This window comes from Lampetra fluviatilis, chromosome 19 (genome assembly GCF_964198595.1).
Source record: "Lampetra fluviatilis chromosome 19, kcLamFluv1.1, whole genome shotgun sequence".
NCBI classification, from domain to species: Eukaryota; Metazoa; Chordata; class Hyperoartia; order Petromyzontiformes; family Petromyzontidae; genus Lampetra; species Lampetra fluviatilis.
The window spans coordinates 2642163-2786341 of NC_136293.1; the positions used below are offsets into that span (position 1 = coordinate 2642163).

General features: G+C 47.1%; 2 protein-coding genes across 2 annotated transcripts in view; both read right to left on the reverse strand.

Annotated features, from left to right (window-relative positions):
- Window positions 1-31945: 31945 nt before the first annotated feature.
- Window positions 31946-110497, reverse strand: LOC144937466 (polycystin family receptor for egg jelly-like). Its single transcript, XM_078864711.1, has 27 exons — window positions 110325-110497; window positions 109864-110008; window positions 108950-109131; window positions 100693-101012; window positions 99046-100157; window positions 98353-98504; window positions 97073-97243; window positions 73533-73786; window positions 72777-72944; window positions 71810-71932; window positions 70978-71068; window positions 70701-70804; window positions 69749-69991; window positions 69071-69575; window positions 60164-60273; window positions 59468-59728; window positions 59144-59314; window positions 55557-55711; window positions 55232-55384; window positions 49694-50168; window positions 46990-47110; window positions 46252-46442; window positions 44843-45011; window positions 44268-44441; window positions 43429-43623; window positions 34348-34626; window positions 31946-32358 (listed from the first exon to the last, which is right to left on the reverse strand). The coding sequence occupies exons 1-27, from the start codon at window positions 110389-110391 to the stop codon at window positions 31946-31948; spliced, it is 6504 nt and encodes a 2167-aa protein (XP_078720837.1). The 5' UTR covers window positions 110392-110497.
- A 16802-nt stretch (window positions 110498-127299) lies between these two features.
- The window catches only part of LOC144937491 (polycystin family receptor for egg jelly-like), a 51663-nt gene continuing 34783 nt past the window's right edge, over window positions 127300-144179 (reverse strand). The window contains exons 9-11 of the mRNA XM_078864738.1: window positions 128791-128970; window positions 128322-128640; window positions 127300-127358 (exon numbers count right to left, since the gene is read on the reverse strand). Of these exons, the coding sequence (XP_078720864.1) occupies window positions 127300-127358; window positions 128322-128640; window positions 128791-128970 (558 nt within the window). The remainder of the gene's footprint in view (window positions 127359-128321; window positions 128641-128790; window positions 128971-144179) is intronic.

Sequence of the window (144179 nt, forward strand, 5' to 3'; positions counted from 1 at the left end):
TGTACGGTACTTGGAAAATTTGGTGCACCATGAGTAACACATTCCTGCGGAGGGAGCTGGTAGGAACGTTGGGTGGCTCGGTCAATGGCCAGGGTCAACGGCGGCGTGGTGTATTCCGCAAATATGCCCGACTGTGAGGGCGGGCACAAGCCGGCGTGAGTAGGTTAAACGTTGAGTTTTATAAGGGCACCACGGGGTGACCAGCCCCTCCCCACCCAGCCCCACCCAGCCCCTCCCCACCCTCCCCACCCTCCCCACCCAGCCCCTCCCCACCCTCCCCACCCAGCCCCTCCCCACCCTCCCCTCTCCACCCAGCCCCACCCTCCCCACCTAGCCCCTTCTCACCCTACCCAGCCCCTCCCTCCCCAGCCAGCCCCTCCCTGCACGACGGACATAATAATCCACTGTGGGCTGGTGTAACCAGGAGGTTCCTACCAGTATAAATCTCAGATAACCGACATATTTGATTAACCAGAACTCTCCATTCCCCGTGGATGCCAGATAACAGACCTTTCCCTGTACTGTACTCATGTTACTGTTATTTGGAGATAAAATAAAACTACGCATGCCAGTCCATAAATGTAGCCTATTTGTTGTCTGAGATATTTAATAATGTATTTTTACGCTGATTTTTTTTTAGTATCACTCGTTGAACCTTAAGCAACAGAAATTTAACCTAACACCACTAAGTGTGACATAATTTGTTTCTGAAACTCAGACCCATAGGAATCCTAAGGGTGCCTGCATCTTGGTTTATGGAATTAACTCACGTTCTAAATATTATTCGTAAATGTTAATGATCAGAATTGTTATTTCTATTACATTGAACCGCTATTAATAACATTACAAAAGTTGTAATATTAAGTGTGTTTCATATTTTATGTATATTTATGAATAAGGCCATGATTTTGGTACAGATGTCACTGTGATCATGGAAATCATGAATTTGAATAAAGTTTACAATCTTGGGAATAGCTCTAGAAACATATTCGATCAACACTCGTTTATTTTATTTCAGGAATGGGTACGGCATTAATCGCTGGTTCGCCAATGAGATTTATACCAATTTACATTATAATATGACCAATTCATCTTCTTGGTTCTTTCGGTAAAGTCACGTAGAATGGAAGTAATAAAATAATAAAAATAAAACATAACAAAATAATTCTCAGGACGTTTCGGCCGCAACGCAAGCAGCCGTCCTCAGGTGAAGAATGAAACACCACCAAGCTTGGAGCGTATATTTAAGCTGGGTTGGAGGGGGGAGGTGGGCAGAAGAGCGCCTTGACAAAATAATTTGCATATCAAGAGGAATTTAGCATATTTATGGGAAATGCGTAGGAGGTGGGCGGGGGGTTTCAAAGTCATATTATGCCCGTGCATTATGCAGGATCAGCAGCATCAAAGGGAGGGGATGGGGGTAGCATTAACAAAGGGAAGGAATGTTAATAGTATGTAGCTGCAGTTACTAAACAACCACGTAAAAAAAAAACTAAAATATAAACTACATAGTATCATCAGTATACTAAATATACTCTCCAATAAGCTGAGTTACTAACAGTAAGTAATACATTACAATTCTACGTCGTAAAAAATATATATAATATGCTTCCATCTAAACTTTATTCTCTTACATCACACGAGTCTACACCGTACTATATACTACCATAGACAAACCCAAAATTAAATTATATACTGTATTACTATACACCACTTTATACCTTCGACTATAATATTACCCTAAGTATTATTCTACCCACCCTACTGTATACCACACTGCTGTATATTCACTATACAATTACAATACCGTATATTACCTTATACATTGTATTAAACATTACATTGTATACTATTTATACAATCTGCTATACACCATACCATTGACCGTCGCGTGAAAGATACTAAGAGGAAGCAACAAAATATGTCAATGGAAGAGTGGTGAAAGGAGACTTGCAGCAGAGCAAATAATCCATTCCCTGTGGAGAATACAAGATATATAGTCAATGCCAGTGAGTGGACTGCGGTCTGAAAGTCACCGTAAACGTGAACACAATCAGGTAAGATCTCAAATGGTTTATTACGTCCTTCCAATGATTGCTGAGCCAGAATCCATCTTCTCGGTTGAAATTGTCTCTGTGTTTGTTTATGTGGTTCGCCTCATGAACGAATCTCTCATAGTAGCCAGATGGCTTGCAGAGAACCTCTGTCTTGGAGAAGTCAATGTCATTTGAGCCCACTAAATTGTAACAGTAATCTGCCACGGCTGAGGTGTTTGTCCTACCGTGTTTCAGGTCTGCTTTATGTTTACGGATGCGGTCCGACACATGTCGTTTGGTTTCTCCAATGTAACTGCTACCACAGAGGCAACTTAGTTTGTAGACGCCAGGGTACTGTATGTCTGGAACCACATCTTTACAGACGGGACCAGATCACAGATTTTATGTACTGTGTTGAATCGGACCAGGATCTTGTGTTTAATCAGGATTTTGGAGATCTTTTTGTGACCCCAGCAATGTAGGGTAAGGTGATGGTTTTGAAAGGCTCCTCAACAGGATCCTTCTTGATGGTTGGAGTGATGGCTTTGCGGATTGTGTAGTCGGAGTAACCATTAGCATAGAGTCTTGATGAGGAAGTTCTTCTGGGATGGGTGGTGGTGGGAATCCGGTTTTAGGTAAGCATCCGTATGGGTGGCTTTCCTGTAGACAGAATGGCTCATTGAACCATCAGGTCTCCTTTTAATTAGGACATCCAAAAGGGTAGCTTGCCATCTTTTTCGACTTCCATGGTGAATCTGATTGCTGGATGTATGGAATTGATGTGGTCGAGGAATTGGTCTAGAGCAGGCCGGCCATATGGCCAGATGACAAAAGTGTCATCTACGTACCTCTTCCATAAGGTCGGGCGTAGAGTGGCAGTCTGGATGACGTCAGTCTCAAATTTCTCCATGAAAACGTTGGCTACAACCGGAGATAGGGGGCAGCCCATTGGGGTGCCCTCAGTTTGTTTGTAGAAAGTTCCATTCCAGGTGAAGTATGTATTGGTTAAGCAGTGTCTCACCAGGGGGGGTACCCCAGTATTCAGTCCTTGATGAACCAAGTCTTCAATGATTGCGATGGTGTCAGGTACATGAACTTTGGTGAATAAGGAACCCACATTAAAACTGACAAGCAGATCGTCACCTGGAATGGAACTGTCTACAAACAAACTGAGGGCACCCCAATGGGCTCCCCCCTATCTCCGGTTGTAGCCAACGTTTTCATGGAGAAATTTGAGACTGACGCCATCCAGACTGCCACTCTACGCCCGACCTTATGGAAGAGGTACGTAGATGACACTTTTGTCATCTGGCCATATGGCCGGCCTGCTCTAGACCAATTCCTCGACCACATCAATTCCATACACCCAGCAATCAGATTCACCATGGAAGTCGAAAAAGATGGCAAGCTACCCTTTTTGGATGCCCTAATTAAAAGGAGACCTGATGGTTCAATGAGCCATTCTGTCTACAGGAAAGCCACCCATACGGATGCTTACCTAAAACCGGATTCCCACCACCACCCATCCCAGAAGAACTCCCTCATCAAGACTCTATACCATAGAGCCCAATGCATCTCCGACCAGGAACACATTACCAGTGAACTCAAACACGTACGCCAATCTCTTAAGGCTAATGGTTACTCCGACTACACAATCCGCAAAGCCATCACTCCAACCATCAAGAAGGATCCTGTTGAGGATCCTTTCAAAACCATCACCTTACCCTACATTGCTGGGGTCACAAAAAAGATCTCCAAAATCCTGATTAAACACAAGATCCAGGTCCGATTCAACACAGTACATAAAATCCGTGATCTGGTCCCGTCTGTAAAAGATGTGATTCCAGACATACAGTACCCTGGCGTCTACAAACTAGGTTGCCTCTGTGGTAGCAGTTACATTGGAGAAACCAAACGACATGTCTCGGACAGCATCCGTGAACATAAAGCAGACTTGAAACACGGTAGGACAAACACCTCAGCCGTGGCAAATTACTGTTACAATTCAGTGGCCTCACATGACATTGACTTCTCCAAGACAGAGGTTCTCTGCAAGCCATCTGGCTACCATGAGAGATTTGTTCATGAGGCGATCTATATATACAAACACGGAGACAATTTCAACCGAGAAGATGGATTCTGGCTCAGCAATCATTGGAAGGACGTAATAAACCATTTCGGATCTTAACTCATTGTGTTCACGTTTACGGTGACTTTCAGACCGCAGTCCACTCACTGGCATTGACTATATATCTTGTATTCTCCACAGGGAATGGATTCTTTGCTCCGCTGCAAGTCTCCTTTCACTCTCCCATTGACATATGTTGTTGCTTCCTCTTATTATCTTTCACGCGATGGTCAATGGTATAGTGTATGGCAGATTGTATAAATAGTATAACATTGTAATGTTTAATACAATGTGTAATGCAGGCGTAAACGGCCTCACGGATATGACGTCATGGGGGGGAGGAGTTAGGTCACGTTTGAGAGAGAGGGGTGAGGTCTTAAGGGAGAGATACCGGAAGAGACGGGAGAGTGTGGGAGATAGAGTTAGAGTGAGGCCACGCAGGGCGGAGGTTGGAGAGTGGCGAGATCGCCACACACACAGAGTAAGACTCGGCACCGTCGGCCAGCGGTGACCGAGCACGGAGGAACGAGGAGCAGCGGTGGAGCTGCAGTGAGGGCAGCCGGAGGACTGCACAGGGGACCTGCAGCGGAGCTGCAGAGGCGAGGAGGCTACGGGAGCGAAGGCAGCTGTGGAGCTGCCAAGCGGAGAGGCTCTGAGCGAGGGCCGTGTGGGACAAGTGTAAAGAACCCAAATAAAGGACAACGGAGACAGACCTAGTGATCGAGTCCTTTATTACAAATGTATAAGGTAATATACAGTATCGTATTTGTATAGTGAATATACAGGAGTGTGGTATACAGTAGGGTGGGTAGAATAATACTTAGGGTAATATTATAGTCGAAGGTATAGAGTGGTGTATAGTAATACAGTATATAATTTAATGTTGGGTTTGTCTATGGTAGTATATAGTACGGGGTAGACCCGTGTGATGTAAGAGAAAAAAGTTTAGCTGGAAGCATATTATATTTTTTGCGACATAGAATTGTAATGTATTACTTACTGTTAGTAGCTCAGCTTATTGGAGAGTATATTTAGTATACTGATGATACTATGTAGTTTATACTTTCGTTTTTTTTACGTGGTTGTTTAGTAACTGCAGCTACATACTATTAACATTCCTTCCCTTTGTTAATGCTACCCCCATCCCCTCCCTTTGATGCTGCTAATCTTGCATAATGCACGGGCATAATATGACTTTGAAACCCCCCACCCACCTCCTACGCATTTCCCATAAATATGCTAAATTCCTCTTGATATGCAAATTCTTTTGTCAAGGCACTCTTCTGCCCACCTCCCCCCCCTCCAACCCAGCTTAAATATACGCTCCAAGCTTGGTGGTGTTTCATTCTTCACCTGAGGACGGCTGCTTGCGTTGTGGCCGAAACGTCGTGAGAATTATTTTATTATGTTTTCTTTTTATTCTATTATTACTTTCCTTCTACGTGACTTTACCGAAAGAACCAAGAAGATGAATCCCTGCAGTCACGAAAGCTTTTAATCGAAATTTGACCAATTCAGTATTATTGTGACATAATATGTATTATTAAATTTTATATTTGCTTTACATGTGTACAACTTGTTTATGCTGTCTATATACTTGTGATTTAAACAGCATACTCACCATCAGGATACATTGTAATGGAGTATTGTGCCATGAAGATTGCATTACTCATTGGACCAGTCAGTAGTTGTATATTCAATACATTGCTCATAGAAATGAATGTCAAAGAACTCGTAGTAATAATGCTTGTACTGTAGAAAATATCTTCATAAATAAAAATTGCATCACCCGTTGCCAAGCTGTATGTAAAAAAACATGATTCACGAATATATAAAAACATCAATCCTATATAACAGTGGATTAGTGGATCATGAATCAAATGCAAATAGCATATTGTGATCAAACATACCGTTTTTCTATGTTGAGGTTTTACACAATCTTATCATTTTAGTTAATGATTTCCATTTAACCTACGAAGTTCTTGGAAGTGTATTCAGTAACTTTTAACTTAAAGTTTAAAGCAACAAATCAATACCCAGCACACTATATGCACACATACTTAGACTGCGCATCTGAAGTCAGTAACCAGGACCTGTAAGCGTAATCATGAAGGAATTTCGCTTTAGATAATTAAAAACACAAGATGGGATAACAACCATATGGGAATTGGAAAATCAACACTTTCTATTACATGTTTACAAATGCGGTCTGTCAACTATTAAATAACTCCTATACATTTTGATATGGGGACCGTATCGTGAATCATATTATCCATGGGGTGATTTAAAATGTACTCCACTTATCCACAGGGAATACAATTATGGATAATTGGATGAATTTGATGTGCACCCCTTATACGTGAAAACATCGTGGGTAATTGTATGCTGTTTCGCGGTAAAATGGTGGATAACGGCAGAAATAGGGAAGAAATAGGGCCGCAGATAATGAGTTTGCATGTACCCTACAGTTCTTGCGGATAATATAGTTGAGGGTTATAGGATAACGGATCAGAAGAGTTTATCCTGTTTTGCACCCTACAGAGGCAAAGGCGTCCTTTAATATGAGGCACTTTCTGTATTCGTGACAAAATTCTGACTTTGTCTTGTCCAATTTCAAGGGAAAGGATCAAGAGCACTCTATCAACTTAGCAACGTAGCATGTGTTATAAAATTGTATTGCAGTCATCCACTGTGTTGCATTCTGTTAATCTATATATAAGCTTACAAATAGGACTTGAATTCTACTTACCTAACCACTTCTGCAAAACATTACTCACTCTATCCTCTGAGTAGGCATATTGCACAAACTGCCCACAAACAATCACAGCATTATCGATACAAGCGCCTAATAACTGATCCATCCAAGTATAATGGACACCGAAGGCGATACGTTACTGAATATTAAATTCTGTCATGAGCACTACCGGCAAAACATTGCGGAAATAGACGTTCGAATTGGGGGTTTAAGTTACCCATTGGCCAGACAGAACAGCCACTGATGATATATGGTCTGTTCGAAACAGCGAGCTTTGGATTGGCTTGGAAATTAAAATGGAAATAGGCGGGAGTTTAGCTGAGGGAAGATTCTAGAAGGAGGGATCGAAAGAACTTTGGGCCATTCTGCACAAGTTACATGACAAATTTTAAAAGTAACCTTGCAATAATAAAACTGCACTTAAAACAAAGTCGGTGATCAATTGTAGTTAAGACAGTCACCAATATTTTGTTTCACTAAATATATTTCCAATCTTTGTGGGAGTGCATAACTTCACAATTGTCAGGGTAATCCCATATACGCGTAGCCAGCCGTATATAAGGATTTTGCCCTTATATACAGTATGATCAATGAACAGCGTTTTGGGATGCTGTTAGCATGAATGACGCCACTTTATAAAATTATTAATCTGAGAGCAGCAACAAGGGTTTGTTCTGGTCATGCGGTACAAGCACTTCAGGTAAACAGCCATGACATGACTTCTGCACTTTCTCGGCAAATGTTCCACGTGGCATTGGGTGAGGTCATGATTGTTAGCAAAGATACATTCCTCATGAGTACATATAGTTATTTAATGAATTCAAAAAAGACAGGACATTGTCCTTGAAAGTCATAAATATAAAGTTATTAAATCTGAAACTCATACCTAGTAATTACTCTACATGTATAAGCAAATAAGAGTAACATTTCCAGCATGCCTTTTACCTCGTAACATCCACGGTCAGTGTTATTATATTTCCAAGTGGTGCCTGAATGATCCATATGTTAATATCTAAACTTGGGGCGGCATTAGGATAGTTTGGGTTTAAAATTGTTCCTTGCATCGCTGTCAGCGTAACAGTAGCGCCGTCTGCAATGAAAACAGAATTTGCATAATCACAAATAACTGAGCCAGGGTCAATAGGTACATGTGGAAATTAACTAGACTTTTGTCATTTGACCTGACCGCTCTACAGTATTGCTTTCAGAACCAATCTCATGGATGTTGCGATTCGATTAAAGTTTACTGCGTAATCGTTATTCGTAATAAGCAATGGTGAGGGTGATTCAAATACTTGTGAAAGATATATGCATTTTTGATACTAAATAAAGTCATCAGTTTGTACACAATATACCCCAAATAGCCTTAATGTTCAAAAACAGCTTTGAGTTGTAATACTTTGTAACACATTTTTTGCACTGGGGTGTTTGAGCAATTTTATCATTCTATTTTGCGAAATCCGTACAAATACGACAGGAACAGCTTTTTTAACTGCTGCAATGTCGCCACTGCAGAGGTCACGAATGTCATGCACCCCTTACATCTACGCGTATAACGAACCCTGCTTCCAATGCAGTGGATCATAATCAAGTACACATTAACTTGTAGTTCCGTTTTTAATTTTCACCAATCGTTGTGTATACAAGTACAAAAGCACACTTACCGGCCGGCTGAAAATTGTGAATTAAACTGGCAAGTGCCAAAATAACAAATACGCCTATGGTCCTCATTTTTGAGGTTTGAACAAAAACGTGTTTCAGCTCTGTACGCAAACAAAAAGTCTGTAGAAACAAACAAAAAAGGTTACAGGCATAGATTTTACTTTAACTGGCTCATCAATATTTCGAGAAAAAAATGCACCATTTTCTGAATATAAATACAATGTATTTAGTGAAAGAACTCCAGCCACCATATTATGATTAAAGGACATACACTTTAGGTATTCCTTTCAGTCCGTCTTGTGAGAAATGTATACTATATGTAAATTCTACTCCTTATACAGTATATCCAAGCAAGAGCTCATCGACATTCATGATCTCTTTTGTAAAGGTAGGGATTATTTAGGAGAGATCTGTGAAACAAAGTTAGGATGTATAGTAATATAACATTTTGTCAATTACAATGATTAAATGTAGTTATGACTGGCAGAATACCCTATTATTGTGAATAGTATCACACTGTTGTTAACAATACCTTAGAGCAAATGCACCTTACAGAGATTCATTGAAACTATTGAAATAAATATTTCCTGGTGGCTGCGGAAATCAAACCTTCAAACTCGTGGAAACGAGCTCAAGTGTGAGCATGCTGGCCGCAAGGCTACCTAATCTCCTGAACATATATGCTGTATGGGCGTTGTGTGAACAAATAATGTTTGGGAACTATGTTTTCTCAAACAAATGTGTTCACATCCTCGTTATGCCATCAAACAGTATTTTCATGCAAAATATAGCCTGAAAACAAAACACCGACAAAACAAACAGTTCAAGTATTGGGTTTCATGACTCAGAAATATGCCCTGGTCATTTTTTTCTTGATACATTTGTATTCTGTAACTGTACCTGCACTCTTAACCATATTTTCACGTTTATAGTTAATTATAAATATAGTTCAGGTGATCTCGACATAACGCCTGAAACTCTGTATGCCGTATGTAACGCTGGGTAGCATACGTGGATCCGAGTGACGTTACAAATTATCAAGTAAAACTTACGCACACACTAACACCATCTGGAATGCCACCTCATAAATTGTTTTTGAAATCAAGAAACCATTGTAATGCTGATTCGAAATCTCAACCCCAAAAAAGGATTATGCAATGACACTCGTCTGGTGATTCGTAAAATGCACCGTCATTTTGTTGTGGCTGAACTAATTTCAGAATCCAATCATGTCTTGATTCCTAGAATTTATCTGGCACCGCCTGATGTGAATTTACCCTTTATTTTGAAGCGAAGACAGTTTCCAATGATTCCTGCATTTGCTATCACTGTCAATAAGTCACAAGGACAAACTTTTGAGTATGGACTTCATCTCAACGAACCTGTTTTTCCCATGGACAACTTTTATATTGCTTTGTCAAGATGCAAAAATCCAACCAACATAAAAGTGCTGATTCAACAAAATTCATCTCAAGGAAATAATCGTCAATTTACACCGAATGTGATAAATAGAGATTTTTTTAAATGAAATACATTCAATACAATCTTTACATTTTAGTTTTTTCAAAAAAATGTATGTTTTATGAACCCGTCATATGGTGGCCAATTACACTAGTAACATTTTAGTTAATAACATTCATCATCCGATAACAACAAACGATATTTTGGCCTCACCCAAAGGGTCATACGAGTTGTACACAGATGATTTGCTGTGTTATGGCAATACAATTCCCAGGAATGAAAATGTGCCCAAGTTAAATTAAAATAATCACCATCAAAAAAAAATCACCGTTCTCTCATTACAAATCACCACGGGAAAAACATCAGCTAAGAGGAGCATTTTCCACCACTCTTAGCTGTGAAATATCCATTAACAATAGCGTAATTGAATAGAGCCGACTTGGGCATATACTCCAACCGAAATAAATACTTAAAATAAATCAATATACACCCAAATATTTGTTTCGACCATATGATGGTGCCTCACCATTGCTTACTCTATCCTGCATTGACTGTTTGCAGCTATATTAAAAGCCATGAGCGTCTACCTCAAATTCCTGTATTTTAATACTGTAGGGGTGTTAGAGAGAGAGCCCGTTATGCATGGCAGCCTATGGTAAACAAACACAGTAGGCGGGGCTACATGTGTGCACAAGCAGGTGCCCTCTGCGACGTCCGCGCCAGACACCCTGGGGGGTCGATTCGGTCGTTATGATCCCCCGGGGCCCCACCCCTCAGGGAGGGGTTGGGTATAAAAGGGGAATGTATCGAAGGGCTCGGGAGTGATGTTTAGCTAAAGAAGAGGAGGCGGAAGACGTCTGAGATAGAGCCCTGGACTCCCCCTGGTACGCCGTCCTTATCAGGACCGCGCAGGCTCGAGCCAGTGGCGTGGTACCAGAGCCAGAGCCAGTGCTGGTCTGGACTCTGGGTACCGGGCCCGACTGACCAGTGTCGGGCCAAGATAGCCTCCCCTAGCCCATTAGTGGAGGACTCAGAGGCAGGCTAGGGTTAGCTAGAGAGGTGTGTCCTCAGATAGACGGGTGAGGGGGCCGATACCCCCTCAAATGTGTATGTCACAACGTTGGTGTTAAATAAACAAGTGTGCCTCCAACTCCGGTGTGAACGAGTCGTGAGCGTTACTACATCTGGCGTCAGAAGTGAAACAAAGTACGAACATGGATACACGCCGGACGACTCGAGTCGGGGTACCAGAGGCAGAAGACACCACTGCAGTCGGAGGGCCCGAGACGGCTGAAGATGCCATCGACCAGCCGGGGCTGGGCGCATCCACGCCACAGCAGCTGGAGGAAGGGGAGCCGTCGATGGAGGGGCTGAGGGAGGCGCACGCGAAGCTGACCGAGCTGCTGTACGCCGCAGCCGCCATGCTCGACACCATCACGCAGCTGGGGGCTGCGGGACCGCCACGGGGCAACGGCAGCCGACGATCACAGCGCCTTCCCGCCATTTCCACGGAGCAACATTTTGAAACTCCCGCCATCGCTGCAGCTGCTGTTGAGGGCGTGGCCGCTCTAAGCATCGCGTCCAACGGCGGGAGTACAGTACCTGCCGCGTCACCACCAACGGGCGGAACGTCACCACGGGTGCGACCGGCGATGCCATCGCTGGTTCGTGCCGACGCTGAGTTGAGTGAGGCAGACGAGGGAGTGCGTTCTTCCTCTGCAGCCGCTGCCTTACATCAGCGGCTACCTCCACTCAAGGAATTTGTGGGCGAGGATGGCGACTGGGGCGGCTTCCAGCGGCGCTTCCTCGCTCACCAGGAGATGGCACAGTGGACAGACGCCGAGGCTCTCCGCGCGCTGCCAGCACTTCTCGACAGCGACGCCCTCGCCACTCTAACATCGGCTTCGAAGGAGAGGCGCTCCACGCTGCGGAAGGCGATGCAGGTGCTGTCGGCGGTATATGGTCCACCATCGGACTGTCGCCAACTCTTTTACGATCGCCAGCGAGGGACGAAGGAGTCGCCCCTGGCGTACCGCACAAGCCTCCTGGCACTGGCGAAGGAGGCCTTTCCACGAATGGATGACGAGGGTGTCGACGCCATGGTGACAGAGAAGATACTTTTGCTGGCGGACGACTTAGACATCGTCATTGTCGCACAGGACGATGCAGAGATGTGCTCCCTCCAAGCGGCCCGTCTTCTCCACGCAAACCTGTCCTCTCAACGACGGAAGGCCAGCAAGGCGGCGAGCGGGCGTGCCGTCGCTGCAGCCACCCTCCCGGCGGAAGAGGTTTGCGCCATCGACCATCAACGGCAGCATGGAGCGGGAGTACGGGAGGACCGGGCCGGTTCAAGCCGTCTACAACATCCATCGTCGTCACCAGCGCTTCCACGCTGTTACAACTGCGGCATCCGGGGCCACGTCGCCTCGGGGTGCCGCTCTCCTGGGCAGCGCAGGATGACACCTCAACGGGACGCCGGCCCTCGTCACAAGCTCCACCATCATAATCCGGCGAGTCGCGGCACCCCTCACGTTTGGCCCATGCACACGCCCGTCGCACACTTAAACACCGCAGCGAAGGGGGGGCCAATATCGCGTACCATGGCACCAACACGCACCGCTCTGGGTACTCAGATTGAACCCAGCCAGTGGTCCGTGTTGGCCCATCGGGTTGTAGCCGCGTCGTCAGGGTCGTCGGCCGTTGTGGGTCACATCGATGGGGTCGAGGTGCGCATCCTGGTCGATACAGGAGCATCGGCGACCATTATTTCGGAGTTGATTTATAACATTCTCCCTGCCCAAAGCCGTCCTTTGATGCCTGTTAACGTGCCATTCTTTGCTGCTAACGGGGGTTCACTTGGCATCATCGGACAAATTCGAGCCCAAATTTGTGTCGGGGATATTAAATTATCTGGGCCGATTTTTGTTTCCTCCTCGCTGGCGGTTCCGTGCCTGCTGGGGACGGATTTCCTGGCCAAAATGCCGATTAGGATATTAATCGACCAGGGATGCATTGAGCTCCCATCGGGCCGACGCATGGCGTTTTTGCCATCCCCCGCTACGAGCCGGACGGCGTTCGCGACGGTGCCGGCGTTCGTAGATAGAACGGTGCGCGTTCCTCCGGGGGCGCAAATGTTAATTCCTTTGAGACTTCGGCGGCCCTTCGCTAAGGGCATTGGGGCTCAAGGGGTTTTGCTGGGACCGTCTAGGGCCGGGGTCAGTGGACCTAATTTACTCCCGGCCCAGACCATAGTGAGAGGGGATGGAGAACCCTTCATCGCGGTCCTCAATGTGGGCTCGCAGACGGTGGTGGTCCCACAGGGGACCGTGCTTGCTCACGCAACGCCGGTGCCCTGTGAGGAACCCGTCGCGAGTCATGTCGGCGCTGCCCCTGCACCGCGACCACATTCAGACAGCGATGAAGGGTGGCTCGAGGCGCTTTGCGCGGGATCGACGGACCTGTCAAATTTAGAGCGCCAACGTCTTAAGACACTACTGAGGGAATTTTCCGACGTTTTCAGTCGGGATAAATACGATTTGGGCTGCACTCATCTGCTGCGTCACCATATTGATACGGGTGACAGCGCGCCAATACGCCTAAATCCTTTTCGGTTGAGTCCCGCCGAAAAGGACCATGTCAAATCGGCTGTTGATGACATGCTAGCCGCCGACATAATTTCTCCCTCCAACAGCCCTTGGGGAGCGCCGATCGTCCTGGTTAAGAAGCAGGACGGTTCGTTGCGGTTTTGCGTTGACTTTCGGCGCCTTAATAAAATTACGGTTGCCGACGCATACCCGCTCCCACGGATGGACGAATCGCTTGACGCCTTGGCGGGAGCGCGATTCTTCTCCACATTGGACTTACTTTCGGGATTCTGGCAGCTTCCTCTGGACGATGATTCAAAGCCTAAAACTGCTTTCCGTACTCCGCACGGCCTGTTTCAATTCAACCGGTTGCCGATGGGCTTACACTCAGCGCCGGCAACTTTCCAGCGGTTGATGGAATTGGTTTTGGCTGGATTGCAATGGGAGTCGTGCCTGATTTATTTGGATGACGTCATTGTCTTTGGCAAAACTTTTGAGGAACATCTCCAGAGGTTGCGGGCGGTTTTCCTAAAGATGCGGGCTGCTAATTTGAAATTTAAGCCCCAAAAATGCCATTTGTTACGCGAGTCGGTGCGTTATTTGGGGCACATCGTGGGGCGCTCAGGTATTTCTACCGATCCCGCCAAAACGCAGTGTGTAAGCTCCTGGCCGACTCCCACCTCAGTGGGAGAGGTTAGGAGTTTTATTGGGTTTGCGTCGTATTATAGACGCTTCGTCGCTAATTTTGCGACTATCGCCAAACCCCTACATGCTTTAACATCTAAAGGGGTTCGGTTTTGCTGGGGTCAGGAGGAGGAGGCTGCTTTTTGCTCCCTTCGGGATGCTTTGGTAAACGCTCCTCCCCTGATTTACCCTGATTTTTCAAAACCGTTCTTGCTCGACACCGATGCGAGCAACACGGGTATTGGGGGCGTGCTCTCCCAGGTCGTTGACGGCGTGGAACATGTGGTTGCGTACGGCAGTCGGGTGTTGTCTCCAGCGGAGCAACGATATTGTGTCACCCGTAGGGAACTGTTGGCAATTGTCCATTTCATCCAACAGTATCGCCCATATCTGTACGGTCGGCGTTTCACCGTCCGCACAGATCATGCGGCACTGCAGTACGCCCTGAGGGTTCAACAGCCATCGGGACAATTGTCCCGATGGTTGGAGGTCCTCCAGGATTACGATTTCCAAACCACATACCGTAAGGGCGTTCGCCACACCAACGCGGACGCTCTGTCACGCTTGCCAACCGCCTCCGAGTGTGCATGCCTCCTGGGGTCTGGACGTTGCAGGCCTCCAGGGGACACATCGCTACCTGTCTTGGCGGCCGCCAACGACGACGATGCAGTGGTTCCTAATTCGATCGAACAACAGGGCAAAGATTCCCTGTTGGGGTTGCCCGTCATTGAATGGGGGCGCCTCCAGATGGAGGATGTCTCCCTCCTCGGGTGGCGACGTCGCGTTGGCGGTGCGGCGGGGGGAAAAAGAGGTGGTTCCGACGCATGGGAAATGTGCCAAGGTCTGCTGATGCATTGGGACGGGAAGTCACGCCGACATCGGCTGGTGGTCCCTACTGGGTTGCGGGGTAGGGTGGTATGGGCCGCTCATGAGCGCCTCCTACACCTGGGGACCCAAAAGACTCTCGCCTTGTTGCAACTTGATTTTTATTGGCCTGGCATGACGAGGGATGTTGGGGATTTGTTGGGATCATGCCCTCAATGTGCACAACGCAAACCGCCGGCACGGGAGTCTAACCCGCCTTTGCAATCGATCAAAGTGTCCAGGATAAACGAGCTGGTCGCTCTGGACATTTTGGGACCATTCCCCGCCACCCCCAGGGGGAATAGATATTTGTTGACTGGTGTCGAGTATTTTACACGCTGGCCTATGGCCTGGCCTCTGGCCAACCAGTCGGCAGCAGCCATCGTGGAGGCCTTTGTTCAGGGTTATGTCCTGGACAAAGGTGCTCCGGAGAGGTTGCTGACCGACCAGGGCAGAAATTTTTCCGGTAAACTACTCAGACAAGTCTGCGATCTCCTGGGCACAAAGAAAATTCGGACCTCCCCATATCACCCACAAACTGACGGGATGGTCGAACGTTTGCATCGCACCATCTCGTCCATGTTATCACAACAAGTTTCGGACTCGCAAACGGATTGGGACCTACAAATTCAGGGGGTCTTGGCGGCGTACCGGATGGCACCCCATGCAGCTACGGGGTTTTCTCCCTTTTACCTCATGTACGGCCGAGAACCAGACCCGCCTGTTCGTGCCCAGTTGCGGATCCCCGTGCCGCAGGGAAAAACTAATCTGGCTGACCATGTTAAATTTAATCTGGACAAATTGACCGAGGCACGGGATGCTGCAATGCAAAACTCTGACCTCCGTCAGAAGGCGAATGAGCGCCTCAGATTGAGTCGAGCGCACATACTGCAGTGGAAGCCGGGGGACAAGGCATGGTTGCACTGCCCCCAGGTGCCACTGGCAACCTCCTCTAAACTGGTGCGGCCGTGGCGGGGCCCTGTGGAAGTGGTGGAGGTGTTACGTCCGCAGTGCGTGCGCATAAAGTGGGGGAAGCGGAGATGGTTCGTGCACCCCTCTAGGTTGAAACCCTTCGCAGCGGTACACAATCCCACTTCACACGCGCGTGGCCAAACGTGTGGGGGGTCGGCCGACTCGCTGGGTCCGTCTCCGTCGCTCTCACCTAATGCCTTGCCGGCTGTGCCACCTTCAGGAGCATCGGGAGTGACGGGCTCACGCCCGATCACCCCTCCTGCGGATACCGAGGGTCACGCGGAGTCGGATGAATGCTCACCCCAAGACGGACAGTCGCCACCTGATGGTCCGCCACGCGGGGTTACCCCGTGCGAAGGGCCCGCTGCAAGGACGCGCGCTAAAATGCGCAAACTGTTGTGAGGCCGGAAAATGTGTACATAGCTGTTGTGTTTATTGGGTGTTGTGTGGGTGGTGTGTTCCCCGCTCCTCGGATGTACATATGTTGGGTTCACCGTGTGTTGTGTGTGCGTGGTGGGTTCCCTGCTGATTGTATATAGGCTGTTTTTTTTACGGAATTCGTATTTATTCGGGGGGGGGGGGTGCGTCGGGTTGTTTCTCATCTTGTTGTTGCGTTCTTGTTCTGGTTCCTGTTATTGTTCAAAAATAGTGAGGCACACGCGCGGTCAGGGGGTGAAGGCACCTTTATTGTCAAATTTTTGTATGTTGGCAGCCGGGACGGCTGCATGCTATGCGGGGGGGAGTGATGTAGGGGTGTTAGAGAGAGAGCCCGTTATGCATGGCAGCCTATGGTAAACAAACACAGTAGGCGGGGCTACATGTGTGCACAAGCAGGTGCCCTCTGCGACGTCCGCGCCAGACACCCTGGGGGGTCGATTCGGTCGTTATGATCCCCCGGGGCCCCACCCCTCAGGGAGGGGTTGGGTATAAAAGGGGAATGTATCGAAGGGCTCGGGAGTGATGTTTAGCTAAAGAAGAGGAGGCGGAAGACGTCTGAGATAGAGCCCTGGACTCCCCCTGGTACGCCGTCCTTATCAGGACCGCGCAGGCTCGAGCCAGTGGCGTGGTACCAGAGCCAGAGCCAGTGCTGGTCTGGACTCTGGGTACCGGGCCCGACTGACCAGTGTCGGGCCAAGATAGCCTCCCCTAGCCCATTAGTGGAGGACTCAGAGGCAGGCTAGGGTTAGCTAGAGAGGTGTGTCCTCAGATAGACGGGTGAGGGGGCCGATACCCCCTCAAATGTGTATGTCACAACGTTGGTGTTAAATAAACAAGTGTGCCTCCAACTCCGGTGTGAACGAGTCGTGAGCGTTACTACAATACCTCTAGATTATTTAGAAAAAATAATAATATCCACCCTCCTATTTAAATATGGACTCTTGTTCTTATTTACAACCTCCATTACCTCCACATATATATTGACACCTGTAATCTACGAACCAAGAAGCCAATCATTCACTGCCCTAAACTCATTATTTGTAATAGGCTATTAATAAATTTTAAGCCACGATTAAAGAAAACACTGTCAATATTTTATTTTGTTTACAATAATATTTCACACTACAGTGTGTATTGTGGACACCCTAAACCTTTTGCCTCGGGAGATAGTATTGATCGGTATATTTGACCGCCTGATTACTGCGACACGTAAAAATGATACATTACACTTCCATATACATGTCGACCAAACCACCAATGTAGAACCAGTGCAATATTACCAGTGAGACAATACCTAATAGTGTACAAACGTTTACTTCAATTTCTGTATTCACAGTAGAAAGACAATGACCTGGAACAACACTGTGGGCTATAGGAGGTAATGTTTCTACTGAAACAATCTTAGTTTGTGAAGAACTGCACGGGGACAGGTGGGCAGCTGAGAATTATATAATCTCAAACAAAATATATCAACCAAAATGTGTCAAACAATTCAGACAATCCACATGATTGTGTATTTGCTTTTTAACAATTATTTATTTTATCACATACTTGCATATATATTGTCTGACATATGTTGTGTGACATATATGTTTTCTGAAATATGTTGTCTGAGAGCCAAATCAATATGACAAATCGAAACTGGTAGGCAATACAATTCGCGTATAGCAGCTGTTGGAGAGTAATCAGCACCACATGCGTGGACTGTATATATACGTTTTTGTCACGTAATCAGAAACCTTTCACGGATCAAGTTAACATTTACGAATAGTTTACAAGAAATATGAATAACTTTGTATTTCAGACGTTTTATTCCTAATATCTCACTTATTAAATTATGTTTGAGAGATAATATAGCAGAAGCAAAGGGGAAATGTGTGTAGAGCTTGTATCACGACCAACGATATTCACCTAATATAGTGGACGCCACGAGACACGGATAATCAGGAAGTAAAAACAAGCCAACATACTAGTGTGCTGTACTAGTGACGAATTAGCATGTTCTGTTTATGTGACAACCCTTACTAATTGGCTGTGTGGGGTGGTGGCGGGTTTAACAATACATTTGTAGTGACATCGCTGGATTTCAACAGGCTGTGGGTGCAGTACCGGCCCTAGAGGGGCACGGCGTGCGGCGTAGCGACATCGCTGGATACCACAATGATGTGGGTGTAGTACCGGCCCTAGAGAGGCCTGGTGTGTGCTGAATAATAGCGCTAGATGGCACCACGCTTTATGTGCAGTGCCGACCCTACAGGACAGGGTGTGTGGGTGCTGGCCGAAGGATGAGGTTGTGTGAGGCCATGGCACTCTGGTTGACCCGGGAGGACACGTGACCGGTTAAGTTGACAAAGGGGCCCCAAGAGGGGACTAGGGGGGTCACGTAATTGGGACCCAGATCCTTCCTGAGGATTCTGGAAGGTGGACGTGGCCAAGGGCGGAGCCGGTCACGCCACAGAGAATATAAGCCGGGTCCCGAGAGGGACCAGGGTTGTTGTTCATCCTGGAAGAAACCATTTGTCTACATTCTCCGTTCAATGAGTCTCCAACACATGGACCTGGGCCAAAGTCGTCAGTCCCGGTCTGTAGTAGTAGTTACTTTGTAACTAGTGTAGTTAGCCTGGTGGTCACCACCTTAGGTTGTTATTCTGTTGAGGGGAAGTTACCCTGTGTGTTGGAACTGAATAAATGTGTTGCCTCCAAGTCTATGTATGCGACTCAGTTGAACCCATCACATTTATATTGACACGATTTAACCAAAAAACCCTATGTTATGGAAAAACAAGCCCTCTGGTTGGTACTTAATGGGCCTGAAAGGAGATTGGTTAGAGGCAGGCAAATTGAAGGGATTGGAGCAGAATTACAACATGTGTAGAGGAGTATTGTGAGTGACCAATGAGGGGGCGAACAGAAGGAGGTGCGAGCGGGCTGACAGTCAAGAATGACGTAACGTCACTGGTTACGTAATGTGCTTTGGGGAGCACTTTCGGGAACATGGGCGAAGCCACTGGAGGTCGTCACACCGCAGGAGGATGAGCAGGCCTGCGCCTTCATCTCATTCGACCAGCGCAGGAGGGGTGCTGGAGGACGTCGGCCGGGAGGGCAGTGGCGAGCGAGGGCTCCTCCCTTGCGAGGGTCTTCGCCCACCACCTGCTTCAGGTGTGGCCAGCCAGGCCATATCGCCAGGGGTTGCCGCAACAACTTCGGAGCCTTCTCCAGGACTCCGTCTTTCCCCGCCTTCACGTCGACCTCTATATAGTTTCATAATTGTATAGTGAATATACAGCAGTGTGGTATACACTTGGGTGGGTAGAATAAGACATAGTGTAATATTACAATGTATAGTCTAAAATCATATTAGTTGCTGCGGCGCCATATTATTAACATTCCTTAACTTTATTAATTCTAACCTTACTCCCTCCCTTTGATACTGCTAATCCTGCATAATGCATGGGCATAATGACTTTAAACCCCTCGCCAATCCTCCTACGCATTTCACAAGTAGTACTAATCGCATATCTGCATTTCCCATAAATATGCTAAATTCCTCTTGATATACAAATTATTTTGTCAAGGCGCTCTTCGCCCCTCCATCCCAGCATAAATAGTCGCTCCAAGCCTGGGGCGTGCCATTCAGACTCTGTCTACTTGACATACCTGTTCTCCACCTGAAGACGGCTGCTTGCGTTGTGGCCGAAACGTCGTGAGAATAATTTTATTGTTTTATTTTTATTATTTTATTATTTTCCTTCTACGTGACTTTACCGAAAGAACCAAGACTATTAACCCAAATATTTGGTTTAACCATATGTTTGGTGCCTCCCCATTGCTTACTGTATCCTGCCATGACTGTTTGCAGCTATATTAAAAGCCATGAGCTTCTACCTCAAATTCCTGTCTTTAAATACCTCTAGATTATTAAAAAAATACTATCCACCCTCCTATGATCAATTTAATCTTTCTATTGTTTTACAACCCACTGCGAACAACGAAGCCAATCATTCACTGCCCTTTTGTCTGGGGAGATTTATTGACCTATATGTTTGACCACCTGGTTACTGGGACACGTAAAAAACGATATATTACACTTATATGTCAACAAAACCACCAATGTGGAACCAGTGCAACATTACCAGTGAATCTATACCTAATGGTGTACACACAAAGCTTTATTTGAAATTCTATTGTCACAGTTGAAAAACAATGACCTGGAACATTACTGTGGACTTTCGGAGGTAATGTTTCAACTTACATAATGTTAGCGTGTGAAGAACTGCACGGGGACAGGTGGGCAGCTGATTATTGTGTAATCTAAAACCAAGTATAACCACCAAAATGTGTTGAACAATTCAAACAATCCACGTTATTGTTTATTGGCTTATTAACAATGATTTAGTTTGTCTTTCAGATACTATTTACCATTACATTTAGTTGTAAACAATATTTTCATTGCATAAATAGCTGCAAATACTTGCACATATGTTGACTGACAAATATTTTGTCTGACACACAAGTCAATATGACAAATCTAAACTTGTAGGCAATGCAATCAGAGTTGAGCAGCTGTTGGAAAGTAATCACCACCACGTGTGTATCTATTCGTTTCTTGTCACATCAATCAGAAAAACATTCACGGATTAATTAAAAATTTGGTAATAGTTTTGCACGCAACACAAATAATTTCGTATTTATGACATTTTATTGACGATTTTATAAATTATTACATATATTTCAGAGACAGCATAGCAGAAGCAAAGGGACATTGTATAAAGCGAATTAGATTTGATGGAAAAAAAACTGAGAGGAATGGCAGGTGAACAACAGCTACGAAGAGGCATACTGTTTAATATCTGTAATATGGTAATATTTATAGATGGAGTTTTGATATTGCACAGTTGTATCATTTTGCTGACTCATCAGATATAATATATTCTGTATGTATGTTGAATCTAGATTTGAAGTTTTCGTGACTGCAGGAATCCATACTCTTTGGTTCTTTCAGTAAAGTCACGTAGGTATAAAATAAATTAAATCACGATGTTTCGGGCGCAACACAAGTGCCCGTCATCAGGTGGAAACAACCCCAGCAATAAACAATTTGCTGAAATGGGCAAGAGGAGGCTGCTTGTGACACGAGGCTATATATGTGAGTATTTAATAGTTTGTGCTCTTTTAGTCGTATGCTGTTACATAGCATTTACCACACGAGCAATTAATCCGATACACACCTTTTGTTGATAACTTCCATTCACATTTAGTACAATATTCAATTTCTATTTTATTTTGTGTACTGTACCAAATCTTACTCTTGATTTTTTTCTAGTATTTTCCAAAACTCTCGCGAGTTTGTCAGTCACTCCCAATTCTGTTAACTTCCCACACAATGGCACACATTGTATTGGCCCTGAAGGAATGATGGACATAGCGAGCCCCTGATTGCACATTATTCAATTACACATTGGACACTTAGGTCAGACCATGCAGTTCCAGTGGCAGGGACGTGTGATAGTGGTGCAGTCTAGAAAACAGCACATGGGCAATACAGGAGTCTCTCTCTCTGTTGTTCGTATAATGAGGGAAAAGCAACAGTTGTGAAACACGTTATAGTATATTTAACCAATAGAAGGAAGCAGTAGATGCTGTGTGGATTGCAGCAACACCGCCAGGATGTTGCGTGGATGGCACTTTCGTTGGTGATGTTTTATGGTTTGGACTTCACCACAATTGCAGTTTGGCGATTCTTTGATCTCCCATTCGTGGAAGGTGTAAGCGCATCTACGGGACAGTAAGAATAGCTGAATCCCACTGCACCTCTGCACAAATAGGGATGGAGATTTAGTGAGGGACGAATTGTCTCCGTATTCAGACTTGCAACTAGGTGGGGGCTGGATCAGCCACTGAACGGCACGGAGGAGAATTCGTCTGGCCCGGCTTGCCAACAGTGAGTGTCTTTCCTTCCCTCTTTTGTCGAAGATACCGCGGCACACCTAAGGCTTTGCAGCAGCAGTTGCACACTGGTTGCAAATAGTTGGTGTACAGTGGCTTAATGTACCAATTCAATGCAAGCTTGTTAATGATAGCGAATACAGTTCGTCTGAATTGTAACCATTAATTGGACCAGTAATTACTGGAACAGACACTCGGAGCAACGACTTTTGCATGTTGTATACTGCTTATATCAATTGTATGTCTGCAAAGTCATTGTTTTGAGTTAGAGTCACTGCCATTATAAAATGTGTTGAAGGGCCGCTCCATGGTGAAATTACATTGTGCTTCCAATATATCTTATTGAAACTTAATAATATTTATATAGCCCCTATACCAAGGCACTTTACAGCAATTATAAAAATGTACATAGCATGACAATGATTTGAAATAAAGAATGTGGTTATTGTACATGGTGTAGTTTTGATGCAGCAAAGCAAGATGGATTGATAAAGAGGGGTTGATAGACCTGGTCGTGGTTGGGGGGGCGACAGTAAGCTAGAGGGCTGAAAAGTAATCAGCCAACATTGCATTGAGAAGACAAAGGGGGTGGCGAGGGGCTGGAGCCAGGACAGAGAAGGGGGCCACGGCGATGGAGTCCCCCGCTCCACCTACGATGTCCACAACGTCCATGCAGGGCAGCAGCGGAGTCCGACCGGGCCTGCGACGAGGAAGAACCAGCAGCCTCGGCCCGGCTTGCTTTCCATTGACGCGACGCTTCCCTCTGTGCCCACCAAGCTGATATGGTGAAGACTCCCCCGGCAAGAGCTGGACCTCCCATCCTTGAGACCACACAAAGCCCCCATGTCCAGGGGCTGCCGATACCTCGGCGGCCACGTGGCCCGGAAAAGGAGCCGCTCGACGCAGGTGACGGAGTGGCCCACCAGTCTCGCTGGATGGCGCAGAAATCGCACGGATGCTGGGCGCGGGCCGCATCACGTGGCAGGCAACGCGGTGCGGTCCAGCGAGGAACCACTGGCAGCCAGGCTGAGCAGACGCCCAATGGGCGTGGGAGCAGGCAGGAGACGTGGCGCCTCCAAAAACACAAAGGTATCCGCCAAAATTATAAATAAAACAAATAATAGCGGTAGAGGGGAAGAGAGAAGGATAGAGAGGTAGAGGAGGTAAGTGATGGCAGAGGGAAAGTAGGGATTGAGCAGATGGTTGCTGCTGCCAGCTTGCTCTGGAAATTTTTGAAGGACAAATACTATATAATTAACTTTTATTTCATTCAATATTTAAATGTCCAAAAATGTAAAAATTTGGAGTCTTAGATTATCATTAAGTTGTAATGGGTATGAAGTTAGGGTAATTTTTATTAAGAGATGCTGGCCATTTAATTTTTTCATTTTTTGGGATTTTCTCCACAATGTGATTCACTCAGACGTTTGACAAGATAGAGAGGACATTCCTGAGTATAAAACAGTGGACATAATTTATGTTTGCAACTAATAAAAGATTAAGACCTGGAATTATTGGACTATGAGTGTGCTTGCATTAGCAACCATCAAGCACAAAATGTGCTTTAGGTCGGTTACGGGGTTATGTTGTGGGAAGCAGAGGTCAATGCAAATCCGTTGCTGTACTCTACTTCTATGCTGCCATATCTATGTCATATCATTTAGTTGTTTTAAATACTGAGGCATCAAGTTGAACGTTTCTATGGCTGAGGTGATTGTATGGTTAGGGATCAGGTTTCTTGCATGTTCATCTCAGGTGTCAGCAAATAACACACATTTACATGTGGTGTCCAGCGGCAGACACTGGGTAAATATATTGATAGTGCACGGAAGCCTGTGGGGAAGGGAGGACAAGAGACAAGGGAGTCAGAGAGCAAGGGGGAAGAAGGATAAGTGGAAGTCTTCAAATGGTCTTTGAAGACATGTATCTGTCTTCGTATCCCCACGTGTCTCTCTATATCTCCTTGTGTCAGTTAGACGCGAATATACAAAGAGATAGAGACACGCAGACACATAGACACGAAGATGTACACACTGACATGGAGACACAGACATGGTGACACACAAACAAACCGAGACAAAAGGTCTTCGGCAGGACATGGCGCCAAAATGTTAATGGCCAATAGTCATAAATAATAGCAGAGTGGTAGCCAAATAATGGATCGCGTCCCAGAGGACATCTACTATAATGAGATCTGTCCATATGCAGGTGCTGGGTGGATTGTCACATCACAAGATCGTGAGAAGTGGCAGCAGCTTGGGGATGCCTTCATCCAGCAGTGGATTGGCCATGTTGATTCGCGACTTTGCACACTACCTTATAAACCCAGCAGTCCAAGTTATGTTCCCAGTCACAGGTAACATCATTGGTTATATTCTGACCCGGTTAAGCACTTCCCTGAATCGACTCCCGTTTGTTTTAATGAACCAAGTGGTAACTCTGTTTCCCTCATTATTAATCTGGTTTATCTTGTCTTCAGCCATCCTTGATCCAAGGGTTGGCCGCACCATGGGCAATCCTTGGCCACTGACTTCTGTCTTCTGCTATCCTCATTGTCTGTTCCAGCCTGAGCCTCGTCCATGCTTTGATGTTATTTATCCATGTCAGCCTTGGTCTTCCTCACACACGTGAACCAGGTATTGTGCCTTGCATAATCTGATTTTTCAAACAAGTTCCATTTATTCCCATGACATGATTTTATCACCTATAACAGTTTTCTTTCAACACCAGCTTTCTCCAGAACTCATTGATTTATTTTCTTTTCAGTCCAAAGGCGTTTCTTCGAGCTTCATCGTTCTTCTTGATTGTCCAACTTTTACAACCATACGTAGCAACAGGCCACACAAGGGCATGCAGAAGACTGATCTTCATTCCAATGGGGATGCTGTGACTCTTCCAAATTGTCTTAATGGATGACCCAATCGCCTGACCCTTACTCAGTTTAGTTTCAATTTATTTTGAACACTTCGCATCTTCAGTGATAACTGATCCAAGATATGGAAAGGTGTCTACTTGCTCCAGCTGGATGCCTTGTATCCAGATTTTGCAGGCTGCTTCATCACTGCCCATAACTTTGGTCTTGTCCACATTGATGATGAGGTTAAACTGACAACTAACCCGATCTAAGCTATCTGTCAACTCCTGCTGCTCCACCTCGGAACCAGCAAGCAAAATTATGTCATCGGCATACCGAATGTTTGTGACTCGTCGCCTTCCAATGTGGATTCCTCCGAAAAAAATATCAAGTGTCTCTTTTATTACCGTTTCAACCAGGATGCTAAATAAGTATAGAGAAAGGACACAACCCTGTCTGACTCCATTTCTGACACGGAACCATTCTGATAGTGCCCCAGCCACTTTGACTCTAGCAAGTTGTTTCTGATAAAGTTTTTCCAGTAAGTCAACCAGATGTAGTGGGAAATCCATGTCCATCGTGGTCCGCCGGAGCTTATCATGCTAGACTGAATCAAATGCTTTATTGAAGTCCACAAAGCACAGATATAATGGCTGATTATGTTCTTGCCTTGCGCATTAGCTCACTTGGTTTCTCTAATCAAGGACATATCACTGTCTCCAGATGATTTGCTTGTCAGTTTCGATGTAGTCTCGCTGTTCACCAAGGTACCTGTACCTGACACCATTGCAATCATTAAAGACTTGGTCCAACAGGGACTGAATCCTGATGTACCAACTTTGGTGAGACATTGCCTTACCAACACTTACTTCACCTGGAATGGTACATTCTATAAACAAAATTAGGGTACCCCAATAGGTTCTCCCTTATCGCCAGTGGTAGAAAATGTTTTCATGGAGAAATTTGAGACAGATGCCATCCAGACATCCAACCTACACCCTTCCTTGTGGAATAGATATATAGATGTCACGTTCGTCATCTGGCCACATGGCCTGCCAGCACTGAAGCAATTTTCAACCACATCAATTCCATACACATATCTATCAAATTCACCATGGAAGTGTAAAATAATGGCAAGCGACCTTTCCTGGATGTTTTGATCGAGAAGAAACCTGATGGCTCGTTGGGACACTCTGTCTACAGGAAAGCCACCCACACGGATTCATATCTAAAGTCTGATTCCCACCACCATCCAGCCCAAAAGAATTCCCTCATCAAAACACTACACCATAGGGCCTGTTGCATCTCTGACCAGCACCACCTATCCAGTGAACTGGAGCACGTACGCCAAGCCCTCAAAATGAAATTATATTCGGACCACACAATCCGCAAAGCTGTATCCTCAACCATGGGGAGAGAACCATCCGAGGACCCAATCAAAACCATCACCTTTCCATACATAGCAGGGGTTACCAAAAAGATTTCCAAAATCTTGAACAAATACAAGATCCAGGTTCGATTCAACACAGTACACAAAATCTGTGATTTGATCTCATCTGTAAAAGATGTGATTCCTGACATACAATACCCTGGTGTCTACAAACTAAGTTGTTTCTGCGGTAGCAATTACATTGGGGAAACGAAACGACATGTCTCAGACCGTGTTCGCGAACACCAGGCAGATTTGGAACACGGCAGAACCAATACCTCTGCCGTGGCTGATCACTGTTTGAACGTGGTGGGCTCACACGATATTGTCTTTTCCGAGACCAAGGTTACTCTGCAAACCTTCGGGCTACCATCAAATATTTGTTATGAAGCCATCCAGATTTATAAACACAGACATAACTTCAAGATGGGTACAAACTGAGCAATCAGTGGAAGGACGTCATTCAGGTAGGAACAACAGTTCCACACTGCCCACCATGGATTATTTGTCTGTCTGTCGTGCATGGCCCCACCCCACCAGAGCCCTCCCATTGGCTCGGGGGCGCCGACCAATGGGAGCGGAGGATTGGGGTTGGTAGAGGGGGGGGGTTGGTGGTGGGGGGGGGGGCACCGCTGCGACTCGGGCCAATGAGGAGACGGGCGATGTTTCATTCACAAAATGGAACTGGGGGAGGGTGGCTCCATTCATAAAATGGAAGCCTTGAAAAGAAAAAATCTGATCTTTTGCCTCATGTTTCTTTCAACATTCCCAGCCTTAAAGTGATTCAGTTGGGGGTGGGAGGGGTGAGGCTGGGTGGAGAGGGGATGGTGGGGAGGGGCTGGGTGGGGAGGGGAGGGTGGGGAGGGGCTGGGTGGGAAGGGTGGGGCTGGGTGGGGAGTGGGAGGGGTGGGGCTGGGTGGGGTGGGGCTGGTCACCCCGTGGTGCCCTTATAAAACTCAACGTTTAACCTACACACTACACTATACACGATACACTACACTTATACAGGTAGGAACAACAGCTTCCACACTGCCCACCAGGGATTATTTGTCTGTCTGTCGTGCATGGCCCCGCCCCACCAGAGCCTTCCCATTGACTTGGGGGCGCCGACCAATGGGAGCGGTGGGTTGGGGATGGTAGAGGGGAGGGTTCGTGGTGGGGGGGGGCACCGCCGCGACTTGGGCCAATGAGGAGACGGGCGATGTTTCATTCACAAAATGGAACTGGGGGAGGGTGGCTCCATTCATAAAATGGAAGCCTTGAAAAGATAAAAGCGGATCTTTTTGCCTCGTGTTTTTTTCAACATTCCCAGCCTTAAGGTGATTAAATTGGGGGTGGGTGGGGCTGGGTAGAGAGCGAGGGGCTGGGTGGGGAGGGGAGGGTGGGGAGGGGCTGGGAGGGGAGGGGAGGGTGGGGAGGGGCTGAGTGGGGAGGGAGGGGCTGGGTGTGGTGGGTGGGGCTGGGTGGGGAGGGTGGGGCTGGGTGTGGAGGGTGGGGCTGGGTGGGGAGGGTGGGGTGGGGCTGGGTGGAGTAGGGCTGGTCACCCCGTGGTGCCCTTATAAAACGCAATGTTTAACCTACACACTACACTATACACGACACGATACACTACACTTATACAGGTAGGAACAACAGCTTCCACACTGCCCACCAGGGATTATTTGGCTGTCGTGCACGAATGCGCTGTCCAACCAAGTTCCTACCTGCCCACTCCGAAGGAACGTGTTTAACCAGGTAAAGTCATAACTGGCTGTGATGTTTCCATCCTAACTTAACTACCGCTCCTCCCTTTTCCTCTGTAGCGGCGGCTCTCGTTTGTTTAATAGGCTGAATGTCTCACTGGCACGGCCACCGTTGCCATGCTGGTCTCTCACAGTGCAGCCATTTTGTAGATACGCAAATGCCCTTATGAAGAACACTTTGAAATAAAGTTTTGCGGTTCCACATACCTCTGGTGCTCAGCTGTTGTGGAGTTGCACACATCTCCGGAGGACAGAACACAACGCGGAGTACCTACTCATTGTCTCCGAACGTTATTATTTTTTTATGTTTAGCTGACCTGTCCCCCTCGTTAGGATTCGCGGAAGGAGAGGGACAGGGCAGGCCGGCTACAAATGTCTAGCGTCATAAAAGATGTCGCTATAGAGTCAGTACCAGGTAAGGGTGGTACTGCATGTGCGGAGCCCCCTCCTCGCACTCGGCGGGGGGGGGGGGGGTGTGGCCAAGGGGGGAGCCGGGCCACGCGGGAGCGGATATAAGGCGGGGTCCGGAGAGGGATCATGGTTGTTCGTGGCTGGGAATCGTTAGTGATCTCCAAGCCTGGGTCTTCGTCTCCAGTCTTCAAGTACATCGGCCAGGCAGCACGTGGCTGTCTGGTCCGATCGTAGTCTTCGACAAAAGCGTGTAGTTAGCCGGGGCGGCCACCACCCCAGGTCATTCTGTTACGGTGCGCTGTTAGTGTTAAATAAACGTGTTACCTCGAGAGAAGGTGTGCGTCTCAATCGAACCCGCTACAAATGTAACCCATCTAACCCTGACTTTCAAGGGAGACTGTGATGGGGCATGTCCAGAAACGACAAACAGCAGGACGGCAAGGAAATAATATACTTGTGTAAGGGCACGTAATCGTATATTTTATTAAAGATGCACGGTTGACTACATAGAGTGCAAAACAAGTTTGAAATACATGCATAAAAGAAACATGCAATGAAACTGTAATTCTATAATTTCCAGCGAGCAGAATAAGTATTATAAAATTAGTTTGTCTTATGTTCAGGTGTAGATATAACTAGTGCACTGAATCGCAATGACAACACTTTTCCTATCAATCAAACATGCCTTCAAATATAAAGATAGACAAGTCTCTAAATAGTGTTGTGTGCTCTAAGGCAGGATCTAAATAACCTGGCAATTTGATGCCATATCGCTTTTTTAAGTGCACCACATGTATAATATTACAAACACTATGACAATTACCCAAATGACCATGCCAAATGTAACATGCACAGAGAGCCTTGTAGCATCGGTTTTCAACTCATTGATTATCAACTTAAATGTAGAACACCAACAGCAAGAACTAACGTGTGTCGGTTAAGACGGTGGGGGATAATTATTCTTTGGTTCTTTCGGTAAAGTCACGTATAAAGATAAAATAATAAATTAAATAATAGCATACTACGACGTTTCGATTGCAACACAAGCAATTATCTTCAAGTATAAAAGAAATAGCAACAAAAATCTAACCAGAAAACTATAGACAGACATATTAGCAGACAGATATCACAAATATACACACAGAGAGAACACGTATCGGCACAAAGAGAGAGATCGTCTCTGTGACGAGGCCTTAAATAGAGAGAGGGGGCGGGGGTGGAGAGAGGGAGGGGGCAGAGAAAAAATTAGCATGTCAATGAGTGGACGACGACGTGGTAGAGTACGCAAGCTTGAAAATTAGGAGAAAGACACACTAAAATTAAATAACCTAGCAAAATATCGAAATGTAATGTAATGCAACACAGAGAGTCGGTCAACACACAATTAACGCATAGCCTGGTTGATTACGTATTTCAAAGATTGCTAAGTTAGAATTTAAGTGTGAAAATTCCAAAGAGAGAACACAGGCAGAGAGAGAAAACAAAAAACCCAGAGAGAGAGAAAAAAGATAAGCTTAAAACTTCTCCGTAGAAGTGGTTCAATCTTAATTTATTATTTTATCTTTATACGTGACTTTACCGAAAGAACCAAATAATAATTCCTGCAGTCACGAAAGCTCCAAATTAAGATTGAACCACTTCTATGGGGAAGTTTTAAGCTTATCTTTTTTAAAATCCTTTATATTAAGTTCACTTGCTTGCTTGCTCGCTTATGACCGTGCAAATCTTTCGGTCGTTTTTTAACCCACTTCCCGTGATCCAATCGAGCTGACATTTTGCACACAGACTCGTTGTGCGTGACAATTTATTTTCGTGAAAACATTTTTCCTAAATTTTCCACTTTCTAGGAATTTTTTTTTTTCATATTTAATTTAAAATACCAATGTGATAAAAATGAAACTCTTACTCAAGAAAAACAGAAATGAATAATAAAATAAAACCGATGCCACGCATATAAAGGATTTATAGTGAAAAACTTTGTTTTTACGGGTTAATTATCTCTCTCTCTCTCTGGGTTTTTGGTTTTCTCTCTCTGCCTGTGTTCTCTCTTTGGAATTTTACACTTAAATTCTAACTTAGCAATCTTTGAAATACGTAATGAACCAGGCTATGCGTTAATTGTGTGTTGACCGGCTCTCTGTGTTGCATTACATTACATTTCTATATTTTGCTAGGTTATTTAATTTTAGTGTGTCTTTCTCCTAATTTTCAAGCTTGCGTACTGTACCACGTCGTCGTCCACTCATTGACATGCTAATTTTTTTCTCTGCCCCCTCCCTCTCTCCGCCCCCGCCCCCTCTCTCTATTTAAGGCCTCGTCACAGAGACGATCTCTCTCTTTGTGCCGATACGTGTTCTCTCTCTGTGTATATTTGTGACATCTGTCTGCTTATATGTCTGTCTATAGTTTTCTGGTTAGATTTTTGTTGCTATTTATTTTATACCTGATGATGATTGCTTGTGTTGCAATCGAAACGTCGTAGTATGCTCTTATTAAATTTATTATTTTATCTTTATACGTGACTTTACCGAAAGAACCAAAGAATAATTCCTACAGTCACGAAAGCTACAAATTAAGATTGAACGGTGGGGGATAATTGAGAAATTACATTAGTCAACATTACATGACTACATCAACACGTCAAGATTGATAAGCAAAAAGAAATGACAATGTTTAACATGATATACAGATGACAATTCATGGGAATGTGGTTCAATGCCTTGAAACAAGGCATTCCCAAGACTTAATTGCAAGGGTTTACTGATGAGAATGTTTAATTGAATAACAAAAACCACCCTCAAAGGGGTATAACTTGGATTAAAATATTTTAAACAAAAGGTCACTGCTGGAGTTAGGATAAAAACAAATCTTATCAATGAGGAATATAGCATTTTCTCTCTAAGGGAAAGTGTCTCATTTCCACAATGTTTGTAAAGTACTGTACTGGAAATACAGCACAGGTTTGCTAGGTGGACACCATTACTCTGAGAGTGTGGACACATTTCTATTTTTTGGTGAGAATAGCAAGAGAAAGGACAGCAGCCTGAAGGAGAGGTATGCGAGCGTGGCGCATACCCCTCCGCCACCCAGCGCCTCTCCCAGACGGGACATGCGCACGAGCGCAGAGGTCACGGACTGGAAGGCGTGGGCCCAGGAGCGGGCGCCATACAGGCCATGCAGAGAGAGGCTGAAGGCACACAACAGCACAACCAACAGCAGCAGTCGGCTCTTGACTCGCGTCTCACAGCATAGCAGAGGCAGCGCCAGGCACCGCCTCGCTCCACGGTGGAGGAGCTGAAGAACCTTCAGGGACTCCACGAATACCAGCAGTGCCAGCACCGCCCTGAGACACTCGTCCAGCGAGGCCAGCTTGCCGAAGGTCACATTGGCATCTGGGAGATCACACATATGAACGTTCAAATTTAGACAACAAATGTAATTGTACGGTAAAGCCCCTGCTTGCCAGATGTTTTATTCAGCCGCAGCAGGGCTGTGCAGCCCTGCAGGAACACCGCTCACCGTGGCCGCGAGCCCCCTGCACCTCCATGGAATGGAGCCGCCTCTTGCTGGCTCTTCCCTTCGTGGTTGTATCTCTCGCTGCCTCTGCCTTCGTTTAGTGTTTATTTTAGTACTAATAATCGGAGCTTAACATCTTAACAGCGATAGCACAGCATGTTGTTACGGTGCCGAGTCATTTGCCCAGTGCCCTGCCCCCCCCCTCCCCCCGGCTGGGCCCGATGCTCTCGGCTAGGCCTCGTGCCGGCCCAGGCGAGTCTGGACCTGTTTTGATGGAATCATGAACGTGCCTGGTGTCCAGGTTATATGGCTTATACGCAGGGACCAACAGTCTTCACGTGAATCGTGGAGTTGTCCCAAACATGTTTTGTGGATCTCCATATGTATGCTGCTAGCTGTTGCTGTGATTCTAGATCACAAAAAAAAATCGTTATCCTGGAGAAATCCAATGAACTATAAAGCTCTTTTTCATAGATGTCCAGTAGGGGTGGGTCAGAAATTTACAACAATCAGACATTTGCAACAACTCAAGGCCAGAAGGATGATAATTAACTGCCTAATCCGGGGTTACCTCAGTCCATACTTCATGGTCGATAAAATAAGAATAACTTTGTGGAAGTCAACAAGCAGCACTTGGTCTCTAGGTTGATTTGCCCCCTAAGTACAGTGCGTGGAATTTAACTCATTGGCTTCGGGCTGAAAATCACTTTTTAGATAATAAATGTGATTGTATATGCGACAATGAGGGATTATCTAATAGTAATAGTCTCGTGAAGTCTAAATATATTTAGATTTCCCCAAAATTTGCAATTAGTTTAAATATATCAATTGGGCTGGATTTCGATTTGTTTTTGTTAATTGAATATATAACAGTCAATGTATCTATATATATATAAAATCGCAAATCTGTCTGTCTGTCTGTCCGTCTGTCTGTCTGTCTGTGTGTGTGTCTGTTTGTCTGTGTGTCGCCAGACCATACGCAGTTTCATTGGACAGCAGTTGCCCCTGGCAACGGGTAGCGACGCATTCGCTGCGGGGTGGACACCATTTTTAATTCCCGTTAAAAATATGCGCACGCATTAACACGCGACTCTGAGGTAAATTCATCAAAGTTTCACGTCCTCTTCACTCCCCCCCCCACCACAATGTGTGCAATTACTATTATAGGGTCGCCTCAGCCGGGTGGGCAATTTAGGCAAGGCCGGAGGCTCTGCACGGTACTAGGCCTCGACACCCCACCACACTATAGGCCGTACATATTACTGCACAGCGGCCCAGGAGATCATGGCTGGGGGGGGGGGGCAGGGGTAGCAGCCCATCTGTGTATATATGTAAGGTTATTAAGAAATATATTTTTCACCCGGGCAACGCCGGGTACTTATGCTACTATTTAAATAACATGGATATTTTTTATATGAGAATCCTTTTTATTGCTTCTATTCAAGTATGAGAATAGGTTTTCCCCTTTTTTCTGGCAACGGTGTTAGACCGTTGAGACTAGGCTCAAAAGAAAGCTGTCTCTGGTGTGGACCAATCAGTTTTGAAGACAATGCATATATTATCAGACTATGTTTTTTGTTTGCATTCTGACCATAAGTATTGTGGTTAATGCGGACATGATTCCTTGTGAAAGGATTCAGTTGAATGTTTTAACATCTTAATACCTGTTTTGTTGCCAGAAAAAAGGGAAAAATCTATTCTCATATTTTGGTACTGGCAAAGGTGGTCCCATGATCTATTCAAGTACTTTTGAATAATAAGTAATTTTACCTTGTAAATGAACTAGACAATTCTACCCTGAGGCCCGAGACAACCGTTCAATGTTAAGTTATATAGTATTTAGATAACATCTTCACTGTACATACCTTGAGTGTGTTTGAGAAGAGTCTCTTTGAGAGCCACATATGATTTGTAATAAATTGTGACCAAGGTTATCCTTAGGACAAAGCTGGTAATTTCCACAAAATGGATGGCATTGCTAAAGTAGGCCATTTTTTCTTTCTTAAATTTCAGAATTTCGTCACCCAAGAGAAAAAAGCTCAAGACCGAAATTGAGGTATAAGCAGCCATGGTAACCACAAACCAAATATTTTCACTCATATGTATAGAAAACACTGCGAGATGGCCTTGTGGTGTTGCAACACCTAGAAACGAGACAGACAAAAATTAAATAATGCAATTAAAACGGTAAAAAAAACGTTATTCTAAATATTCAGTTGGAATTTAATTGAGGTCATGAATAGATAAATGTATTAAACCAGGGGTCCTCAAACTACGGCCCGCGGGCCACATGCGGCCCGCCGAGGACATTTATCCGGCCCATGGTCACTAATTGGGCTGCGCTTGTGAGCACTACGTCGACACTATGAAACTCAACATAAAGATAAATATGATTGTTTGGTCGGAGAAGTGAGAAAAGATCAAATATTAAAACTGAAAAATACATTAACAACTCAGCAAAATACTTTTGTGAAGCAGAAGCAGCTAAATATTTCATCACTGCGAGCAAGTTTTCAAGTTGCCAAGCTAATAGCGTGCACTGGCAGATCATTCGTGGAGGGAGAATTTGTTAAAGAATGCCTTCTTTCTGTTGCCAAAGAGATGTGTCCAGAGAAGGCCGATTTATTTAGTACAGTGAGTCTTTCAGGACCTACAATTACACGGAGGATTGAAGAAATGGGAGACAATTTGCATCAACATTTGCAAAACTCCGCAAAAAAACTTTCCTATTTTTCCTTGGCACTCGACGAAAGCAATGATGTTCGTGATTCTGCACAACTTCTAATTTTTATTCGTGGGACGAATGACTATTTCGTAGTCACAGAAGAGCTTGCTGCACTGCAAAGCATCAAAGGAACAACTACAGGAGAGGATATCTATGAAAAGGTTTGCCAAACTGTGAATGGTTTGGAGCTGAACTGGGCTAAACTAGCCAGTGTGACAACTGATGGTGCTCCTAGCATGGTGGGGTCTAATAAAGGAGTAATTGCTCGCATTAACCAAGAGATGGACAAACATAACCATTCTCATCCAATAGCCATACACTGCCTCATCCACCAACAAGTGCTGTGTAGTAAATCACTGAAGTGGGACTGTTATGAAAATTGTGGTATCTTGTGTTAACTTCATTAGAGCTCATGCACTAAACCACAGACAATTTCAGGAATTTCTGTCTGAGCTAAATGTTGACTATGAAGATGTTCTGTACCACACAGAAGTCCGTTGGCTGAGTCGAGGGAGAGTTTTGAAACGTTTCTATGACTTACTTCCACAGATTACAGCTTTTCTGATTTCAAAAAACAAAGAAGTACCAGAGTTCAATGATGCAGAATGGAAATGGCACCTTGCCTTTCTGACAGATGTAACAGAGCTACTCAACAGTTTCAATGTGCAACTTCAAGGAAAGGGGAAGCTCATCTGTGATATGCAATCGCATGTCAAAGCATTTGAAGTAAAATTAGGCCTCCTCATCAAACAAGTGAAGGAGGAAAACTTCTGCCATCTCCCCACAACTCAAAATCTGTTAGCGGAAAAAAACATTGGTTGCATTCCCAAACAAAACATGTGTGGATTCACTGGATAAATTGCAAAAGGAGTTCCAATTTAGATTTAAAGAGCTTCATCTCCATGAACAGGACATACAGCTTTTCCGTAACCCATTTTCTATTGACATTGAAAATGTGGATACAATTTACCAAATGGAACTGGCTGAACTGCAGAATTGTGACTCTCTGAAAGACGCATTCAAGTCAAGCAGCCTTCATAATTTTTATGCATATCTCCCCTCTGAGACATATCCTTATCTCAGGAACCATGCACTCAAAATGGCAACCATCTTTGGCAGCACTTATGTCTGTGAACAGACTTTTTCCAGAATGAAACATTTCAAATCTCCAACCAGAGCTAGACTAACGGATGCACACTTGCATCACTTGTTATGACTAGCAGTGACAAATATGGAACCGGACATTGACCATCTCATTAGCCAAAAGCAGGCCCATAGTTCCCATTGAAATACTGGCAAGTTTGTGGATTTAACTTTACTTGTTCTTAATTTTAAATATTGTATTTGTTCCCGTTTTGTTTCTTCACTTCAAAATAAGATATATGCAGTGTGCATAGGAATTTGTTCATAGTTTTTTTTAACTATAGTCCGGCCCTCCAACGGTCTGAGGGACAGTGAACTGGCCCCCTGTTTAAAAAGTTTGAGGACCCCTGTATTAAACTGTTGATAGAAAGCACAATAGGTTTATTTGAAGCACAGCTAGTGTGTGCATGCATACCCGGACAAATGCATTCACCAGCTGCGCTTCAAAAACACCTGCCACACTTTAAAAATATGTAATTTTGCATTGCAGTGCCTCGCAAATTTGAGGAAGAATTAGCAACACGATTCCAAAAATCCCCCGAAAATGTGCAGGTTGTAGGAGTTTTTAGCCACCTAATTTTTTTTTAATCTGTGAAAATTCTCAGATTCCTAAATTTTTCTCCCCTGCAGATTACGGGAGTTGCCACGAACCGTGGGTATACCGTACATTTTAGGACTTGCGGAGTTTTGGCCTTTGTAATCATTGTTAAGTTCTTTGGCACAGACATGAAAACCAGCTTTCTGTCAAACCTGGACCAGAGCATTTCTAACTGCCATTTTCACACCACTCCTACTCAGGATGTTGCAAATCTCGCAGAGTGATGATTTAGGCGTGTGCACTCCACCAGGTTTTAGCTTATGTGAATCTAAGGGATGCCCATGCCACATATCTAGAAACGAAGATGCAAACATGACTACATTGCATTGCAATGAGCAGTGCTATAGCAACGACGGTACAGTGTTGGGTGGCTGCCTCGAGTGGGACACCGTTCCGCAGGGGGCACTGCTCAAAAGTGTAGGAGAGTTGTAAATGAATAAAGCAGCGGCTGCTGGCAGCTACTTCAGGTGTTGTGGTAGTACTGGTGCCGCATTAGCGTGGGGCGGTGATGGCACCGAACGGCAGTTCTGTAAAACAACGGGTCCTCAGATTCGGCTGACCGTGACATCATGAATATAAGTATGGCCATAACAATAGGCACGAATAAATGAATGTGAGCATGACAGTGGTCATGAGTAAATGGACATGGGCATGAAAATGGGTATAATCCAATCAGGGCCGGTAAATTATGTCCAATCAGAAGGAGGGAGAGGGTATTGAAGCAGGCAGACTTTGAGGTATTTTCTGCTGGTGATGAGGGAGGCTACACAGCTTGACCAAATAAGGAGTTAGTGCTGATACGACCCACGTGCGTGATGCCTGATCGGTGCTCCACAACTGGGTATATTACCACTGCTTGGGGGTGAATGGTGCACACAACGTGAATTCGGATGCCGCATTTTATTTTAGGGTAAATAAAAATCCACTAAAACATACTGAAGTTGTTTGTGTATATCAATTGCTAAGGCATAGCTATCGCAAGAATAAGCACTATTCAACTGCCAGCATTAGTGGTTTAATACAGGAACGTAATTTGAAGTCTCCCTGTTCTGGGCCGGCGAATACGGGATGATTCATTGCTTGTGTAGCAAAGTGCCTGCTCGCAATTGTGTGTTCCTGAGCGCGTTTGACTGTACAACGGCCTTATTTGATTACTACATATGCAGGGAGTTCTACATTATTGCATAAACATGCCAAGCTGTGAATGGACTTGCAGATGTTACAATTCCATGATTAATTGTGGGAGGCTGTTGAGTAGTAGTGCATGCCATTGTATAGTATTTGTGCTGCGTGCAAGCGTGCATGTGCGTGCTATTGCACTTAGTGGGGTAATTACGCTTTCGATTGAAAACTCCCCCACTGTAGGATCGCAACCTTATCGTGGTGGTCAGGTTTGCATGTTCCAATGACCCTCAGAACTATGTCACATGGAGTCTTGTACTCCTGGTAGGGTCTCCCTTGACAAAGAGGTCTGGGGGAGGTTTCAAACCAATAACAGTCAAAAAAAATTGCCCCTTATGAATGGTTAAAAAATAAAATAAAAACAGAGAACCTCGCCCAGACACCACCACCAGGCCTGGAGCCAGGCCTGGGGGTGGTATTCGCCGGCAAGCACCTGATGACCCACGTAATCCGGTTGGGCCCAGCCTAAAATGGCTTTGTAGCGCCGTTCTGTAGGCCCACCAGCCGCAGGACCAAGGGTGAGAGGTGGGTGCGATGCCAGTATGGCAGGGAGAGGAATGGTCTCAGATGGATTGGACTTTGGCAATGGACACTCCCTATTGGGACGTGGAATGTCACGTCACTGGGGGGTGTGGGGGGGGGAGGTGCTGGAGCTGGTGGACGAAGTGGAAAGGTACCGACTATATATAATCGATCTCACCACCACACACAGCATTGGCAGTGGAACCAAACTTCTCAATTGGGGGTAGTCTATTCCGGAGTAACCCCTGGTGAGAGTCCCCGGGCAGGTGTGGGGATACTCACAAGCTCCTGGCTGGGTACTGTTCTGTTGAAGTTTGTCCCAGTGGATGAGAGGGTCGCCTAAATGAGACTTCTGGTCTCAGAAAGGAAAACTCTGACTGTTGTCTGTGCTTATGCACCAAACAGCTGTTCAGAGTATTTGGCCTTCTTGGAGATCCTGGGTGCAATGCTCAATAGAGTGCCGCCTACCGACTCCATAGTCTTACTAAGTGACTTCAATGCTCACGTGGGAAGTGTTGTATATAGGCCTTTTTCCAAAAAATAAGATTAAGAATAATTCTGCCAATTTTTTTTTTAATAATCAACCGCGGGGTCGCTTGGAGCACAGACAAAATGTAACCCCCACCCACACCCCACAACAGCTGCCTTTCAGAAACACGGAGCCGGAGATAGAGGTAATAAAAAAACCCTTGGTACAAAGGAAGGAGAGGGGGAAGCTCTCTAATGAGATTCTGGGGAGATCTCATCAAACTTCAAAGGCCAGCTTGTCCAGGGCGGCGAAAACCAAACAGGCAAGTTTTTAGGTTATGTTAGTTAACGGAAAAATCCAAAAACTTAGTGACAAGAATAAGTGAACATCATAGACCCACACACTTACTCCAATGAAGAACCAGGCTACAATCTACATCAGTGGATTATTATTTCTCAATTATTAATTCAATACTAATGTTATTTTTTAAATCTTTATCTACGCGACCTGACCAAAGCATCAAAGAATGAATTCTGGCAGTCAGGGATGTTCTTAAGCCAAAATGTAATTCTCCAACCTCGGGATATCAAATAATAATAATAACTCGAGAACAAACAGCACAAACCCTGGATACAGACGGGGGAACGAAGGTTAATAAAACCCTAGGAATATACGTGGTAATAACCATGATAAATGACAAACCAAATAATAATTATGAAGAATTAGACCAAGGGTCATCCAGAAGAATAAAAAGGCGAAGTAGGTCAACCACGTGCAACCAAGATAAAATGTCTTCCATAGAGAAATCCTCCCAGCCGCCTTTGTCTCCCAGCAGCACGTGATAGCAAGATTTGCACACAGGTAAAAGAGCATCCCCTTCTATTGATGACAGGAAGGCTTTGATTAAACTTATATTACCCCAAAATTTTTTTACAAATGCACACACGTACCCAAAACAACAGGAAAATGCCACCGGACAGGAATCAGGCCAGGGTGAGACTTAACAGATGGCTTAATAAACAAACACACACACACGGACAACTCCCCCCCCCACAGCAAAGCGACATCAAACGAATTCCGGTCCATTGTGAGAAGGCGAGCTGAGGTGGGCGAATTTTCATTTAAGCACGAACACAGTTCAAGCTTTTCAGTCTTGCAAAGGAACTAGAGGGGCATGGCCTCGAGATCAACCATAAGTGTCGCCTCGCAGAGAGAAGGGACGATGTGTTGTTAAGAGCTGAGTTTGGCATGGGCTGACAGAGTATCGCTGAAAGTCTTATTCTACATTTGTCCTGATGTTTTGAGTCGCTTGCAAAGTCAAAGATTGCGATAAGTTGTATGGTACTAAGCTTTCACAGTCGTTTAAGGGGTGTGCGAATACAATTACAAGTTTTGAGAGTGGATGCCAGCGGACGAGCAGCTGCAGCTGGAGTTGAACTGACGAGCAACGACGAGCAATCAACCGGGAGAAAGGGCAGAAAGCGCCAAGCATCGACCAAGCAAGCATCGCACAAGACCAGCAGCAGCGCCAGCCGCGCCATCGAGCAAGGGTGCCTGCCACCAGCGAACGAGCGCATCGTTCATCGCCAGAGAGCTCGGAGCCGGAGAGAGTGCGCAGCAGCGCCAGCCGCGCCATCGAGCAAGGGTGTCAGCTGCCAGCGGACGAGCGACAAGAGCATCTTCAAGGACAAGCATCGTGCCGACGCAGCTCATCCAGCAGCGGAGAGAGCCGGCAACTAACAGCAGACACGCCCCGAGCGAGAGGGGGAGCAACGAAGCCGTTTGTATAATACGCCCACCCTCACACACTCAACGCTCCGCAGAGAACAAACTAAAATTTGGTACAAGGAATGCCCAACCTCGGCGTCTGCTTTACGCAAAGAATTGATCAAAGAAGACACACGCACACAACACACATATCGGGACGAATAAAATTGTTCCAAAAAGTTATCTTTGTGTTTCAAGAAGGGTTGCTATTCCAAGGTGGTGCGTTAAATATCAACTGATCGTGAAAAGCATTTGCTGCCCGTCGAGTTACATGAATACGATTGTTAGAAGCATTTTAGTCATTCGTTTTCGTTAATTGCATAATCTTGACAATGATTTAATTGACGTATACTTTTGCCTTCGGGATATAATAATCTTTTTATTGCCTTTCGTATGAATATCGTCGCATGCCTGTTTAAGGACTTTTCCCTATCGCCGTATATGCTCGCGTTACTCGGTGGAATTAATCAATTGTTCGGTTGCCCAGTTTAACAATGTAATCATTGATGGTTAAATGTACGGATCAATGAGGGGAACTTCCCCAGTGGTGCTGTGCTGATAATTCCAAGCATAAGAGTTCGCATATTAGAGTGTTATGTTTTGTTTAGAAATTAAAATTGCTTAACACAGTGTCCTGAGTGGTTCCTTCGTGAGTTCATGCATAATAATGTTATTTATAAGAACTGTATCCTGCGTTGAGATTTGCATTTTGAGACCGAACATAAACACACTAAGACATAATCAGTAAATGGTAAAGCGAGAATAATTGTATTATTCCAATTGATAATACAACCCTAGACAACGAAGCCGAGCTTAATTTAGCATAATTACATTACACTTGGATAACTTCATACAACTCGTATTATCCCGATTGATAATACGACCCTAGACAACGAAGCTAAGCCTAATTATAATAACCGAATACATTAGTATAATCGCATACATTCGCATAACTTAATACGATAACATCCATAATTAGCATAATAAATGCGCATAATTATATAAAATAGCAAAATTTACGCTAATTACGCATTTCCCCAATCTTCTTTTCAGTTTTTTTTAAATTAATTTTTCAAGACCCGACATATATACAACAGAAGCGATGGAGATACCTGGAAAGGCGTGATTGGGAGGAATGGCCCCCCTGATCTGAAGCCAAATGGTGAGATGTTATTGGAATTCTGCACTAGTCACAGAATGTCAATAACAAACACCGTGTTCAAGCACAAGGATGTTCACAAGTGTACTTGGTACCAGAGCACCTTGGGCCGGAGGTCAATGATTGACATTATAGTTGTATCATCGCACATAAGGTTGTATGTTCTGGACACTCGGGTGAAGAGAGGGGCCAAGCTGTCAACTGATCACCACCTGGTGGTAAGTTGGATCCGACGCTTGGGGCACTGACCATATAGATCTGGAAGGCCCAAACGAATAGTGCAGGTTTTCTGAAAACATCTGGCGGAAGACCCAGTGCAGAAATATTTCAACTTCCACCTCCTGGAAAACTTCTCCTACACTTCAGGGGAGGTCATGGACATTGAGACCGAGTGGACGATGTTTAGGACCTCGATTGTTAATGCAGCTGCGAAAAGCTGTGGTCTGAAGGCAGTTGGTTCCTGTCATGGCAGCAACCCAAGACCCACTCGTGGACACTAGTAGTGAGGGAAGCTGTCAAGTTAAAGGAGGATTTCCGAGCAATGCTTGGAAAAAGTTATCCCGATTCTATGGAGAGGTACCGGCTTGCCAAGAGGGCGGCAGTGGTAGCAGTCGCTGAAGTGAAAGCCTGGGCATGGGGGGAGTTTTGAGAGGCAATGGACAGGGACTACTGTGCAGAATCAAAAATGTTCTGGCAAACTATTCGATGCCTTAGGAGGGGTCGACGGGATGTGGCCCAGGCTGTTCTCTGTAAGGATGGCTTAACATTGAACTCAACGAAGGAGATAGTAGAGAGGTGGAAGCAACACATTGATGAGCTCCTCAACCCGGTGGACATGCCCCCTCTCAGGATCGAGAGGAGCCAGTTGAGGTGGTTCAGGCACCTGGTATGGATGCTCCGTGGTTGACTTCCCCTGGAACTCTACGAGGCATGTCCAACTGGACGAAGACGCCGGGGCCGGCTCAGGACACGCTGGTGGGACTATGTCGCTCGGCTGACCTGGGAACGCCTGATAATTCCCCAGGAAGAGCTAGAGTCTGTCATCAGGGAAAGGGAGGTTTGGACCGCCCTACTTAACATGATGCCGCCGCAACCTTCACTAGGACAGGCGAATGAGAAAAGAACGAATGGAACGTTTGAAAACTAATTTCTTTCAAGCAGCTTTTTGGGTTCAGTTTGTTGCCCTTTTAGTAGTGGCATACACCATTGCCCACTGTGTCAGGTGGATGCAACAAAAAGGGGGAGTTTCATTCCTGTAAAGCGGAACTAAACGTTCCCCTTCCCTTGCTTGCATTAACTGAGTTGTGACAGGTCCCAAAGTGTCTAGCTACAGCTCTGCATATATATTATACAGTACTCTCAATTAATGCCACACACTCACCAGATGGAGAGAAACCCAGAAGCAGATTAATATGGCAAAGCAGATTTGTGTTTGCGTTGAACACCGTTAGCTCTGTGGTGAGTGCCGCCGTGCGGGAGTCTAGCCAGGAGTTTTCCTTCAGGTACGCAAGAGTGTCGGTGGCGTTTGCTGCATCATTTATCAAGTCCACCAAGTAACCGTCACTCCCGAGTGAATCTGCAAAGAAACACCAAGCATCATCGCCACAGATTAAAGCAATTTGAAAGCCCATTCTCCAGGTCGAGAATCTCATTGTATATCAATGCTTTGGAGCGTTTTACTGTGGGCATAAACGCAATCTCAAGTCCCCTTATATTTCACAAACATTCAAAAACTATTGTGCTCTATACACTTTGTTTTCACTCAGTAGACCATTTATAACGCACAATATTAGAAATCCATGTTTTTTTACGATTAGCATAACTTGCTTTCAAATAAAATCATATGAATTAGTTTAACACATAGACTTTCGTGACCAATATCTATAATAAAGGTTATTTGGGTTAGATCGCTAAAATATAAATACGTCGTTAATTAAGACCGAAACAACAGGACTTCACAATTATGGTTATCGTCTGATGCAGCTGGTTGTCATTACCAGCGAAACAAACTGGAATTGTAAATGTGGTATTACTCTCCAACACACTGGTGTGCTGAAGTAGTAACTAATTGGCATGTGTTGTTTACGTGACAAACCTTACTAATTGGCTTTGTCAGGTGGTGGCGAGTCTAATGACACATTATACTTACGTGATCTAATCCCAAAAAACCTTTATTATAATAAATACCTTTGAAAATAAACTGTAGCAACAAAATCTTACCGAAGTTAATTAGGGTGCTTTCTCCTTCTAGATTCTGGTAAATCCAGTATTTGTCTTTCTCATCATCTATTATGTTTGATTTTACCCAGGCCTTCGTATAGTTACTAGTATCCCTTTCTGGTGGAAAGTATTCGACATCTTCCAACATTTTCACATAATTCATCTCACTTGGTGCTGTCATTAATATAGACACAACATGAATTTATACTTCATCAAACCAAAAATATGCAGCAGTTAAGGTAAATTAAGTCGAGAATAACATTGAACATGCATTTGAAAGAGCATGTCCTTGAGTGTTACTGTAAGCTTTTCTCCTTAGAAACTTGGTAGACATATTGTAAAATGCAATACAACTCAAATTAAAATGTATTCTTAACACTTGATTTTTTTTCTATTCAGCAAATAAACTCTATTAACTGGATATGTATAGTTTGTGAAACAATATTGTTTAACCATTTGATTTCTACCACTATGTAAAGTAATATTGCGTATCATAGTACGTGTTTTTTTTTTAATGAAAACGAATGTAAAACAACAACATTTATCCTGGAATAGTAAAATGTGAAAGTGTTTACCTTTTGTGTATCTCTTCTGTCTCAACTGAACCAGCCCAATTAAAACAATTTCAAAGGACTTTGTCTTGTTGAGATAATTGTTTTCGGCAACTGTGCTGGAATGGGTTTGAATCATGTATGGTAAGATTGAGTTAGACACCCAGTCCCAATAGTCTAGGATATCAGCAACCTGGAGGGAGAAAATTAAATCTGAGAATATTTAGTCCCACTAAAATAGAACATGATTTAAATCATTAACTTTGGCAAAAGGGGTTTTTCTCTAAGTGGATAGTTATTTTTGCACTTTTAACTAAAATATTGCATTGAACAATCTGTGGGTATTCGAACAAAGTAGATGAAAAGTAACAGTAAAAACACCAGCGAAACTGCAAAACCTTGAGTTCATATAGTATAGTACTATATAGTATAGTTCATATAGTACTTCTAGAAATATAACAAGAATGCTTAATATAGTACTTGCTTTTTTTTTAATATGGCTTTGGTTTGACGTCTGTGACAGAATGTGAGCATGCATGTGTGAGTGTTTTGTGATCTCCAAGTGAATGGTGTTTTAGAAGTGTCAATGATTATTATCGATGTAAATTAAACCCAACTATTTTATTTATCAGGTAAAGCCCACTGAGCTATTAGCTCTTTTTCAGAAGCTACCTGGCCCCAAATGATAGCTCAACGAAGTGGATTATCGTGTGGAAATTTATATCAGCCAAATAATCTAAACGCTTGTTTCTAATCATCACATCACATCTCCGAAGCGAATCAGGCTCAGGCCTAGGTCGTGCATGATGTGCGACCACTACAAAGCAACAGGGTTATCATAGCTCTATGGGTTTTTGGTGGGCAGCAGAGGGAAGTGTGAGAACATAGTTTTACTGTACTTCCATGCCACCGTGTCTATGCTCCCTGATTTCACCAACCTGCACTAAACACAGTGGTGAATTAAGATCACTAACAACCATGACCTGAATGTATGTAGAACTTCTTTCGCACCATACGTAGCCAGCCGTGCCAATCGGAGATGTGGGAGGACAACAAACTAAACAGAAAACGCAATTCTAAAGAAATGAGTTTTCAATCTTTTATCAATCCAAAGCCTTCATCCATCATAAAATTTATAAAGGAGCTGCACATTTTGGAGCTCGCATTTATAATCTTCATTATGTAGATTTAACTTCTTTCGCACCGTACGTAGCCAATCGTTAAGCAATATAATGTATGGACGTTGTATTTAATGCGCTGTATACTGTACGTATATTTTGACCTCTGAAATAATGTTAACTTCTGTATAAAGTGAAGTAAAATGTGTTATAAATTGTCAACCGATGTAAATATTGTTGTTTCATTGACAACTGAAAACAAGTATCGACTGTATATGCTGCACGCTTAAATAGCGTAAAATGGATTTCACTTACGGTTTCAAATTTTCTCGTAATGAATGTTTTCTCTGTATTCGTTTTAAAATGAATGGCCGAACCATTCACATGTGTGTATGCTACAAAAAACAGCGGCACCAGGTAAAGGACACTAAAAAGTATCTTTAGGCGTAGTAACTTTTGTAAAGTCCGTCCGAAAATGAGGCGATTTGCCTTTGCAAAAGATGGCTCTATTGGAAGAAATACAATGATAAGCATTAACAATTAAACCGACTATTTTTACCATTTTGTTATGAACAAAAATATTACATTTTTCCTCCCCAGATAATTGTTTTAATTTACCTAACCTAAAAATAAAATTACAGGAAGAGCATTAAGCAGTCCCTCTCATTAAACCTCTTTCCGTTCCTCTCTTAAAACCTCTTCTCTATTGTCCATTCTCTTCCCTCGTCCCCTCGCCCCTCTACTCCAGCCCGTCCCTCTCCTACCCCCCGCCCCCTCCCACATGATCCCTAAGTACCCCTCTATGGCAGCCACTTATTCATCACGCCTTGTACGCCCCTGCCATCTAAATCATTCTGTTCAGTCACCGTTGTTTTTACTATGTTAAGTGCCTTGAGTGAAGGCACTCTTATAAATATAAAATAAACATGTGTTCGAAGGTAATTCTGCATTTATTACAACATTCATAATTTCATGTTACTTTTTTGTACGATATTAATATTGGAAGTTCCACAAGAAGGCGAAATTCTGCATAACATCGAAACATTAACCTACCTTGCAGTTGGCTTGAGTGCAGAGCACTGTGAACCTCTACGTATGATTGTATTATCTCTCGGTTGTGAAAATGCTTTGCCTTTTTCCACAGTAAATACTTCCCAAATGCAGAGACAATGTTCTGAAAAAATAATTGTTCCAGTATTTAAAAATACAACTATAAATCAGGTAATATTCTGATAACATCAACGTAAAACATCTATTTCAGACCTTTATCAATCCATCGCTAAAGGCCCCCTGCCATGTCAGTAATTGAGGATGACAATATTTAAATTGTTGTCATTAAGAAATGTATACACACTTGATGATTTACAAGTGAATGATTGAATTGGCACATACACAAGCAGAAATGAATGTGAATTATGACTGGGAATACTCAATGTCATATTGCCATACCTATCCTCTGACACTGTAACATATTTTCCACCGTGAAGCCTAGCCTTGACTTTCTAATATTGGCTAGTCCATTTTCTAACAGGAATAATGCAATGATGTCATGAGACATGGCACAGTAGGATTAGCTTCTATTTGTAGAGCAGATGGGCACCTGCCTATTGCTCCCAGAATATTGTGCTTAAAACGTGCTCGTGAATGATGTAAAAAGGGTTTATGGAGTTACTTTTCTTCACGACATAAGATTTGATGAATTATGGGTTCAAAATAAGAAATTTTCTACTTTTGAATGCAAATAAAAGTGTGTGCATTGAATTTTTTGTTTTTACCTATTTTTTTTCATGAAACCTATATTGACTATTTAATTTTACCAGGTAAGGATCACTTGAGCTATATAGCTCTTGTTAAGAAGTGACCTGGCCACAAATGATAGCCCAATGAATTGGCTTATAATACGGACATTTGTATCAGGCTAATACTCAAAGCACATGCTTCTAAATGTGGAGGGAAAAACTGAAGGATCTGGAGAATAATCCACACCAGCATGGGAGGAGAGACACACACACTCCAAATATACGGGCGTTAGGGTCAGGATCGAGCTCACGCCCTCCTGTATACCAAGCGAGGTAGTTAATATCTCACCACCGAGAGATGTTAACTGTAAAGAACAGCATCACTATTACCCTCAACGACTATGAACAAATCACCTGGACTTGGAATGCGCCCGATCTGGTTCGACCTCGAAAGCCAAGCAGATCTGAGCTTGGGCAGTGCTTGAATGGGTGCCCCCCAAGCACAAACAGGTTGTCATAGGGCTGTGGGGCCACGTTGTGTTTATATCCAGTTGTACTATACGTCTATGCTAGCCGCCTTTATTAATCCGCACGGACCACCCAGGGCGTCTCCATGCTCAGACAGGCATTGTGCGGCGCTCATCTCCACTAGTGTAAATTTCATATTCCCATGACAGGGACAATCTATAACAATCACTGACGACTTCACACAAAGTGGTGCCTATTCTGACTGTAAAGATGACAATGATGGCTTGCCTATGTCAGTATTATTATAACTGTTGGTCTCGCGCTAAGGAAGAGAGAACCGCAGCGGCCGCTCCGGCGCCATGGCGAGCGGCGATATGAGCCCCTTTTATTGGTCAAAGGTTCCCCAACCGCCGCTCTGATTGGACGACAAGTTTTCTCGCGTAGCTGGGCGCGACCATTCGTGATTTGATATGGGGGGGCGTGTACGAGTATTAATTATTAAAATGTATAATAGGGTTTTTCCCTTTTTTTCTGGCAACAAAACTGAAGCCTTTATACAAGGAATCATGTGTGCATTAACCACAATACTTGTGGTCCGAATGCAAACAAAAAACACACTGATAATATATGCATTGTCCTTGAAACTGATTGGTCCACACCAGGGACGGCTTTCTTTTGAGCCTCGTCTCAATTGGTGCTAGACCAGAGGACGCCAAAAGGTGCTAGACCACAAGTATTGTGGTTAATGCACACATGATTCCTTGTAAAAAGGTTTCAGATTTTTTCCAGAAAAAAGGGGAAAAACCCTATTGTTATATTTTGGTACTGGCAAAGGAGGTCTAATGATATTAAAATGTACTTTACAACACGAATAGGCCCAGGATTGGCGGGACCTGAATCGTTTTTGAAATTTTGATTTAAAGCTTTCGTGACTGCAGGGATTTATATTCTTGGTTCTTTCAGTAAAGTCACGTAGAAGGGAAATAATAAAATAATTAAAATATTAAACTATAAAATTATCACGACGTTTTTTATATTGGTATTATTTTATTATTTTCCTTCTACGTGACTTTACCGAAAAAACCAAGAATACGTTTAATGAAATCTTGAACTGTAACGCGAGACGAGCCTGTGTCGAAAATTCCAGCTTGATAAGTTTCGTAGATCTGAACGTATTAAGCGTCAAAGATTTGAAAGAATATAAACAGAGAACAGGGCAAATAATAATTTTAAAAAAACGCCATGAATCAGATCCAAATGGTCTGCTTTTATCCAGTTCCAAGCTCGGGTTCATCCATTTCCTTACCTGAAATGTATTATTTTGATTTACACCGTAATAATTTATTTGCTGTTCATAGAAATAATTAATATATAAACAATTATCCAGGCTTTAACAATTCCAATCATCTGGTTTAAAAGTACCGTTTGTATACATACTGTGTTGTAAAACATCTAAATTTGAAAAAGTAAACTTTTTTGTATTCCTTGTATATATATGTACTCTATAGCAGTGTTAATTCATATGTACTGATGTCTTTATAAGCTTTTACCTTCATGGGTTGAACCAATATTACAGATATTATGAAGGATGAGAAGAATCGAATGAGCCAGCGGTTTGCCTTCTCTGGGCCCCACTCCATGCTGTAGAGAATCGTGAAGAAGCCAGAGCTCAGGACAGCAAGGACTATGAGACACCAGGCTACGCATCTGCAGCCACCGGGCCAAGGGCCCCTCCACGAGCTCTTCTGGCCTGGAGGCCGCTCACTCTCCGAGCGGCTGTTGCGGAATATGAGCACGACCACGAGGCTGACAGGCACCTCCACCAGGCTGCTGAGGAGGCTGATTAGGACGTCGGTGAGAGACAGCGGCCCCACCGCGACCCCGCCTCCCGCCTCGCTGGCCGCCTGCTTCTTGCCGAACCACATGGCATTGGCGATCATCATGAGGAAGAGAAGTGTGATGCAGCAGGAGATGCGATGCACACGGGAGAAGTTGGTCTTGAATGGGCGGATGAAAACAGAAAACCTTGGAAGGGAATTGGAGAGGTTGAATGGAAAACTTCTACATTTAACTTGATCATGATAATCCCCTGCCATTGCTTTTATGTTTTATTTTAATTGTAGAAATATTTACCACATCAAGGGGCCAGGATTGTTTTTATTATCATAAAGATAATATTTCACCTGTAAGACAGTTCTGCCAAGAGACTTCAAGACGATATGTGTTAACTCAAGTCTCAGTGGCAGTAGATCAACGAAGCGGCTTAACATGTGGATATTTATGGCAGCCAAATCTTATCTAAAAAAGTAACAAGCGGAAAGTACCCGGCGTTGCCCGGGCAAAACATATATTTCAAAACTTCTCTTAAAAACCTTACATATACATACTAAGGTATTGTGAAAGCCAAGTAGGCCGTTTGTCCATTTCTCCATGAACAAAATTATGAGAGGCTTGCAGAAGTCTAAAAAGATATAGAAAGTGGGAGGTAAATGGTTGATCTAAAAGGTTACCCAAAATTGTCGACCCATTCCTCAAAAAATATATTTACCCCCGCGTAGGTATATATACCTACACACCCTACATATGTAATGGGTTCCAGAGACACTTGTAGAGGTAACTTCTTGATTACGATACACCACTCCAACAATACTCTGACACAGCCTAGGGACACAGCCTACTCCTAACGTGCCTGACTCTGGCTATGCTCTCGGGTCTTTCGGCTACAATTACCCTAGGGGAGGCTACCTGACCCGACCCAGCCAAGGTGCGGGTCTAGACTCTGGCTTCCTTGGAACTCGCCCTCACAGGGACGTAGAGCCGGGAGTCCCAGAGTCCCACCACTGGCCCGCACAGCATCCCAGCCCTTACAAGGACAAGCGGGACGAGGGGGTCCAGGGTCCTAAGCTGGCTGGTCTTGGGTCTTGAGCTGCGACTGGTCCCGATCGGCTGGGGAGGTCCCCTTTTATGGCCCTTTGCGTGGGATCCTAGATCCCCCGCAGCCCTCCCCCCCCCCGTTGGTGGCACCGAGGGGATTAGCTGTCTGGGGTCGCACTCGAGGGGTGGTGTTGTGTGGGATTGTAGGTCCCCCGCAGCCCCCCCCCCCCCTTGGCGGTACGGAGCACCCTTGCAGATGGACCTCGTCCACCACTGCCGGTGGACGAGGTCCATCACTATAGCAGTGCATATCGACTCTGGTGGTACCTGCTTTAACTACAGCAGTGCATTCTGACTATGGTGGCATCCTGCTATGACTAAAGCAGTGCATATTGACTGTGGTGGTACCTGCTATGATTACAGCAGTGCTTATTGGCTGTGATGGTGCCTGCTATAACTACAGCATCGCATACCGACTGTGGTGGATCCTGCTACCACCACAGCAGTGCATACCAATTTTGGTGGTACCTGCTTTCACTACAGTAGTGCATAATGACTGTGGTGGCACCTGCTATCACTACCGCAGTGCATACTGACTGTGGTGGTAGCTGCTATGATTACAGCAGTGCATACCGACTGTGGTGGGACCTGCTATGATTGTAGCAGTGCATACTGACTGTGTTGGTACCTGCTTTAACTACAGCATTGTGTACCGACTGTGGTGGTTCCTGCTATCACTACAGCAGTGCATACCGACTTTGGTGGTACCTGCTTTCACTACAACAGTGCATACAGACTGTGGTGGGACCTACTATCACTACAGATGTACATACCGACTGTGGTGGAACCTGCTATCACTGCAGCAGTGCATACGGACTGTGGTGGGACCTGCTATGACTACAGCAGTGCATATCGACCCTGGTGGTACCTGCTTTAACTACAGCAGTGCATTCTGACTATGGTGGCATCCTGCTATGACTAAAGCAGTGCATACTAACTGTGGTCGTACCTGCTATGACTACAGCAATGCATACTGACTGTGGTGGGACCTGCTTTCACTACAGCAGTGCATACCGACTTTGGTCGTACCTACTTTCACTACAGTAGTGCATACCGACTGTGGTGGTAACTGCTTTCACTACAGCAGTGCATACCGTTTTTGGTCGTACCTGCTTTCACTACAGCAGTGCATACTGACTGTGGTGGTAACTGCTTTCAATACAGCAGTGCATACTGATTGTGGTGGTACCTGCTATGACTACAACAGTGCATACCGACTTTAGTGGTACCTGCTATTACTACAGCAGTGCATAATGACTGTGGTGGTACCTTATATCACTACAGCACTACAGCAGTGCATACTGACTGTGGTGGCACCTGCTATGACTACAGTAGTGCATACCAACTTTGGTGGTACCTGCGTTCACTACAGCAGTGCATACCGACTGTGGTGGTACCTGCTTTCACTACAGCAGTGCATACCGACTGTGGTGGCACCTGCTTTCACTATAGCAGTGCATACTGTCTGTGGTGGTATCTGTTATCACTACAGTAGTGAATACCCACTGTGATGGCACCTACTATCACTACAGCACTTCATGCCAACTATGGTGGAACCTGCTATCACCACAGCAGTGCATACCGACTGTGGTGGTACCTGCTTTCACTACAGCAGTGCATACGGACTATGGTGGTACCTGCTATGATTACAGTAGTGCATGCCAACTATGGTGGAACCTGCTATCACCACAGCAGTGCATACCGACTGTGGTGGTACCTGCTTTCACTACAGCAGTGCATACGGACTATGGTGGTACCTGCTATGATTACAGTAGTGCATATTGGCTGTTGTGGTTCCTGCTTTAACTACAGCATTGCATACCGACTGTGGTGGTACCTGCTATCACTACAGCAGTGCATACCGACTGTGGTGGTACCTGCTTCAACTACAGCATTGCATACCGACTGTGGTGGATCCTTCTATCACTACATCAGTGCATATCGACTTTGGTGGTACCTGCTTTCACTACAGCAGTGCATACCGACTGTGGCGGTACCTGCTTTCACCACAGCAGTGCATACCGACTGTGGCGGTACCTGCTATCACCACACCATCCTTCCTGCCGTTTGGCTGTTATCTCCGACTCTCTGAGTTGCATTGCCCTGTGGGATGCCTTTGCATTAACGGGCTGGGGTCTCACTAACATGGCCACTTCTGCTCCCTTAGCCTCGATGTATCGATGGTTCTTACTGTTTTATGGGATGTGTGTCTCATTGGCATGGCCACTATTGCGGTGGTTTTCTTGCGTTGACGCGCTTGCCTCTCACAGCGCAGGCCTGGCCACAGCTTGTGCTACACATAGACTTGACATTAACTTGCTAATCTCCCCAATCTCTCTCCATAATCTCTCCCATTAACATAGTGCTAATCTCCCATTAACACTACTGCTTGGCGCATGTGCGGCACAGTGCTCTCATGCAGCAACGGAAGCTCATTTACTTTGACATGCTAATCTCTCTCCTAATCTCTCTCACCCTAATCTCCCCCATTAACACAACTGATGTGCTTGCGTGCGGGGATGGGACTCGTTCCAGCTTGGACCTCGCTTTCTTGCCCTTGAGCTACACCCCCCTTAAACATATAAACCCCTTGTTGTAGCAGCTCTCCCGCTGTGTTCTCCCTAGTTCAGCAGTTTTACTGCTGGGTTCTGTTTCGCCTGATGACGATCGCTTGTATTGCGATCGAAACGTCGTGATATATTATTTTATTTAAATTTTCTACCTAAGTGACTTTACTGAAAGAACCAAAGAGTACTATAGAGTTGGTAGATACTACCGTAGAGTCAGTAGATACTGCTATAGAGTCAGCAGATACTACTGTAGAGTTAGTAGTTACTACTATAGAGTCGGTAGATACAACTGTAAGGTCAGTAGATACTACTATGGTCAGTAGTTACTACAATAGAGTCAGTAGATACTACTATAGAGTAAATATATACTATTATAGAGTCAGTAGATACTACTGTAGAGCCAGATACTACTGTAGAGTCAGATACTACTATAGAGTCACTAGATACTACTCACTATTGTATGTAGGGTGTTTATGTATATATGCCTACGCGGGGGTAAAAACATTTTTTGAGGGGGGGGTGTCGAAAATTTTCAGAAACCTTTTAGATGAACTATTTACCCCCCACTTTCTATACATTTTTGGACTTCTGCAAGCCTCTTATAATTTTGTTGACGGACAAATTAATCTCATGGCGGGACCCCAGGGTCCCATAAACTGCGTTGCAACGTCATTTTATGACTACAACATTAATCCTCGCTGCGCTTGGACGACATGACAACAGAATGTTCCGCGGCAGGTAGGTCGCTGCATTTATGTGCGTGGTGGGACCGAGTCGCCAAAAATAAAATAACTAATTACGATTTTGACTTCTGTTTATTCGGGACCCCGGGGTCCCGCCATAAGGTTCAAATGGACAAAAGGCTTTCACAGCTTAGTATTTGTGTATGTATATGTTATGTTTTTAAGATTTTGAAATATTTTTTAAGGTTTTGAAATATCTTTTTCCCCCGGGAAACGTTGGGTACTTCCAGCTAGTAATCTATAAAAAAAATGGTGCAATTCCTGTTTTGGTATCATAAACAGAAGTCAAAATTTTCACTCCTCTGTTCCTGTGGATACGAAGAGAACTGATGACCAACTCACTTTTTCAAGATATGAATATATTCACTGGCATTTCCACAAAGTGTATGATTAAGTAGTGAGATTTTAAATTGGCCATTCGTATTTGCTTCATGCCAAAGACCATGCAGATGGTTTTCTTGATATTGATAATTATTTTTACCTTTGAACTCACTTTTGTATGATATTCAAATCTGTAATTTGACCATCAAATGAGTGACTTTTTCAAATGGTATTAGTCTACGACCACATTATGGTAACATACGCATGAAAACTAGAAAAACTGCATGCTTTAGGTCCATCATAACACAAGGATGCAGATGTTTTTTTTTTATAAACGAACAAGACTTTTGTTAACTTTGAATATGCAACTACAAAAAGGTTTATATATGCAGCCAATTATATATATTTTTGAGACTAGTAGGCATGCAGTATACTGTGCTTATATGCTTTTCACAATTTATTGTAGATTATATTTCAACTTAAATTTCATGAGAAAAATGTATGAACTCTTTTTACTTACCAAAGGTGACTTTCCGAAAAGTTACCCTTTAAGGCTGTATTCACCAGGAGCTTATTAGAAAATAGAAAAGATTCATCTCTAAGCTTGAACATTTTAGGATAATAATTAATGTTAAAACGTGAGGATGGAAACGAACTATCCACAAAGAAATATCTGTAAAAAAGAAACCTAAAATTACTCTTGACCGTTAGATATTTTAGTGGGCGACAACAATGTAATTAATTAAAAATTGTAAGCATTAATTTTTAGGTGCCACTAGTACAATAAAGCTGAGAACACATTTTGTTTCAGTTGCAGTCACCATTTTCTATTGCATAGTACTCACACATGTTCATTTTCCTGGTCAAACACGGACAGTTCACTGATGTTCCAGGAATCACAGGCATTGTTGCCTTTGAGCCATAATTTAATATGAGATGGTGTTCCATAGTTTTCAGGCATAGAGAATATGAAGTTATATGTTATGCCTGTTTCAAATTCCTAAAAAATACAAAATTTAACAGTAATGTAATGGTCATAATTCAGAAATTGTCCACTCCAAGCACTGCTTTTATTGACGATGGCTTTTGATGGCACCGCACCTCACCATATCTTCTTCTGAATACAACAACTTTTGACCAGTTGTTGTTCATTTGACAAGTTCTGATTTCAGAGTATCCCTTCATCTGCCTTTAGGTTTTTCCATTAGTTATTAACCTTTGGGTAACCCAGTGCCTGTTTAAGTAAAATGTCCTCCTCTATCCTGCATTATTTGGCCACATACTCTTATTGCAATCTTCTTTTCCTAATTACATTCACAATTATTGACATGCTCTCTCACTAAATTTGAATTCGTTGCCCCCATCCTGCTTGCAATTCTTGGCACCCTTTCCAGGTCCTGGTGTTGATGGACAGGGGTCTGCAGCTGTGGCCCCAAGGGCCCTGGGGAGGTGTCTCTCATGGAAGAACTTCCCTGAGGTTATGTGAAACCCTTTAAAGAAAACCCAGCTACAAACCTTTATATTTATAGATTAAAACAAAAAGAATACAAAATATAGCTCCTCAACACTTTTGGGTGGCCCAAAATCTGCAATTAAAGTTTTTTTTTATTTCAAATGATCCTCCTAACTGGATCCAGAAACCTTTATGATTTCCAGATACAAACATTTCTGGGCCTAAAAAACAAACAAGCTGAAAAAGAATTGCGCCTCAATGTTGGGTTGGCGAGGGGAAAAATTTACAACTTTGGATTTAAAAAACAATCTTATGTTTCGATTCATCACCCTTTAAGATCTCCCTATGAAAATTTTCATAGGCCTAGGTTCCAAACATAACTTATTTTACTCTCAATTTTGGTGTAGGCAGAGAAAACCTTGAATCCATAAAAATCACCACCTCTGTCATTGGCACTTCCATACAGCAGAACAGTATACAGTAGGGTATTGACAAAACCATGGCTGATTAAATACAGGCTGTCTCCAGTTTACCACAATCTACATTTAGCACGTTTATATAACTGTAGAGTCATTGATCATCGGGCTAGGGGTCTCTGTGTTGGCAACGGAGGGGCGTTGTTTATGAGTCACTGTCTATCTCAATCACTATCTGTTCATGCTAGGACCGCTCTTCCCCTACACCTTGGACAAAGGTTTTTAGGTCAAGTCACTCCAAGTTGGAGGCCTATGTTTTTTCCTAAAGTACGAGGTTCATTGCTGATCGAATACATAGCGGTCCCCAACAGAAGTATGGAAATGACCGTGCCCTAGCCCATGGGAACGACCACTGACTGGTGCTGGCAAAATCCCGTACGACTACTTGCCTATCGCTAGTGAATCAGGAAGTTAGAGCCCAGAGTGGGCATAGACCAGGAAAGCCGAGGGACATAGAGTGGATGTTTGTGGACGAATGGGTTCTCATGCCACTGTGCCATGTAGACTCGGTTGAGTCACCCCAGAAAGTCCCTCTATGCCCAGCCAAACCCGAATTGAGAGATTAAAAGTTACACAGTCTGTGTCGTCTTGGTCTTCATATTGTTGTTGGTGCATTGTGGGTATGCAAGTGACTGTTGTAGTGGTAGTGTAGCGGTTAGCGTGCTGCGCTACGAAACTGGGCCTCCCCTAGGTCGACTCAGCCTCAAATGAGTACCTGGTGAGATGTGTAACATCGCCACTCGGGAGACAAAGGTGGCCGGGCGTGGTGTTGGCCACCCAACTCCTCGTGTGTTGTGGCAGCCTTTATAGGTGCTCGCTAACAGCACTTGCCCCAACAGTATGTTAAGGCTATACTGGGGATGTTTGCCTTTGTTGTTAAGCAGGAAGGTGTGAGAGAGCTCGGCCCGAACAGAACCTCAGTTTAGAAAATTCTCCCTGCCGCCAGCGAGGAATGCATAGGGTCTTCACCCCGAGGAGCCGTCTCCCTGAGCCGTGGGAAGGCAGCATAACCTCGGGTTGAGGGGGTATTGGTGGGTGTGTACGTGGGGCAAGGAGCCAACTTGGCCATGCTCACACCGCTCGCAGAGGAGCCGCCGCTGAGTAGTTTCGTGCACAAAGCGGAACCCCTCTTTCCGCTGAGACGAGGCACAGCCCAATATAACTATGCTCCGCGCCCCAGAGTTCGCAAAAAGGCAGGAACAGTGCAGATTCGCCATGGGTGTAGCACGAGGAGCTCAATTTAGGCCGTGCTTACATCGCGCGAAAAGGGGCCACCGGCGAGTGCTTTGTATTATCCACAAAGCGGTTCCCCTTTATCAGACGAGACCAGACACAGCCCAATATAACCACACCCGCCCCGCCAGATGTTGCGGAAAGGCGGGAAAAGTAGATTTGCTGTGGGCGTGAGGGGCCGACCATAGGTTATGGTCACACCACCCCTGTGAAGAGATACACATATAAACATACCCACCCGTGGGTAAGGGTACCTATAGGTACATACACGCATAAATGTACACACCTAAAGCGACAGTTGCACGGGCGCCTCCAACTCAACGCAAGGGGTGGAGTATTAACCCCTGGGTGAGGTGAGGTGCGAATTGGTTGCCCAGCAGGGGTGTGGGATAACAAACTGGTGGCGCACGCTGGTGCACTCAGAGAAGTACCCTCCAGGAGAGCGTTGCTCAGATAAACCACTGTCCTGTACAGGGGACGCGGAAACTCAGGAAGAGATGGAAGCCTGCCAGGGGCGGGCCCGTCGAGTTCGCAGCCAAGCCCGGCGGCATGGTAGAGGGTCATGCGATTCGCCCCCAGAGGAGTTGCTAGCGGAGACTAGCGATGATGGCGCACGAGGGCCTGGCAGTGGACGGAGCTGCGCCAGGCAGGCAACAGCAATGCCAGCAAGGTCTTGGGTGGAGTTGGTCCACCAATTCCCCACCCTGCTCGCATTGGCTTTTCGTCACGTGACATAACGCCATCATGAATCGATTTACGACACAGAAACTTTATTTACGACGCATCTTCCGACATGATTGAACACATTTGAAAAGCGTCAGTCTGGTTCCCAATATGACTTGGGATTGAGCTTTTGTTATTCCCGTGTTTTTGTGATTACCTATAAAAGCCTGTTGAATATGGCTAGTAAAAAGAAAAGCACATCGGCAACTGATGTTTTTACTGTTTCAACTGTCTTATAGGAACATAGGGTCCGATTGCCGACAATGTTTCCAGGAACGCAAAGTGTCTTAAAAGCAGGGGCCATCTGTACTTTGTATGAGCATAGATTAGAGAAGTGGAGAGTTATTTTTGCCGCGAGTGCATTTACAGCACTGCCAAAGCAGCTTCTTGGTGTTAGCTTTTATTAATTATGAATAACCAACGAATATGCATCCCATTTACACAGCACCTGGTTAAAGGTATAAGTCCGCTATCCATATAGTTTATTGGTAGCACTCAGAGCTGTCGACTGAAAATTTTATGTAAACAAAAATGCATTTTAAATTACCTTTAAATCTGGGTGAGCGAGTTCCCGTGTACCGAGTTCAGACTCGTGAAAGTACAGGTTGAAGTAGGCACATGACTGAGTACCAGAATCCTCTTCTGACACTGTTTTCACTCGTAGTAAGAGCCAGCACTTATTGTCTCCATCGAGGTCCGATAGATAAAACACTTTGTTCTGAAGGAAATAAAAGCAAGAATTGTGATTCAGTGCCACCCACGTATAGAAGCTAGTTACAGTATATACCAATATTTACTTAAATACAAAAAATAAGTGTAAAATACTCGTGCAATTATATGAGACGATGCAAATCTAAAACATAACATTTACCTTATCTTGATCTTGTATGTCTTGGTTTCTTGCCCACAGCATCACGATGATATAGAGCAAGACGATGACAGTGACAGTCGCAAAAACGGCACCGTTTGTCTCCAGGTCAAATTTTGTGAAGACACTTGTAAAATCAATAAGGTTTGGTGTCAAAAACTCTGCTGCAATAAATACGTTTTGTTGACCAAAATTTATATCACCAGCGCTCTGGTCTCCACCAACCACACAGACTGTCATATCACGTGTGGAGTTTGGGTGAACCTGTTCCCAGATATCACCACAATACTGAATTATTGCACATATTCCAATACAGATATCACTCTTCACGTGAAAAATGTTGCAGTTATTTAAACAATTGAAAAAAATCAGTCGCACGTGATAGAGACAGCGAGTAATCACTGCTTCCGATACAAATGTCTCCTCCGATTCTTGGAAAAGATTTTAAAATAAGACGTGGCATATAAGAGATAATTTACTATTATCCAAACTTGGCATTTATGTTTTATGAACAGGATTAGAAGCAATCTGGTGAAATGTAATGAATAACAAAGTAGATTCGGCCCGTACAATTAAAAATCCTGCTTGAAATGTTTACTTCCAGAGCCTACTCTAGCTCAAGTGTACCAATATGAAATCATAATGATAATCGATCTTATATAGAAAACCTGGTAAAATGATATATTGTTATAAACGTACCTGTGCCGAGGTGTATTTCCACTCGTTAACGGAGATGTCCCTCGATTTGCAAGCTATTGTCCATGCGTTTATTTTGACTTTTTTATTAATGACAAGCTTTTTGTCACTGCCTGCAAAATAACATGAAACATAAGGAGAAATTAGTGCCAATTGCAATGCAATAATGTTGTTGTGCACATAAAGTATGTTATGTAGAATACTAGCAGGAAGTACTTGGCTTTGCCAAGCGGAAAATATTTTTCAAAACGTGTCTTTTCTTAAAAAAACATAACATATACATACACAAATACCAAGCTATTGTGCAGAAGTCCTGAATTAAAAAGTAATAGAAAGTGGGGGGTAAATAGTTGATCTAAAAAGGTTCCCAAAAATTGTCAATCCCCCCTCCCTTAAAAAAATGTTTTACCCCCAGCCAGTTTTTATTTTGTAGACATATATACCTACACACCCTACATACAATAGAGTCAATAGTATCTCGTGATTCTATAGTAGTATCTACTGACTATAGTAGTAGCGTCTGACTGTAATAGTATCGACTTACTATAGTAGTGTAGCGTCATAAAAGATATCGCTATAGGGAAGCAGTACCAGGTAAGGGGTGTACTGTATGTGTGGAGCCCCTCCTCGTATTCGGGGGGAGGGGCGCGGCGAAGGGGAGAGTGGGGGCCACGCCAGAAGGGGTTGAGGGCGGGGGCTGGAAGGGGTTCGGGGTTTTTGGTGGCGGAGCGAGCGGGAGACCATGTGCCAAAATGAGGACGGCGAAGAACAGGGGCGGTTTCTTCATTAGGGCGATTGGGCGACGCACCACCAATGTCATTCAACCACAGAGTTACGCTAGCCGTCACTGTGCCTCTGGATATAGTCCAATCAGCGTCATGCTACGTTCTGTGGAGTACCACCTCTTTTTGGGCGATTTCCCTCCAGCTGAGAATCGCCCCGAGTGGTCCCATAGACTTACATTCAAAGATGTTTTTTTTCGAACGGGGGCGCTGCAAGGCATTCTCTATGGCTTCCGGGAGGGCTCGCCCTAACGTGCTTACGTCATCATACGTGCTTACGTCATCATACGTAAGCACGTTTCATCCAACAATATAATTTGTCGCCACCTAGTGGAATCTTTAATAAAATAAACTTGAGTGGTTTTTTTAATAGTGAGTATAGAAACAAACAAGATGTATTGTAAGAGTCACTTTATTTTTCATTAATATTAAAGAAGTGAAGTTGCCTTTACATGCTTAAGCTGTTAATTTATCCATTGCATGGGTGGACCTTATCCTTATCAATCATCCAGACATTTGCCCCCCCTGAGAGATTTTGCAGGAGCCGCCACTGGCGAAGAATCTGTCCCACAAACAGCTCCGGAAAGGGGGAGCGAGGCGATGCTACCGGCGGAACAGCAGGACGCCCACTGCGTATTCGCTTCACCACCGTTGGCGGGAGTGCGCCGGTCGTGTCGTGCCCGCATCGCCGAGCTTCTGGTGGCTGCAGCGGCGCTGCTCACCGGGCTCAACGAGGAGGAGCCACCTGTAGAAGTTGGGGTGCCGGAGGCGGAGGAAGTCGAGCCGGCTGCTGCTTTCCACGCGGGAATCTCCTGCTGTGCAGCCCTCACGCACGGCCACCATTTTGGCGCCCGGGCGGGAAAAATGAAACTCCTGCCAAAATGGAACTCCTGCTGAAACCGCCTGTGGAGCTCCATCACCCAAGTACCGGTTGCCGTTCTTTAAGGAGTTTACAGCGGCGGGAGGTGATTGGGACACTTTCCAGCGCCGCTTCAAGGTAAACTGTGATTTGGCGGACTGGACGGAGGCGGAGGCGCTGCATACACTTCCCGCCTCCTTGGACGACGACGCCTTGGCAGCGTTCTGCGCCGTCCCACCGGCGGAGAGGGCCATGTTGCCGATGGCCTTCGCGCAGATGGCATCAATTTATGATCTGCCATCGAACGTTCATCAAAAGTTTGCCGCGCTCAGGCGGGGGGAGGCCGAGACACCTCTCGCCTTCCACAGCACTCTGTTGGCGCTGGCGCAGGCGGCTTTTCCGAAGATGGAACACGACGGGATTGACTCCTTAGTTTTATAACGTTTATAAGCTTTGGCGATGAAACGTTGCCCTGCCAGCTACAGAAGACGACGATTTAACATCACTCAACATTGCACGGTGCATTCAAGCACACTGCAATCTACGACGACGCACGCAAGTGGTGGCGTGCACTGCACCATCTGAGGGTTTCGGTGTACCCGAAGAGGCTGAGTCCACCCAGGCCTGTGCTGCGGTCGACGGGGGTGGTTGGCGGAGGGAGAACATGGAGCGACGAGGGGGATGCAACTGGCGGCGAGGGACCTTCTCTCGTCAGGGGTGTGGCCCCATCCGCTGCTACAACTGCGGTCTGCCGATGCACGTCGCATCAGGATGCTGCGCCACAAGAGGACTCTCCGGGCCATCTTCGCCATCTCCACGGACCCCCTGAACTCCGTCTGGCCCTAAGGCGAGTTGTGGTACACCTCACACTCCACCCATGTAAACACCTCATTCATCACGTTTGGGCGTCGGGCGCTCTCGCCGGGGCATGGGGTGGGTAGTTGCGATTCCGCCGGGAGATGGCTGGTTACACCGTCCTGGTCAGTGGTCGGAGTTGGCCCACCAGGTGGTCGCTGCGGTGGTGGGATCGTCAGCTGTTGTTGGAACGATAGAGGGGGTGGAGGTACGTGTGCTCGTTGACACAGGAGCATCCGCTACCATTATTTCGGAATTGGTTTACAATATTCTGCCCTAGAAATGTCGTTTCCTTTGCGGCCCCATGTTTCACCGCCCATGGCGGGTCATTGGGCATTATTGGCCAGATCTCGGCTGAGGTGTCTATTGCTGGCATTAAATTAATGGGGTCGGTTCTAGTTTCGACATCCCTGGCCATACCCTGTCTGCTGGGGACAGATTTCCTGGGAAAGATGCCCCTACGGATCCTTTTTGACCAAGAATGTCTTGAGTTACCGTCGGGCCATCATGTCGCCTTTCTTTTATCCCCTACTCGATTGTGCATGGCTAACGCCATGGTCCAGGCATTGGCAAGTAGAATGGTTAAAATCCCCCCCGATATGCAAATGCTTGTTCTCTTACTGCTGCGCAAACAGCTTGACTGGGAAGCGACCGCGGGAGGGATCCTGTTGGGACCATCGAATAAAGTAAGTCAGGGCTTGACGCTCCTTGGGGCTCAAACGTTGGTTTCTAGCAACCAAGAGCCTGTTATTCAAATCATTATCGCCAGGTCAAAGGCGTCGGTTGTGCAAGCGGGCATTGTACTGGCCCACACATAGGCTGCGAGGGAAACATCGTTGGTGGCATAGGAGTCGTGTCGGCTATGGAGCAGAAACAGAGTGATGATGACGACTGGATGGATGCACTCTGCTCTGGAAACCCCGATTTGTCTGACGCTCAGAGGAAGCGGTTGCATGCGCTTTTACGATAATTTTCTGATGTTTTCAGTAAAAGTAAATTTGATATTGGCCGCACCATTCTCTTAAGCCACCACATCGATTCGGGTAATGCCCTTCCCATTCGGCAAAATCCCTATCGGTTAAGCCCCACAGAAAAAGACCATGTGTGGCAGGCAGTCGACGAAATGTTGGCTGCAGATGTGATATCTCCATCCACCAGTCAGTGGGGAGTGCCTATAGTGCCCGTTAAAAAACATGATGGGAGCTTGCGCTTTTGCGTCGACTTCCGCAAGCTTAATAAAATCTCCGTGGAGGATGCGTACCCCCTTCCGCGAATGTATGATTCGTTTGATGCTCTGGAGGAGGCGTATTTTATTTTGACACTGGATCTGTTATCGGGATTCTGCCAATTGCCTTTGGATGAATGCTCAAGGCCTAAGACCACCTTTCGTATACTCCAAGGGTTAATTGAGCTTAATCGGCTTCCAATAGGTCTTCACTCGGCACCGGCGACGTTTCAGAGGCTCATGGGACTCCTGCCTCATATATCTCGACGACGCCATTGTGTTTAGCGCATGTTCGAGGAGCATTTGGCATAATTGCGCGCGGTTTTTATTAAGATGCAAGCGGCTAATCTGAAATTTAAGCCACAGAAATGCCACCTGCTGTAAAAGTCCCTTCAATACTTGAGGCACATCATTAGCAAGGCGGGAATAGCAACGGACCCGGATAAAACTGCGTGCATGCGCACTTGGCCTACCCCCAAGTCGGTGGGTGAAGTACGCAGCTTTATCGGGTTTGTGTCCTATTACCGGCGCTTCATACCCGGCTTCGCCTCTGTTGCAAAACCACTCCACGTCCTGACGGCCAAAGGCCAAAAATTCCGCTGGGGGGAGGAGGAGGCCACATTTGTTGCGCTCCGGGAATGCCTGGTGAACGCCCCTCCCCTCCGATACCCCGATTTTTCGCTGCCCTTCATTCTTGACAACGACGCCAGCAACTCCAGAATTGGTGCCGTGTTATCCCAAATTGTCGACAGGGTAGAGTGTGTCGTGGCATATGGCAGCAGAGTGTTGTCCCCTGCTGAGCAGCGCGACTGTGTCACGCGCCGTGAACTGCTGGCTATAGTTTTTTGTGTGTAGCTATATTGACCGTACCTGTATGGCAGGCGTTTTGAGGTGTGCTCCGACCACGCCGCCCTCCAGTATGCGCTACACATTGATCAACCATCTGGCCAGCTCTCACGATGGTTGGATTTCCTCCAGGAATATTCGTTTAACGTCTCTTACCATAAGAATGCGCGGCACACGAATGTGGATGCGCTATCACGCTTACCACTGAGCGACAAGAGTGCGTGTCTCTCTGGTTCGGGTCGTTGCAAGCCATCCGCCGAGGCAGTGCCTCCTCCTGTGGTGGCGGTGGTGGAGGTTCAAACCCCTGACAATTCCAGGATCCTGACGTGTGTGATGCCACCCTCGGCCTCAAACATACTGAGTGGGGACGCCTCCAGGCGGAAGACTCCTCCTTATTTAAACTGTGGCGCCGTATCAGGGAGCCTGGGGGGGGGCAAAACCCCATGGGGTGACTCCAGTTATCCTCAAAGGGGGACTCTTGATGCACTGGGATGTTGGGTTGCACCATTATAGCATTGTGGTGCCCACTGTCCTCAGGAGTAAGATCATCTGGGCGGTGCATGAGAAGCTGCTGCACCTTGGCGTGCACAAAATGCTTTCAACCTTCAAACTCAACTTTTTTTGACCAGGAATGTCAGGAGATGTGAGTGATGTGCTGAAGGAGTGTGTGCAATCCATTCGCGTATCCCGTATTAACGAGCTCATCGCGCTTGACGTTCTTGGGCCATTTCCGACCACACCGCGGGGAAATAGATATTTATTGGTCAGGGTGCAATATTTTTCCCGCTTGCTGATGGCCTGGCCGCTTCCCAACCAGTCGCCTGCGTCTATCACGGAGGCGTTTCTCCACGGCTACGTGTTGGACAAGGGGGCCCCGGAGCACCTCCTCACTGATCAGGGGGAAAAAAATTCATTTAAATTATTAAGCGAAATATGTGACTCATTGAGCACGAAAAATGTTCAAACGTCACCCTATCATCCCCAGACAGACGGGATGGTGGAGCGACTGCACAGAACCTTAACTTCAATGTTGAGTCAGCAGGTCAGTGAGTCTCAGACCGACTGGGACACGCACGTTCCTGGGGTTCTCTGGCATAGAGGATGGCTCCCTACGCTTCTACCAGATACTCGCCGTTTTTTATGTATGGGAGGGAGCAGGAACCCCCGATCGAGGTTCAACTGAACACGGGCCTGAATAAGACTAAGGCTAACATGCCTGAGCCCATGCGTCTTACCCTTCAGAGGGTGTCAGAGGCACGGGAGACTTCTAGGGAGAATTCGGCCTTACGGCAGTCGGCCAATGAGCAGCTAAGGGGGCTTCGGCTATCCGGCAAAACATGGGCTCAGGGTGATAGGGCTTGGTTGCACTGCCCTCAGGTTCCTGTGAGTATCTTTCCCAAGCTTAACAAACCTTGGCGAGGGCCGGTCGACATGGTTCAGGCCGACAGGCCGCAATGTGTTAAAATTCGATTTGGTCGCCAGTGTTGGTTTGTGCACCCCTCGCGCCTTAAGCCTTTTGTTGCTCCGTGAGAAATCCCTTCATCCCCATTACATACAGGTCGAGTGTCGGGTGTTCCTGACGAGCTGAGGCATGCATCCGGGGGGGGGGGGTGATTCTCAGGAAAGTCCCACACCTAACACTTCGGATATTTTTTTTTGTTTTGTTCCTGTTATTGACTTCAATCTCTCTCTTCCGCCCCCCCCTCCCCCCCACCTCGTAAACTGTATATACGGTATTTATTATTCGGTCGCCGGTTATTTATTGTTGGGGGACACTATTGGGTTCTGGGCTGTTGACAGCCGGGACGGCTGGAATTTTACAAAGGGGGGGGTGTGATATAGCATCATAAAATATGTCGCTATAGGGAAGCAGTACCAGGAAAGAGGGGTAATGTATGTGTGGAGCCCCTCCTTGTATCCGGGGGGAGGGGCGCGGCGAAGGGAAGAGCGGGGCCACGCCGGAAGAGGTTGAGGGCGGGGGCCGGAAGGGGTTCGAGGTTGTTGGTGGCGGAGCGAGCGGGAGTAAGCTGGTAGCCAGGGCGCGGGACTCAGGGCTTGAGGAAAAGATCGTAGTTTCCGACAAAAGGTGTAGATATAGTTAGCCGGGACTCACCCCCTTTGGTCATTCTGCGTGTTATTGTGTTAATAAACGTGTTGCCTGCAGAGAAGGTGTGCGCCTCCATCATACACTACAGTAGTATCTATGGACTATAGTAGTATCTACTGACTCTATATTCGTATCTGCTGACTGTAGTTTTACCTACTGACTGTACAGTAGTATCTACGGAATACTGTAGTAGCTACTGACTATAGTAGAATCTACTTATTGTATAGTATTATCTACTGACTCTAAAGCAGTATCTACTTACTCTATAGTCGTATCTACTAACGCTGCAGCAGTATATACTGACTGTCGTGGTATCTACTGACTGTAGTAGTATCTACCGACTCTACGGTAGTATCTACCAACTCTATGGTAGTATCTACCGACTCTATGGTAGTATCTACCTACTCTATAGTAGTAACTACTGCCTATAGAGTAGTATGTAATAACTATAGTAATATGTACTGAATCTATAGTAATATTGATTGACTATAGTAGTATCCATTGACGATAGCAGTAACTACTAACCCTATAGTAGTATCTGCAGACTCTACAGCAGTATCTGCTGACTATAGCAGTATCTACTGACTCTATAGCAGTATCTACGGTAGTATCTACCAACTCTATGGTAGTATCTACCGACTCTATGGTAGTATCTACCTACTCTATAGTAGTAACTACTGCCTCTAGAGTAGTATCTAATAACTATAGTAATATTTACTGAATCTATAGTAATATTGATTGACTATAGTAGTATCCATTGACGATAGCAGTAACTACTAACCCTATAGTAGTATCTGCAGACTCTACAGCAGTATCTGCTGACTATAGCAGTATCTACTGACTCTATAGCAGTATCTACTAACTATAGTAGTATTTACTGACTATAGTAGTATGTACTGACTATAGTAACTACTAACTCAATACTAACTCTATAGTAGTATTTACCGACTCTATAGTAGTATCCAGAGGTGGGACAAAGTCATTGTTATGCAAGTCCAAGTCGAGTCGCAAGTCATCAAATTCATGACTCGAGTCTGACTCGAGTCCAAGTCACATGACTCGAGTCCACATCTCATAGGTGGGACAAAGTCATTGTTATGCAAGTCCAAGTCGAGTCGCAAGTCATCAAATTCATGACTCGAGTCTGACTCGAGTCCAAGTCACATGACTCGAGTCCACACCTCTGGTAGTATCTACCGACTCTATGGTAGTATCTACCGACTCTATAGTAGTATCTAATGACTATAGTTATATCAACGGAATCTATAGTAGTATATCTTGACTCTAGTAGATTTACTGACAACAATAGTATCTACTGACTCTATAGTAGTAACTGAACATATTGGGGTGGGGGGGGGGCAGAAGAGGACATCACGCTGTTCAGGATTTACCTCAGTGTTGTGCTTCTGTTTTTTTGTGTGTTTTTAACATGAAGAAGAACTTCCCTCCCTGTCACCACTCAGCGAGCTCGTGTGCATTGCTATGGGCAACCGCGTTTCTGCGCATGCGCAGATGCGTGCTTTGGTGCCACGATCAGTTAAAAAGTTAAAAAGTTTGTGTTGCATTACATTATATTTCCAAAAGATTTGGTAAATTTTGTTTTCTCAAACTATTTATCTCTCTAAAATTTACCAGGCTCTCATAGGGCCATTCGATTTTTTTTCCCTAAGTTGCTTCGGGGTGGATTCATTGACATGCTGATTTCTCTGCTCCAGCAGCTGCCCCAGCAGACCCACCTCTCTCTCTCTCTGCCCCCCCCCCCTCTCTCTTCATGTAAGGCCTCGACACAGAGGCATTGGGTCTCTGTTTGTCTAAGTTGTGTGTCTCTCTCTGTGTCTGTGTTGTCTCTTTCTGCTTGTGTGTCTGTCTGTGTGTCTCCATGTCTGTGTTTTGTCTCTCTCTCAAATTTAGTTATACCTGATGATGGTTGCTTGTGTTGCAATCGAAACGTCGTATTCTATTATTAAATTTATTTTCTTTCTACGTGACTTTACCGAAAGAACCAAAGAGTATTTCCTGCAGTCACGAAAGCTTCAAATCAAGTTTGATTTTATTAGTTTATATTTGACCAAGGGCAAAAACATAGCGAGTTTTCGTTTAGGGGCTTAGTTTGTTGTCTGTATTTTGTGAAACGTAAACCCAACAGTTTGTCAGTTAAAAGCGTTACACGTCCACACACACACAAACATACAAAAAATTATGGTACTTTGAAAGGTAAGATATTTTTTACGCTTACCTGTATAGAGGGCAGCAATATGATAAACTCCTACCTGAGTTGCATTACTGGGAATGAAAAATCGAGGAAGAGCCTGAACACTATTCACCATCTTGTTTTTGAATCCGAATCCACCCGTGTTCAAAGACTGATGCAGTTTGTCATTTCCCGATGTGCTGGAATTCACAACAAAGCTGAAGTCATAGAGCAGTGGCTCAAACTCTGGCTGTTTTTCAAAGCGTAGTAAGAGCTCCACTTCATTCAGAATGTCACTGGTCGGTAGAAAATCCAATATTATGACCATTCCACTGTTTGCATTGACAAATGCTTTACCTTGCACAGTGTCGTTTGTGGTAAGTACTGGCAGTGAAATCTCCTGCCCTACAATTCTTTGATTTGTAACCTTGATTATTGCAGAGGTAACATTGATACGTTTTTTAGCAATGCTAATTTTCAAGCTGACCACCGAACTGTTCACGGGAGATTTCTTATCCCACAAAAATGGATTTTCTACAAATGAACATACCTTGAAAAGAGAACACATACAGTTCCTACATAAAAATATACACAAACAGTATGTAAAAATACATTCCACTGATACTATCAAAATTATAGATTTCACATCAAATTAGTTGGCTTAAAATTATGATTATCACTGGATATACTGGATAAACATAAACATATGTTAATGATTTGTACCTGGACATTTACTTTGTCCTTCAGCTGTAATAATGTTGAACTATTGGTCCCAATAAGTGAAGCATCACTCCCATCTATTGATTTCCAGGTTGAGTTGAGGAGGGCTTGCTCAGAAACTGTCTGCATCACTAGAGACATATTGTTACCATTTAACGTGACGGCCTTCTCTCCAGATACAGAATTTTTACTTTCCACTTCTCCAATCAGCAGCAATGTGTTGTACGCATTATCGAAGGTATTTTTCTGAGAAAAACAAAAATGTTTACACATTTTAAAATCAGTGAATACTTAGCAGTGGAACAATGTTTACTCAGTTCAGAGACAACATACATTTTATTTGCACTTGCTAATTATGAAAATTATTCTATAACATTGTTTTTTAATTATTATTTACTTTAGGGATACTGCCATCGTGTAATTTTCAGCACATTGGACCTGCAATCCCGAGGTCACTGCTTTTGCGCTCCTGATGCAGCAGTTTAAAAAGTGGGCAAGGATGAGTGCCTTCCAGTTTTGGATAAGAGATATTTTAAAGTGGCAACAGACATAGTTGCTGAGCGAATCACTAATTTTATGTAAAGCTGACTAAAGCTTTTCAGAAATAATGTTATTTAACTTATTGTATGACAGGAATAAGATATGTAAGATTAAATTGTCATAAAAGTAAACATAATAAGGATGAGCAGACTGATATCAAAAGTAGTTACAATGAAGGAAGCAGCCACTGTATTTACAATTACAACCTATTGCATGGGATATTTACTTGGCAACATTAATGGCAAAGGAGATATACAACAATGTAAGCAGAATAATAAATTTAGACTTAAAACTTTCGTGACTTCAGGGATTCATATTCTTGGTTCTTTCGGTAAAGTCACGTAAATAGAAAAAAATTTAAGAAAAAAAGAAAAAACCCCACTATGAATAATACAATGATAAAATAACCACTTACCAAATATGAGTCATTTTTTGCAAAAGATGATATTTGGTTGTCGTTTACATCACTTTGTAAATTCAATTGCATCTGAAATGCATTTGCACCCATTTCAAAGATGTCTGCCAAATATAAAGACACAACTCAATCCAAGTCACAAAATCACAATTATTATTCCCTTCAAGTTACGTCTTTAGAAAAAGTTTAACTTTCAGTAATTGAAATACATTTAGAATCTGCAGTTGGTCATGCCAACATTGTTACTTTAATTGTGTATAAAATGCATACCAATTACCTGTAATGACCTTCGCTATATACTTCCTTTGCACATTTCTCATCACCTTCATTTGTTGCAAAATTGTTGTTGCAGTGTTGATTAAAGCATTCTAATGTGGGACAGGCATATGAATTAATCAAATTGCTACATCACACAGTATATATCAAAGGAACATATTGGCTTACAGTGGTGCATGTGTAGAGTAGAGATGTACGCAGTGCGCACAGTTATTAAGGTTGAGAAGCGGGTGCAATCGAGGACGACCAGGTGTGCGCGCTGGGGCAGGAGGTTGGCGCAGGAGAGACGGGAAATGGGGGTGATGATAAGGGATTAATGAGTGCAACAGGCGCCGTGGAGGCGACAGCTTAAGTGGGGAGCGCGTGAGGACTCTGAATGAGGAGGGGTATATAAGCGGGAGTGTGCGTGAGCAAAGTGGAGTTGTTTGGGGACCAAGAGTGAAGACATCTCGCCGCTGCCGCTCGAGCCGTCAACGGGACCTCGCCCCTCACGCTGTCACCGGGCGGGTGTTGGCTGAACACCCCCAGCCCGGGACAGATGGGTGAGTGGGTACAGGGCAGCGTAGGAGAGGGCAGCGGTGCGATGGGAGACAGTAGGTGAGGTGCGGAGGAGGTGAGGTGCAAAGTAGGTGAGATGCAGAGTAGGTGAGATGTGGAATAGGTGGGGTGCAGAGTAGTAGTAGAAGCAGAGTGTGTGGTGACAGTGGAAGGCAGTCATAGGAGTGCCTGCAACGGGTGCAAGAGTAGGATTAATAAAGTGTAAGCAGGTGACCTGTTACTCCGTGTCGGTGTGAGTAATATCAAGACACTACACATGTATCACTTATACAGACCTGGTCACTTGGGCCTGAATATGAAACTATGGAATTCAAAGATGATGCCAGTTGAGAAATTGAGTTTTTATTCTGCAGGGGTACGCTGATCGACATCATTATCTTGATGAGCTCTTTCTGGAGCTAGTGAACACAAGCCAACACCCGCATTAACCACATGTACAGTCTCATCGTGGAACAACACATTGAGCACACTCTTCAGTTATTTAATCATGGACCCAATTCATGAAGGATTGTATTTTCTATTTACAAATGCCACTGGAAGAAAACTTTCCTAAATAAAAAAAATCGGCACAATTTATCGACAATTTGTATTTCCAATTTGCCAGGAGGAGTATTGGAGTGCAGTATATCAAGGTCAAGAGGTCAACACAACTAATATCATCTTTGCCATTCAGTTCTTATGCTTGATCCTACAGCAGGTTGTACAATCGCTACCAGACCTCTGATGACTTCGGAGGACTATTCATAGCACCCAATTACCACCTCGGTTTTTCACCTGGTCGCTGTCCTCCACCACCTGCACACATACTCAACCCATGTAAACCCCCTCTGTGCTACTTAATCCCAGATGATGATGACGACCATCCTTTGACACTAAGTGACAGTGATTTGACTGTGGTGCTTGTGCTGTGTTCTCCTATGTCAGCAGTTCTCCTGCTGTATCTGTTCCACCTGATGACGGGCGCTTGTGTTTCGCCCGAAATGTCGTGATTTATTTTATACCTACGGTGACTTTACCGAAAGAACCAAAGACTATGAATTCCTGCAGTTACGAAACCTTAAAATCAAGATTGTTAGGATTAGGTAATCCAATAGAAATGAAGAGTGTTCAAACACAGGAGGCGAATTCGCGTCAACAACGCATATGTTTTGCAGCCAGTTGTATATTTGTGTGCATGTGTGTGTCAATATTAAAACATTGGCATTCACAAACTGAAAATATTAATTTAGATTTCTCAAGTACCTCATTTATTTCTGGATCCACTGATGTATTTTCTAAAGATGCAAACACTGTCAATAGGATCCCGGGCAGAAGGGCACTGCCCTGGAGCACCAGATCATTGATTTTTCCTCCAAATGCCAGCATTGCACGGGTATTGTTTTTCAGAATTTCCACTGAAGGACGCGTCACCTGTTAAACAAATTATATTGGCAAACATCGTACCAAGTCTTCCTCAATCCGTCAAAACATTTTAAGAACATAGTTAACCAAGGTCTGACACAGTTACTCCTGAAACTTACAACCATTCTGCTAACTTGGTCTCTTAGCTTCTTAGGGATGCAAACATCCACTAATTGCTCACCAATTTAAAGCAGAGAAATAGCAATGTGAGATATTCTTTTTTTATGAACTAATTTTTTTTACCAGGTAGGGCCTCCTGAGCTATTTATCTATATTTCAGAAGCGACCTGGCCACAAATGACAGCTCAACGAAGTGGCTTATGTTGACATTTATAGCAGCCAAATACTTTAAATGTTGGGTTGCAGCTACAGGAATGCTGAGGGTTTGGAGCACCGGGAGAGTGGGATCAAGATACTGAGGAGGTGGCGAGAGGGAAAACAGTGGAGGGGGAGGAAGTCATGTGCAGATGGGGCGATAATGACAGCGTGGCCTAACCTAAATATCAATTATGAATAAAAAAAAACTGGCTGCCAAAACCAAAGTGTGAAGGATACCATGCGCTATTCATAATTTTACAAGATATGTTTATGACTCACGTTCACAAGTATTGATGCTGATGAACAAGCTCCAAAAGAATTGCACACATTAGCTTGGAGATCCAGTAACCCTTGGGCGTCCAGATCTCCCGCGGGCAACAGGAGATTCGGTGTCTGGTGAAGGTGCGTGCTGAATAGGTTGAACTCGGTGTTGCCGGACCTTGCCGTGTATGAATAGGAGAACGTCTCTTCAGCTGAACCGTCTTGCAGCCAGTTTTCACATGACAGCTTGAAGAACGTGACTCCTGCGATACCTGTTTAAAACGTGTCCACAGCGTAAAGAATGGAACTCAACCATTTTATGGCTTGTGATGTAATTTCTATTGTTAGAACCGATACTATACTTTACATTCCTTTGCCAATTCACTGCTGCATAAAGGCCTCTTCACAGTGCCTTGGTCATAGAGGATGTTCAACCATACTCCCAGTAAGTCCACCAGTAACATCTGGATCTGTCCCATGACCTGCCAGCGAGCCTAACAGTGCACCTAGCCTGTCATGAGCTCCGTGGTGACATCAAGGCCACTAAGTGGCGAATTGCGGTTGTTATTTAACCATACGTCACCATGCTGGTCAACCATACTTCACCATGCTGTTACCGGTTGAAGTGGGGGTGGTGGGGAAGGGTGGCGATGGGGGGAGAGAGCAGGGCCACTTCAGATGTCACTCGCCACTGACGTTAACAGATGGTGATGCTTTCACGTACAAGTGTGAAATGGGTCGTGTCATCGCGAAGACTGAGTGATGGTGAAGGCATTGTTTAGAGACAAAGGCTAATTATGAAGTTTATGGATAAAGAGATCATGTTGAAGATGATGATAAAAGGAAGATGGTGGTGGTATAGTGATGATGGCAAGGTGATGACAAGGTGATGATGAAGATGATTATGAACGTGGCATAGTGCTGCACATGTGAGGCAGCGCACACGAGATGGCGCCTCCACTGCCCCTCTATTGGATTTTGTCTCATTTTCCCTGTTACTTTCATGGATAAGAGGAACCATACCACGAATGAATCCTATTAACAATGAAGACTTTATGAAAAATAAGAATAGGAGTTACCCTTCATAATCATTAATAATCAAGAGTTACCCTGCTGGCAATAAAATAGGTGTTAAAATGTTCAGACACCAAATAGATACCTTTTGCAAGGAATCAAGTTTGCGTTAATCACACGTACTTGTGGTGAACATGCAAACAAACATGCTGTGATAATATATGCATTGTCTTTGAAACTGATTGGCCTACACCAGAGACAGCCTTCTTTATGGCCTAGTCTCACCAGTGTCAGACCAGAGAACTCCAAAAGGCGAAAAGTACAAAGACAATGCACGTATCTGACCATTTATAGCTCCCGGTGAGCAGCTATATCATGGGATCTTTTTATGAGTGTCTGTGCAGAGCAGAAAGGGTAAAACTTCTCATTTTTCATATTTTGTTATGGCAAAAAGGTCCCATTAGAATGAAGTATTTGGTGGCTGAGAGGAATTAATTGCACATATAATGGGATGAGAACTCTAATTTACCAAATTGCGTATCCCAATCCAGCGCCCCCCCACACGTATGAGTCACTGAGAGGAGTTCCCCTGCATCTCGTCAGCGCCTCACAATCTCCAGCATGATGCAAATTAGTAATTGAATACACCTTCTCTACAACTTCTATATTCGCACTTCCTACTGGGATAAAAGTGCACCAGAAAACACCTTAACACCCAGCTGTCTAGCCTCAGTAATTCAATCTGGAAAAAGTATATACATTTGTAATGCGAGCAAGAATTGAGGGGGGGTGGAGTCTGGGTCACGTGGGGAGTGGGTGGAGTTAGGGTCACATGGGGGGAGAGGATTTAAGGAGAGAACCGGAATGGGAAAGGGGAGTTGAGATGGAGTGAAATACGAGGAGGCCACGCTGGGCAAGAGGGAGAAAGTGCCGCGGTTGCCACGCGGTGGGAGACGTCGACACCGACGGCCATCGGTGTCAGACGCTAGAGAGCTAACGGGGCAGTGAGAGGCTAGCTGTGGAAGGGGCAGCAGTGACGCTAGAGAGCGGGGAAGCGGTGTGGCTGCAAGGATCGCCTGACGGGGCAGCAGTGAGACTGCATATTGGAACAGCAGGGAGCCTGCACAACGGGGCAGCCGAGGACTGTGGAGAGGTCGTCGAGCGGGATGCGGGCCTGAGCGAGACGCCGTGGTACGGAGATTCTACGAACCCAATAAAGGACAACGGAGATCGACATCTGAGAGAGAGTCCTTTATTACATTGGTGTCAGAAGTGAAACGGCATGTCAAAACAGCTCAGGAAGAGGCCCTGGAAGTCTTACCAACACTTCTCGACGACGAGTCCGTCCGGTTCTTCCGCTCCATCAAGGCCGACAAGAAGAAGACGCTGCAGGGTGTCTTCGAGGAGATGGCGGATGCGTACGAGCCTCCGGACGACGCCCATCAGAGATTTTTTCAGCGCCAGCGGGCGCCTGAGGAATCGCCGGTGGCCTACAGAGGCGCAGTTCTAGAACTAGCGATGGCGGCATACCCTGAGACGGAGCCCGATTTGTTGGAGCCCCTGGTGTTGTGCAAGATGCTTGAATTATCTAGAGACCTTGGGATCCCCATGCCGGTGTGCAGCCATGATAAATTGACGTCCCGGGCGGTGGCTAAGTGCTTGGACGCACAATTTAATCTCCGACGCTGGAAGCAGGTGTCGGCTTGGACGGGGGGGGGCGTCGTTGAAGGCGGTGCTACGGGGTGGGATCCTACGAAGGCGATCTACGTTCCTGACGACAAGGGACCGCAGGAGTTGACGGCCGCCTCCGCCCAGTGGCCTGCTCGGGGGGGGGGACGGGGCCGAGGTCCGCGCCGCCGGCGCGGGAACGTCAGGACAGAGGGTGTGCCGCGCGTCGGAACGATGTCGAGTGCTTCCGCTGCGGCCGTAAGGGCCACTTCGCAAGGGACTGCTGGGCTCGCATCCCGGGTCTGCCCCAGCAGGAGGCCTCGACCACGGACGCCGCACGAAAAGACCCACCAGTACAGGCAAGTCGGTGCGCACCAGACACCCGGCAAGGCCTGTCACCTCATGCATCACCATCGCCGCGCGGTCCGTGTGTCGTTAACAACAAGGTGCCTCCAGTTGACCCGGGTCGCTCGCTGATGTAATGGTGCCGATTGGCACGCAGGGTAGTTGCGGCCGCTACGGGGTCGCCCACGGTACCGGGTTCCATTCAGGGGGTCGAGGTGCGTATTTTGGTGGACTCGGGTGCGTCCGCGACCATTATTTCGGATGTCATTTTCCATCTTTTGGGCATTCCGCCAGGGAAAGTGCGAGTGGTTTATGATTCATGCATTGCGGCGAATGGGGGAAGTATGGGCATTGTGGGCCAGGTGGACATCAACATAACCATCCGGGGGGGTGTCGGCTTCAGGGACCGTGTTGATCTCTAGGTCCCTCGCGGTGCCCTGTTTGTTGGGGACTGATTTCCTGGCAAAAATGCCCATTCAAATAAGGATTGATCAAAACTGCGTTGAATTACCGGGGGGGCGTAAAATTTTGTTCCTACCGTCACCATGGGGCCGGTCTGCCCCTGTTTGCCAGGTGCAGGCGCTGTCCGAGGTATCTGTTGACATTCCACCTGGTTTACAGATGCTTATCCCGTTGAGATATCAGAAGCCAGTACCTGGCGTTGAGGGGGCGGCGGGGGTTCTGTTATCGCCGTCCACGGCTATAACGGGCGGCTCGGCGTTGGTTGGGGCACAAACAATTGTCCGGCCGGGCCAGCCCCCGTTCTTACAGGTGCTAAATGGGAGTGCAGAGAATGTCAGTGTCCCGGCCGGAACGGTTGTGGCTCACGCCACGACCGCGTTCACGACCCATGACAACCGGGTCTGCCGGGACGTGGTAGGGGGGGTTTCGGGGCCTACGGGGCAGGATGACCATTGGGTTGCCGAGTTATGCGGGGAGAATTCGTCCCTGACCAGGGAGCAGCGGTCTGCGCTTCGCGCGCTGTTGCTAAGTTATTCCGACGTGTTCAGCTAGGATGATTTTGACTTAGGACGCACCTCCCTGCTTTCCCACTACATTGAGACGGGGGATGCCGCTCCGATTCGGTTGAACTCGCATCGGTTGAGTCCGACGGAGCGGGATCAGGTTCGCGGGGCAGTGGAGGATATGCTAGCCGCTGATATTATATCCCCGTCTAATAGTCCATGGGGCGCACCGGTGGTCCTTGTGAAAAAGAAGGATGGGAAACTGCGATTTTGCGTCGATTTTCGTAAATTGAATAAGGTGTCCGTCGCAGACGCGTACCCACTTCCGCGTATGGATGATTCCCTCGATGCCTTGTCTGGGGCGAAGTTTTTTTCAACATTGGATCTCTCTTCGGGATTCTGGCAGCTTCCCCTTGACGAGTCTTCGAGGGAAAAGACGGCTTTTCGCACGCCACAAGGACTGTTTGAGTTTAATTGCCTTCCGATGGGCTTGAATGCAGCTCCAGCCACTTTTCAGTGGTTGATGGAGCTGGTGTTAATGGGTCTGCAGTGGGAGACATGTTTGATTTATTTGGACGATGTCATCGTCTTTAGCCACACATTTGACAAACATTTGCAGAGATTGGAGACGGTTTTGCTAGGATGCGTTCCGCAAATTTAAAATTCAAACCGAAAAAGTGTCACCTACTGCAATGATCCGTGCGTTATTTGGGACACATAGTCAGTGCGGACGGGGTGGCCACGGACCCGGAGAAGATGGCGTGCGTCCGTAACTGGCCAACCCCGGCCTCGGTTGGGGACGTCCGTCGCTTCTTGGAGTTCGCCTCATACTATCGCAGGTTCGTCCCGAACTTTGCTATGATCGCTAGGCCCTTGCACCTCCTTACGGGTAAAGGTCGGAGGTTCAGTTGGGGTCCGCCGGAGGAAGCGGCGTTTCAGGGCCTACACGATCGGTTGGCGACGGCGCCGACATTGGACTATCCGGATTTCGATAGACCGTTTATTCTGGATACGGACGCGAGTGACACTGGGATTGGGGCCGTTCTGTCACAGTCCAAAAGCGGCATGGAGCGCGTGGTAGCCTACGGTAGCCGTGTACTGTCCCCGGCAGAAACCCGCTACTGCGTCACTCGCCGCGGATTATTGGCTATTGTCCATTTTCTCCGCCAATATCGGCCGTATCTTTACGGCCGCTCATTTATTGTGCGCACGGACCATGCAGCTCTGCAATACGCCCTGAGGGTTGACCAACCATCTGGCCAACTGGCACGATGGTTGGAGACCCTGCAGGAATTTTCATTCGACATACAATATCGGAAGGGGTCGCGTCACGCGAATGTGGACGCACTTTCCAGATTACCGCAGGGGTCCCCTTGCGCTTGCGCGTCGGGTACCAATAGGTGTACGCAGGTTCAGCTACCTCCTCGGCCTGTTGTGTCAGCTGTCGAGATGCCTGGGGCTCCGGTGTGCCCAGGACCGGCCGATGGGGTTCTGAACCTGCCGCGCTCGGTATGGATCCGCGAACAATTGCTTGACGACTCGTTGGGGGCTTTACGGGGCCAGGCTGCGAAGGGAGTGGGGAAATTGCTGTCCGGTGGGACGCCGGGGGCCGCTCTCCGGGATGGGTTGCTCATGTGGAGAGAGGGATTGCATGACCGCTGGCGTCTGGTGGTACCGTCGTCGCTACGGTACGAATTGATTCGGACTCTGCACGGCGACACTTTGTTACATCTCGGGGTGCAGAAGACTTTGTTAACATTACAGCGTGACTACTTCTGGCACGGTATGATGACGGATGTTGTCGGACACATTCGGGCGTGTCCCGAGTGTGCCCGGCGGAAGCCGCCTAAAAACCCTTACGTGCCGCCGGTGCAGTCTATACAAGTGTCTCGAATCAACGAGTTGGTGGCGCTGGATATTTTGGGACCTTTCCCGCCGTCCGCTAGGGGTAATAAATATTTGCTGGTCGAGGTGGAATATCTTTCACGCTGGCCGATGGCTTGGCCCTTACCCGACCAGTCGGCGGCGTCTATCACGGACGCCTTCCTATTTGGATATGTGATTGACAAGGGGGCGCCAGAGCGGCTGCTCACGGATCAGGGGCGAAATTTTTCTTCCAAATTGCTGGCGGAAGTGTGCGCTGCTCTGGGAACCAAGAAGGTTCGTACGTCTCCTTACCACCCGCAGACGGATGGCATGGTGGAACGCCTTAATCGGACGCTGTCGGCCATGCTATGTCACACGGTTGACGAGAAACAAGCTGATTGGGACTTGCATATACCTGGGGTACTCTCCGCGTATCGGATGACGCCTCATGCGTCCACTGGGTATTCTCCATTTTTTCTCATGTACGGCCGTGAGAATGTGCCGCCGGTGGAAGTACAGCTGAGTACGGGGGCGAAGGGTCCTGTTAAACCTCTCCCTGAATATATTCATGACACGGTTCGACGCATCGCCGAGGCACGGGAGGGGGCCCGGTTGGCTACTGCCAAGGCTCAAGCGCGAAATGAGCGTTGCGCCCGATGCTCGTCCGGTACATGACCTTGGCGAGTGGGGGACATGGCATGGCTGCACTGCCCACAGGTGCGGCCGGGGACCTCCCCTAAGCTTCACAAACCATGGCAGGGGCCGGTTAAGCTTATTAAAGTCCCTAACCCGCAATCCGTACGGGTTCGGTTCGGATCGCGGCGCTGGTATGTTCATACGTCTAGGCTGAAGCATTACGTGGTCCCGCGGACAGATGTTGCCTTGCCGGTGTCTGTTGCGCCCGACGCACCTCTGCCCTTGCCTGTTGACTCTGCAAGCGCGCCTGTCGTGCCTTCTACAGACAAACCAGCTGTGACGCAGGTGGATGTGGCGAATCCTGCTCTGGGTGGGCCTACCACGGCGACGGGGCCACTTGGCCCCGCTGCCCTTCCAACCCCACCACAGACACGGTTGCCGGAGACCCCGGACTTGGGTCTCCCTGGGGGACGGGACCTTGGCGTTGACGGGCTTCCAACAGCGGCGGGCGGTTCTACTCCCGTCGATCTTAAGACCCCGTCGCGTTCTCGGTCCGTGGGGGTACCGCCGCCCGTTCGGGACGGGCCGGCGACCCGCACGCATTCCAAATCTCTTTCCTTTCGTTGATTGTTATTGTTCTTGTTCTTGTTATCGTTTTATACTCTCCGTTGTCCTGTGATGCCAGATGGTTCCAATATTGCTCGCATTATTATTTTTTGTAATTGTTGCAGCCGGGGACGGCTGGGTTTTCATTAGGGGGGGTGGTAGTGTAATGCGAGCAAGGATTGAGGGGGGTGGAGTCTGGGCCACGTGGGGAGTGGGTGGAGTTATGGTCACGTGGGGGGAGAGGATTTAAGGAGAGAACCGAAAGGGGAAAGGGGAGTTGAGACGGAGTGAAATACGAGGAGGCCACGCTGGGCAAGAGGGAGAGAGTGGCGCGGTTGCCACGCAGTGGGAGACGTCGACACCAACGCCATCGGTGTCAGACGCTAGAGAGCTAACGGCGCAGTGAGAGGCTAGCTGTGGAAGGGGCAGCAGTGATGCTAGAGAGCGGGGCAGCGGTGTGGCTGCAAGGATCGCCTGACGGGGCAGCAGTGAGACTGCATATTGGAACAGCAGGGAGCCTGCACAACGGGGCAGCCGAGGACTGTGGAGAGGTCGTCGAGCGGGACGCGGGCCTGAGCGAGACGCCGTGGTACGGAGATTCTACGAACCCAATAAAGGACAACGGAGATCGACATCTGAGAGAGAGTCCTTTATTACACATTCATATATGATCTCTCCTGCACAATCTGTATACTGCCAGTCTTCATGGGTTTCTACTGATTTATTTATGGTTGTATCAAAGACGTTGCAGAGCAAAATATTGAACTAATTGGATAATAAAGTTTTACATTGTACAAATTATATATAACATGCCATGGCTTCTGTCAAATAACCCCTCTTAACCCTCAAGAGAGATTATTCATTGGCCGCGTATGTCTGCGGACGTAAATGATTTAGTCGCGGGGTGTACAGAGTGCGTGCATCAGAAACCACCGGCACACAGGTCACAGCCTCTCTTACAACCGATCATTGTCTCCAGAGTCAATTCGTTGGTCGCGCTCGGTATTCTGGAGCCTTTTTCATGCTCATCAAGGGGAAATACATTTCTCCTGGTGGGGGTTGAGTATTTCACAAGGTGGCCGATGGCTTGCCACTGCCTGACCAAACGGCAACATCAATTACTGATGCATTCCTTCACATACTGGGTAAAATCCCTCCTGAACAGCTCCTCACTGATCAGGGATGACGTTTTTTTTTCATTTAAACTTCTAAAAGAAGTATGCGAGGCACTGGGTACAAAACAGATGGTATGGTCGATCGGTTGAACAGGACTCTGACAGGAATGCTCTGCCACATCGTTAATGAGATGCAAACCAACTGGAATCTTCACATTCCGGGGTCTTGGCAGCAAATAGACTGGCGCCACATGCCTCCACGGGGGTTTTCCTCTTTTACCTCATGTACGGCAGGGAGCATGGACCACCCATAGAGAGACAGCTGGGAAACACTCCCAAAGGCGTGTCAGGTCAGCTGATTTCCTTGCAGGTCACGCTGGACCGACTACATGAGGCGCGGATAGCGGCAATGCTAAACACCTCGAATGCCCAGGCCGCAAATTGTTGTATATATAGGCCTTTTTCCAAAAATTTATATTAAGAATAATTCTGCCAATATAGTTGTTTTAATAATCAATCGGTGTAGCATGGGGCACGAAAAAGGGTGAGGCACACCCTCACCACTCACCCCGCTACCTCCCACAAGCCACACCAGGCAGCTGGAGGCCATTAAAAAATAAAACCCCGGGGCAAAGGGAGGTTAATGACAATCTGGAAAATCTCCACGGGGCAGGGGACCATAAGTCACGACCTCCTCGCACGTTTTGGACAGTTCACAAACAAATCTCCAGACTCACTGGCGCAGCAGGAACAGCCTGATTTAAGATAAAAACTTGATGATATAACCTTTACACCACCCCAATCGGCTTTCCACAAAGGCGAGAGCTACAGTGCAAGTGGATATTACAACTGGCGTTTTCTTTTCTCTCCTCCAACGGTAAAAGTTAGAAACTTAGCAACAAGAATAAATCGACATTATAGACCCAGTACACTCTCAGATTAAGAACCAGACTGCAGTCTACATTAGTGGCTTTTATTATTACTTATATTACTCTTATTCACCTCATATATATTTGTTCTTATTGTATATTTCTATCTACGTGACTTTACCGAAAAAAACAAAGAATATCCTTTCCAGCAGTCACGAAAGCTTAAGTTAAAACGTAGCTATATCTCCAACCTCAGGATATCAAAATATAACTCGAAAATAAGAAGCACGGATCCCTGGCGACACGGACGGAGAACAATGCTTAATAAAACCCTTGGAGTACCTGAGGTAACAACCATGGTACATTACAAATCTTGGTTAAACATAAACCAAATAATAATCATGAGGTATTAGACCTAGGGTAATTTAAAAGAGATACAAGGCACAATAGGTCAAACACACTCGACCAGATAATATGTATTCCATAGGACCAGAGCCTCCAAACCACCTTTGTCTCCCAACAATTTGACAAAATATGGTAGCAATCAATTACGTATGAAGGGAGGGCCTCTCCTTGGGATAGCAGACACCACGAAGGCAGAAGGGTGGGGGGGACGCAAACCAAAACATTAACGGTGATGGAAAAGCAGCCAGACAAAGGTGAAAAGGGGGAAGGGGGCAACCAGGCGGCTGCGGCCACGGGAGGAGAACGAGATAGAGGGCATCTGTTTTTTTTCTCGCAAGAGACGTGCAGATAGGGGAGACTTTCACATATGTAATGCGAGCAAGGAAAGAGGGGGCGGAGTCTGGGTCACGTGAGGAGAAGGAAGAGTCAGGGTCACGTGAGAAAGAGGATTTAGGGGGAGAACCGGAAGGGATCTGGGAGTTGAGAAGGAGTGGAAACAGGAGGAGGCCACGCTGGGCAGTGGCGAGAGGGTGGCGCAATTGCCACGTGGTGGAAGGCCACGGCACCGTCGGCCAGCTGTGTACGTGGGGCACAGCAGAGCTAGTGGGCTAGAGTTAGTGGAGTAGAGCTAGCGGAGGAGAGCTAGTGGAGTGTGGGAAGCTAGCCGGGCGTGAAGAGCTAGCAGAGTGTGCGGGGCACACAGAGCAGCAGTGTGGCTGCACAGCGGAGCAGCGGTGTGGCTGCAGACGGAGCAGCAGTGTGGCTGCGGAGTGGAGCAGCGGTGTGGCTGTGGAGCGGAGCAGCGGTGTGGCTGCAGGGTGCACGGTGGAGGAGGTGCGGGTCTGAGCGAGGACTCCATAGGGGCGAGAGAGACAAGAACCCGAATAAAAGACAACAGAGATCTACACTGTTTGAAGAGTAATGTATTACACATATGAGCAAGGACACAGATTATGCAACTGAGTCTTGCTGCGGAAAGCTCCGGGGGTGGACCCCGCAATCGACCAGGGATGGCGATGCTTACAGAGTAGCAATATGTCACCGAGTATGAGTTTGGCGCTGACAGACGAAGCATCGCTAAAAGTTGTCTTCTACATTGAGTGCCAGCTCCCACTAGTAGCTGCAGCAAGAGAAAGAGAGTGACGAGCAACGACAAGCAATCAACCTGGAGAAAGGGCGGAAAAGCACCAAGCATCATACCAAGTGAGCATCGCAAAGCAGCAGCGGCTAACGACTACCCACGAGCGTGCGGACTCGGAAGCCGAGCACACTCCTGCAAAGGTCAAATCTACAAGGACCAACCGTGCCTGGTGCAAGGGAGAGAGCGTGGCCAGCGCAACCTAGAAAGAGTGTCGGCACCGGCAACCAGTGGACGAGCTGCGAGAGCAATCGTGCCTTGCCAGAGAGCATGGAGCAGGAGAGAGAGCGCAAAACCAGCACAACCGAGCAAGAGTGTCGGCACCGGCAACCAGCGAACGAGCTGCGAGAGCAATCGTGCCTCGCCAGAGAGCACGGAGCAGGAGAGAGAGCGCATAGCCATCGCAACCGAGCAAGAGTGTCAGCACCGTCGACCTGCGGACGCGCTGCGAGCGCAATCGTGCATCGCTAGAGAACACGGAGCAGGAGAGAGAGAGAAAGCGCAACCAGCGCAGCTGAGCAAGAGTGCCGGCCCCGGCGACCTGCGGACGAGCTGCAAGCACAATCGGGCACCTTCAAAGACAAGCGTCGTCCCGACTCAGCTCATCCAGCAGCAGAGAGGCCTGCAGCTGCCGCCAAGAGAGAGAGCGTCGTGTGTAAGACACGCCCACACACACACACGACTCATCGTTCAGCAGGGAACCAAGGAATTTTTGGTACAAGAAACGCCCCACCTCGGTGTCTGCTTAACACAAAGAGTTAAGTAAGGAGACAATACACCAACACACACATAATGCACATATTGGGACTAATAAGATTACTCCAAAGTTCTCTTTGTGTTTCAAAAAGGGTGGCCATCCTAAGGTGGTGCGTTAACTATTAGCTGATTGTAAAACCATTGCTGCTAATTGAGTTACGTGGATACGGTCGTTTAGAAGTATTTTAGTCATTATTTTTGTTAATAGCCTAACTGTACCAATGAATTCATTGATGAAACTAAACATTTATAAACATATATTTTACGAATCTACACACTCACAGGAAGACTATTGTGTTAAAATATTTATTTTGATCACAGAATCTTGCCTGCTACTTTATTGAAGCCTTAGCCAATTGATACGCATTTCATAGACAAGCAGGCACACTTCTGCACATCATTGTTCCAAGACATTTCGTTAATTGCATAATCTTACCAATGAATTCATTGAGGTCTACTTTTGCTTTCGGGACATGTTTCTTTATTACTGTTCATATGAATATTGTCTCATACATTTGTAATAAACCCCGTTGAGACGACGTCGGGAATTGAGAATTCTTTATTCAGTTTCGTTCACAGCTTCTACCACATTCGTTCCTCCAGTTCCTTTGCTCTTTCACGCTGTTGGCTGACAGCATGAGAGAGAGAGAGACTGCCGCTGCCCGCCACATGGCAGGCTCCGGACCACGGCACCAGCGTGGCTTCCCCATTCGTTCCTCCGCACACTGACCCACGTGCTGTCCTTCTCCGCCCCTTTTAATCCCTGGACCACGTGATGCCCCACAGCCAATCTTCAGCCACACCTCTGGAACTATCTCGACTCCCCATTGGTTGCGGGCTGAAGCCAGCAGAGCCAATCATCATCATCCAGGTGTAACCTTCACATTACATCAGGGCCATGCCCCTGGCTCGACTCCCCATTGGTTGCGGGCTGAGGCCGGCAGAGCCCATCATTGTAAACAAAATGTAAATGTTGTGGTTTCACGCTTCAACACACCGGGGGGCTAAAGCAGTGAACTATTTGTCTTTTGTCAACGTGACACTTTTTTACTGATTGGCCGTGTCGGGTGGTGGAGGGTTATGACACATTTATAAATAACGTGATCTAAACCCAAAAACGTTGATTATGAATAATATTGGTCGCGAAAGCCTACGTGTTAAACTGAGCCCATCATTATCAACAAGGTGTAACCTTACATTACATCACCCCCCCCCCCCCCGGTGTAAAAAGTCAGCCGTCTCGGCTGAGAAAAGGGCGATGCACCAACCCCTGCGACTAAACATTTAGGGTGCCTATGACGCGCAACGAGGTAAGGTTGTTAGGGCGCTGAACAACGCGCGCTCGAAAGTAAAATATTAGGGCATGGAACAATGTGCAATGTAGGAGCAACGCAACATTAGGGCACCAACCAAAGCACGGCATAACAGAAGGGGTAATAGGCACAACATGGCAACAACGTTAACGAAATGGGAGTGACTTCGAACGTATGCGCGACGCGGTCCCTCTCCTCCCATGGAGCGTGCTTGTCTCGCCGACTGCTCAGCAGGAGGGGGCAGCGGAGAAGGAGCAGGCTCAGCGTCCTCCGTGGATGGAACGGGTCTCGTCATGGGCTGCTCATCGGGGGACTCGATGCCCTTAAATGCCTGTGTGTCTGCGGGGGGTAAAGGATTTCTATTAGTTTAACGGGCCCTTGCCAAGGCCTGTGCAGTTTAGGGGACGTACCCACAGGCACCTGAGGGCAATGGAGCCACGCCACGTCGCCCACCGCCCAAGGCATGTCACATCGCAACCGACGCGCGTATCTCTCGTTCCGGGCCTGTGTCCGGGCTGTTGCACGCCTGGCGGTTTCCCGCGCCTCCGTAACACGCCGAAGCGAATCACGGACGTGGTCAGGCAAGGAAGGGGAGGGTTCTTTTACAGCTGTACCCAGTTGCACATCAATCGGAGGCACATTTTCCCGCCCATACATGAGAAAAAATGGCGAATACCCTGTGGACGCGTGTGGGACCATGCGGTAAGCAGACAGAACGCCAGGTATGTGCAAGTCCCAGTCGGTCTGCTTTTCACTCACCGTGTGACAAGGCATGGCCGAAAGGGTACGGTTAAATCATTCCACCATTCCATCCGTCTGTGGGTGGTAAGGGGAAGTGCGGATTTTCTTCGTACCCAAAACAGCGCATACATCCCGGAGCAATTTAGAGGAGAAGGTACGTCCTTGATCCGTAAGTAACTTCTCCGGAGCCCCCTTATCCATCACGTATCCATTCAAGAAAGCGTCGGTGATGAACGAAGCCGATTGGTCAGGTAGGGGCCAGGCCATAAGATAACGAGAAAAATATTCCACCCCAACCAAGAGGTACTTATTACCCCTAGCCGATGGGGGAAACGGGCCGAGGATATCCAGAGCAACCAGCTCATTAATACGAGATACCTCGATCGATTTCAAGGGCGGAACGTAATTTTGACGTGGCGGTTTCCGCTTCGCACAATCCTGGCATGCCCGGATAGTCTTGATGATATCCGCCGTCATACCCGGCCAAAAGAAATCCCACTGCATCGTGAGCAAGGTCTTCTGCACGCCGAGATGCATCAACTTGTAGGCGTGCAGCGCGCGAATAAGATCATGACAAAGGGATGTTGGCACAACAAGGCGTGAACGGTCCTACAAGCTGTCTGTGCACATGAGCAACTCTTCCCGGTCGGTGAATAGCTGTGATTTGCCGCCCGACAAGTGAGATCCCGGTCTTTTGACCTGATTTCGCAGTGGAGTCAACGAGGCATCCGCGGTTTGCTCACGCAGCCACACCGAGTGTGGCAAGTGCAGCGTGCCATCGGCCCCAACAGGCGTACACCGGCCGTCAACTTTCGGCATCGCGCCCATAACAGGACAGGGCGGGGGGGGGGGGGTGGCGCTGTGCAGTGATGTGTACCCGTCAAACAGGCACAAGGAGGGTTCAAGGGCAATCTGGAGAGAGCATCTGCATTGCCATGACCTTTACGGTATGTAATGTCAAAAGAAAATTCCTGCAACAATTCTAACCCTCGACCGAATTGTCCAGACGGTTGTTCCAATTTCAGTGAGTATTGCAGGGCAGCATGGTCAGTGCACACGAGGAATTTTCTACCATACAGGTACGGCCTGTACTGGTGAACAAAATGGACAATCGCCAGTAACTCCTGACGAGTGACGCAATAGCGAGTTTCGGCGGGAGACAAAACCCTGCTGCCATATGCCACCACTCGTTCAACACCATTGAGACAAAACAGCACCGATGCCGGTGTCACTAGCATCTGTGTCCAGGATGAACGGTTGCGAAAAATCCGGGTAATCGAGTGTCGGCGCGGTGGCCAATCGGTCTCGGAGAGATTGCAAAGCTAGTTCCTCCTACGGACCCCATTTGAATCTCTGATTCTTTCCCGTCAGGACATGCAGAGGCTTTGCCAACGTCGCAAAATTCTTAACGAACCGGCGATAATAGGATGCAAAGCCTATGAACCGTCGTACGTCACCTCCGGAAGTGGGCGTCGGCCACTCACGAACACATTAAGTCTTGTGAGGGTCAGTGGATACACCGCTAGAGCTGACAATGTGTCCAAGGTAGCGGACGGAATGCTGCAACAAATGACACTTTTTTGGTTTAAATTTGAGATCGGCAGATCGCATTATTTGAAAAACGGCCTCTAGCCATTGAAGGTGTTCTTCGAAAGTGCGACTGAAAACAATAATGTCGTCCAAATATATGAGGCACGTCTCCCACTGTAGTCCTGCCAGTACCAACTCCATCAGGCGCTGGAACGTCGCCGGCGTAGCATTCAAGCCCATGGGAAGGCGGTTAAATTCAAACAAGCCCTGCGGCGTGCGAAACGCCGTTTTCGGCTTCGACGCATCATCGAGGGGGAGTTGCCAAAACCCCGACGAGAGGTCAAGGGTATAGAAAAAATTGGCCCCCGACAAGGCGTCCAACGAATCGTCCATCCGTGGCAAGGGGTACGCATCCGCCACAGATATTTTATTCAACCAGCGAAAGTCAACACAACCTTAATCCGCCGTCCTTTTTAACCAACACCACTGGTGCGCCCCAAGGACTGTTGGACGGCGAAATGATGTCGGCCGCCAACATGTCATTCACCGTGCCACGCACGTGCTCCCTTTTCGCAGGACTCATGCGGTGTGGGTGCATACATATCGGTCCTGCCGCACCGGTGTCAATATGGTGTGACAAGAGCAAGGTATGGCCCAAATCAAAGTCATCTTTACTGAAGACGTCAGCGTATTTCGACAGCAGTGAACGCAATGTGTTTCACTGCGTGGAGGACAAAGACGTATTCTCACGGCACAATTCGGTGATCCATCGTCCGAATAAGTGGCCCGCACACGCCGCCAGCCATTACTCTCGGCTGGTCCCCATCAAGGCTAGTGAAGTCGGTAGTAGCATGGGCCAATACCGCACCCGCCGGAATGACTACTCGTTCCGGGCCCCCATTCAACACTTGTAAGAACGGGGCTTGTCCAGCCCGAATGATAGTTTGAGCCGCGACAAGAGAGAAAGCCTTAGCCACGGAGTTCGACGGGGACAGCAACACACCCACCGCCCCATCCGCGGCCTCCAACCGCTTTCGGTAACGCAATGGGATGAGCATCTGTGTACCAGGGGGTATCTCCACAGTGACATCGGCAAGCGTGTGAATAGCGTTTCCCGGAGGCGGCCGGCCCCACAGGGATGGCAGGAAAGACATCCTACAGCCCCCTGGCATTTCTAAACAACCCTGGTCAACAAGGATTTTAACAGGCATCCGACGAAGAAAATTGGTGCCCAACAGACATGGAACTGCCAGCGATCGTGAAATAAGAACCGAACCCAACGCGGCAACATTCCCTATGGCAATGTGGACATCTACCCATCCTATGATACCCATACCACCCCCATTAGCGGCAATGCATGCGTCATTAGCCGGTTGGACCCGCGACGCAGGGATGGATAACAGATGAAAAATTACATCCGAAATGATGGTTGCCGACGCACCGGTATCTACCAAAACACGCACGTCTACCCTTTGAATAGTGCCCAGCACCGTGGAGGACCCCGATGCAGCTGCAACCACCCTTCGAGCCAATTTCTTCCACTGAGTAACAGTGTGTGGTACCGAATAAGCATGTCGACAATTAACATCTGATAAGCCTACGGGGGTGCGAGTAGATGCCTGAGGTGTTGGGACCTGCCGCGTGCCCGATGCGTGCTGACTTGCCCGAGAATGATGTCGATCCACGTCCGGTGGAGGAGATGGTGGAAGGGCCGATGGAAGCTGCGGAGGTTGGAACCGGCGCCGACAATCACGGGCAAAGTGGCCCAGTTGGCCACACTTGAAGCATGTGGCGGCCGCCCGACGGTCGGTCGCCTCGGCCCCCGCTCGTGACCGTCCGGCCCCGTCGCGCTGCGTGTCTTGACGGTGTTGCGGGGTCCAGCGAAGTGCAGCAGCCACCAATTCGTCGTCGCTGGACTCGTCCAGAACATGCACGACACGACGCGGGGCCCATCCCAGCGGTTCACCATCTTTTTTGGAGTCCCCCATCCACGCCACCATTTGGTCCCAACGTCGCAAATTGAATTTGGCATCTAAACATCTCACCACCCAGCGAGATGTTAACGGCTCATGGCCACACACCGGCAGCGAGATGCCCAACTCTTGCGATAGCTCGATCATTCTTGTAAGAATGAGAAGGTCCAGGAGGTTGGCGGAGGACTCGGGGTAGGCGGCCATAGCAAGCGCTAATAGCGCACCACGGTATGCCAGCAGCATTTCTTCCGGCCCCCGACGTCGCTACATGAATTTTCTGTGGGCAGCCGATGGCGGCTCAAAAAACTCCGCCATTTCAGCGAAGGCGTCCTTCAGCGTCTTCTTCCAACTCGCCGGGATGGAGCGGAAAACGGCCAGGGACACGTCATCTAGCAGCGTAGGTAGAGCCTCCAGTGCCTCGGACTCCGTCCACCGCACCGATCGAAAGGCGGATTCAAATCTCCACGTAAAAGCATTCCAGTCGCCCCCGGCGACAAATTCTTTAATATTGGGGAGGCGATGGCTGCGGCCATCGTCGGAGTCCTTGGGCGCGCTCATTCCCGCCACCCGCGCAGCACGCGGCTCAGCGAAGATGGCGGCCGCAGCCAGCGTGGCAGCGACCCCGCCCAAGATGGCGGCCTCCTCCTCCGCAGCAGGTGTAATGGCGGCCGCCTCGGTCACAGCCCCCCGTTGGAGGTCAAGGTCGTCAGCACTCGGACGCGTCTCACGAGGCCGACCCAGGGCGGCAGATGACGCGACCACCATGACGAGATTGAGCATCACCGCACGGAGAAACTCAATTTGTTCCGCCACTCGTTGCCACCCTTCGTCCGCAGCTGGAGTCGCTTCCGCACCGGCATGCCGTTTTGGCGTGGCGTCGGGGAGAGCAGCAGTCGGTGGCAGCGGTCCCGTCGCGCCCAGAAGCTCGTCCTCGTCGGCGTCGTCGTCGTCCGATGGCGGGTCCGGTGGATGATGGTCCAAGCGGTCTCAAAATTTACTTCTGACTCCATTGTAATAAACCCCGTTGAGACGACGTCGGCGTGAGAGAGAGAGAGAGACTGCTGCGGCCCGCCACGTGGCAGGCTCCGGACCATGGCACCAGCGTTGCTTCCCCCTTCATTCCTCCGCACACTGACCACGTGCTGTCCTTCTCCGCCCCTTTTAATCCCTGGCCCACGTGATGTTCCGCAGCCAATCCTCAGCCACACCTCTGGAACTTTCCCAAAGCTACTGTACGGCTCCAGGGCCACGCTCTAGCTCGACTCCCCATTGGTTGCGGGCTGAAGCCAGCAGAGCCAATCATCATCATCCAGGTTTAACCTTCACATTACATCAGGGCCACGCCCCTGGCTCGACTCCCCATTGGTTGCGGGCTGAAGCCGGCAGAGCCCATCATTATCATCCAGGTGTAACCTTACATTACACATTTTAAGGACTTTTTCCTATCACCGTGTTTGCTCGCTTTACTCTGAGGAATTAGTCAATTGTTCTGTTACCAAGCTCAACATACGTAATCATTGAGGGTTAAATGTACGGATCAATGAGTAGGACATCTTGAGGAGTACCGTGTTGACAATTCCGAGCATACGTGTTCGCATGTTAGAATGTTTTAGATATTAAAGTTGCTTAACACAGAAGAGTCTGAGTGGCGCCTTCCTAAGTTCATGCGTAATAATCTTAATTATAAGAACTGTATTCTGCGGTGAGATCTAAATTTTGAGACCTGACATAAACACTAAAACATAATCAGTAAAAGTTAAAGCGAGAATCATTGTATTATCCTGATTGATAATACAACTCTAGATAATGAAGCCGAGCCAAATTAGCATAATTAGCTACAATCGCATAACCTAATACATTTACACATCCCCAATTAGCATAAATACATAATTTACATAACTGCATAAATTATCATAGTTTCGGGAAATTGTTCATTTTTTATTTTCAGTAAAAAAAAATATTTTTCAAGACCGAATATATACAACAAAATGAACGACAAAACGCCATGGAATCTCACTCAACCATGGTCAATTGGCGATAAGGCGTGGCTGCATTATCCACAGGTCCCACTCACATACCTCTCCTAAATTGCATCGACCATGGCAGGGCCCTGTTGGGATTATTGAAGTAAAGTGGCCATAATTTGTGCGTGGGCAATCGGGATGTCGCCAGTTGGTACATTCACCAGTCGTGCCTGAAACCTATATTCCGAACATCACCCGAGCATCTCCTTCCCATGCCTTGGTTTGCTTGAGTCAGGGGTGTCCGACAAGCCGCTACGGCCACCAAAGGCACCTGGATCACAAGTGCATGACCCTGTGCCGCCCACAGAGACGAATGTGACCCAGAACGCTTCAGAGTGGGACCCTGCAGTTGATTCGTTCCGGAGAAAAGAACCTGCGCAAAATGCACACGGTGGCGCTGACAATGGACTGGTCGGCACACCAGACCATTGCACCCCTTGTTCCCACAATCCTAGTGTTCTTGTTGTTTCTAATTGCGGGAGGTGCAATGTCTGTGCTGATTAAAGTTATCCACACCACACGTTATTTACACTGTTTATTGCCACACTGCAGACACAGAAATTTTGTATATGGTATCACTGCGTTCTATGTTGGAATCCCCCGGGCTCCCCATCCTCTGTAGGTTGGTTATTCCTTCCTTAAAGTTAGCTGGGATAGCTCATTTTTAAAAGGTGGGAGGAGGGGTGATGTAATGACCAAAAAAATACCATTGTGCAACCTAACAGCTAACCAAGGTCACGTGGATTAGTCGGCAGGCAGGCTTTTGAAGTGATTTGAGAAAAGGGTTTGAATGAGAATAGGCAGGAAACAAAGTGGAACCCAGAGGCGACGGTTGGGATCTGTTAGAGGGGAAGGACAGAGGTTGGCTAAGATAAATGCAGTGAGGGAATATTCGAGAAAGGGGACTGGAATGATATAAAAGGGCAGAGCACAAGAGGAGGGGATGTTCGAGGGAAAGTACAGCTTCAACTTCAAGCATGCAGCCCGGACCTATATTGTTTTGTGTTGATAAAGTGGCTCCTAGTACTTTGTCGTCCGAGTCATTATACATTGGTTTTCGTCTTTAAAAGGAAGGGTGGTGTACAAGAGTGTGGGGACTACAGAGAAATAGCATGGATGAGCCATACTGCGAAACTCTGAGAAAGGATCATATAAGTGCCTAGAGAGCTCAGCTGGTGGTATATGAGAAGAAGAGGTCGTGTATGCTGTTTGCAGACGATACTGTGCTATGTGGTGAAAGAAGAGGGGTAGTGGAAGATTATTTAAAGATCTCGGTGCAAAACATTGAATGGAATGGGTTGAGTATCAGTCGGAGAAAGACGGAGTACATGGTGGCAAATTTCTGTGGAACTAATGCAGAAGAAGGATTGAAAATTGATCAGTTAATGAAGACGAACGAGTTTAAGAACCTGGGTGCAATGATGTGTGCTGATGGATCACTAGAAGGAGAGATGAGAACAAGGACTGAATGGCTGAAATGGCGAGAGATGACTAGTGTGATGTGCGATAAGAGGGTCCCAGTTTGATTTAAGGGAAAAGTGTGCAAGACAGTGGTGAGGGCGTTTCTGTTAAATGGGGCCGAGTACTGTTGTACAAGAAAAGGGAAGGACCAAGCTATGGTGGTGACAGAGATGAGGAAGTTAAGATGGATGTTATGTTTAACAAGGAAGGACAGGGTGAGAAATGAAGAAGTGAAAGGAAGACTCAAAGTAGTAGAAATCACGCAGAAAATGAGAGAGAAAAGGCTGGTGTGGTTCGGTCATGTTGAGAGACGACAGGAAGATTATGTGGATCAGAAGGTGCAAGTGATGTAAGTGAAAGGAAATAGATCAAGAGGAAGGCAGAAAAAGAGGTGAGGCGATGGGGTACAATCGGACATGGTGGCCCGAGGAGTGGAATGAGAGATGGTGCAGGACAAGGCAGCATGGAGAACGTTGGCAAGGACAGCGGACCCCACATGAGTGGGACAAACGCTTGGAAGAAGATGACATGCTTACACTGTCTAACGATTTATTTTTTGTTCCTGGATAGTAAGTATTATTTCCTAATTGCGTATGCCTTAAAAGTACAGAAAATCGCTATTATTCCCCACAAACTTTGCTTTTGTGACCAGGACATTGATATTTTTAAATTTACCTATTTTACAGAACATTCCAGATAGATTCAGTGCTGAGTAAACTTGGAGTAATTTATAGAACATTCTAGAACTTTCCAGTAATGAAAATGTAGTATACATACAGGGGCCTTAAGCCCACCAGTTCAGTTTAGTTCCTGCTGCCTAAGTGGATACATATCTGCCTTTTTCTGTGATGACATCAAGAGGCTGCAAGCATCTGGCAGACGCATTTTGCTATGTCTGCAGCAAATTTATCAAGACAAGAGCGACAGCGTACTCTGTGGAAGCATCTGCTAAGATGTGTGAAGTCTACAAGGCATATTTCGGCATGCCTGTCGGGAATAAGACAAACCCTGGGCACCTCATTTCACCTGCGAGCAATGCAAAACAACTCTGGAAGGTAAGATGTACAATTGTTTCTCGGAATTTTATGTTATAAAATTTGTTAAAAAATTAAATTGTAAACGTTTTTCAATGTTATTGAAAAAATATATCATATATGAAAAATGTTGCGAGAATCTCTTACACATTAGTCATGGGGGAAATAACTGTATTTTTGTAGAATGGTACAGAGGGGAAAAGAGAGCCATAAAGTTAGCTATCCGAATAATTTGGCGGGAACCCACTGACCACTCAAGCAACTGCTACTTCTGCATGGTGGACCCTTCCAAACGTCGGACTGGCAAGAATGCACCTGCTATCACGTATCCGGACCTTCCTTCATCCATCGCCCCAGTGCCATACTGCCATGAGCTCCCCGTACCCATTCCTCCAGAGAAAGAGCAGCCGTCTTTAGAAGAGAACAGCAAGTCAGAGAGCGAGGAAGACGTTGCAGATCCAGATGACAATTTCAGAGGTGGAGCTGAGGAGAGAAACCCATACTACCCCAACCAAAAATACCTCAACGACTTGATCAGAGATCTTGGTCTCACCAAGTCCAATGCCGATCTTTTGACGTCTAGGCTCAAGCAGTGGAACTTGTCAGATGAAAGTGGGCAAGTCGCAGATCATAGGAAGCGTCGCCAACCTTTTTGCAACCACAATGTGACCAATCTGTTTGAGGCAATCGGAATCGCCTGTAACCAAAATGAGTGGCGTCTCTTCATTGACAGCTCATCCAGGAGCCTCAAAGCCGTGCTGCTCCATAATGGTAACAAGTACCCATCTCTTCCCCTGGCTCACTCGGTGCACCTCAAAGAGGATTACAACAGCATCAAGACCTTGCTGGACGCCTTGAAGTATGATGAGTATGGCTGGGAGGTCATCGGAAACTTCAAAATGGTGGCATTCCAGATGGGTCTCCAAGGCGGTTTTACCAAGTTTCCCTGCTATCTTTGCCTTTGGGACAGCAGGGACCCTAAGGCGCACTACCACAGGCGGGACTGGCCACAGCGGACCGAGTTTTCTGTGGGGAGGAACAACGTCAAGTGGGAGCCACTGGTGGACCCCCGGAAGGTGTTGATGCCACCACTGCACATTAAATTGGGCCTTATGAAAAATTTGTCAGAGCTGTAGATAAGGAGTCGGCAGCCTTCAAGTACCTTCAAGACTTCTTCCCTAAACTGTCTGAGGCAAAGGTCAAAGCTGGTGTCTTCATCGGGCCACAGATAAAGAAGATCATGGAGTGTAATTAATTCCCAAGAAGCTCAGTAGTAAGGAGAAAGCGGCTTGGAACAGCTTTGTCACAGTGGTTCGTGGCTTCCTGGAGCTGGTTGAGATTCTGGTGAAGAACTACGGCACAATTGGCTGTAGGATGTCCCTCAAAGTCCATATCCTTGATAAATTCAAGGAGAACATGGGAGCGTACTCGGAGGAGCAAGGCGAGCGCTTCCACTAGGATATACTGGATTTTGAATGCCGCTACCAAGGAAAGTATAGCGAGAACATGATGGGAAACTAATTTGGGAGCTGATTCGTGAAAGTGATTTACAGTATAATCGTGAATCTCGAAAAACTACTCACTTCTAAATCTTCTGTAGTCATTATTGTATTACTTTAGTATAAATACATGTTAATTTAGATTCCTATGTTGTTTTTTCTGACTTTATGTGAACGAAAAGACACATTCGCCTGTTTTCTCATTGAAAATAGGTAAATTTCAAAATATCACTGTCCTGGTCACAAAAGAAAAGTTTGTGGGGAATAATAGCCATTTTATACACTTTTTAGGCATAAGCAATTACGAAATAACACTTACTACGCAGAACAAAAATTGTGTTTACATAGTGTTATTAGTGTAGGAGCATGAGAAAGAGAGAAAAGAACAACCATCTGTAAACTTAGTGACGCTCTTCTGGACATAACAATAGCAACATATTAATGAATCTGAATTCAGTTGGTGAATATGTGTGGTCTGCAACGATAATGCCAAACTTCATTTACTTTCTGAAAAGATTTGTAATGATTTGCACTGACCATCTACTTACTCTGTCCGTGTGATTATGTATGGTGACAGTTTCATAATGTTCAACTGTTTACCTGACGTGGGATCACTTGTACAACTGCCGTTTGTTGGAGTTGAGCCAGTTTCAAACATGTAGGTGGCTTTTGCAGGATCTTTATTTGGGATTTCAACCTGAACGCTAATTTCATGTTGCTTCCCTTTTTCCAGAGAGTCTTCAGTAACTACCAAGCCTTGAGTATAAATACCTTAAGGAGGAAATTAAAAAAATCACATAGTATCATATGGTGCATGTAAAATACCATCAAATTATTAGTCATAAGTATTGTAATGTATACAATTATCATGTGATCCAATCCTTATTGCTATCACAAAATATATTGTGCATAGACGTTTAAAACATTCGGTGCCTATTTTAAAAAAAAATGCATGTGAAAGTATGCCCGTCCACAGTTAACCTCTACTGAAATACCAAGAGATAGAGAGCTATTAGCCAGTTGACTTAGTTTCAATAGTCAAAGAGTATGATAAATGTTTAACTTTTCAAAAAAGCATTGTATATTGGTCTTCATCTTTGACAGATTATATTTATGAGTTAAAAATGGAGCCACTCATTTCAAAGTTTGCCAACATGTGGGATAGTAGGGGTGACCTCCTAAGAGGGACGCATGGACAGTCACTTGACTCTATTGACATATAAAATCCTCCAAATTGAGTCGGCTTAGTATCTCTCAGATATTCATCTTCCACTACATAATCCACGTCAACCTTAAACAAGCATCTGAACATTTGTCGACTCGTTGTCAGGTTAAGAAAACAATTTGGTTCCGGAGTCTTCCCGATCACCACACACACACACTTTGGAAGAAAGCGGTCATCACACTGAACATTCAATGACTTCCGCTTCTACATGGCTTAAGATCGGTGCTTTAACTTTTTTGGCCCATGAACCACTCAGCCGATGCAAACATTTCCGTGAACGCCCCCCCGCCCCCTCCATGACAAAACGCATTCACTTCTCTCTCTAAATACCATCAATAATACAAAGTGATTCATATTACTATGGGGGTTTTTTTTCTTAGGGAAGGCATTTAGATCTTAGGGTTAGGTTAGTTTAATAATGTTTTCATTAAATGTCGGAAGTAAAATATTAACTAATGTCAAAAACAAAAGATTTGAACATTGTCGTTGTTTCCAGATCAACCTGCATTTGCATGACAGCCCAGCGGATCACCTGGATGACTGTCGCTGACCACCGGTGGTCCGAGGACCGCACTTTGAGAACCACTGCTTTATAACCAAAGTGAGTTTCATGTTACATTGATATTCGATGACAAACTCGGTTTTGAATGCTTACCAGTAGAAGTCATGGCTTCAAAATCCACGTCTGTAAGTTTGTCCATTTTCCAGTGGTAGGTAATTATTTCACCGTCGACACAGTTAGCACACCTGACTGAAAGTACTAGCGGCTCTGTCGTGGTAGTTTTCATATTACAGTTACCAACACAACTGTAAAACAACACTGAATTATTTATAAATCACTGTGTGCTTTCGTGTGATGTTTCTGAAACCCTGAAATTTATACAACAATTATAGCATGTTCACTTTTTTGTGGTTCCTACAAGGACAATGATCTCCCCCATATAACCATATAAGGCATACGGATTTTGAGGGTTATTACTATTAGCGAGCACCTATTAAGGCCAGTGCAATACACGATGGAGTGGTGTAACCCAGTTGATATTTACACATCACACCAGATACTGAGTCGACCTATAGGAAGCCCAGAACACGTTCATATACAAATTGTCAATGATCTTATCCATCATCAGAAATTTATCCCAGGTTGCCTGGGGTTATAGCTCAGTGTGCTAATCATTGCATCACCACTCCCTTACATGTACACACAAAGAGATAAATTGTGTTCTCTTCATTGGGTTCTTTTAATATCTAGAAATGTAATCTCGTCAACTAATGATCACTATCCACATTCAATATTGCCATGTCTGGCCAACTACTATCAAGAAGTCAACTGCAGTGCAAAGTATACCTTATGTATACGTCCACAAAACCTCCTCCCTTGATTTGTAGAGCTTGTGTTCTGTTTTCTTTGCGTGCATCTTTAGTTGCTGTGACTTCAGCCAATATAACAGCATTTATTTCCAACTCAGACTGTGGAATTGATATTGTTCCACTATCCATTTCACTGAACTTGCAGTTTGCCGTAACATTGTTTGGAGATGTTTTGGTGCATTTCCACTGAAACACTATGCCCGTGTTCGACTGGCTCACGTCATCGGGATCGTACGACAGCTCAGATGCGTCGACTTGCACGTCGGCCCCATTGCTAACGGTCCTGGTGTCTCCACCTGTGATGTACACTTCTAAAGGTGTCGGTTGAACAATGACAGTGAGGTTGTCCTTCATGATTGGCACATATATTGAGGAGAGATTGACTGCGACCTCAATTAAGAAGGTACCCCCAGTAAAATATAAGGGGTCAAATCGTTGATGAATGGCATCATACCCAGGCATGATTTTAATGTTTCCAGTTTGAAGGTTTTTGATGGACCAGATGTACTTGTCTTCATTATATTGGACTATGCATGTCATAATAAAATTAACTACCAAGTCCATTGCTTTAGAAATGCGTAATACCCCAGTCTTATTGGTGCTTTGTACATCATCTACTAAAGTGACATTTTCTGGAACACAGCCATAGCTGTTGACATAAATATTTTTTTCATATGTGTTGGTAACATTATTGATTTCCTGAACTACCATGTGGTACATTCCAAAAGCTGAATAATTATAAGGCAACTCTATGAGGTCGGAAGTATACGGAATTGTCTCACTGCTAAGTAGCCATTTATTACAATTATTGGGGCCTTGAATAACTGTATGATTGTCTCCAAAATCCCAGAGGTAACATGTGCCACAAAATAATGCATTACTTATTTTGAACTTTACTAATCCTTGCAAATTCATCACCTTATATGTTACTTCAGTGGGATTATTTTTGCTGCACTTTAAAAGTACTTCCATGCGGAGTGCTATGCTGTCATGCCATTGAGTGGGCCTGATCCGTAAACCACTACTGACTAATGGATTGTAAAAATATTGATACTTTGGTGTTTCAGAGTCTGAGTTTAAAGGAAATAGCTGCACACAGAGAAAATATTATGTTAGTACTATCCATATTCTTTTGTATAGTGTGAAGGCTGCAAAAACAAACCTGTTTATGAGCAAAGGTACACAAATGGCGTTAATACGTACGTTATTAATTGCACAATCCACACCAAGAAGCCAAGCCAACTACTTTATTCACAAGCTTTGCCACATCGTCACTGTATGTAACTTTACATGAATTCACTTCCTTGCTTCCTTACAACTTCCCCAAGATGTTTTGTCAGCAGTAAATACAATTATACTGCCTTCAGACCATTTAACATAATGAAGGTGTAATTTTCATCATCAGCCATGATCTGCCCGCTGCTGAATGAAGGCTTCCCCAAGCCATCGCTATCCTTAATATCTAGTACCTGCACACGGCTTGATTTAATTACTCTCGCTCACCATCAGCCTTGATATTATCAGCGCTTGCAGTTTAAGGACGTTTTACGGATGTGCTAAAGCGTCATTTGAAAGCTACCTTTGAATAAAACAATCCATAAATGTGTTTTGAGCAACGACTCACCTCCACATTTATTGCCCACCAAAGCAAGGTCACTGGGCTCAGTGTGTCAAATGTATAGGCCTTCACCCAGCTAGGATTTAAATTATACCGTGCATCCACCTGTGGCACTGACCCTTGGAAAATCAATCCTGTGACCTTTTCCACGCTCGGGAACACAATCTGTAAGTATTCAAATGAGGTTTGGAACTTTGGACGCCAGAAGCCCAGCATGTTGTCCAGACGAGCATACTTGGATGAAAAGTTGGCATTGTATTCTGATGAGGCTGTTAACAGGGCATCCGACAAGTTGCCCATTTTCAGTCCGATAGGACGCTTGTAATCTAAAATTGCACAGGGAACATCGTTACTTTTCACACCAGTCAATTGCAATGACAACTGGTCTCTCTCCCATGGTCATTTTTTTTTAATAAAAAGTAAAGTGTTGCAGCTCATTGGCATGTCACATCTCTTTTTTCTTTTACAAATGAGTCTCAAATAATGTATACATGAGGATATGATTTAATCTTGATTTAACACGTAGGATTTCGCGACTAATATCATCCATAACACAGGTTTTTTGGGTTAGATGGCGTAAATATATAAATGTGGTGTTAAACCCGCCATTGCCAATTAATAAGGTTTGTCAAGTAAACAGAACATGCCAATACGTTACTAGTACAGCACACCGGTGTGTTGGAGAGCCAAGTTACAACAGTAACAATCTGAGTATGGCGTTTCGCCAGTAATTGCAACTAGTTTCTTTAGGCGACAACCAGATTTGTGGAGAAGTCCACCTGTTTCGTTCCTTAATTAGAGGCGTAGATGTGATGACCACATTATGGGAGCCCATTTATCATCTACTTCCTGTCCATTTTGTGTACTAAAATAGTCGTACCAACGGTAATCTCTATTGAAGTATGGTGGCCTGTATCGGCATGCATTTAAACAATGTTTTATTTGATGATTCGCTTCCAAGCAGCACTAAGTCCAGATATCCGAGCGGTTACAATTATTTTAATTTCTCTCAATTTCCATAGCTTTTCTAATTAGTATTGGCCAGTAGTAACTAGTTTTGCACAGAACTTACTGATATTATTTATTTGCAAATTACTTTTGAGGAGGTTAAATACAATTGGAAAAATTACATTGTTACGACATTTTATATTGTTAGATGAAGTAGTCTGGTAGGCTCCAAAAGTATGGATAGAGGAAACAATGTTATGAGTGATGTTGAGAAGGAAACTGACTGCTGGTGACCGAGTGATTGGAGTGAATTGGCGAGTTCTGGATGATCGATCAAGATTGGGACTTTGTATAGAACATTCTGTTTGTCATATTCCACACAGCAACATTTGAAAACTGCTATATTTATGCCTCTCATAGACTATGCTGGCATCAGATTTAAAAAAAAATAACCCTTAAAATCACTTCGGATTTGCTAAATCATAACTTTCTTTTGCCGTATGCTTTATCTTACAAACTACTCCACCCATCACAGTGATCTGTATTCTATGACCGGTGATCCAAATTTTTCAACAAATACAAGTAATTTCAACAAATCTAACAACGATTGGTTGTAATCAATTCACAATATCAAGTCTTTATTTACATTAATTAAAACTAACACACCATTATTACATTATTAATCATTTTGTATCATTAACTCTGACTACGCCTGTAGCGTCATGTAGATATATGTAGATATATACATTTGTATTGATGTAGTGACATCAGGGATGTCACTGTATGGTGCCGGCCCAAGAGGGCCGTGGCATGCGATGTCCCTACATCGCAGACAGCACCGGGTTGGTTGCTGTGTGAGGCGTACACCCCATAGGCGGGTGTAGTACCAGCCCTAGCGGGGCTTGGTGAGCGCTGGGATAGCGCAGGCACCACGCAACACGTGTAGTGCGGTCTCCCACCAGGGGAAGTGGGAGAGTGTCAGCCTACGGGCAGGGTTGCCTTGGGCCATGGCACTCTGGTTGACCCCATAGACACGTGATCCGGAGTGTCCACAGAGAGGGTCCCAGGTGGGGGGGGCTAGGGGGTGATCACATGTCCGGGGAGAGCTCTCGAGAGAGATTGAGAGGTAGCGAGAATGCTCGAAGGTGGGCGGGGCCAAAAGCGGAGCGGCTTCAACCCAGGGGATATAAGGTGGGTCCCTGTGAGGGACCGGGGTTCTTCATTTTACAAGCTGGAAGCTCCACGTCGACAAGCTGGAAGCTCTACGAGGCATCAACACGTGGTCGGGGACCCGAGTGAGGGTCTGACCCTTCGTAGCTGTAACTCCTACGTATAGAGTAGATAGCTGGGTGGTCACCACCCTAGGCTGTATCTGGTGAAGGGGTAGTTACCCCTTTGTGTTAACGGGTTTATGTTACAATAAAAGTGTTGCCTCTAAAGAACAACGTCTGCGACTCAGTTGGACTCACTACAACTGATGTCGGCAGTGGCCTACATGCTAGTCTATACAGCTAGCAGTAGACTATTTCTACACGTCGCAGACCACGTCCCAGGACGTCGGACAGCGAGGATGAGGACCTCGTGCCACCTACAGCTCTGGAGGATGTGGTGGAGATGCTACCGGCGGAGCAGGGCGCCAGCCGGCCGCTCGTCGCTTCGTCATCGATGGAGGCATCCCTCCAGGAGGCGCACGGTCACCTCGCAGAGCTCCTCCATGCTGCAGCTTCGCTCCTCGCAAAGATCAATCCAGTGGTCTCACCAGTGAAGGAAGGAACGGCAATGCTGCTTGTGGATGGCGACTCCACCGCCATTTTGCAGCAGGCGGGAAAACTCAGCGGCGCAGCCTGCGCTTTCAGCCACCATTTTGTCACCGGCGTGGAGTGCGCAGTCCGCCAAAACTGAAGGTGCGCCGTCAGCGCCGATGGACTTCCCAGCTCTCCAACATCGGCTTCCTTTCATTAAGGAGTTTGTGGCTACCAGTGGCGACTGGGTGGCTTTTAAGCGGCGATTCCTCATGAATGCCGGAGGCGGAGGCGCTGTGGGCATTGACTACCGCCCTTGACGACAACGCCCTTGCGGCGTATCTCGCCATCCCGCCACTGGAACGGTCCACCCTCACCAGATAGCGTCTATTTACGAGCCTTCGGCGAATACGCGCCACAAATTCGCCACGCAACGGAAGGGGGAGAGAGTCGGCCCTCACCTTCCGTAGTGCGCTTTTGGCGCTAGCGAAAGCCATCTTTCCTAAAATGAACCACGATGGATGATCACATCTAATTTCTTAAAGTCGCTAAGTGCATGCAAGCCCAGAAACTTCTACAACGGGACAGGGCGCTGGTGACATGTGCCCTGTCCCGCATGGAGCCAGGGCTGCCAGATGGAGGGGAGCCCCTGTCGGGATTCGCGTCGACTCGGGGTGGTGGCGACCGGGGTGACGGTGGCGCGCGACAGACGGATGCGCTGCCGTGGCCAAGATCGTCATCTCGTTCCAGAAGCGGCTGTGTCATCCGCTACAATTGCGGCCTGCCGGGGCACGTGCTATTGGACTGCCATGTACCACGATGGCGTCTTCCAGCTTCGCTGCCATCCTTCGCTTCCCTACACCCTAAGGCGAGTTGCAACGCAGTCCACACTCGACCTCTGGCCTCATCTCACCCATCTAAGCACTTAAGTTCGCGTCCTGGCTGTGCGTCGGTACGGGGGAGTCCTATGCGTAATCGTGAGGTTCATCAGCTCCGACCAGATCAGTGATCGGAGCTGGCCCATCAAGTGGTAGTGGCGGCCGCGGGTTCATCTGCCATGCTTGGGTTTATTGAGGGTGTAGAAATTAGGATGCTAGTCGACACAGGTGCATCGGCAACTATTATCTCAGAGTTAATTTACAATATTTTGCCACCCAAGTGTCAGGTTCTAGACCCTGTTGATGTACCGTGTTAACGCCACTGACGACGGCTCAATGAGTATTATCGGTCGGATAACAGGCGAGGTGTGCATCGCTGATATTAAATTGTCTGGGCACATTCTTGACTCCATGTCCCTGACTGTTCCATGTTTACTTGGAACCGTTTTACTAGGTAGGATGCCTTTGAAATTCCGCATTGACTGTGGCTGTTTGGATTTGCCATGCGGCTGTCGTATGGCATTTTTGCCTTCCCCCACACGATTGTGTATGGCCAACGCTACGTTGCAGGCGCTCACGCGCCGAACGGTGAGAATCCCTCCAGGCGCGCAGATGTTAGTTCTCCTCCACTTGAGGAAGCCGCTCGATTTGGGAGCTACGGAGACTGGAATTGTTTTGGGTCCTTCCAACAAGGTCAGTCACGAACTGACTTTGGTGGCGGCTCAAACGATAGTGTCTAACGACCAGGAGTCTTTTATTCAGGTTCTTCATGCTGGCTTGGACACCACGGTCATCCAGGAGGGTATGGTGTTGGCTTATGCATCATCGGCATGCCCGGAAGTGGGTGTCGTTGGGAATGTGGGTGCTGAGCCTCACACTCGACAATCCCTTGATGTGGATGAAAGTTGGATTGACAAACTGTGCGATGAAAGTGGTACCTTATCCGCGGACCAGATAGGGAAGCTGATGCTTTTACATGAGTTTTTGGATATTTTTAGCAAGGGTAAATTTTGTATTGGATGCACGTTGCTACTGAGTCACCACATTGCTACGGGCGACGCGGGCTCTATCCAACAGAATCCCTACCAGCTGAGCCCGTTGGAGAAGGAACATGTTCGGCTGGCCATTGATGAGATGTTGGCTGCAGACATCATCTCACCATCTACCAGTCCCTGGGGAGCTCTGATTGTGCTTGTGAAGAAACACAACGGTAGCTTACGATTTTGTGTCGATTTTAGAAAACTTAATAATGTCTCTGGTGCGGATGCGTATCCCTTGCCTCGCATGGATGATTAGCTGGACGCGTTGACGGGGGCACGTTTTTTCTCCAACCTGGATCTCCTATCCGGGTTCTGGAAGTTGCTGCTTGATGATGTCTCATGACCTAAGATGGCCATCCTATGGGGCTCCATTCCGTGCCGGCCATATTCCAACGGTTAATGGAACTGGTCCTGGCGGGTCTCCAATGGGACTCTTGTTTGATATATCTCGATGATGTAATCGTCTTTAGCCGCACTTCTGACGACCATTTGCTCCGTCTGCATACTGTCTTTCTCAAAATGCTTGTGGCTAACCTTAAATTTAAACCTCAGAAATGTCACCTCCAGAAAACGGTTTGGTATCTTGGCCATATTGTTAACGAAACGGGTATTGCGACCGACCCGGAGAAGACTGCGTGCGTTCGAACTTGGCCGATTCCCACCTCAATGACTGAGGTGTGCAGTTTCATCGGCTTTGAGTCCTACTATCGCCGTTTTGTTGCCGGGTTCACGTCAATTGCAAAACCACTCCACCCGTTATCGGCTAAGGGTCATAAGTTTAATTGGGGGAAGAGGAGGTGGCATTTCGTGACATCCGCGATGGATTAATGAACGCCCTTCCCCTGCGTTTTCCGATTTTTTCATTTCTGTTCGTCCTTGATACGGACGCTAGCAATACTGGTATTGGTTCCGTCTTGTCGCAGGTTGTTTATGGGGTGGAGAAAGTTGTTGCATATGGCAGTAGAGTGCTGTCTCCGGCCGAACTGCGTTATTGCGTTACATGCCGTGAATTACTAGCCATTGTGGTTTTCGTGCAGCAATATCGCCCCTACTTGTACGGCAGACGATTTGAGGTGCGCTCCGATTATGCAGCGCTCCAATATGCGCTGTGTGTGGATCAGCCGTCAGGTCAATTATCACGCTGGCTAGTGATCCTGCAGGACTTATCGTTCCATGTTATGTACCGCAAGGGTTCTCGCCATACGAACGCCGATGCCCTGTCGCGATTACCAACGACCGTAGGTTGTGCATGTTTTTCAGGTTCCGGGTGATGTAAACCGACTGATATGACCTCACCCCCTCCTCTCGCGGCATCTGTTGATGCGGCGACAGGTGGGACGGGCGCCGCTCCGGCCGCACGAGACGCGGTCCTTGGTCTGGATTACGTCTTCAGGCGGAAGACACTTCGCTACTCAAATTGCGGCATTGTATGAGGGAAGCTGATGGGGACAATGATCGACGGGGCATCGCCTCGGTGGTTCTGCAGGGCGGCTTACTAATGCATTGGGATGGGGGGCTGCGCCGTTATATCATAGTTGTCCCCACTGCCCTGCTAGGCGAGGTCGTTTGGGCAGTGCACGAGCATCTCTTGCACCTAGGCGTGCAGAAGATGCTGGCTATGCTCAAATGGTATTTCTATTGGCCGGCAATGTCCGGGGATGTGGATGATTTTCTCAAAGGGTGCATGCAGTGCGCTCGGCGGAAGCCACCGTCGAAACCTTCCCGACCCCCATTGCAATCGATCCAGGTATCGCGCGTCAACGAACTTGTTGCTCTGGACATCTCCACATGTCGAATGTGTCCGACGAGCCGGGGTTGCAACCTCAGCGGAGCAATTATGTTCCGCCCCCAGGTGCTGCATGACTGACGTCTCCTGCACGGCCGCGCATGCCGGCTTCGCAGGCTTCGAGTGTGGAGGATCCGTCGACCTGACCTACTGCTCTCCGTGAGGAGCCGGGTTTGGCGGAACATTTACACATTCCCCTCAGGACGTTCAGGGTGAGCAAGCCAACCTCCCCTGGGCACCTGGTATCACGCACTCGCTTGGAGGGACCGGGGATATTCGTTCTTCAAGCTGGAAGCTCCACGTCTACAAGCTGGAAGCTCTACGAGGCATCAACACGTGGTCGGGGACCCGAGTGAGAATCTGACCCTTTGTAGCTGTAACTCCTACGCATAGAATAGTTAGCTGGGTGGTCACCAACCCAGGCTGTATCTGGTGAAGGGGCAGTTACCCCTTTGTGTTACCGGGTTGATGTTACAATAAAAGTGTTGCCTCTAAAGAACAACATCAGCGACTCAGTTGAATTCACTACATTTACATACTAGATTTGAAGCTTTTGTGACTGCAGGAATGACTCTTTGATTATTTTGGTAAAGTCACATAGAAAAAAAATAGATTAAATAATAGAGTACGACGTTTCGATTGCAACACAAGCAGCCGTCATCAGGTAGAACTAAATTTGAGAGAGAGACAAAACGCAGACAAGGAGACACAAACAGACACACAAGCAGAGAGAGAAATACACAACATAGACACACAGAGACCCAATGCCTCTGTGTCAAGGCCTTAAATAGAGAGAGGGGGGGGCAGAGAGAGAGGTGGGTCTGATGGGGCAGCTGCTGAAGGAGAGAAATTAGCATGGCAATGAATCCACCCCGAAGAGACCAAGGGAAAGAAGATCGAATGGCCCTATGAGAGCCTGGTAAATTTTAGAGAGAGAAATAGTTTGAGAAACAATATGCATCAAATCTTTTGGAAATGTAATGTAATGCAACACAGAGTCGGCTAACACACAGTTAACGCATAGCCTGGTTGATTACGATCTCCAAAGATTACTAAAATTAGAAGTTAAGTGTGAATTTCGACAAACAGAGACACACATAGAGATGTGTGGAATTCCACCCCGAAGCGGGCGGGGGAAAGAAAGAGCGAATGGACCTATGACATCTTGGTAAATTTTAGAGAGAAATAGGCCATTTGACTTTACCGAAAGAACTAAAGAGTACATTTACATACGTAACATAATTTATATAATATTCCATTATATTACAATTAGAATATGTGCATAAACCTCTAGTCATAATTTCTTGCTACTTTCTGCTCGCCTATGGGGGCATGTTGGTGGCAGTACGGCACCCATTGGAGTCCCACGCCTGGACTAGATCTCCGTAATTCTAGCAATCACCTGATGTTGATGGGTGCAACTACCAGCGAAACATCGGACCAAATTGTTAAATGTAATACATTGGCATGTTTGGCCACGTGACAGTTATATTTATTTGGCTGTGTCGGGTGGAGGAGGGTATATGAAACACATTAGCATATGTGCGTGGTGACTGATAGTGTAGTTGGGCAGCTAAATGTGACTATTACTTTCAGCTTGTGACTTAAATGTAACGTATTGCTTAAATGTTCTATCATCCGCAAATGAATGGATTGTATTGTGAGTGGAAGATCATAATTAATAAAGTCATTAATGTTGGAAACCTAAACATAGCCTTGCAGAAGGCCATATTTTGTGGTGGCGGTAACAGATTGGTTACCATCAACTACTGCATATATTGACATTATCTTGAATATTTACTTTGTTATTTGGTTTGGAGTGTAGACAGGTTCCTATTTTGTAAATGTTTGGTATTTTAAACAACTTACCATCTGGATAAACTGTCACGGTATAGGTTGCATAGAAGCCTCGATTATTGAAGAACAAACTAGTTTCTAGATGCACAATCAGTGAGTTACCAACACTCTTGAGTGTATATCCATTTCCAAAATACTGGTATTTGTAGGCAATATTATTTTCATAAATGGTCATAGAATCAAACCACCCGATTCTGCATGTATATAAAAAAGAATAACATGAATGAGGCAACATGCAAACAACACGATATGCAACGTCATTTCAAGGGAATAAATTAAGTTTAACTTAAAATTCCATTATAAACGATGTGTATATCAATCAGAGGTGGGACAAAGTCATTGTTATGCAAGTCCAAGTCGAGTCGCAAGTCATCAAATTCATGACTCGAGTCTGACTCGAGTCCAAGTCACATGACTCGAGTCCACATCTCATAGGTGGGACAAAGTCATTGTTATGCAAGTCCAAGTCGAGTCGCAAGTCATCAAATTCATGACTCGAGTCTGACTCGAGTCCAAGTCACATGACTCGAGTCCACACCTCTGATATCAATTTTCCAATTGCTGCAAATCTCTGATCATCCACGCTCCTATCATCCGCAATGCCATTAATTCAGACCGTTTCTCTGTTTGAATATGCTTTATATATAAACTATACTGTGCACACCAAAACAGAATGCCAATTTAATTTCTAGATATTAAAACATTAACGTAGCAATATTTGACTAATCTCACATAGGAATGGGTTACATTGCTCCTATTGAATTATGAAAGGACAATCATATGTGTATTTCTTGGTTTGGGAATACATGTTATCGAGTATATTTTTGTTCAAGAGTATGGTTGCTTTATCATGACGACTTATTGTTAAAACATATTCATTATAAATAGACACTTTACCATTAAAACAGTTCAAGCATGCCACTTACACGTGGTCCACGATGGTTAGTGTTATTATAGAGTCGGGTGGTCCTACTATGACCCAGTAGCCATCATACAGAGATGGGTAATCATATGGATAGTTGGGGCTGGCGATTGATCCCTTGAGTTTGGTGATTACATATGTTATTCCGTCTGCAATGTAAATATATGTAATTCATCATTATGACCACATCACAAGGATACCTCATTGAATGTCAACACTTATCAGAAATTATCATTATTATTGCATCACTTTAATTGTTACTGTGATGATTAACGACCATTATCAAACAAAAAAAGGTCAGGGGCAGGTCATAAAATTGGGAATCAAAGACCACCACATATTGACATATATACATGTACAAATATACATCTAGATGAGTGTTTAATATAAAAAAACGTTTAGTCTTACATTAAATAAAAACATTGATCACTGCTTGCATGTCATGCATTAGTAAATTTAGCTTACCTGTAAGCTGGGAATGGTAAGTGAAACTTGCAAGTACCAAAACTACAAAGAAAATAATCGGCTTCATTTTTGTACTTAAAAACCTGAAGTAAATCACATAAACAATGAGTATAAAGCTTGCAATTGTGGATAGCAATGTGAATTAAAAACCATTGCAAAATTAGATTCTTCGAAATACATTCATATCAGTCGGCCATCATACAGTTTCTAAATACAATTTAAGTATTGCATGGAAAACCACTACTGTCTCCGATTCTTAAATAAAGATAGCTTACAGCCCTTTTGGCAATCCACTGCAGGATGAAGGCCTCCCCCATACCGTGTTGGTCAGAGACGTCGTGAAATGGAGTTGAACTTTATTTATTTTCGCCTCACTTAAAAAGTATAATAATATCACTTTCGATTCGCACGGTTGGCTACTAACGGTGTGAAAGAAGTTCAACATACATACATATCAGCTACAGATCAGAGTCTTTACGTAACCACGATTGGGTCCATTGACAATCTATAACAGACAATGAGCTGTTGACTACATTTAATAGCATTAACACAGGAGGTCATTATTTTCAGATTTCTGAAACAACGCTGGAGTGAGAACGTACTCGAGTGAACAATATGACATGGATCTTAAATATTCGCTTCATAACAAATGTCCCAAGTTGAAAATTCCCGTCAAATTACCACAAGGCTGCAGGAATCCAGCTCCAAAACTTCTACTACAAAATGTCTCAGTGCACAAGCTGGCCTCTCAGCAATGGATCGTCAGCCTCTTTGGATATATATTGGAAACCTGAACACTAGCGTGCCGCATTGAATTGGTCATGTCCTAAACAAATATTTTTGCTTTTCAACTTCTATAATTACCATGCCAGACTCCAAAGAAAGTAAATATCTCAAAAATAAACATTTCAAATGAGCGGTATGTTGTTGCATGACACACAATGATTCAAAAACAATTACAAAAATAAATACCAAAGGTGATGCATTATATTTTAACTGTTTATTTGTTTCAACACAGTTGCTGAGCACAGGTGAAAGGCCTACACATTAAGTATCAGATAGGTAATATATTAAGCATGTATTTAAAATTAGACGGTTGTAAGAGCTTAGAAAAAGAGACCATGGTTATTTTGTTTTACGTATGTGACATTTGAGTTTTTTTGGGAAAATTACTGAAGGATTATTTGTGTATGTGTAAAGACATTACTTTTCAATATAATGGCATAGTTACATTGTTGAAATTATTTTAGTTTGTAATAAATGATTCCATCAGCCTGTACAATAAATTCCATGTTAATATTTTTATTACAGTCTTCTAGAAGTTGTGCTTAATATGCAGTAAATGTACATTGGTATTACTAATGATTACATTTTATTGCTTAATTGTTATTAAAATTGATTTGGAGCTGTTTAGTTATTGTTTAGTTATGTGCGAAATTTGTTATGCAGTATACAGTGAGGGAAAAAAGTATTTGATCCCCTGCTGATTTTGTATGTTTGCCCACTGACAAAGAAATGATCAGTCTATAATTTTAATGGTAGGTTTATTTGAACAGTGAGAGACAGAATAACAACAACAAAATCCAGAAAAACGCATGTCAAAAATGTTATAAATTGATTTGCATTTTATTGAGGGAAATAAGTATTTGACCCCCTCTCAATCAGAAAGATTTCTGACTCCCAGGTGTCTTTTATACAGGTAACGAGCTGAGATCAGGAGCACACTCTTAAAGGGAGTGCTCCTAATCTCAGCTTGTTACCTGTGTAATAAAGGACTCGATCCTGGGTCTGTCTCCGTTGTCCTTTATTCGGGTTCTTACACTTGTCTCACACGGCCCTCGCTCAGAGCTCTCCCCTTGGCAGCTCCATAGCTGTCCTCGCTCCCGTAGCCTCCACACCTCTGCAGCTCCGCTGCAGGTCCCCTGTGCAGTCCTCCGGCTGCCCTCACTGCGGTTCCCCCGCTGCCCGTCGTTCCTCCGCGCTTGGTCACCGCTGGCCGACGGTGCCAAGTCTTACTCTGCGTGTGTGTGGCGATCTCACCACTCCTCGACCTCCGCCCTGCGTGGCCTCACTCTAACTCTATCTCCCACACTCTCCCGTCTCTTCCGGTATCTCTCCCTTAAGACCTCACCCCTCTCTCCCACGTGACCTAACTCCTCCCCCCCATGACTTCATATCCGCGAGGCCGTTTACGCCCGCATTACACCTCCCTCCCCCGTAGAGAAAATCCAGCCGACCTCGGCTGAACAATAACGAGACAAGTAAGGCGAGCGAACACAACCATCACACATTCAAGGACAACGAAGCATACAATAAATATAACAACAACAACGCAACAGTAAAATTCAACGAATTGTAAGGGACTTTGAGCGCGTTTGGGTCACCGGTCCGTCCCGGACGGGCGGCGGCCCTCCTGCAGACCGGGAACGTGACGGGGTTTTAGGAGCGACAGGATGAAGTCCTCCTGTCGCTATTGGAGGCCCGTCAACGTCCCGGTCCCGTGTCCCTGAAGGCCCAGCGTCGGGGGTGCGTCGCGATCGTGTCTGAGACGGGGTCGGAAGGGCGGCGGGGCTCGGAGTCCCCGCAGCCGTGGTAGGCACACCCCGAGCAGAGTCTCCTGTCTCCAGCAATGTCACGGCCGGCTTGTCTGTAAAAGGCACGGCAGGCACTCTTGCAAGGTCAACAGGCACAGGCAAGGATGAGTCGGCAGCCACAGACCCCGGCAAGGCAACATCGGGAGATGACGCATCGTTTCGAGGGGCCACATATGGTTTCAAGCGCGATGTGTGAACGAACCAACGCCGAGATCCAAACCGAACACGCGCAGACTGTGGGTTGGGAACCTCGATGAGGCGAACCGGCCCTTGCCATGGTTTGTGTAATTTAGGAGAGGTACCTGGCCGCACCTGCGGGCAATAGAGCCAGGCCATGTCCCCCACCTTCCAGGGGCACTCCCCCTTCGAGCGTCGAGCACACCGCTCGTTCCGGAGCCTGGGCTTTGGCAGTAGCCATGCGGGCCCCCTCCCGTGCCTCAGTAACCCGGCGAACGGTATCCCGAAGGTAATCAGGAAGAGGCTTAGCAGGTCCCCTCACTCCAGTTCCCAACTGCACATCCATTGGCGGCACGTTCTCGCGACCGTACATAAGGAAAAACGGCGAATATCCTGTAGCCGCATGCGGCGTCATTCGGTATGCCGAAAGTACCCCAGGGATATGCAAATCCCAATCCGATTGTTTTTCACTCACGGTGTGACACAACATGGCGGACAATGTCCGATTTAGCCGTTCGACCATACCATCCGTTTGCGGATGGTAGGGAGATGTCCGTATCTTTTTAGTTCCAAGAGCCGCGCACACCTCCCCCAACAATTTAGAAGAAAAATTACGGACTTGGTCTGTGAGGAGCCTCTCCGGCGCCCCCTTGTCCATAACGTACCCAAATAGAAAGGCGTCTGTGATAGACGCCGCTGACTGGTCAGGCAAAGGCCAGGCCATCGGCCAGCGGGAGAGGTACTCCACCCCAACTAGCAAGTATTTATTTCCCTTAGCGGATGGCGGGAAGGGTCCCAAAATGTCCAACGCCACCAATTCGTTAACTCTAGACACCTGAATAGACTGTATGGGCGGCACATATGGTTGTTTAGGTGGTTTTCGCCGGGCACAATCGGGACACGCGCGAACGTGACCGACGACATCCGTTGTCATGCCGTGCCAAAAATAGTCTCGCTGCAGCGTCAATAGGGTCTTCTGCACCCCCAGATGTAAAAGCGTGTCCCTATGCAGAGTCCTAATCAACTCATACTGCAAGGATGCCGGTACAACCAGACGCCAGCGTTCCTGTAACCCTTCCCTCCACATCAGCAGACCATCGCGGAGAGCGTTTTCCGGCATACCCCCCGTACCCAGTCCCCCACTCTTCTTCGCAGTCCGATTCCGTAACGAGACCAATGAACCATCCAACATTTGTTCCCGAATCCACACAGCCCTTGGAAGATTCAGAATCCCATCAGCCGGTCCCGGCTCCTTTGGAGCTTCAGGCACTTCGACCGCCAACGCAACAGGCTGAGGGGGTTGCTGAATCGGCGCACATCTATGCGTCCCCGACGCGCACGCGCAAGGGGATCGCTGCGGCAACCTAGAAAGCGCGTCCGCATTCGCGTGACGCACCCCCTTCCGATGGTGAATTTGGAAGGAAAATTCTTGCAGCGTGTCCAACCACCGCGCCAACTGGCCGGATGGTTGGTCCATCTTAAGAGCATACTGCAAGGCCGCATGATCCGTGCGAACAATAAACGAACGACCGTAGAGATACGGTCGAAATTGGCGGAGAAAGAAAACAATAGCCAAAAGTTCCCTGCGTGTGACGCAGTAGCGAGTTTCTACGGGAGACAAAACCCGGCTACCATACGCCACCACACGTTCCACACCACCTTTTGATTGAGACAACACGGCCCCAATGCCCGTGTCACTCGCATCCGTATCCAGAATGAAGGGGTGATCGAAATCAGGATAATCTAACGTCGATGCCGTAGCCAGTCGATCGCGCAGGCCCTGAAACGCCGCCTCTTCCGGCGGTTCCCAAGCAAATCTCCTTCCTTTACCCGTGTAATAAACGACTGGACCACGATGTCTGGCTCAGTGTCCTTTATTCGGTTCGTGCTGTACACCCACACGGCTGTCTTTACTCTGTAGCTTCTCCACGGTGCTGACTCCAATGTCGGCCCGATCCACAACAGCAGCTCCGCTGCTGTTTCTCTCACACAGCCCCCTTTGGCTGTACTCGCTGCAACTCCTCTCCCTCCGCAGCTCTGACAGCCTCTTGCTGTCTCTCTCTCTCTCTCTGCAGCTCCTCCTGGCAGCCACACCGCTGCCTCTAACCCGCAGCCCTTCTGGCTGTCTCCTCTCCAGCTGCACACCACTCCGCAGCTTCCTCTTATCTTCGGGGTTGGCTCCCGATGGCCGTCGGCGCCCCCCCTCTCCACACTCGCCCGCGTGGCCTCACTCTTTTCCGCTCACACCCCGACTGCCTTCCCCTTCCGGTTTACCCGCTTAAGGACCCGAACCTTCCCCCCACGTCACATGACTCCACCCCCCGTGACGTCACATCCGGAAGGTCGCTTACGCCCGCATTACACCACCCTCCCCCGTAGAAAAATCCCAGCCGACCTCGGCTGACCAATAGCAAATCGTAATGCGGCGAACCGAGCTTCCCCCCCTAAAGGACACTAAGCATACAATGTAACAGCAAGAACAACAACAACAACGCAATTAACATCAACGAACGTACAAAAAGCATGCAATAAATACAACTGTAAGAAAAAAATAACAAGACAACAACAATCAACGAAACGTAAGCGATTTGGAACGTGTGCGGGTCGCCGGCCCGTCCCGGACGGTCGGCGGCCCACTCGCAGAACGGGAACGCGATGAAAGTCGAGGAACGACAGGGGGTAATCCCCCTGTCGCAGCTGGAAGTCCACCGCCGTCCCGTGTCTCTAAAGAGTTAGTCTTGGGCTTGTCCTGTGACCGTGCCCGCAGCTGGGTCGGAAGGGCTGCAGGGCTCGAAGGTCCCGCAGACCTGGCAGGCGTCCTCCGAGCAGGGCCCCTCGTCCCCCGCAATGTCACGGCCGGCCTGTCTGGAACAGGTACGACAGGCGCTCTAGCAAGATCAATGGACGCAGGCAGGGGAGAGTCAGCAGCAACAGACCCCGGCAAGGCAACATTGGGGGATGACGCATCATGTAAGGGAGCAACATATGGTTTCAAGCGCGACGTATGCACAACCCAGCGACGAGACCCAATCTGGACGCGTGCTGACTGTGGGTTGGGAACCGCAATGAGGCGTACGGGACCATGCCAGGGTTTGTGCAATTTCGGCGAGGTCCCCGGACGTACCTGTGGACAATGAAGCCAGGCTAGGTCCCCAACCTTCCAAGGGCACTCCCCCTCAGACCGTCGCGCATATCGCTCGTTCCGGGCCTGGGCTTTGGCCGTAGCCACGCGGGCATTCTCCCGCGCCTCCGTGACTCGGCGAACCGTGTCCTGAATGTATTCAGGAAGTGGTTTACGAGGTCCCTTCACCCCAGTTCCCAATTGCACATCCACCGGCGGCACGTTTTCCCGACCATACATAAGGTAAAACGGCGAATATCCTGTAGCCGCATGAGGCGTCATCCTGTACGCCGAAAGCACCCCGGGGATGTGCAGATCCCAATCTGATTGTTGTTCACTCACGGTATGGCAAAGCATGGCAGACAATGTCCTGTTCAGCCGTTCAACCATACCATCCGTCTGCGGATGGTATGGGGATGTCCGTACTTTCTTAGTCCCAAGGCCCGCGCACACTTCCGCCAATAATTTAGAAGAGAAATTCCTGCCCTGGTCCGTGAGGAGTCTCTCAGGCGCCCCCTTATCCATAATATACCCAAACAAAAAGGCGTCGGTAATGGCCGCGGCCGACTGATCGGGCAACGGCCAGGCCATCGGCCAACGGGAGAGGTACTCAACCCCTACCAGCAAATATTTATTACCCCTCGCCGATGGTGGAAAAGGTCCCAATATGTCCAGTGCCACCAATTCATTGACTCGAGACACCTGAATCGACTGGAGAGGCGGCACGTAAGGATGTTTCGGCGGCTTACGTTGTGCACACGCAGGGCACGCGCGCACGTGCCCTACGACATCTGTCGCCATGCCGTGCCAAAAATAATGACGTTGCAACGTCAACAAGGTCTTCTGCACCCCTAAATGTAAGAGAGTGTCACAATGGAGGGTTCTAATCAACTCGAATCGCAAGGACGTTGGTACCACCAGGCGCCAACGTTCCTGGAACCCCTCCCGCCACATAAGCAGACCATCTCGGAGAGCGGTTTGCGGCCCCACAGCCGTACTCGGACTCCCATTGTCCTTAGCAGACCGCTTCCGCAAGGACACCAATGACTCATCCATCATCTGTTCCCGGATCCAGACAGACCGCGGCAGATTCAAAACCCCGTCAGCCGGTCCCGGTTCCATCGGAGTGTCCGACTTCTCGACGGCCAACGTAAGCGGCTGAGGGGGGTTTGGAATCGGCGAACACCTATGCGTCCCCGACTCACATTTACAAGGGGCGCGCCGCGGTAATCTGGAAAGTGCGTCAGCGTTCGCATGGCGCACTCCCTTCCGATGTTGAATTTGGAAGGAAAATTCCTGTAGCGTGTCCAACCAACGTGCCAACTGTCCGGATGGCTGGTCAATTTTAAGGGCATATTGCAAGGCCGCATGATCCGTACGCACAATAAAAGAACGACCGTAGAGGTATGGTCGAAATTGCCGTAGGAAAAAAACAACCGCCAATAGTTCTCTGCGAGTGACACAGTAGCGGGTTTCCGCAGGAGACAAGACTCGGCTACCATACGCCACGACACGCTCTACACCCCCTTTAGACTGTGATAACACCGCCCCAATACCTGTGTCACTCGCGTCCGTATCAAGAATGAATGGGTGATCGAAATCGGGATAATCCAATGTTGGGGCCGTGGCCAATAGATCACGCAGACTCCGAAAGGCCGCCTCCTCCGGCTGTCCCCAAACAAACTTCCGTCCTTTACCCGTAAGGAGATGCAAAGGCCTCGCAATCGTCGCAAAACCCGGCACAAATCTTCGGTAATACGAGGCAAATCCCAAAAACCGCCGAACATCCCCCACGGTGGCCGGAGTCGGCCAATCCCGGACGCACGCCGTCTTTTCCGGATCCGTGGACACTCCCTCAGCGCTCACAATGTGCCCCAAATAGCGGACGGACCGTTGCAGTAGGTGACATTTCTTTGGTTTGAATTTCAATTTGGCAGAACGCATCCTCGTGAACACTGTCTCCAGCCGCGTCAAATGTTCATCGAATGTGCGGCTGAAGACAATGATATCGTCCAAATATATAAGACATGTCTCCCACTGCAACCCCGTCAAAACGAGCTCCATCAATCTTTGAAATGTAGCAGGGGCCGCATTCAATCCCATCGGGAGACAGTTGAATTGAAATAACCCCTGCGGCGTACGGAATGCGGTTTTCTCCCGTGAGGACTCGTCAAGGGGAAGCTGCCAAAATCCCGAAGAGAGGTCCAGTGTGGAAAAGAACTTAGCCCCCGACAATGCGTCGAGGGAGTCATCCATACGCGGCAGGGGGTACGCATCTGCCACCGATATCTTATTCAATTTGCGGAAATCAACACAAAATCGCAATTTGCCATCCTTCTTCTTAACCAAGACGACTGGAGCGCCCCATGGGCTGTTAGATGGCGATATAATGTCCGCAGCCAACATGTCTTCCACTGCCCCCCGTACGTGTTCTCGCTCCGCAGGACTCATCCGATGCGAATTTAATCGAATAGGGGCAGCATCGCCCGTCTCAATGTGATGGTAAAGCAACGAAGTGCGGCCCAAATCCAAATCATCGGAGCTGAACACATCGGAATATGTCAACAACAATTTACGCAGCACACCACGTTGCTCCATGGACAGGGAAGAATTTCCGTCACATAAATGAGCAACCCAACGATCATCCGAACTCCTTGGCTCGGAAAACCCAGCAACAACTCCCCGGCTATGTGGACAATCATGGGTCGCAAACGCCGTAGTGGCATGTGCCACAACCGTACCGGCCGGGACACGGACGTTTTCTCCCCCCGCATTAAGCACCTGTAAAAACGGTAATTGATCCGGCCGGACGATGGTCTGTGCCCCCACTAACGCCAACCCGGTTGTTATCGTGGCGGACGGTGACAACAAGACCCCTACTGCTCCTAGCCGATCAGGCAGGGGCTTCCGATACCGCAAGGGTATAAGCATCTGTGTACCAGGTGGGATGTCCACAGATGCGACGGACAGCGCCTGCACTTGTACGGCCGAAGCAGGTCGCCCCCAGGGCGACGGCAGAAATGAGATTTGACGGCCCCCCGGCAGTTCAATACAATTCTCATTGATTTTGATCAAAATGGGCATCTTAGCCAAAAAATCGGTGCCTAACAAACAAGGAACCGCCAAAGATCTCGATATCAACACAACACCCGAGGCCGACACATCCCCAATAGATATCTTAGCATCCACCTGACCCACGATACCCATGCTACCCCCGTTCGCAGCGACGCACGACCCATAAACCGGACGCACAGCCCCCGGCGGAATGCCCAACAGATGGAAAATGACATCCGATATAATAGTCGCAGACGCCCCCGAGTCGACCAAAATGCGCACGTCCACACCTTGTATGGACCCCGGTACAGTGGACGAACCCGTAGCGGCCGCGACAACTCTCCGTGCCAATTTGCGCCACTGCGTAACTGAATGACAAGGCCCCGTCGATGGCCTTTCTTTAACAACAACAATAGGATCGCGCAACACAGGTGGTGGGTGAGGTGGAAAGCCTTGCCGAGTGTCTGGTGCGTGCCGACAGGCCCAGCAGTCTCTGGCGTAGTGGCCCCTACGCCCGCAGCGGAAACATTCGGCCTCGTTGCGCCGAAGCGCAGGCCTCGCCTCCTGACGGCCCCGTTCTGGTAGCGCCGCGCGCGGTCTCGGCCCGCCGCGTCCCGTCCATGGAGCGGAGGCGGCCGTCAGTTGTTGAGGGCCCCGGTCATCCGGAACATAGACAGCCTGCGCAGGGTTCCACCCCAGCGCATCCTCTTCTTTGACGGGCCCCCCCGTCCACGCCGTCACTTGTTTCCAGCGACGGAGGTTGAATTGCGCATCGAGACACTTAGCAGCCGTCCGGGAAGTTAGCTTCTCATGCCCACACACAGGCATGGGGATCCCTAGATCCCGAGACAGCTCCAACATTTTCCCTAATATGAGAGGCTCGAGCAGGTCCTGTGGCGTCTCAGGATAAGCTGCCATGGCCAGCTCCAGCACCGCACCCCTGAACGCCACGGGCGACTCCTCTGGTGCTCGTTGTCGTTGAGCGAATCGCCGATGCGCATCATCTGGTGGCTCATAAGCATCGGCCATTTCTTGAAAAACACCACATAAAGTTGCCTTCTTATCGGTCGTTATGGAACGGAAGAATCGGACAGATTCGTCGTCCAGGAGAGTCGGCAACACCTCCAAAGCCTCCGCATCGGTCCATCTTGCTGTGCGTACCGCCGCCAAGAAGCGGCAGGCGAACGCGCTCCAGTCCCCACCGACGGAAAATTCTTTAACCGTTGTAAGGTGGCGACTCCGACTCCTCTTCCCGCCGTCTTCCAATGGTGGTGGTTGTGATGGCAAATTCAAAATGGCGTCGGCCCGCGGCGTGGCCAAGATGGCGGTTTGGCGCCACGGAGCGCGCAAAATGGCGGCCTCCTGCCGCGTGGGCAATGGCGGCGGCAGGACAGGCAACGTGGCGGCCCGCGGAGCACCAATTGCATCATCCATCGTCCCTGGCGCGACGAGATGGCATAGATGCGCCAGGACGTCCTTAAGTGCCTCCAGTTGTACCGCCATCGCTTGCCATCGTTGATCCGCGTCTGATGATGTCGACGGACCCGCCACCGCGCCAACATCCTCCACTCCTGTTCCCGTGGTCGCCTCAGCCGGGCTCTCCTCCACCACCCCAACAGGATCCGTGGTTGGAGGGAGTTCGTCGTCGTCGGACGAAGAAGCCGATGCAGGCGCCGGAGTAACTTTCTTCCTCACTTGTTTCGACATGCCGTTGCACTTCCGACACCAGTGTAATAAACGACTGGACCACGATGTCTGGCTCAGTGTCCTTTATTCGGTTCGTGCTGTACACCCACACGGCTGTCTTTACTCTGTAGCTTCTCCACGGTGCTGACTCCAATGTCGGCCCGATCCACAACAGCAGCTCCGCTGCTGTTTCTCTCACACAGCCCCCTTTGGCTGTACTCGCTGCAACTCCTCTCCCTCCGCAGCTCTGACAGCCTCTTGCTGTCTCTCTCTCTCTCTGCAGCTCCTCCTGGCAGCCACACCGCTGCCTCTAACCCGCAGCCCTTCTGGCTGTCTCCTCTCCAGCTGCACACCACTCCGCAGCTTCCTCTTATCTTCGGGGTTGGCTCCCGATGGCCGTCGGCGCCCCCCCTCTCCACACTCGCCCGCGTGGCCTCACTCTTTTCCGCTCACACCCCGACTGCCTTCCCCTTCTGGTTTACCCGCTTAAGGACCCGAACCTTCCCCCCACGTCACATGACTCCACCCCCCGTGACGTCACATCCGGAAGGTCGCTTACGCCCGCATTACACCCGTAAGGAGGTGCAAGGGCCTCGCGATCGTCGCGAAATCCGGAACAAACCTCCGATAGTATGAGGCAAACCCCAAAAAGCGACGTACATCCCCCACCGTGGCCGGGGTTGGCCAGTCACGGACGCATGCTGTCTTGTCCGGATCCGTGGCCACCCCGACCGCACTTACGATATGCCCCAAATAGCGCACGGACCGTTGCAGTAGGTGACATTTCTTAGGCTTAAATTTCAAATTTGCGGAACGCATCCTGGCGAACACCGCCTCCAACCGCAGTAAATGCTCATGAAATGTGCGGCTGAAGACGATAATATCATCTAAATATATCAGACATGTCTCCCACTGCAACCCCTTTAACACCAACTCCATCAACCTTTGAAATGTGGCAGGGGCAGCATTCAGCCCCATTGGGAGACAATTAAATTGGAATAACCCCTGCGGCGTACGGAAAGCAGTCTTCTCCCGCGAGGACTCGTCAAGGGGAAGCTGCCAGAATCCCGAAGAGAGATCTAGCGTTGAAAAGAACTTCGCCCCCGACAAGGCATTGAGGGAGTCGTCCATACGCGACAGGGGGTACGCATCTGCCACAGACACTTTATTCAACTTCCGAAAGTCGACACAAAATCGCAATTTGCCATCCTTCTTTTTAACCAAAACAACAGGCGCGCCCCATGGGCTGTTAGATGGAGATATTATGTCCACAGCCAACATGTCATCCACTGCCCCTCAAACCTGATCTCGCTCCGCTGGACTCATCCGATGCGAGCTCAACTGAATAGGGGCAGCGTCCCCTGTGTCAATATGATGGTAAAGCAACGAGGTGCATCCCAAGTCCAAATCGTCGGAGCTAAACACATCAGAATAACTCAACAATAATTTACGAAGCGCACAACGTTGTTCACTGGAAAGGGAAGAATTTTCCCCACACAATTCGGCGATCCAGCGATTATCAGCGGCATCAGGACCTGAAACACCACCAACCACGACCTGGCTGCCCAGATGATCTTGTGCTGTAAACGCCGTAGTGGCATGTGCCACAACCGTACCAGCCGGCACACACACATTTTCGGTACTTGCATTAAGCACCTGCAGAAACGGCTGCTGGTCAGGCCGGACAATAGTTTGCGCCCCAACGAGCACCGCTCCGCCCGTTATAGTGGCGGACGGCGACAACAAAATCCCAATTGCACCCTGACGACCAGGTACAGGCTTCCGATATCGCAAGGGGATAAGCATCTGTGAGCCAGGTGGAATATCAACAGATACCTCGGACAGCGCCTGCACCTGAGCGACCGGAGCAGGTCGCCCCCAGGGCGACGGTAGAAATGTAATTTTTCGCCCACCCGGTAATTCAATGCAGTTTTGATTAATTCGAATTAGTATGGGCATCTTGGCCAGGAAGTCAGTTCCCAACAAGCAAGGAACCGCGAGGGACCTCGAAATTAACACAATTCCCGAGGCCGACACTCCCCCGATAGATATTGTAGCGTCCACCTGGCCCACAATGCCCATGCTACCCCCATTGGCAGCGACGCAGGAATCGTAAACCGGACGCACGGCCTCAGGTGGGATGTTCAACAGATGGAAAATGACATCCGATATAATGGTCGCGGAAACCCCTGAATCCACTAACACACGTACGTCCACCCCTTGTATAGAACCAGGTACAGTGGACGAACCAGTAGCGGCCGCGACGACCCGCCGTGCCAATTTACGCCACTGCGTTACCGAGCGACGTGGCCCAGTCGATGGCCTCCCCCCGTTATTAACAACACCCGGATCGCACGACAACGGTGATGAGTGAGGTGTCAAGCCTTGCCAGGTGTTTGATGCGCACCGACTTGCCTGTCCTGGAGGATCCTTCCGTGGCACGTCCGCTGACGAGGCCTCCTGCTGGGGCGGACCCGGGACGCGGGCCCAGCAGTCCCTGGCGTAATGGCCTTCACGGCCGCAGCGGAAGCAGTCGATGTTGTTGCGCCGCGCCGCAGGCACCCCGTCCCGACGCTCCCGTGGCGGCGGCGCAGATCGCGGCCCCGGTGTACTGTGGGCCGACCACTGAGCAGAGGCAGCTGTCAGCTCCTGCGGGCCCCCCCCGTCAGGAATGTACACCGCCTTCTTGGGATCCCAACCCGCGGCACCTCCATCGACGATGGGCCCCCCCGTCCACGCCGTGACTTGCTTCCAACGGCGCAGGTTGAACTGGGCATCAAGACATTTAGCGGCCGCCCGGGACGTGAGCTTTTCGTGGCCACACACCGGCATAGGAATCCCCAAATCCCGGGACAGCTCGAGTATCTTACCCAAGATGAGAGGTTCGAGCAGGTCAGGCTCCGTCTCCGGGTATGCAGCCATGGCCAACTCCAATACCGCACCCCTGTATGCCACCACCACCGGCGACTCCTCGGGTGCTCGCTGACGTTGAACAAACCGGCGATGAGCATCATCCGGTGGCTCATATGCATCTGCCATCTCGTTGAAAACTCCTCTCAATGTTTTCTTCTTCTCGGCCTTTATAGAGCGGAAGAATCTCACCGACTCGTCATCGAGAAGAGTCGGTAAAACCTCCAATGCCTCAGCGTCCGTCCACCTTGCTGAGCGTACCGCCGCCAGAAATCTGCAGGCGAAAGCACTCCAATCGCCCCCGATGGAGAAGTCTTTAACGGTCGTGAGATGACGACTGCGACTCCTCGTTGCACCGTCCTCAGCCGATGACTCACCAGGCGGCATATTCAAAATGGCGTCGCATCGCAACGTGTTCAAGATGGCGGCCTCTCGCCGCGGAGAGCGCAAGATGGCAGCATCCCGCCGTTCTTCTCCTGCCACGCCCAAGATGGCGTCTTCTTGCCACGTGGCCAATGGCGCCGACAGCGGAGGCAAGGCAGCGACCTGCGGACCTCCATCGGCTCTCCCCAACGCCGTCCTCGGCGTGACGAGCTCGCACAATTGCGCGAGCACGATTTTCAGTGTCTCCAGCTGCGCCACCATCTGCCTCCATCGAAAATCCGCGTCCTCTGGTGCAGACGGGTCCACCGACGCGGCGACATCTTGGACTCCCGGACCCGCACTTGTTCCCGCACGGATCTCCTCCTCCATCGCAGGCAGGTCGACCGCCCGAGGAAGGTCATCGTCGTCGGATGATGTAGCAGATGATGGCACAGGAATATTCTTTCTTCTGAGCTGTTTTGACATGCCGTTTCACTTCTGACACCAGTGTAATAAAGGACTCGATCCTGGGTCTGTCTCCGTTGTCCTTTATTCGGGTTCTTACACTTGTCCCACACGGCCCTCGCTCAGAGCTCTCCCCTTGGCAGCTCCATAGCTGCCCTCGCTCCCGTAGCCTCCACACCTCTGCAGCTCCGCTGCAGATCCCCTGTGCAGTCCTCCGGCTGCCCTCACTGCAGCTCCCCCGCTGCCCGTCGTTCCTCCGCGCTTGGTCACCGCTGGCCGACGGTGCCAAGTCTTACTCTGCGTGTGTGTGGTGATCTCGCCACTCCTCGACCTCCGCCCTGCGTGGCCTCACTCTAACTCTATCTCCCACACTCTCCCGTCTCTTCCGGTATCTCTCCCTTAAGACCTCACCCCTCTCTCCCACGTGACCTAACTCCTCCCCCCCATGACGTCATATCCGTGAGGCCGTTTACGCCCGCATTACACCTGTATAAAAGACACCTGTTCACAGAAGAAATCAATCAATCAGATTACAAACTCTTCACCATGGCCAAGACCAAAGAGCTCTCCAAGGATATCAGGGACAAGATTGTAGACCTACACTAGGCTGGAATGGGCTACAAGACCATCGCCAAGCAGCTTGGTGAGAAGGTGACAACAGTTGGTGTGATTATTCACAAATGGAAGAAACACAAAAGAACGGTCAATCTCCCTCGGCCTGGGGCTCCATGCAAGATCTCACCTCGTGGAGTTGCAATAATCATGAGAATGGTGAGGAATCAGCCCAGAACTACACAGGAGGATCTTGGCAATTATCTCAAGGCAGCTGGGACCATAGTCACCAAGAAAACAGTTGGTAACACACTATGCCGTGAAGGACTGAAATCCTGCAGCGCCCACAAGGTCCCCCTGCTCAAGAAAGCACATATACATGCCCGTCTGAAGTTTGCCAATGAACATCTGAATGATTCAGAGGACAACTGGTGAAAGTGTTGTGGTCAGATGAGACCAAAATGGAGCTTTTTGGCATCAACTCAACTCGCCGTGTTTGGAGGAGGAGAAATGCTGCCTATGACCCCAAGAACACCATCCCCACCGTCAAACATGGAGGTGGAAACCTTATGCTTTGGGGGTGTTTTTCTGCTAAGGGGACAGGACAACTTCACCGCATCAAAGGGACGATGGACGGGGCTATGTACCGTCAAATCTTGGGTGAGAACCTCCTTCCCTCAGCCAGGGCATTGAAAATGGGTCGTGGATGGGTATTCCAGCATGACAATGACCCAAAACACAAGGCCAAGGCAACAAAGGAGTGGCTCAAAAAGAAGCACATTAAGGTCCTGGAATGGCCTAGCCAGTCTCCAGACCTTAATCCCATAGAAAATCTATGGAGGGAGCTGAAGGTTCGAGTTGCCAAACGTCAGCCTCTAAACCGTAATGACTTGGAGAAGATCTGCAAAGAGGAGTGGGACAAAATCCCTCCTGAGATGTGTGCAAACCTGGTGGCCAACTACAAGAAACGTCTGACCTCTTTGATTGCCAACAAGGGTTTTGCCACCAAGTACTAAGTCATGTTTTGCAGAGGGGTCAAATACTTATTTCCCTTATTAAAATGCAAATACATTTATAACATTGTTGACATGCGTTTTTCTGGATGTTGTTGTTATTCTGTCTCTCACTGTTCAAATAAACCTACCATTAAAATTATAGACTGATCATTTCTTTGTCAGTGGGCAAACGTACAAAATCAGCAGGGGATCAAATACTTTTTTCCCTCACTGTAAGAATTTGGTAAATGCAGTTGCATCAGAACATTTTAAATTAATGATTTGTTTGAAATGTATTTTAAACCACGGGCATTGCTATTTTTGTGTATTAGATTATTTATGCTTGTCAAATATATGACTTGTGTAATAAAGCACTTCGACGACGATCTTGGATTCGTGTCTTCTTATTTATTTATTTATCGACGGCTGGACAGGTCCGCGTTTTTTCCACATAGACACCGCTCGCTCCTCGTTCTGCGGTGTAAGTTGTTGCTGTCCCGCGCGCGGCTCGCTCACGCTCCCCGCTCCCGCACACCGCTGGCCGCTGGCGTTCCGGAGGCGCGAGACGTGGTCCCGCTTCCAGACTCCACACACTGACCACGAGCCTTTTCCTGCTTCCCCTTATAACCCCTCTCACACGTCACCCAGCCCCGCCTATAGCCACGCCCCCTCACGAACCTTCTAGATGGTTACCCACGAGCACCCTTGAGCTCTGCCCTTGAACTTTGGCCCAATTGATGCCATGCACCGAATTGGCTAATGCCTGAAGCGGCAGAGCCTATCCCACTGATCGGCAACCGTCGGTATACTCTCGTATTACACTTGTATCACGTAAAAAGACCCAAACAGGACACAAACGTTGGTGTGTGTACATAGCCCGAAGCAGTATAAACATTTATCAATGTAAAGCTGCAACTTAAACTATTTCGTCATTAGTCCTGGGACTATATGGACAACAATGACTTGTAAACCTCTTCACCATCATACACAGGACAGACAAAATCCAAAATTAATGGAAGCAAGCCAAAGTCATTTCCATTCTGAAACCCTGGAAAACTTCAAGACTTGCACCCCTGCTCCAGCAGGCCAATATCCCTCTCGTCATCCACCATCCAAGCTGTGGAACGTGCCCCACGCTTGTCAGACACAACCCGCAATATCGACCCCTCCCATAGCTGCCTCCCGAGCGAGTCATTGCCTCTACGAACGAATCGTTGCCTTCATCACTCGTTGAAACCTGGTTTCCAACATAAACAGAAAACTGGCACAGCAATGATTGACCTCCTCTCTGTTGCCAATTTACACTGTTTGGTGCCGTGGCTTGCTGCTCAGCTACCGTACTCTCAGAGTGGACACCTGGCGAGCAAACATAGCCGCAAAATAATTGCGAACAATGGCCTGCCTCAAGGCATGGTGCTGCACCGTCACTGTTTAACATAAGTGACATGCCATGTATATAATCTCACAAGTTTATATGTGCAGATAATATAGCCCTCGTACCTCACCGCCAATTTAAGTCCCGATCCTCCTCCTGGGATGCTGTCACCATTCTATCTCACCTAGATCCGGAAGGACACTGGTGAAGAGAGTGCAACAACGTAGACGTCCAGAATAAACACCTAATTCGAGACCCAAACATCACACGTCCCGGCTAAAAAAAACTTGTTATAGCGCTTTGAGACTTCCATCTGTTCAGTGCTTTTAAATAATCTGTAGTAATACGACTTTTAAATTGAACTAAAAGATATCCATGCTGACGGCATTACAAAGCTTGTGGGACAAATGCACTTTCAACCTTGGTTGAGAAGCATTAAATACGGAACACACCAAGTGATCGTTCGTGGTGGCTCAAACTTGGCAGTTTGTTACTAAATATGTTTCTAGCTGAGCCTTCGTGATTTATGAAGGGTGTATTTCATTTTCTATATTTTGGTAAAATGAATACAATAGAGGAAAACCTTGACGAACGTAGCCTTATTGAACGGGTGTTTCAGCTCTACACGGTGTAAAGAATGCGTTGTTTTCCGTACATGGTGTGACGCGAAGAGTCTGTGGGGGTTGCTGCCCCCCGACTCCTCACTCGTTTTAGGACTGACATTGTGGGGGCTGCCGTCCCCCGACTCCTCACTCATGTGAGGGCTGACATCGTGGGGGCTGCCGTCCCCCGACTCCTCACTCATGTGAGGGCTGACATCGTGGGGGCTGCCGCCCCCCAACTCCTCACTCATGTGAGGGCTGACATCGTGGGGGCTGCCGCCCCCCAACTCCTCACTCGTGTGAGGGCTGATGCTCCCCGACTCCTCTCCTTCCTCCCTCTGCGCCACTGCCGCTCGAGTCTTCAGCCTCGTGGCCTCCGCGTCCTCCCTGTGAGGCATGACTCGTGGCTGGCGCTCGGCCACCTGGGGTTATCCACACACTCCCCGCGCACACTCCCCCAAATGTTCGGAGCCGACTCCTTGCACGCGCGCACCTGGGCATGCTGCTGGCCACCACACGTACGCGCAGCCACCCGCTCTTATTGTTCGCCACGTGCACGCGCTAAAAATAACCGTATGAATATACGGCAAATGTTGAGGCTGCTGGCCCTCCGGGTCCTCCCCCGGCGGGGGGTTGACCAGCGGGGGGCTGCCGCCTCCGAATTCCTCACTCGTGTGAGAGCCGCTGCTGCTTAACTCCTCGTTCTCGGGGAGAGGGCTGCCGCTCTCCGGCTCCTCTCCTCGCGCCGCGGCCTGTTTGGGGGGCATGATTCAGGGCTGGTGCTCGGCTGCCTGGAATTAATTCCTCGCTCCTCACTCACACTTCTCCCAACGTTAGTAGGAGACCCTCGGCACGCCACAGCCCTCACACGTATACGCGCAGCCACTCAAACGCGACGTCTCCGCTCTCACGACCGCGCACCAATCACACGCGCGGAACAGGGGGTCAGGGGTCAGGGTAATGACGTCGCTCGCACATGCGCTGCCGCCGAGGGTGGGTAATGGAGATTGTTTAAAGGGCTGTGGGGCGGGTATTCGGGATGGGTTTCAGGACGACGCACCAATCGCACGCGCGGAACAGGGGATCAGGGGTCAGAGGGCAGGGACGTCACTCGTACACGCGTAGCCGATTGGGGTTTTTTATTGGAGATTATTTAAAGGGCTGTGGGGGCAGATATTTGGGATCGGTGTTAGCACACACGCAGCGCTGGGGTCAGGGGTCTCAGGACAAAATGCGCACTCGCAGAGTCCTTCGAGCGCAGCGTTTCTTCCACCGTGACACCGTGCACCGACCACACGCGTTACGGCGAGCGCACACACACCACAATGCACTTTCCTCACACTCGTAGACACCACACGAGGCTGTTATAGATCACTAACGATTTATTCCAGGCGTGTCTGATACTAAATACCCCGGATCACGAAGCCGAAATCAGTGGGGATGTTTAATCGGTTCACGATGGTTTAAACCCAATCTTTCCCGCCTGCTTAGAGTTATGCCGTCTAGGAACTATCCCGCCGTTCTCTGCCTCTCTCTCCCGTACTCACAATTTGGCTCGGATCTGCGGGAAGTCGTGGAGAGATGAGGCTGCTCGCTGCTCTGGCTTGGAGCGGGCCTGGCTGCGCTGCGACTCGTCACACGGACGATCCAGTGGCCGGCAAGCTGACTGCTCCTAACTTGTGCTGGACACGAACTCCCCTCATTCTACCTTCCCTCGCCTTTTATTGCTCTTTACATCAAAGGGAATTTGGCGCTGATCCGCTGGCCTCCTCGGCCAATCAGGTGGCTCGGATTTCCCGCCACTCTCGCCGGACCAGTGCTCTCTCAGACGTCCGCACTTTACCTTCCACATCAAAGGGACTGCCACGGGGCTGCTGCTTTGGTGCACAAGCACATTTGTCCCGCCAATCCGACGCCCGCCCTGATTTCCCGCCGTTCGTGGCTCCGCCCTCTACCTGCCTGCTGATCTGTGTGTGTGGTGTGTGTCTTAACCGCGGGGGCTGCGTAGCCTCGTCGCGACCGTGTAACTTCACGTTGATTTACGGCGCCGCAGTGCTTATGTAGCCTGGGAAAAGCCTCAGACAATTCCCTGGCCTCAGGAAAACCGTGGAGAATGTCCCTCCACGAGGAGGGCTCTTGGGTGAAAACTTGTGGGCCAGGCGACTTCCCCGCGAAGCTCTATGTGGGGGTGTGTGCGGGTGTTAATGTGGGGGGCGGTGAGGGGAGAGCAGTGTCGGGCCAGGCTGCTTGGTGGAGGTGGGGTCGTAGGTGGGGCGTCGGCAGAACGGCTTCACTGCTGCGGCATCACACACAACCACCACCAGCAGCACCACCACCACAACAACCACCACCACAACCACCACCAGCAGCACCACCACAACAACCACCACCACAACCACCACAACCACCACCAGCACAACCACCATCAGCAGCACCACGTGCTTGAATTTCACACCCGCCGATACCCTTAAGGTGAACGTCGCCACGAAAACCTACTGCGTAAAACGCGCGGTGTAAATAAGCCCCTGCGCTCAAGCACCGGACAATGATGAAGGAATGTTGACGGGATTTGCGCGCCACACCCGGGGGGAAACCATGGAGTCCCCCACGAGGAGGCTCTCGGGTGAAAACCCAAAGGCCAGGTGACTTCCCCACGAGGTCCTACGTGGGGGTATGTGTGTGTGTTCGTGTGAGGGGTTGCAAGGGGGGAGCAGCGCCGGCAGAGCTCCTCCATTGCTGTGGCATCACAAGTCTCATCCCCACATCGAAAAGTAGTGCTGAGAGAGTTCTGCATAAGTTGGAAAAATATGTATTTAACATGCATGTTTTTTGCATGTGTATGTTTTTGTGTGCTTATGTAACACATTTGTAGTGAGTCCAACTGAGTCGCAGACGTTATCTTGGGAACAACACTATTTATTAAATAAATCAACATAACATAACAACCTACACTTGGGTGTTGAATGCTCATCTAGTCACGCTACAGCAGAACTAGACACGCTTCGCTATCCCGGTCCGGACCACAAGCTGGGTCACGGACCGCGTGGCTAGAGGCTCCTTTTACCCGACGTGGATCTTCATCACCAGCAACACGAAGAACCCCGAGCCCCTCACGGGGCCCCCGTTATATCGGCCTGGGTTGGGGCTGCCTCTCGCCCCACCCACCTGCTAGATTTCTCGTGGTCTTTCCCGAAGGCTCCCCGAGAACTCTATTAGACCACGTAACCGCTCAGTGGCCCCTGTCCACCTGTGGCCCCCCTCCAATATCATCCGGTCACGTGCCGGCAGGTCAACCAGCGTATCATGCCCCAACGTAATCCTGGCTGGCTGACACTCCCCCTCGCTCCCTCACCGGGAGCCCGCACCGCACACTGTAACGTGGTGCCTCCGCGCTGACCAGCACTCACCCAAGCGCCACTAGGGCTGGTACTACGCCAAGTAAGTGGGCTACACGAAATGCCAACACATTATCTGCCGTGGCTTCGTAAGCTCGGCACCACAAGGTGACAATCAACTCACACAACGGCACAAAACAAATGTTCACTGCCGCATGCGTCTAGTCTTCCACTTGTTAAGGACATTACACGGACGCCTAGACGGCGAATCATTGAAGTTCATAGTGACATTGTTAGGGGCGAGTGTTGAGCGTGGGTGACATAGTGCGGGAAGAGTAATGGAGACAGGTTTTTTTTGTCGAGGTGAAACTGAAAAGAGTGCACACACAAAAGACACGGAGAGTGACTTAATATCCTTCAGTACAATAGAAAGTTAGAAAATAATGTAGAATTATTTAAACAAAGGAAGGCATTATCATTTTAGACCCAGGAACACAACCCTATTTGTCGGTTTTGCCCAACACGACATTTAACAGAAACGTAACCCCCACGTTCGGCAATGTCTGCTGTATTGCATTTGTTCGTCATCGTTTACACAACATGTATGTTTCGCACATTTTTTTTGTTTATTATCATATGACACTTTAGGGTAAAAACACAAAGACGGAGACACATTAAAGCATACTCATGCATTCATGCAACTCTATAACATCATTCCAGCAGTGAACACAAGGTTATGATTTATAATGTTCCAGGTGGAATGGGAGAGGGTTAGAACAGGCTTATAGCAGGGCTATTGTCATACAGTGAGGGAAAAAAGTATTTGATCCCCTGCTGATTTTGTACGTTTGCCCACTGATAAAGAAATGATCAGTCTATATTTTTAATGGTAGGTTAATTTGTACTGTGAGAGACAGAATAACAACAACAAAATCCAGAAAAACGCATGTGAAAAATGTTATAAATTGATTTGCGTTTTAATGAGGGAAATAAGTATTTGACGCCCTCTCAATCAGAAAGATTTCTGGCTCCCAGGTGTCTTTTATACAGGTACCGAGCTGAGATTAGGAGCACACTCTTAAAGGGTGTGCTCCTAAGACCAAAGAGCTCTCCAAGCATGTCAGGGACAAGATTGTAGACCCACACAAGGCTGGAATTGGCTACAAGACCATCGCCAAGCAGCTTGGTGAGAAGGTGACAACAGTTGGTGCGATTATTCGCAAATGGAAGAAACACAAAAGAACTGTCAATCTCCCTCGGCCTGGGGCTCCATGCAAGATCTCACCTCGTGGAGTTGCAATGATCATGAGAACGGTGAGGAATCAGCCCAGAACTACACGGGAGGATCTTGTCAATGATCTCAAGGCGGCTGGGACCATAGTCAACAAGAAAACAGTTGGTAACACACTACGCCGTGAAGGACTGAAATCCTGCAGCGCCCGCAAGGTCCCCCTGCTCAAGAAAGCACATATACATGCCCGTCTAAAGTTTGCCAATGAACATCTGAATGATTCAGAGGACAACTGGGTGAAAGTGTTGTGGTCAGATGAGACCAAAATGGAGCTCTTTGGCATCAACTCAACTCGCTGTTTGGAGGAGGAGGAATGCTGCCTATGACCCCAAGAACATCATCCCCACCGTCAAACATGGAGGTGGAAACATTATACTTTGGGGGTGTTTTTCTGCTAAGGGGACAGGACAACTTCACCGCATCAAAGAGACGATGGACGGGGCCATGTACCGTCAAATCTTGGGTGAGAACCTCCTTCCCTCAGCCAGGGCATTGAAAATGGGTCGTGGATGGGAAGAAGCACATTAAGGTCCTGGAGTGGCCTAGCCAGTCTCCAAACCTTAATCCCATAGAAAATCTGTGGAGGGAGCTGAAGGTTCGAGTTGCTAAACGTCAGCCTCGAAACCTTAATGACTTGGAGAAGATCTGCAAAGAGGAGTGGGACAAAATCCCTCCTGAGATGTGTGCAAACCTGGTGGCCAACTACAAGAAACGTCTGACCTCTGTGATTGCCAACAAGGGTTTTGCCACAAAGTACTAAGTCATGTTTTTCAGAGGGGTCAAATACTTATTTCCCTCATTAAAATGAAAATTAATTTATAACAATTTAGACATGTGTTTTCTGGATTTTGTTGTTGTTATTCTCTCTCACTGTTCAAATAAACCTACCATTTAAATTATAGACTGATCATATCTTTATCAGTGGGCAAACGTACAAAATCAGCAGGGGATCAAATACTTTTTTCCTTCACTGTACATATTCTCTTCGCCTGAGGACGGCTGCTTGTGTTGTGGCCGAAACGTCGTGAGAATTGCATTGTTTTATTTTTATTATTTTATTATTTCCCTTCTACGTGACTTTACCGAAAGAACCAAGAAGATGAATCCCTGCAGTCGCGAAAACTTTACATCGAAATTTAATCACCTCTACGGGGAGGGATTCCACATAACCTTGAGATCCTTCAACAAACTCCGGGATAAGAAGGCTCAGCTAATCGAGTCTCTCACCTTTCTGAAGAGATGCCGCGACTCTAAGGTAATACCAATCACATTTACACTAACCTCTGCTGCTGTAACTTCTTATAATGCGAAACGAATTATATCTAGAACTAGCTTAGCTCTTCTTCTTGGTTCTGTCGGTAAAATCACGTAGAAGGGAAGTAATAAAATAATAAAAATGAAACATAATAAAATAATTCTCACGACGTTTCGGCCACAACGCAAGCAGCCGTCCTCAGGGGAAAACCAGGTCTGTTAAGGCGACAGCGTCTGAATGAAACAGCACCATGCTTGGAGCTTATATTTAAGTTGGGTTGGAAGGGGGGGAAAGGGCACCTTGACAAAAGAATTTGCATATCAAGAGGAATTTAGCATATTTCTGGGAAATGCAGGTATGTGATTAGTACTACTTACTTGCATTTCCCATACTACTTATGCCCGTGCATTATGCAGGATTAGCAGCATCAAAGGGAGGGGATATGGGAAATGCAGGTATGTGATTATGCAGGATTAGCAGCATATGGGAAATGCAGGTATGTGATTATGCAGGATTAGCAGCATCAAAGGGAGGGGATATGGGAAATGCAGGTATGTGATTAGTACTACTTATGCCCGTGCATTATGCAGGATTAGCAGCATCAAAGGGAGGGGATATGGGAAATGCAGGTATGTGAATAGTACTACTTATGCCCGTGCATTATGCAGGATTAGCAGCATCAAAGGGAGGGGATAGGGGTAGCATTAATAAAGGGAAGGAGTGTTAATAGTATGTAGCTGCAGAAACTAAACCACCACGTAAACAACTAAAGTATAAACTACATAGTATCATCAGTATACTAAATATACTCTACAATAAGCTGAGTTATTAACAGTAAGTAATACATTACAATTCTACGTCGTAAAAAAAAATAATATGCTTCCATCTAAACTTTATTCTCTTACATCACACGAGTCTACACCGTACTATATATTGCCATAGACAAACCCAACATTAAATTATATACTGTATTGCTAAACCACCTTATACATTGTAATATTACACTATGTATTATTCTACCCACCCTAATGTATATCACACTGCTGTATATTCACTATACAATTACGATACTATATATTACTTTGTACATTGTATTAAGCATATAAATTTTATACTATTTGTTATTATACACTGTACCATTGACCGTCTTGTGAAAGATACTAAGAGGAAGCAACGAAATATGTCAATGGGAGAGTAGTGATGGAGACTTGCAGCGGAGCAAAGAATCCATTCCCTGCGGAGAATACAATGCCAGTGAGTGGAAGGCGGTCTGAAAGTCACCGTAATTGTGAACACAATTAGTTAAGATCCGAAATGGTTTATTACGTCCTTCCAATGATTGCTAAGCCAGAATCCATCTTCTCGGTTGAAATTGTCTCTGTGTTTGTATATGTGGATCGCCTCATGAACGAATCTCTCATGGTAGCCAGATGGCTTGCAGAGAACCTCTGTCTTGGAGAAGTCAATATCATGTGAGCCCACTGAATTGTAACAGTGATCTGCCACGGCTGAGGTGTTTGTCCTACCGTGTTTGAAGTCTGCTTTATGTTCACGGATGCGGTCCGAGACATGTCGTTTGGTTTCTCCAATGTAACTGCTACCACAGAGGCAACTTAGTTTGTAGACGCCAGGGTACTGTATGTCTGGAACCACATATTTTACAGACGGGACCAGATCGCGGATTTTATGTACTGTGTTGAATCGGACCTGGATATTGTGTTTTATCAAGATTTTGGAGATCTTTTTGTGACCCCAGCAATGTAGGGTAAGGTGATGGTCTTGAAAGGCTCCTCAACAGGATCCTTCTTGATGGTTGGAGTGATGGCTTTGCGGATTGTGTAGTCGGAGTAACCATTAGACTTAAGAGCTTGGCGTACGTGTTTGAGTTCACTGGCAATGTGTTCCTGGTCGGATATGCATTGGGCTATATGGTATAGAGTCTTGATGAGGGAATTCTTCTGGGATGGATGGTGGTGGGAATCCGGTTTTAGGTAAGCATCCGTATGGGTGGCTTTTCTGTAGACAGAGTGGTTCATTGAACCATCAGGTCTCCTTTTCATTAGGACATCCAAAAAGGGTAGCTTGCCATCTTTTTCGACTTCCATGGTGAATCTGATGGCTGGGTGTATGGAATCGATGTGGTCGAGAAATTGATCTAGAGCAGGCCGGCCATGTGGCCAGATGACAAAAGTTTCATCTACGTACCTCTTCCATAAGGTCGGGCGTAGAGTGGCAGTCTGGATACCTGCATTTCCCATATCCCCTCCCTTTGATGCTGCTATTCCTGCATAATGCACGGGCATAAGTAGTACTAATCAAATACCTGCATTTCCCATAAATATGCTAAATTCCTCTTGATATGCAAATTCTTTTGTCAAGGCGCCCTTTCCCCCCCCCCTTCCAACCCTGCTTAAATATAAGCTCCAAGCATGGTGCTGTTTCATTCAGACGCTGTCGCCTCAAAAGACCTGGTTTCACCTGAGGACGGCTGCTTGCGTTGTGGCCGAAACGTCGTGAGAATTATTTTATAATGTTTTGTTTTTATTATTTTATTACTTCCCTTCTACGTGACTTTACCGAAAGAACCAAGAAGATGAATCCCTGCAGTCACGAAAGCTTTAAATCGAAATTTAGCTTAGCTCTTATCTCAGAAAAAAATCATACTTACGCACACTGAACTAGATCAGTTAGACAAGACACTGCAAATCAAACTTATCATTGACGGCAACAATGTCCACATCGGAGTGGGAACATGTAGAAAATATGACTGCCTCTTCAGCTGCTACTATGTCGACCAAATGTAAGGACAACTTGATTTCCAAATTCAACTTCCTCTCCAACAAGAGACCGGACCCACACACCGAAAAGCTAGACGTTAACAAAGTCGTAATTAATCGCAGTAACAGTTCTATTTCTGATGGTCTGAAATCCGTTTTAGCTAAAGGGCTAAACTTTGCAGTCACACCTAGACACATACCAGTTAATGATATTATTGCCCATGTAGACGTGGCTCTCAAGGGCTTGGGTCACATCGCTGCAGACGTAGCAAGATCTGAAATCGCTGCAACCCTCAAAAACGCTAAGATGCCAGCTAGCAATATCAGCAAAGATGAGTGTTTTGAATTATCTCAATAAAAAAAAGGGGTGACATTGTCATCCTCTCAGCCGACAAGGGCAATGCCACTGTCATCATGGACAAAATAGAATATAACAACACAATTCATGAACTAATCAAATATGGCAGCATTACAAAAAAAAGAAGAGACCCGACCAACAGCCTCCTCATTAAAAACAACAAAATCATTTATGATTCAACCGCATTAATTGATCAAACCAAACAGTTCTCGTTGAAACCTTCTGCGGCTAGGCCACCAAGATGATATGGCTTACCAAAGATACGTAAAGATACACCCCTTCGTCCCATTGTCTCTACTATCAACTCCCCCACTTACAAGCTGGCTCGTTTTTTGTCTGAAATCCTGCGGCCTTTTACTGGAAAAAACACCTCTGCGGTACTAAACTCTACTCACCTGGTATCGACAATCAAGGGTATTTCCTTATCCCCAGACGACCAGCTTGTCAGTTTTGATGTGGTTTCCTGACACCATCGCAATCATTGAAGACTTGGTTCATCAAGGACTGCATCCTGATGTACCCCCCCCCCTGGTGAGACACTGCTTAACCAACACATACTTCACCTGGAATGGAACTTTCTACAAACAAACTGAGGGCACCCCAATGGGCTCCCCTATCTCCGGTTGTAGCCAACATTTTCATGGAGAAATTTGAGACTGACGCCATCCAGACTGCCACTCTACGCCCGACCTTATGGAAGAGGTACGTGGATGACACTTTTGTCATCTGGCCACATGGCCGGCCGGCTCTAGACCAATTCCTCGACCACATCAATTCCATACACCCAGCCATCAGATTCACCATGGAAGTCTAAAAAGAGGGCAAGCTACCCTTTTTGGATGTCCTAATTAGAAGGAGACCTGATGGTTCAATGAGCCACTCTGTCTACTTAAAACCGGATTCCCACCACCATCCATCCCAGAAGAATTTCCTCATCAAGACTCTACACCATAGAGCCCAATGCATCTCCGACCAGGAACACATTGCCAGTGAACTCAAGCACGTACACCAAGCTCTCAAGGCTAATAGTTACTCCGACTACACAATCCACAAAGCCATCACTCCAACCATGAAGAAGGATCCTCTTGAGTAGCAATTCAAAACCATCACCTCACCCTACATTGCGGGGGTCACAACAAATATCTCCGAAATCCCGAATAAACACAAATCCAGGTCCGATTCAACACAGTGCATAAAATCCGTGATCTGGTCCCGTCTGTAAAAGATGTGGTACCAGACATACAGTACCCGGGCGTCTACAAACTAAGTTGCCTCTTTGGTAGCAGTTACATTGGAGAAACCAAACGACATGTCTCGGACCGCATCCGTGAACATAAAGCAGACCTGAAACACGGTAGGACGAACACCTCAGCCATGGCAGACCATTGTTATAATTCAGTGGGCTCACATGACATTGACTTCTTCAAGACGGAGGTTCTCTGCAAGCCATTCGGCTACCATGAGAGATTCGTTCATGAGGCCATCCACATATTCAAACACAGATACATTTTCAACCGAGAAGATGGATTCTAGCTCAGCAATCATTGGAAGGACATGATAAACTATTTCAGGTCTTGATTGATTGTGTTTTACGGTGACTTTTAAACCGCTGTCCATTCGCTGGCATTGCCTCTTAGTACCTTCACGCGACGGTCAATGGTATAGTTTATAGCAGATTTTATAATAATGATTAGTATAACAATGTAATGTTTAATATAATTTATAAGGTAATATATAGTATCTTAATTGTATAGTGAATATACAGCAGTGTGGTATACAGTAGGGTTGGTAGAATAACACATAGTGTAATATTACAATGCATAGTCTAAGGCGGTGTATAGTAACGCAGTGTATAATTCAATGTTTGGGTTTGTCTATGGCAGTTTATAACACGGGGTATAGTCGTGTGATGTAAGAAAAAAGATTAGTTGGAGGCATGATATAATAATTTCGTTTTTTCACATCGGTTTATTGTATGGTAGTATGGTAGTTGCAGTTCTTTATCGTCAATATGCTAAATTCTGCTGTTGATATGTATACTCAGCTTATTGGAGAGTATATTGAGTATATTGATGATATTGGTGTAGTTTATAATTTAGTTTTTATCGGTTCACTATATGGTAGTCATTATATAGTGTAGTGTATACCCAGTTACTTAATGTTAATAGCTCAGCTTATTGGAGAATATATTGAGTACATTGATTATATTGATGTAGTTTATATTTAGTTTTTTCACATCGGTGTATTGTATGATAGTTGGGTAGTTGCAGTTCTTTAGCGTCAATATACTAAATGCCTCTGTTGATATGTAAACTCTGACTTTAACATAGCCACTTCCGTGACCAGTTACATGCTAATTCCTCACATTAACATCATGCTCATCTCCCAGTTACATGCTAATTTCTAACTTTAACATCATGCTAATCTCTCACATTACCATAGCTACTTCTATGCTAAATTCCTCTTTTGATATCTAAACTCCTTTGTCAAGGCGCTCTGCTCCTCACACCCAGCTTAAAATACGCTGCCAAGCTTAGCAGTGTTCATTGGAGCGCTGTCTTTCCGACAGCTCTGTTTCTTCACCTGAGGACGGCTGCTTGTGTTGTGGCCGAAACGTCGTGAGAATTTTATTATGTTATATATTTTTTATTTTATTATTTCCTTCTACGTGACTTTACCGAAAGAACCAAGAAGAAATAAGCCAAAGCTTTGTACATCATAACATATCACAGCAATAGCATACTAACATAAGTTCATACGCATAGTTACCATTCACGAATGTGAATGGGTAACTATGGGTACCCAACTTTCACAAGTGTGAATGGGTACACGATGTGACAGGGGACAAAGGAACCTGTGTTGGCGACGGAGAGAAAAGCGGAATGTGGGAAACATGTTGTTCAGGGGTCGCTCTTTCTCTCTCTGTGTTATTACGAGTACCGCCATCCCCCACACCTCGGACAAAGGTTGTTAGGCCAAGTCAGTCTAAGTTGGAGGCCTGACTATGTGTTTTCCTAATGTAAGAAGTTCAATGTTGATCGAATACGTGGCGGTCCCCAGCAGAAGTATGGAAATGGCTACGCCCAAGCCCGTGCGAATGACTGCTTCTCTCTGGGAGTAATTCAAAAGTTTATTGATAGCTAGTTAGAGGGTTTCGATTTAAAGCTTTCGTGACAGCAGGGATTCATCTTCTTGGTTCTTTCGGTAAAGTCACGTAGAATGGAAATAATAAAATAATAAAAATAAAACAATAAAATCATTCTCACGATGTTTCGGCCACAACGCAAGCAGCCGTCCTCAGGTGAAGAACAGGTCTGTTGATAAGACAGAGTGGTGTATTACTTACTGTTGGTAGCTCAGCTTATTGGAGAGTATTTTTAGTATACTTATGATACTATGTAGTTTATACTTTGGTTGTTAACGTGGTGGTTTGGTTGCTGCAGCTACATACTGTTAACATTCCTTCCCTTTATTAATGCTTCCCCCTATCCCCTCCCTTTGATGCTGCTGGTCCTGCATAATGCACGGGCAAAACATGACTTTAAACCCCCCGCCAAACCTCCTACGCATTTCACAAGTAGTACTAGTCGCATATCTGCATTTCCCATAAATATGCAAAAAAATCCTCTTGATATGCAAATTATTTTGTCAAGGCGCTCTTCCTCCTCCCTCCCAGCTTAAATAGACGCTCCAAGCCCAGGACGTATCATTCAGACTCTGTCTTATCGACAGACCTGCTCTTCACCTGAGAACGGCTGCTTGCGTTGTGGCCGAAACGTCGTGAGAATTATTTTATTATGTTTTATTTTTATTATTTTATTATTTCCATTCTACGTTACTTTACCGAAAGAACCAAGAAGATAGTTAGAGGGTGGTTGATGGAGGCAGGAAGGGGTGGAAGGGGAGAGTTGGGAGTCGCGTGGTTAGTGCTGTCAAATCCTGTACAGCCCCTACCCTATCGGTAGCGAATCAGGTGCATAAACCAGGAAGTGAGGCACAGGGCATGAGTGGCTTAGTCTGGATAATGGCGCGCAGGAGAGTGGATGTGTGCAGACGAACGGGTTCTAGTGCCACCGCACCATGCACACCAGGTCGAGTCACCACAGAAAGTTCCTCATTGCCCAGACAAACTCGGAGGGAGATAAAATGTTACACAGTCTGTGTCGTCTTGGTCTTCATATTGTTGGTGGTGCGTTGTAGGTGTGCAGGTGACTTGTTGCTAGGCAGGCAGCTAACTCTATGAAAGGGCTCTGCCTGAACGGGAGGCCTTCAGTTTAGCAAACCCTCTCTTCTGCCGGCGAAGTGTGCACAGGGTCTTCACCCCAAGAAGCCATCTCCCTGAGCCATGGGAAGGCCGCATAACCTCGGGTGGAGGTGGTATTGGGGGTGTGTAGATGGGGTAAGGCGCCAACTTTAGGTATTGCGCACGCCGTGTGCAGAGGGGCCACCACCAATAAATTTGTATTTTGCACCAAGCGGTTCTCCCCCTATTAGGCCAAACCAGGCACGGCCCCATACAACTACGCCCTTCATGGCCAGAGCTCGGGAAAAGGAGGGAAAAATGCAGACTCGCCGTGGGTGTGACGCAAGGAGCCAACTTTAGGCCCTGCTCATGTCGCATGTAAATAGGCCACCGCCGAGTAATTTGTATTACACTGTGTAACAATTTTTTTGGTTCCTGGGTAGTAAGTGTTATTTTCTAATTGCTTATGCCTCAAAGTACAGAAAATGACTATTATTCCCCAAAAACTTTGCTTTTGTGACCAGGAGAGTTATATTTTGAAATTTACCAATTTTCCAGAACATTCCAGATAGATTCAGTGCTGAGTAAACTTGGAGTAACTTCTAGAACATTCTAGAACTTTCCAGTAATATAAATAGTAGTATAAATGTAGTGCCTGAAATATGCGCCACGCGCGGGAGTCGGGGGCACGTGTTCGCAGAGTACAGTGGGAGCATACGAGGTCGAGGTTGTTATTGTCGTCAAGGCGCGAGGAGGAGGCTAGAGACGGATAGGGGGCAATTAAGGACACAGGGCGCTGATTGGCTGGGATTTGTTACTGTCTAAATGTGACGCCAAGCTGTCTGAGGACAGTAGCAGGTGGTAGGGAGTGATTAGGGACGCAGGGCGCTAATTGGCCGGGAGGTTGTTGTTGTCGCTAAGTGGCGCTGCGTTGTCTGGAGCACGTGGCGGGTGCCAGCGGGGGCTGTGGGCGAGGGGCGTCACGGGGGACGCCACCTGATTAATTAGAGATTAATTGGCTTGGGCATAAAGAGAGGGGGTTTTGAAGGAGACGGGAGTTCGCGCCTGGGAGGAGAAGAAGAATGTTGGAGCGGAAGCAGCAGAGCCAGAAGCAGTAGAGAAGTATAGGGTAGCAGCAGAGAAGCATACGGAAGCAGTGGAGAAGTATAGGGTAGCAACGGAGAAGTATAGGGTAGCAGTGGAGAAGTATAAGGTAGCAGTGGAGCAGCCAGCAGAAGCGACTGGAGTGTGATGGCGAAGCCAGCAGAAAGCGGCTGGAGTGTGGCGGTGAAGCCGATAGAGACAAGGCTGAGTGTGACGGAGAAGCCGATAAAGAGCGGCTGAACTGTGATGGAGAGAGTGGAGAGGAGAGTCGACAGAGTGAGAGACGCGGAGCGAGCAAGGCCGGCGGAATGCGGCGAGCGAGCGGAGAGCGTGCTGGAGGAATGTTGATTGGTGTTAGCGGAAGGAATGTTGATCGGTATTAGCGAAATAAAGTGAGAAAGAAAAGCAAGAAGCTGCCGTGTCGAGTTCAGCACTACATAAATACAGAGGCCTTAAGTCCACCAGTTCAGTTAGGTTCCAGCTGCCTTCGTGGATACATATCTGCGTTTTTCTGAGATGGCATCACGAGGCTGCAAGCATCCGGCAGACGCATTTTGCTATGTCTACGACCAATTTATCAAGACAAGAGCGAAAAGTACTCTGTGGAAGCATCTGCTAAGATGTGTGAAGCCTACAAGACATATTTCGGCATGCCTGTAGGGGATCAAGACTAACCCTGGGCACCTCATTTAACCTGCGAGCAATGCAAACAAATTCTGGAAGGTAAGATGGACAATTTTTGCTCGAAATTTATTTGTTATATAATTTGTAAAAAAAAAAAATATGTTTACAATTTTCAATGATATTGAAAAAAGATATCATATATGAAAAATGTTGCGAGAATCTCTTACACATTAGTCATGGGTGAAATGTATTTTTGTAGGATGGTACAAAGGGGAAGAGAGAGTCACGAAGTTCGCTATCCCAAGAATTTGGCGGGAACCCACTGACCACTCAAGCAACTGCTACTTCTGCATGGTGGACCCGTACAAACGTCGGACTGGCAAGAATGCACCTGCTATCACGTATCTTCCTTCCTTCATCCATGGCCCCGGTGCCACACTGCCATGAGCTCCCGTACCCACTCCTCCGGAGAAAGAGAACAGCCATCTTTATAAGACAGCAGCAAGTCAGAGAGCGAGGGAAAGGTGTAGATCCAGATGACAATTTCAGCGGTGGAGCTGAGGAGAGAAACCCATAAAAAAAAGACCTCAACGACTTGATCAGAGATCTTGGTTTCACCAAGTCCAATGCCGAGCTTTTGACGCCTAGGCTCAAGCAGTGGAACTTGTTGGATGAAAGTGTGCAAGTCGCAGTTCAGAGGAAGCATCACCAATCTTTTTGCAGCTTCTTCACCCATCAAGATGGGCTCTGCTTCTGCCACAATGTGACCAGTCTGTTCGAGGCAATCGGAATCGCCTGTAACCAGAATGAGTGGCGCCTCTTCATTGACAGCTCATCCAGGAGCCACAAAGTAATGCTGCTCCATAATCGTAACAAGAATCCGTCTCTTCCGCTGGCTCACTCGGTGCACCTCAAAGAGGATACAACAGCATCGATACCTTTCTGGATGCCTTGAGTATGGCTGGGAGGTCATC

Bases quoted from the DNA above. Each gene is read 5' to 3' on its own strand.
- LOC144937466 (XM_078864711.1), bottom strand. From the start codon at position 110,391: ATGAAGCCGATTATTTTCTTTGTAGTTTTGGTACTTGCAAGTTTCACT. The intron at 98,505-99,045 runs GTATACTTTGCA...GTTGTTTTACAG, and splicing joins TTTGTGGACGTATACATAAG to TTGTGTTGGTAACTGTAATA. The intron at 59,729-60,163 runs GTACGTTTATAA...ATCTGGGAACAG, and splicing joins GGAAATACACCTCGGCACAG to GTTCACCCAAACTCCACACG.